Below are 120,707 nucleotides of genomic sequence, written 5' to 3' on the forward strand. Positions count from 1 at the left end.
GGCAAAGAACACAATCTTAGAAATATTGAACATCAATGCTGTGGTGGTGGTATTACTAAAGGATATGATGATCCCATCCAAAGAGAATTTCTTCTCAATTTTAGGAAGGATTTTTGAGGCTTCATTGGCTACTTTTAAGTATTCATGGCCACTACATGCCTTTTAACAGCTGCAATGTCTTCTACAACATACACTGGGCCTTTCCTATCTGCCCTCTCACTACTGAGGTACTTGTGACAAAGGTCATCCTATTGGGTTGGGGAGCACATCCTGGAAAGTCTGCACTGTGTCCAGGGAATGTGTTTGCTCTTCCAAATTTTTTTTCAGAAGAGCAGATGCGCTCTTTTGGAAACCCTGTATTCCTCGTTTTATGAGGAATAGGGGCTCTTCCAAGAGAGGAGGTTTTTCTGAAATTTGGCCCTGTGTAGATAGGCCAAATTTCAGAAAAGCCTCTTTAAAAAAAACATTGGAAAAAGGTACACAAATTGCAGAGTGCAATTTGAATACCTTTTTTCGAAAAAAGGCAGTCTAGACATAACCTCTACGTGTCACTTCTGAGCCTGCCTTCTTGTCTGTTAATCACAGAGGATGTATCTGGACTACAGTGTTTTTTCGAAAAAAGTAGCCTTTTTTCGAAAAAACTTCACCTGCGTCTAGACTGCAGCTGCGTTCTTTCGAAAGTAAATTGAAAGAACGCGGCAGTTTTTTTGATCACAGTAAACCTCATTTTCAAAGAAGAACGCCTTTTTTTGACAGTACTCTTTCAAAAAAAGGCACTATTGAATGCAAACTGTGCTTTTTCGAAAGAGAGCGTCTAGACTCTCGAAAAAGTGGTTCACTTTTTCAAAAAATCTGCTTATAGTCTAGACACACTATTTCGAAAGAGTCTTTTTTGAAAGATTCGTTCGAAAAAGCCTCTTTTGAAAGAGGCTTGCAGTCTAGACATATCCTGAGACTTTAGAACGCTTCTCTGTATTTGTTTTGAAAGCATTTTTTTGCTCATTTTTAAATTGCAGGTTCAGAAGCTGATCTCTGTTCAACTGTATATCATCTCCTTTGTAACGTCTCAGAAGTTACTTGGGATAGGAAGGGTTATGGTTCTAGGAGTGAATTTAAAACCAAACAAACATGGAGCTAATTTTGTTTTCTCATCCAATGTTTATTACATTTCAGTAGAATTAGGTCATACAGAAGGCTTGGATTATCCAGGAAATGTATAATTTCCCTTACTGTTTCCTTGAAGCAAATAAATCTAGTGGCTACTACCAGCTGCTTATAATTTTTTTTAAAATGATGATATTAACCAAATAGGTAATGTTTAAAATTATGTTTGTTTTTGTTTTCCTGAGCTGCGGATCCTAAAGGCAACAGATTTTAGGAGCTTAATACAAAGATAGATAACCCCGAGGAGAGACCCTGACAGGAACAACACAACATCCAGTAAGTATTGCTGATACCAAGACTGCTGAAATGCATAAGGCTGAAGGTGGGCTCCTCCCCTTACTCGGAGGACATGTTCTATCCATCGTACCAGGCGTTGATCTGGCGGGAGTGGGTGGGAGTGATGAATTGTGCTCAGAGACATAGCTGCGGATTTATACCTGTGTGAAGAGATTAAAATGCAGACTCATGGTTTCAAATGATCATAGTTGAAAGCACAGTCAAATGCAGTTCTCACCTACTGCTCCTGGGCTAAATTAAAACAACCTGAGACCCTTTACAGGACCTTTCATGGTCTCATCCCTGCACTCTCGCTCAGGCTCCCTTTGGGGTGGCAGCAATCAGAGTTCAGATGCCCGGGGCAATTCACAGCTATTTGTTAAAAGGGTCATGCTCGCTTGAGTCTGAGTAGTTCTCTGCATCTGTATGGCCAGGGTTATGCTAAAAAGTAAGCTAGACCCAGCTATGTCAGTTAGGGGTATATGAGGTTATGCTTCTGAGGTTATGTCTACACTACATGCTTCTTGCACAAGAAACTTTTTGTGCATTTGTGCAAGAGTTTGGGGGCAAAAACTTCTTGCACAAGAGCACGTCCACACTTCAAAGCACATCGCAAAAGGCAATGTGCTTTTGCACAAGAGAGCGTCCATGCTGCATGGACGCTCTTGCACAAAAAAGCTCTGATTGCCATTCACAGAATGGCCATTAGAGCACCTGTGCTTTTTCCCAGAGGGGTGTCTTGCACAAGAAACACCTCTGGAGCGTCTACACTTGCCTTTTTGCACAAGAACTCTTGCGCAAAAGGGAGTTATGCCTCGTAAAAGGAGGTTTACCTATGCCGGAAAAAGCCTTCTGTTCTGACGTTTTACTCTTAATTTCCTTGCGCAAAAGCACATTTGAAGTGTGGACGCTCCACAGGTTTTTACACAAAGTCCTTGCATTATAGACATAGCCTGTGTGATGTGTTTAAGCCAACCTAACTCCTGATGTAAACAGCAGTAGGCAACAGAGGAGTTCTTCTGTCTGGCTGCAAGAACCTCTCTTATTACTGGAGTGTCTACACTGAAGCACTTACAGCAGTGCAGCAGTGACACTTCTAGTGAAGACGTAGTCTAGGGTTAAGAAACAAAGCAGTAGTTCTGATCTCCTCATGGAAATCCAGGAATGGAGCCTAATGCAAAGGTTTGTAATGTCAGTGCCTTAATCTAGACCTGCACAAGGCACTTCAGTCGTCGTGAAAATGTAAGTGTATTTATTCTGTTTTAACTTTAGTATTAAAAACACACACAGAAAATCTAATGTAAAGAATCATCATTTGATAACTCGCTGGTCTCATTTTCCACAATGTTTGCTTTCAAACCTTGTCATTTTTGAGACTTATCTTTTACCCTATTCTGGAATGGTCCTGTTTTGAAGGGCCATATTAATAACCAATATATGCAATTACAACAAAACAAAAATCTCTGAACCTGCCACTGCCTTTTGAACATCTAAATTGTTATATGGAAATTTTTGGCACTGTCTTCAGTGGGAGCAGGAATGGATTATAAATCAGCTTTCTGAGGACTGTTCCGATTGAAATCAATGGTAAAAGATTCGGGCCTTAAATACAGTTGGGAAAATTCAGATCCATAACTTGCTGTTGATGCAACTCCATTGGTAGGAGCAATGGTGGAACCTGTAGTTAGGTTTTAAAATACAGGGGTGGTGGGAGAGCAGAGTTTTCTTGCCTCTTCTCCCCAGTTTGAGGAATCAATGTTTCCCCACAACTCTGCTTCCTCCTTGGATGGAGAGGTGGGATCTCCCCCATCCTGTTTTGATCTACTTTAGCAATGGCCCATAGGAGACCATATGGTGATAAAAGTGCCTGCATTGTGGCTATACTACAGCTACTGCTTTTGTTAATAGTAGTGGAGACTTGTAGATCCAAACTATGCCAATGTAGACTTCATACCACTGACTTCACAGGGAATAGATCAAGGCATAACTATGGACAGGAACATACCTTTTATCTTCTATAACTTGCTTCATTGTGCGAGTGAATATGTCAGTGGTAAGCTGGTCTATTCGCAGAGCAATGCCCATTTTTTTGGCCTCTACTCGAACCATGTTGTCGTACTGGTCTCCAAAAAGGGGTATTCCCACAACAGGGACCCCATGATAGATAGATTCCATCAAACTGTTCATGCCTCCGTGGGTAACAAGTAGACGAGCCATAGGATGTCCTGGCCCAAACCAATAAAACATGGTATGTCAGTGGTTGACATTTTGCAGCACTTGTATAGGTTTTAAAAGTAATAATTCTTGTGATTTCTATTAATAAATGTATAGAATGTGTAGCTTTGTAACCACATTATGTATTACTTGTAGCATAATAGTACCTAGAGTTCTCAGTCAAAATCAGGGCCCTGCTGTGCTAGGAACTATACAAATATAGCATGAGACAATGCTCTATCTTGAAGAATTTATAATCAAACAGATGAGACAGTCAGTGAGTGGCAGAAGACAGATAGAGGGATTCAGTATATAGTTGGTAGTTTGGTAAATCTGTCTCTTAAAACTTGTGAACTCTAGTTAGATTTATATAATTGTGCCTCAGTGTATATTGAATCAGCCATTTGCTAACAGGGTCTGTCACATACAGATGGAGGGCTGTTGCATGAACATCCATTCCACGCTCACTAACATTTGAATAGGTCTACCTTGGCCATATAGTGAGTTGTCTAGAGAGAGTAGCTGAGGCTTTGTTTACACATATTAAAGTTTAAAATGCTGCTGCAGCAGTGTTGTTATGGTTCTAGGTAAACCACCTCCATAATGGAAGTTGCTAACAGCACTAGGAGCATGACTCCCAGCACTGTAGCACTATGTACACTGTAATTTTACATCACTGTAACTTGATGTGCTTGAAGGGAGGGGGTTGTTTCATATCCCCCGAGCAAGAAACTTACAGCACAATAACTTGCCAGTGAGGATAAGCCCTGAGGCAATAAAGTAGCTTTTTGAGTTTGGACTTGATTTGGGAGGTAGCCAAAAATGGATCACCTGATAGAGCAACTTGATTAATGAGGGGGCTCGGAAGCTGACCAGGAAGTCACCTGGCAAATCATGGGAGGGACAAAAAAGGGGCATGTGATATCCCCATGTGATTCCTCCACATGACTCCTCCCTACCCCACCCTCATACCTGGGGCCCCACATTTTCCCTTTCCCCTCCCCATTGCACTTCATCTGGGTGGGGGTTCTGTTCTCCCACTGCACCAAATACAGATTTCTGAACTGCAGGGCTCTCTGGAACCTCAGCAGCAAAAGGGTGGCCCCATGCCAGCAGCTCCTCTGTGCAGCTGTGATTACCCCTTGCCCTGTCCACTGGTGAGGCTATACAGACTCCAGACAGGAGAAGTAGCTGCATGGAAGGGCTGGCTGGGGGTGGCATAGACACACAAGAGGAGCTTCTAGCATGGGCCTGTCCGGAGGCCCCACATTCTGTTCCCTCATTGCTGTGGTTCCCTGCTGAATGTGAGCCCTCAAGGCATCTGGGGAGGGGCATGTGATCCTTCTCACCAGGCAGTGCCCACTGACCAGATCAAGACAACAAGGTTGGACAGGAGGAAGGAAACAGGAAAGAAGGGTCTTGGAACCATGAAAGCACTGACCAAAATGCAAAAGGGCCTCAGACAGGTGGGGACATTGAATGCGTATTTTTGTGTGTGCAGGTTTTGTTGTGTTTCTGCAGAATCTGTTAGTCTGTGTGCTTTGGTATGAATGAAATGTGTGAATGTGTGTTTTCAGAGCATATTCTACAAAGCCTCTGAGTTCCCTCTTTTACTTGTCACGTGTCCCCAAATGGACTAAGCTGTAACTGGAGTGTCTATGTGCGTGGAGCTCTGGGCTAGCAGGTTTAAGCTACTGAAGATAATTGAGGGCTTCAGCACCAGTCTTGAGGATTTGCTTAATTTAATGAAGAAGACCTAACAGAACAGCCACTCTATGTACCACTGAGGCTTTGTCTAGACTACAATGATCTATTGGAAAAAGGTACACAAAATGCTCTCCGCAATTTGCGTACCTTTTTCTGATGGTTTTTTTGGAAGAGGCTTTTCCGAAATTTGGCCCATCTATACCTGGCCAAATGTCAGAAAATCCTCTTTCAGAAGAGTCCTTCTTCCTCGTAAAAGGGGAAAAAAAGGAGGAGCAGATGCGTTCCCTGGACGTGGCGGAGTTTTTCCAAGATATATCCAGTATCCCAGAAAAACACCGTAGTCTAGATGCAGCCTGAGTGCTTTATCCTGTTCCACGCAGTTGCAGGTAAAGATACTGAAGTTAATGTAAGATACTCTCACATGAGCTAACATGTTACAAGCGTGACGAGACCTGTGACAGAAATATACAGATGGAACATGTAAATGCAACTAGTGAAAGTTTCTGGGTGAGGAGAGGTAGGGGTATTGCAGACAGGAAAATCCTGAGCAGATCGTAAGTAAGGCAGGGAATGGCTTCTAGTCTTTATTACATCATCCACACTGTCAGCACTGAGCAACAGACATCTTTTCCGTCTGCTACCCCTATGGGGGGCGAGTTCCTAATAATAGTTCCAGATGGAGAACAGACAGTTTACATTGTATATGCACCACCAAACCTGCACTCGGGTATATTATGACAAGATACATGGATCTACTGATCCTAGGCTGAATTAGAGCCCTTGGATATGCAAAGGATATAGCAAAATAAACAGACTTATTTCTTATTTATGCAGACATTAGTCTGTTCACACAAGCTGGAATATTAGTTTTAAAACCATAAAATTAGCTGCTCATTCCCTATTTAGCACTTCTGAGCCTAACAAGTTATGAGTCATGTCCTGTTCTTATGGAAGAGAATAGGACTTAAGCCTTCATAAGACAGGCTGAGGCTGTCTATACCAATGGATATAGCACTGGAAACCTTTACAGGATTCTGATTTGCCTGAATACGCAAGCACATTTCAATAAAGCCTAATGTCAGGATTTCTCCCATTGCTTTCCTTACCTAACAGATCATTCTGAGGGAGCCAATCAGCAATTTTCACATTTGATGCCAGTTTCAGCTCTTTAGGCCATTTGGAGTACTGACACCTCCAGATCACTCTTTGGGAAAGGTAGGCAAATGCAGCATTCATCTCCTGTAGTACTTCCAAGTGCGGGATTGAGGATAACATTGAGCCCAGTGTCACAATGATAAAACCATCTTCTGAGTTTGCTATAAAGTCTTCAAGCTCCTGCACCAACAAAACACAACCTTTAACTCCTAAAATAACTTCACTTGCATCAAATACTGTTGTTTCAATCTTTAAATGGCTTTCACTAATTTGTATGTTCTTATTACAGTTTTTCATTTTATAATGTTTTCAATCCAAGAATCTCAAAGCACTTATCAAACATTTTAAATTCTCCTCCTAAGTAAGGTAATCATCTATCTGTAAAATGGGTATAACAACAATACAACACAAACATAATAATGTCCATGTTTTCCACTGTAGCTTCTAATCTGGGTGTTTTAAATTCTATTTGAGTGAGATATATCTAGGTGCTTCTTTTATCAGGTGCTGCTGTGTATCCACCATGACCATTAACTTCATCTTCCAAGTTTACTCACCTGAGAAAGTGGTTTGGAAGGCTTGGCCAGTAAACCTCCAATATACACAGTATTTGGAAGAAGCGGGCGTGCAAATTCTAAAGAAAAGTCAGTGTTATAAATCCATAATTCTGCTTTTAAGTAGAGCTCAGATAAAAAAGTTCTGGACTCAGCAGTGAAATGCTCCTTGATGACACTTTCAAATTTGGCTTGGGCTTGATTTTCTACTATGATTGAAACAAGAGACATTAGACAGTTCTTCACACGGCACCAGAAGTCCATGTGATCGGTTAGGTGGGAATGAAATACTGGAACATAAGACAAGGGGCTAGGAATCCCAGCCTGTGGTCCATTAGCAAAAGTTCCAGGAAACACCGCAACAAAAGGCAGGTCTAGTTTCTCTGCAACCAAGAAGGAACAGGGATTAAAACCATCTATCACTGTTATGTCAAATTTTTCATCCTTCAGGGAGTTCAGGGTCTCTGATTCATTTAGTATGAATTGACACTGGTAGGCCAAATGGTTCATGAAATTCATATAATGGCTGAGGTCCTCTCTGTGGAGAAAAATAAGACCACTAATTAAATAATATAGTTTAAGCCTAACTTATTTTCCACACAGGGCTATAGTCTCAGCACGGTGCTAAGAGTGTTGTTATCATTGATTAATCTCTGCCATGAAAATTTAAATATAATAATATCTAGCTCTTCTATATCCCTTTGTAATCGATAGATCTCTATTACAAAGGAAATCAGTATCATGGCCCCCATTTTACACATAGTGGGACATAGGCACTGGGAGAGGAAGTGCCTTGCTGAGGATCACCCAACAGGCCAACAGCAAAGACCCCAGATCTTCTGTCCAATGTTCTATCCACTAAACACAACGCACCATTATTGGGTTTAGTGTGTGGGGCTAGGTAGTGTTTGGTGACCTGTGATAGACAGATCAAATGACATGATCTATTGGCCCCTTCTGACCTTAAACTTTATGACACCAGAGGAAAGAAATGTAAATGGTAACAAAAAGGATCAGACACACTCAGGCACCTCTCTGACACTTGATATGAGGCTAATAAACATGCAGAGCAATTTCCCGTTTGTGAATGAGAACTGTGCTTAATCTTCTGCTTTGTCAACTTATTTAAAATGCAGTAAATATAGCGATTCAGCAATGACAATTATTTCTGAATTATTTAATTAAAAAAATGTTAAATTAGCCATGAATTTTATTAGCTCTCAGTGATTTGACCAGCTCCGGGTGATGACTTTTCACCTTTCAGGGAGGTCCTGCCCTCCATAAATGAGTAGGTGTGTTTTGACTGATTTGGGGTAATCACAAAGGAGCTGATCTATATGATAGATCTGAATTTTCCCAGGTTAATCAGTGTAATTTTTTCTTGCAGCTGATATATCCAGGCATAGATATTGTATTGAACTGGATGGGTCTGAGAGACAGAGAGAAATGGAGTCCAGTCACTCAAAAACTATGTTTGTAAAATCCCTCTTCAGTATCCCAACTCTAATAAACAAGAAACTGATTTTTTTAAAGCTAAGATTAGCAAAGCTTTTCCCAAACAGTTTAAACTCCTTAAGAAACTATGCATAATAATGATGAAGTAATACCTGCCCATCAGAAAATCCTCCATGTTGTCAGCAAACCACTTCTCATATACATTGAGATAGTCCTGGTTGGCAGACCAAGCTGTAATTTGGTAGGTATCTGGTCTCTTATATTTGAGCCCTATAATATGTATGATTAATAAATAAGAAATTTTCCATAAGCATACCTGCATTTAATACAAGCTTATTTTTTGGAATAGTGTTTTTGGAATATAAGATTAACAAGTTCTAAAAAATGTAATCCTACTGAGAAATTAATGCTTAATGTTGCCTGACCAACCTAATTGCTTTCTCTAATGAGATAATTGGCTCTGTGGATGTGGGGAAAGTGGTGGGCATGATATCTTATAGAAAGCTGGCTAGATCATCTGGCTCAATGGGTAGTGATCATCAGCTCGCTGTATTGTTCCAGGGGTCAGTCCTGCAGCCGGTTTGCTTAACATCTTCATTAATGATCTGGATGATGGGATAGATTGTATCTTCAAAAAGTTCATTGATGACACTAAGCTGGGGGAGAAGTGTTATACTTATAAGAAGCACACAGGATCTGTTCCAGGGGAAAGGCAATACACCATGTTTATTGCAAATACAGCATGTGCACTCCCACACACAAGCAAACACGAACCCACACACACACACTTTGCAGCTGGTGTTATAGTTACTAGTCTTACTGGTGTTTGTGCCAGCCTAATGGCCAATTGGGCTTGACATGAGGAAAGAGCTGGATTCTGTTGGCTGCGTTCTGATGCTCTGCAGTTGTCTATTCAGGAGTAACCCAAAGCTTCATGGCTACATATCCCAGTTTTATGGTTGCAAGTCCCAATTTTAGTTTTTGCTGTGTCAGGGTTGAGGTCATCTAACTGTTTTACCTCAAGGCTATCTCCATTGTCATGCTCCATTCAGGTGTGTGCCTTTTGCTTTAGAGTCCTCAGTTCTGCCCTTTTTCTGCCACCCTGAATTTCAGTTGATGCCTGAGTTCACACCTCCTTCAAGGGCACCATTTTGGGAGCATGGGGGAGGGGGGGCGCAGCTGTGTGCTCCAGGAAGTGGCTATCTTTTCATCCCATTCCCCAGATGTTAAGGGAGCGAGGGGAAAGTGCTCTCATTCTGTACATGCCTCTCACACCTGGCTGGTGAACTCCCTTCTGCAGCCAGGTGTGAGAGGAATGCACAGAATGCAAGTAATTTCCCCTCACTCCCTTAGTGTCTTGGGAATGGAATGAAAAGCTAACCATGTCCAGGAGCGCATGGCTCCTGCCCTCTCTATCCTCTTGAAATGGCGCCCTTGCACTCCTTGTTACTCATTCTGGTGCTGGAGTCTTTTGTCTCGTCTTCCCACATTCACATATTCCTCACTCACACAAAGAACAGTTTACTTCAGAGAAAGCAATTTCTCTTACAAAGGAACAGGAAGGATTTCTTACAGGCTTACAAAATTAAAAAGATAATTTTAAACAATTTCTTACTAATTTATTATACCTATAAACAATTTCTTACTAACTCATAATACCTAATACAGAATATGTTTGAATACCTAGTAGCTGCTATAAAAGCTTATAGCAGTTGCTAGGAATTCAACAAAGCTTATGAAATAAAATCTACATAAACATACAAAACAAAGCTAAATCTATATAACTATAGCAGCAGACTTACTTGGCAATGCCTGGGTTCTTTAGGGCAGAGGCTTGGGGATATAGGGAGGGTGCAGAAGGCTGGGGGCCAGGAGAACATTTTGTCCCCCCAGTCCCTCTGCCCAGCTGGGGCCAGTTCTCCTCCCTCGCAAGGCCATCCACCAGGCCATCCAGGTCCTGTTCTCTCACCATAACCTTAGCCCACTTGGGGCCTGTTCTCTCTCCCCCTCCAAGTTACCCCCTGAGCCTGCCCATGGCCTGTTATGTACCCCAACTCCAGGCCACACACACCCAGCCTGGCCAGGGCCTATTCTCTCCCCCCAGCGGCTACATCCCCAGCCCGTAAGGGGCCTATTCTCTCCCTGCTAGTTATCCCCCCAGCTTGCCCAGGGTCTGTTTCCTCCCACCCCAGGCCACACACCCCTCCACCTGTCTGGGGCCTATTCTCTCCCCCTACCCCACCCAGTGCCTGTTCTCTCACCCACCCCAGGCCACCCTCTAGCTCAACTGCCTGTTGCCCAGGATCTGTTTTCTCCCTCCCACAGGCCACCCCCCCCCCCCCCCAGCCTGCCTGGGTCCTGTTCTCTCCCCCACAGGCCACCCTCCCAGCCGACTGAGGGCTTGTTCTTAGGGTTGCCAGGTGGTTTCAACAAAAATACCAGACACACTTGACATTACATCACAATCTACATTACTTCTTATTTAGAAAATATTTTCTCAATTTGTTTCCCGAACAGAAAGCTCAAATACTGGACTGTCTGGTTCAAAAACGGACACCTGGTAACTCTGCTTGTTCTTTCTCACGCAGTCAATCCTGGGCCTGTTTTCTTCCTCTCCCTAAGTCCCCCAGCTGCCAGTGGCCTGTTCTTTACCCCCCTACCCCCCAATCTGGTGCTGTGGCCAAGGGGTAGGAGGGAAGGGAAGGTTTCAGGGCGGGGGAACTACTTACCAGTGGGCTGGTAGGCAAGATGGCAGAGCACCAGCCCTGCTGACCACTCCCTTTGGTGCTATGGCAGTGCCCAGTGGACATGCTGCAAGATAGCTCTCCCCTCCGGGCTCACTGCCCTCCCTAGCCACTCTAATATCACGTGCCTCAGAAAAGCAGCCCCTCTCTTTGAATGTTATGGGAAGCTGTCCTGGGGCTTCCAGTTGTCTTGGCACAACCAAACCCTGACATTGTGTTAAGTTGGGAGACGAGGAAGCTGCATACCAAATTTGAGGGTTCTACCTCTTACAGTTTAGGAGTTCTTGAACAAATGGTCTTGCAGAAAGACACACAGACTGACAGACACACACTAAAAGATAGATTAGATTAGATAAAATAGAACAAAGCTATAAAATAAAGCCTATTTTACTACTACTATGTGTCAGGCCTACAGAGGCCAGCTATGCTGCAGGGTAGGGATAGAGTCGAGAGTGACCTAGACAAATTGGAGGATTGCGCCAAAAGAAATCTGCTGAGGTTCAACAAGGATAAGTGCAGAGTCCAGCACTTAGGATGGAAGAATCCCAAGCATTGTTACAGGCTGGGGACCAACTGGCTAAGCAGCAGTTGGGCAGAAAAGGACCTGGGGATTACAGTGGATGAGAAACTTGACTATAAGTCAACTGTGTGCCCTAGTGGGCTGCATTAGTAGGACCACTGTCAGCAGATCTAGGAAAGTGATTTGTTCTCCTTTATTCAGCACTGGTGAGGCCACTTTTAGAGTATTGTGTCCAGTTTTGCCCTCCCCACCACTACAGAAAAGATGTGGACAAAATGATAAGAGTCTAGTGGAGGGAAACAAAAATAATTAGAGGGCTGAGGCACATGCCATATGAGAAGAGGCTGAGGGAAGAAGAAGTTACTCACCCTGTGTAGTAACGATGGTTCTTCGAGATGTGTCCCCGTGGGTGCTCCACTCCAGGTGTCGGGTCCCGTCCCGGCGCCGCTGATCGGAAGTTTTCCATAGCCGTAGTTGGGCCGGACCGCGCATGCGCGAGCGGAGCGCGCGGCGTTCGCGCCTTTGCAACGGTCCGGCCCCCCCCCTTGTCAGTTCCTCTCACCGCTCGGTCCCTGAAAGACAAAGCAGAGAGACCCGGAGCGGGGAGGAGGGTGGGGCGTGGAGCACCCACGGGGACACATCTCGAAGAACCATCGTTACTACACAGGGTGAGTAACTTCTTCTTCTTCTTCGAGTGGTCCCCGTGGGTGCTCCACTCCAGGTGAGTACAAAGCAGTAACCCAGAACGCGCTCCGGGTCAATTATTTTCTACCGTGGACAGTACCGCAGAGGCTACTGCAGCGTCTGAAGCCCACCTCTTCGTTATGGCATAATGCCGTGCGAAAGTTATACTAGAAGCCCAAGTAGCCGCACGGCAAATATCCGCCAGGGGAACTCCCCTTGCAAATGCAGTGGAAGTCGCTACAGCTCTCGTGGAGTGAGCCCGAGGTAATGAAGGAAGAGGTTTGTTTCTAATTGAATGACATTCCATAATACAGAGTGTGATTAATTTTGCAATGCGTTGAGTGGAAAGTGCCTTGCCTCTCGATCTAGGTGCCAAAGATACCAACAACCTGTCGGTTCGTCTCCACTGGCGCGTTCTGTCTATGTAGAACGACAGTGCACGTCGGACGTCAAGTGTGTGGAACAGAGCGTCTCTACTGGAGGAATGAGGTTTGGGATAAAAGGTCGGAAGAACGATAGGTTCATTGATATGGAAAGAAGAACAAACTTTGGGGATAAAGTCCGGATGTAATCGGAGCGTTACTGTGTCCTTGGAAAAAACAGTGAAGGGGGGGCTTACCATCAGCGCCCCCAATTCCCCTACCCGTCTCGCCGATGTAATTGCAAGCAGGAAGATTGTTTTCATCGTTAAAATATGTAGCGAAACCGATGCCAAGGGTTCGAAAGGTGGGTGCATAATGGTATCCAGCACTAAATCGAGATTCCAGGAAGGAGAGGGCGCGCTTCGTGGCGGATATAAGTTTTGAAGTCCCTTCAAGAACCTTTTTGTAATTGCGTGAGAGAAGAGCGCAGAACCCCCTACTGGTTGATGAAAAGCACTGATGGCTGCCAAGTGCACTCTTAAAGACGAAAGCGTAAGACCTGACTCTCGTAAATCAAGGATGTAGTCCAAAACGTTCTGTAGAGGAGACGATAGGGGGTCTATATTGTTCTGAATGCACCAGTCAGAAAATCTCCGCCACTTTGCCAGGTAGGTATTCCGTGTAGACTCTTTTCTACTATGAAGAAGTACTGTCTTGACCTCTTCGGAGCATAGATTTTCATCTCCTTTCAACCAGTAAGAAGCCACGCCGTCAGATGCAGCGACTGCAGCCTGGGGTGTAACAGTGTCCCCCCTTCCTGAGTGAGGAGATCCTGATGGAGAGGAAGAAGGTAAGGTGGTTGAATTGACATCCTGTGTAAGAATGGAAACCAGGCTTGTCTGGGCCATGCTGGAGCTAGGAAAATGACCGTTGCTGCCTCTAACCTGATTTTCTCTAGTGTTCTGGAGATAAGCGGCGTGGGAGGAAACGCATACAGAAGTGCTTTCTTCCACCTGATCAGAAACGCATCGCCGAGAGAGCTCTTGCCGAGCCCCGCTCTCGAGCAATATAGGTGACATTTCTTGTTGTCGTATGTTGCAAATAGGTCTACCAGTGGAGTACCCCATCTCTGGAATATGGCAGATAGAATGTCTGTCCTTACTTCCCACTCGTGATCCGTGGGAAACTGTCTGCTGAGGGAGTCTGCAATCACATTGGCGGTGCCAGGTAAGTACGATGCTGTTATGCTTACGTTGTTCTGTATGCACCAATTCCAGCACCGCACTGCTTCGGCGCATAGGGAACGTGATCGTGCTCCCCCTTGTCTGTTGACATAATACATCGCCGCTACGTTGTCTGTCAGTATCCTTACTGTAAGCCCTCTGATCTGGGGAAGAAAGTGTTTGCATGCGTAGAAGATTTATATGCAGACGTCTCTCGTTGAGCGACCATTTGCCCTGTATTCGCTCGTTGTCCATATGGGCTCCCCAGCCTATGAGCGAGGCATCCGATGTTATCTGCACTGTTGGTTGCTGTCGATGGAATGGAACTCCCGTGAGAAGGTTTCTCGCTTCTGTCCACCATTGCAGCGATCTCTGAACATGTGGAGGTAACCACACTAGCTTCTGAATGTCGTGCCTCACGGGGACGTAAACCGTGGATAGCCAATGCTGAAGGCTCCTCAAGTGGAGGCGTGCATGAGGAACTACTGCTGTGGCCGCTGCCATGTGCCCGAGGAGACGAAGGCAATTGTGTACCGATATGGTCATGTTGCCAGTGAGTATAGTGACAAGATCCTTGATTGCCTGAAATCTTTCTTGCGGTAAGTAAGCTCTTGCCATGCGTGAGTCTAGGTTTATCCCTATAAACCTTATAAACTGAGTTGGAATAAGTGTCGATTTCTGCTTGTTGAGAAGGAGGCCGAGTGATTCGAAAGTTTGTTCGACCATCGCCACCATTTGTGACGCTTCTCGCTGCGTGGCGCCTTTTATTAAACAGTCGTCCAGGTACGGATATATTATCACCTGTAACCGACGCAGATAAGCTGCTACGACGGCCAGGGTCTTTGAAAACGCTCTGGGTGCTGACGCCAGCCCGAACGGTAGAACGCGATATTGAAAGTGATCGTGGCCTATCATGAATCGTAGAAAACGTCTGTGCGCAGGATGTATTGTGATGTGAAAATACGCATCTTGTAAATCGAGGGCAGCGAACCAATCGTTTAAATCGAGGGACGGTATTATGGAATTCAGGGTCACCATTTTGAAACGCTGTCTGCGAAGATAACGATTCAAACCTCTTAAATCGAGAATGGGCCTCCAACCCCCCGTTTTCTTTTCCGTTAGAAAGTATCTGGAATAAAACCCTCTTCCCTTGAACTGATCGGGGACCCTCTCTATTGCTCCGATATCCAGGAGACGATGAACTTCCTGTTGCAAGAGATTTTCTTGAGATGGGTCCCTGAACAGGTACGGGGAGGGTGGGGTGGTGGGGGGGATGGAGGTGAAAGGAATGGTGAAGCCGTTGTTTATGACTTCCAGTACCCATTTGTCCGTTGTTATCTCGACCCATTGGTGGTAGTAAGGTCGTAAGCGGTGGTGGAACATGGGTTTGTCCAGGTTGATTGGTAGTGTGCGCTTGCCCTCGACCAGGGAGTCAAACTTGCTGCTTTGAGGCAGCCGTGCCTGTCACTCTAGGTGGTGGTGGACGCCTCCGCTGGGGGCGCTGTCTCGATCGCGCTTGGTCGAAGGGGCGATTCTGCTGTCTCCTCGACTGATAGTCATACCGTCTCTGGTATGGGAAATAACGCCGGCGACGGAATGGTGGTGCGTACATGCCGAGTGTGCGAAGCGTTGTTCTTGAGTCCTTCCCAGTATGAAGGATCTCATCTGTTTTCTCCGCAAACAATTTTATCTTATCGAACGGGAGGTCTTCTACCTTGGAGTGCAGCTCCTTAGGTACCGCGGCCGTGGCGAGCCAAGAAGATCGCCTCATTGATACCGCTGTTGCTACTCCCCGAGCCGCTGTATCAGCTATATCCATAGCTATCTGAAGATTGGCCTTTGAACACGCATAGCCCTCCTTGAGAATAGACCGTAGTAGCTCCCTGTCTGTCTCTGATGATCTCTGAGACAGCTCAGTAAGCTTTGTTATACTATCAAAGCTATGATTGGCTAGGAGAGCTGTGTAATTCGCTATGCGAAGGAGCAACGTGGCTGATGTGTAAACCTTACGGCCAAAGGCATCCAGTTTCTTCGCCTCCTTATCAATGCCCGCATTTTTCAGCTGCGGGTTCTTAGCCCTTTGGAGAGCTGCGTCGACCACCAGCGAGTTTGGTTGCGGGTGAGTGAAAAGAAATTCTGAATCTTTAGACGCTATAAAATATCGCTTTTCTGCCGGTTTTGACGTTGGTAGAGTCGAAGCCGGGGTACGCCAGATTTCCGCAGCTGATTGGAGGATAGCCTCGTCCATAGGCAAGGCGACCTTAGATTGTTGTTTAGGGTTTAGGTTCCTCCAGAGCTTAAATTGTTTCGTTGGAGTGTCCAATATCTGAACCTCCTGAGATTGGGCCACTCTCCTAAACAGATCTTGAAAGTCCTTTGTGTCGTCTGGGGGAGATGGGTCCCCCTCAAACAGTGCGTCGTCAGGGTAGGATGACGACATATCTTTTTGTGACATATTGTGCAGCTGATCGTCCACATCCGATATCTGCCCTTCCTCAGGCTCAGATAGCTGGACTGAAGGTGAGTGGGTGTGCTGTCGAGATGACGCCCCCTTCCAGTCCTTAATTGGTGATAATTGTCGCGATTCATGAGGGGTATGACAACAACAATGGCCAGGACGATAGTGATGCCTTTCATATTCGGATGCTTGATGGCCCCTATGATCAGGATGATCAGGCGAAGACCTTCGGGAGGAGTATCTACTGGCATACCTCCTATGATAGGATCTTGGGGGGGAATAACTTGGTGAACGAGATCTATATGATGATTCCCTATAATAACGATGACATCGCCCGTGACGATCAGAATAACGAGACCTTGATCTGCATCGCGGGGACCTTGTTTGGTGATGAGAAGATGTGCGATGAGTAATGCTTGGTGAATGAGAGGGAGAGATTGAAGGCTCGAGTGAGGGTGAAATTGAATGCCTCGTGACAGATTTCTTAGCAGCCTTAGTGGGGACTGCAGAGACAGAAGGAGTCTCTCCCCCTTGCACTGATAAAGAAGAATGGGCAGGGGGAGGACTAAGCAGGACTGCTTCGTGCTGCTGTGTTACTGCCCTAGCCGGCACCCCAGGCAGCTGTTCTTGCGGTGCCGTTGCAGCTGCAAGCTGATCGGCCGGTGCCGAGTCGGCACGGAGGGGGGCGCTCTGTTTATTATGCTCACTGAGCTCCACGGTGCCGTGTGGCAGGGTTGCATCCGGTGCCGGACCCGGTGCCGGCTTACCCTGACTCAGTGCCGGCATTTGCGGTGCCGTTCTGACTCGCGGCTGGGCAGACTGCCGCGGCTCCAGCCCTTGGAGCGGTGCCGAGCGCTGCGTGTCAGTTGCGCTCTCAGCGGGACGTATAGCCGGTGCCGATGACGTGCGGCTTGATGTTGCCGCCTGCGGCTTATTTGATCTCTCCGGCTGTCTCGCGGCCCCGGAGGCTCCCTGTTTATGTCCCTGAGACACACGGGACAATGAGGGGGGCGGGAGGGAACGGGCAGGGGAAGCCCTTTTCTTTTGCGTTCCCGTTGCCGGTGGAGACTTCGCTCTGTTACCGTGCCCTCCGGGCGCTCCTGATAGATGTTGCTCAGAAGGCTGTAGCGCTTTATCACAGAGGAGGAGCTTTAAGCGCATATCCCTTTCTCTCCGCGCTCTGGGAGTCAGCTTTGCGCAATGAGCGCATTTTTGCGGGACATGCGACTCTCCCAGGCATCTGACACAGGCTTCATGCCCGTCGGAGGCAGGCATAGCCTCCTTGCAGTGTATGCACCGCTTAAAACCTGGTGAGCCAGGCATAATCTCCCTCTCTCGTCCTCTTCTTGTTTTGTTTGTTGTTTGTTTTTTTTTTTTTTTTTAACTACTATTCTTTATCTTCGTCTGTTTCTTTTTCTTGTCTTTCTCTCTTTTTTTTTTTTTTTTTTTTTTTTAGTCGGTCCTGTGAGGAGAGAAACGGCGTTCCGCCAGCGACCACGGGCGGCTGAGAGGAACTGACAAGGGGGGGGGGCCGGACCGTTGCAAAGGCGCGAACGCCGCGCGCTCCGCTCGCGCATGCGCGGTCCGGCCCAACTACGGCTATGGAAAACTTCCGATCAGCGGCGCCGGGACGGGACCCGACACCTGGAGTGGAGCACCCACGGGGACCACTCGAAGAAGAACTAGACTTATTGGCTACGTCTACACTGGCATGATTTTCCGAAAATGCTATTAACTGAAAATTTTTCAGTTAAAAGCATTTTCGGAAAAGCATGTCTAGATTGGCAGGATGCTTTTCTGCAAAAGCACTTTTTGAGGAAAAGCATCCGTGGCCAATCTAGACTAGGTTTTCCGCAAAAAAAGCCCCGATCGCCATTTTCGCGATCGGGGCTTTTTTGCAGAAAACAGAACTATGCTGTCTACACTGGCCCTTTTGGGCAAAAGTCTTTCGGAAAAAGACTTTTGCCCGAATGGGAGCAGCATAGTTTTTCCGGAAAAGCACTGATGATTTTACATGAGATCGTCAGTGCTTTTCCGGAAATTCAAGTGACCACTGTAGACAGCTGGCAAGTTTTTCTGGAAAAGCAGCTGATTTTCTGGAAAAACTTGCCAGTCTAGACACAGCCATTTAGTCTGCAGAAGAGAGGAGTGAGTGGGGATTTTATAACAGCCTTCAACTGACTGAAGGGGGATTCCAAAGAGGCGATTCTCAAAGGTGGCAGATGATAGAACAAGAAGCAATGGTCTCAAGTTGCAGTGGGAAGGATCTAGATTGGCTGGCTAGTAGGAAAAACTATTTCACTAGAAGAGTGGTGTGGCAAATAGATTGCTAAGGGCCATGCTGGAATCTCCATTATTAGAGGTTTTTAAGGCCAGGCTTGACAAAGTCTTAGCTGAGATGATTTAGTTGCAGTTTGTCTTGATTTGAGCAGGGGGCGTTAAACTAGATGACCTCCTGAGGTCTCTTCTAATCCTTCTGTGAATCTGTGATTCTATAAGAAATTTGAAAATGAATTTATAATGGAAAAGATTAAGGACCTTAAATATGAGGAAAAACTATAAGAATGATGAGAGCCTAGTTTGCACTTGCTATGCATACACTTTTATTACTTAGAATAGAATATGGATATTACTTTGGGTCATAAGTTTTTCTTAGAAAGGTGCCTTTACCTGGGATCATTAGAACTCCTGTCTGTAGTAACATCCTGACTTCATGACCTCTATTATGCAGCACATTTGAGATTTCATCCATTATAAGATAATGGCTTCCTCCTATGGATTAAACAAAAACCATGACATATTATTGAATACAATTACCATTGCAATATGTAGATAATTCTGGCAAATATAAAGTTTGACTTCAAACAAAGCAACAGGAAATTGAGACATTTGCAGTGATATTTATAATTTTGCCATGTAAACAAGCTAGATTGGGCTTCCCCCCCCCCCCCATGGTAACCCCATTTGAAACAATTGACACAACTGTGTTCAGTGTTTTTAAGACCAATGTGTTTCTACTTTTATTTTTTAAATTTTACTTCTACAAACTGTAAAATGCCAATTTTATAGACTCTTAATTGACAACCCATTCCATCCCCAAACCTGGCAGCTAATGCACAAGCTCCTGCTTCTGTCCCAGTGTTTCTGCCAGGACCCACTGTGTCTGAAAAAAGACTTTAGGCTGGGCAATCCTACCTGCCCCACACATAATCACCCCATTTCCTCTGCTGCAATGACCACTGTAGCCCCTGCTATGAGTCCCACTCTTATCTCATGTGTATAGGGGAAACCATTCTGGGGTCTTTCTCTCACTACTGCAAGAGTGTTGGAGGAGTAGAAAATACGAGGGGGTGATAGAAAAAATCCACCCTTTGCCCACACACAATATTTCCATTTAAGGGGCACTAGCTTGCACTTCCCCCTTCCCGTTGCTCTTTTGCATTGGTTCCATGCCCACTTTTGAGTTGAATGTGGCATATTAAGGATGGTGTTGGTATTGCAATTCATCACTTTGAGAGTTGGGGTGTGTGGAGTGTGGTGTTCCTCATCCAGTTTGCAGGTCTCAGGGCACTCTGTAGTAAAGCATGTGATCTGGGATGAAAGCAGCAGCCAGTATGGGAAAAAACAGCCTCAAACAAGGTGGGTGAGTTGTGCCTTCCTGCCATACAAAGCATCTTACTCTATGTGTCTCTGCTTTTGGTCAGGGTAAGTTCTTGTTTTGGGTTCTAAGAATAAAAGTAGTGCCACCTTCCAGCCAGAGTATTTCATGTTTTTAATCTAATTTCTCTGCCTGCTGGAAAGATAACACTCTACTCCCATAGGCTGACCCAGGCCTTCCTCCTCCAACTCAGTGGATTTGCAGAAGAGACTTCTAGCACTGCAGCATCCTTCAGAAAGCCATAGATATGTGAGGGGCTCATGTTTTGTAGTGTGGATGCATCTCAGCTCTATCCAAAGCCTCTGAAAAACCCTCGAAACATTGACGCAGACTTAAAGAAAGAGGAGAAGATACATTGACAGATCCCTGATTCCCAGTTCTTTGTTCTCCTATAAGCTGTAGAAGGATAGGCTCAGAATCTTTACTCAGGAAAAGTTTGCACTGAAGAACGTCAGAATTGGGTTCTGTGTGCTTGTATTTAGTCTGGGTGAGTGAAAAGAGGAATGTGACAGGGTTACTTTGGTTTTATTTTCTCTATTCTTTTTTCTTTGTTAGTCTATGAAATAACAGAGTGTGTGCTGTTCCTGGGGCTGGAGTGAGGCTCCACCCGGGGATATTTCCTCACAAGTTCAACTTGCTGGTTAAAAGGATATTTGCTGAAGGCCCATAGGATCTGAATTACTGATGCCAAAATTGCTGTGCATAACAACTGTTTTGCTGTAACCTCAGTTTAACAGTCCTCCTTATTGTATGACAGAAATAACACTCCTACCTTGGCAACAAGTCTAATGATTGGCAAAGTAATCTGGGGAGAGTTCACTTGGCTAAATTCCCAGCTAATGGAACAGCCATGACATTCCAAATGAAATATTGCAAAAAGGCAAAGTAAACAAAGGAATACATATTCACTCCCATTCCAGAGTAAGAATAGATCTGAATGCTGTGCAGTAATGTGGATTTTTAAAAGATTACATAGAGCATTGGAATACATGTCCTGTAAACAGAGATCACAGTATGTGCCATGCTTAAGACTTCCCTCGGAAGTATGTTCCAGTCAAAGTGTCTTTTGGCCAGCTAGTGTGAGACTCCTCCGAAGTATCACTTCTGCTCTTTCCCATTGCTACCTACTCAACCTTCTTCTTTTCTTATCTCTGAGAAAAACACTCTCCCAGCTTAGGCACTCCTTTAAAAGCATGCACTGCTAACTGTCCCATTCAAGAGACCAAAAAGTCCCTTATAATTTGTCAGAGGAAAACATGCATGTGCTTTAAAAAAGCTTGGAAGATTATGCAAGACTCTTGTGCAGTGCTGTCCCTTGGCTATCTGAGCACTCACCGATAAAGGAGAGAATCAGAATCTTGAAGGCTTCAGGGAGTAGGAATTGCAGGAGGAAAAGCAGAGCGAGAAGTGTCCATCTCCCTCCAGCCATCATCCTGCAGCAAGCCACACCTCCAGAGCACAAAAAGCCAGACTTCCCTGGATTCTGTCAGCCGACGGTCAGGGGGGTGGGTGGGCGTGTGTGTGTGTGTGTGTGTGTGTGTGTGTGTGTGTGTGTGTCCGAGAAAAGGTTTAACGTCCGTGCCTTTACCACTAGGACCGGGGTCCCGTCGCGGAGGGCAGCCAATAGGCTGACAGACGCCCCAAGTTTATAGGAAGAGCTTATTACATCTCAGATTTCAGCTGCTAGGATACAGGATCCCTTCACAGTGGGCAGTCTAGGGAAGACTGAGAGAATGCCCCAACGGATCTGTCCCCTGGGAGGGACACGATCCAAAACTCCCAAGCTCTTCCTATACCTGTCCCTTATGACCGGCTGAAGTTCCTTTAAATTGTGCTTGGTTCTGTTACAGCAACTGAAGGAGTCAGGTTAAAACTTAAACAGTTACAGGTTTATTAAAGAAGCTTATAAATCATATGGTTACAATGGCTATTGCTCTATATTTTTAACTGCTAGCAAATACAGATTTTAAAAATGGTTACAAAGAAAATAAAGATAGAAAATAGAAATAATGGTACCAAGTGACAGCTTAATCTTTAAAGAGCTCTAAGTCTATGTGTACACTTAAGACAAAGGACACATCCAGGTACAATTTTTACCCCTTTCTGTGCCTCTTGACTCCAGCAGGTCAAGCCAGGGCCGGTCCCTTAATTCCTCGATGAATACGAGGTGGGCGTCCCTGTGGAACCTCAGGAGGTCAAACACCTAACCTGACCAGCAGATTGATGGTAGATTGACACTCAGAGTAAATGTGCTGCTGGACCCATCTTAATACCCATAGGGGCCCGTATCCTCTTTCTTATCTAAGATACCAAATTGTACTGGTCTGTCTTTGTGATGCCAGTTCTTACAAGCAAGTTTCAACTTAATTTACACTTGCAAGAGAGAGAACTAAATTGTGAGTACTAGACATTTTTTTACTGGGTGAGAGATTCCTCCCCCCGTGGACGGCTGTGTGTTCGTATCAATATGGGATTCAGTCAAGGGCACTCCTCGGCAGCCTCTTGGTCAGCAATTGGTGTATCTCTGTTTACAGCCATTCATGGTCACAGCAGCCTGGGCCTTCTGTTCAAGGCTTACTGCTCTGTGTGCCCTGCATGCTCCAGGCAAGCAAAGATGGATGTTACGGGGGGTTCCTGTCTGGCTACAACCTCTCACAATGCTGCCAGACTGGAGTTAGAGAAGTACATTATGCCTTTTGTGAGACAGACAGATGGAAATCTTGCCTGTAACCCATTCAATACTTCACTTGGGTTTGCAAAACAACGAGAACAGTGAGCAGCATGATCCAGATTTACAAGCATGATGTCTTCTTGATCTAATTGCCTTTTTTGCCTCTTTTTTCCTTTTTAAATTTGAAACAGAGTTGTGTTTGGGCTAAGCCTCTGTAAAGATGTTTTAAAATAGTTTCCTGTAGCCTGATATATAGATTAGATTACCTAAGAATTCCCAGTGTCACTTGAAAGGTTGAGAGATCTTTGTCCCAAAGTCAAACCCAGTATTACTAAAATTACTATATAGTGAGAAACCCCAATGTGCACAGCTGCAACAGTCACCCCTTTGGGAACTCTTCTATCTTTACAGATAGTTTATTAATCCATTAGCTAAGTCACAAACACACTAATTCATAAAATAGAAAGACTACACAATGTACATGTGAGCATCCACATACAGCATCCCTTGCAGGATAATCTGAAATGTTGTCCCTTGTCTTCCTCATCACCTTCACCTTCTCCCTCATCACCAATCACTGTCATTCTGACACTTTCCAAAGTCTACATCTCTCTCCCCTTGCCCGCAGGTTGGGATGCAACTTTTATAAAATGTTGTGCTGATGCCTTCATGTCTAATACATATTAAGTAGGAGTTCTGCCCTCCCCCCTTCCTTATTTGTATTTCCTCATCCTACCAATTAACAGGTGTGTTGTGAGCAAGATACGAGGGCTGTGTCTAGACTGCATGGTTTTTTTGAAAAAATTTCACCTGCGTCTAGACTACAGCTGCGTTCTTTCAAAATTAAATCGAAAGAACGCGGCTTTTCTTTTGACGGCGGTACTCCTCATTTCACGAGGAAGAACGTCTTTTTTCGAAAGTGTTCTTTCGAAAAAAGGCGTTCTTGAATGCAAGCAGGGCTTTTTCGAAAGAGAGCATCCAGACTGCCTGGGTGCTCTCTTTCGAAAAAGCATTTCGCTTTTTCGAAAGAAGAGGTTGCAGTCTAGATGCTCTTTTTCGAAAGAAGCTTTTTTGAAAGTGTTCTGTGATTCTATGAAATATTGAAGTATCCTTCTTCTGCAGGGTACTATGTTAATTATGTCAAATTATCATATACGTCAATGTATTTTCATGGCATTCTTGTGGTTAGATGGTCCATATCAGGGGTGGGCAATAAAAAAAATAGTGGCCCACCAGGGTTAGTTTCTGGCAGGCAGCTACTGTTATATTTGCATATGCTTCTGATGGTACTGGGTGATCGCAGCTCTCATTGGGCTCAGATCGCCATTTGCAGCCAACAGGAGCATCGAGAAGCAAAGCGGACCAGGACACTGCTGCCAGCCGCTCCACAGGCTGCAAAAGGTGATCTGTGGCCAACGAGAGCTGCAGTCACCCAATACCTACAGAGACACAGGTAATTATAGAGGTGGGGACACACCCTGCATACGGCAGCTGGTCCATGAGCCAGAATTTGCCTGCCCCTGTTCTGGGATATTCAGCATAGGAAAATATGGCTATGGGACACCTGGTAAAATTACTCCTATTCCAGCAGGTTCAATGGCAATCAATCAGAACTATGCAGTGCAAACATTCAAATTAACATCAAGTTGACTGAGCCTCTGTTAAAAAGAAATACTGAGTAGCTGGATTCTTTTTATTTACCTTAGCATTAGGGTTCTCCCAGGGAGAAGTGACACCCCCACCCATATCTCTCACACAGGGAAGGTGGCTTACCAACCTGACCCTCTGTACCTGGTGCTCTCTGCCTTCCACACATGGCTGGGCCCCTGACACGGTCCTGGCATCATGTCCTCCCAAGGCAAATGGGGGGAGGAGCACACAGGATCACATGCCCTCCCTCCTCACCCAGATTTCTGCCAGAGTTCACACCAGAATGTGGCCAGCAGCAGTGCAGCGAAAGGCAGAGAAGAAGCTGCCCTAATGGTATGATAGTTCTGTGGTCTGTGCTGCCCACAGTTGGATTCAGACAGTGCTCAGTGGCCAGTCAGTAGCCCATAAAGCCCTTCCTTGTAAGTCACAGAATTATAGATCCAATTATAGATCCAATCTGGTGAAGCAGAGCGTTTATAAAAGGTGGGTCTATACATCCATGATCATTTCTGCCCAGCATAAGGGAGCTCTTTCCTATAGTTAGTTCTGGACAATGATAATAGTGGAACACCGTTGTTACAATGACTATAAAAGCCACTGGACCAGGGCATTTCCTGGGGATTCATGATTTCCTTTAGAATGACAAATTGTAATATGTCCTCCCTCCCCCAAACACACACCCATAGGGCCCATGGGTCACAGTGACGCAGCTACCAGCTGATCCCTTTGCGCTGAGGCAAGATGGGTTGGCAGAGAATAAAGTCTGCACTGTTGTTGCCTACACTGTAGCTATTCTGTGGTTACACAGGAAGGAGTGTGATGGCTGAAATATCAATGCTTTCTGCCCAGCTACCTTTGGGTTCCTCATTTTGACCCTGTGACTGGCACTCTCTCCCAGTTTTTTCATTCTTTGTCTCTGGTGGTGATTGTGTGCAGTATGTGAGGTTTGAGGGTGCACGAGCTGCAGTAGTTTGAAGCCATTTGGGGGGCATTCCAAGTGCTGTGGCAACTAAATGAATCTTCTTTTGGAGGTTTTTTCCTCTCTCTTAGGCCTCTACTGGAATTTAAACATTATAAAGGGGGTTTACAATGGCTTGGATTCAATAATTCTCTAACCAGCAAATGATTAAAAGTGCATTGATTCCTGATTACACAACAACTTAAAATCAATTGCCAGGTGAGAAAACAAGGCATATATTAAATCTTGGTAACAAGACATAGATGTTGATGAAGAACAAATTATTTGTTAGGATGCAGAAAACATCACTCTAATGTTTGTCCAAGAAGCCCAGATAATTTCTCCACTCCTTACAGATTCCACACTTGCATTGATTTTAAATAGCTTGCTTTGCCTTTAGGTGACATTTTGGGGCAGGAGAGGGTTCAGAAGGATATTACAGCTCTCGAATATGACACTGCTTGATCTAGTTCACTGAGCTGATTTTTTTCAGACAATAGGTCTCTACTATATCTTACTGTAATTAGAACATTTGTGTCTAAACTGAACAGTGTGTGATGATTTTTATCATGTCCAATCTTGTCTTTTCAGTTTTCTTTTTTTCAGTGGGTTAATGAAATCCTGTCATTTCCTTATACAGATTCTTTTTGAATAATTATTGAAAATGGTGAAATAATCAATAGCAGAGAATATGTCTGCACCTTTGTTTTTGTGGAACCAAAATGACTAATTCTTCACTACTTTTTCTCCATCTTATTTGAACACAGGAATTATACCAGTGAGGTTTCTGAATCATATCAAGCCTTGAATAGATGTTTAGATAGAGCACTGGCTTGTAATCTTTATGTAACACTGTTAATAAATAGGGAATTTGGATGGGCAAAGAAAATGGATTCAGACCCTCCAATGTTAATCTATATGGTGCATGATGATCAGCATGCAGTCAGTTTGGGCAGTAATTTAGTATAAGGCAATTTAGAAGACATACAATAAAAACAAAACAAACAAATCTGCTAATCACACAACACAGGCACAGCACAACTCCTTCTAGCAGGTGTCTCAGTCAGTAAGGGAAGGTTTGGCCTTTCACAGCAACCAACATCTCCTTGGAAACAGGATGGTAAACTCCAAAAAGTGGGGGCTGGGATATGTAAGCAAGGCAGATAGACAAGGAATCCCTCCAGTCAGTTTGAAAGCTTTCAATGGCCTTGCATTCATTACCAGGAGCCATCCAATCAAAGCAACAGGGGTGTGCCTGGAAGGAGAGGAGGAGGAGGTGCTGGGGAAAGACAGGGCCAGTTTGCCAAGCAGAACAAGAGAGCGTTTCAGGTAGAAGTTACAGGTTACAGATTAACATTAAAGGTAAAGAATTTTATTGAGGAATTTAAAGGTAGGGGCTGGGGAATTCAAACACGGCAGTTATATGAGAGTCCCCGGTTTAAAAGTGATGTCTTGTTTTAAAGTGATAAATTTTAAAACTTAGCAAACAATTGTGAGATTTTAATGCTCAGAATATTTGGAGGAGTGTTACTGGAAAACAAACACACAAACAAAAGAGATTGGCACAAGTTTGGGCCGTCAGGTCTCCATTACGTGGAAGTGGTTTATGGCAGGGACAGCGTGTAATGTGTTTTGATAGTGGCTAGAAATTTGGGCACTATTATAATCCAAAGAATTATGTCAGTTTTTCACCTTACACTGTAAAGAGTTAGGAGAAATCCAGAGCTTTTTTAAAAAAAGGTTCTGTTGAGCTTAGTACAGGTGCAACTGGGTGAAAAATGGTGGCCTTTGATATATATATATATAGGATATATATAGTTCCTTTTGGTCTTAAATTTATATTGCTAAGGGGGATAGGCAGCTAATTTTCATTACATTTCATTGAAATTTGGGTTTCTAACTCTCTAAAGTTTCTTTAAAAACCCAGCCTGAAATTTCATTATTTTTACTATACAAATAAATTTTTATTTTTATTTACTCTCACCATCCTATGCAAAATACCATAGTCAGTAAAAAAGTTAAATAAGGCAAGTGTAGTCACTAAAAATCTTCGGCAATTATTCAGTATAAAACACTGTTTAATATTGAATAATTAAACAAATCAACGAATAAGACACTTATGGGTAGCAGCTGATGATGTTGCACACTGGGAATAGGAAGCAAGGGCATGAGAGATTAGTGTAACACATTAATTAATGTTTATAAGGCACCCGTAGAACTGTGTTGTTCAGTGTGTCTGAAGTGTGTATATAGTCACTAAGTCTTTTTGTAATCATAGTTATTTTTAACCTTCAGAACTTTGGGATAATAATGTTATGTGTTACAAGGTTGTTTGAATTCATCATCTGTGCCGAAAGAGGTGATAGCACTTAATGGGATTGGACAAATCTACCATAGGGGATAACTCTAACCAATAAAGGGTCTGGACTCTGTGACTTAGATGGGTTGTCCCAACATGCTTTATGATATTATGGAACAGAACAAGTGAAACAATGTACGGTGTAAAGCCCTGATCCTGCAATCAGATTCACTAGCTTGCACTCTGCATCTGCATAGACCTCAAGGGGACTCACCTGGCATGGGGTCCACGTCAGTGTCTCCAAATTCAGGTTTCTGACCTCTGTCATCATGTTTATTTGTTTGATCAGTTTTACTGTCTGGTTACTTTAACCCAGTTTCTGCTGCAACTTTGACAGGGCCAGATTGATCCCTAGTGTAGTTCCACCAATGGTTGCGTCTCAAGGCACTAATTGCAAAAGGTGTTCCAGTGGCTACCGCATTGGATTGACTTGTCTGTAGAAACCTGATTTAGCACAGTCCCAAATGCTGCTGATGTCTGGGGATCAGAGTAATTAACGGTGCCCTGTCAGAGAGAAGAAACATGGTACAGAAGAGAGGAAGTGCACATGAAGGGCAGAAGTAGCAGCTTCACTGCATGCATCCTTTTGGAAATTCCCTCAGCAAAATCAGCTCCTGCTCCATGCTCCCTCCAGTGTATACATGGGGCATGTGACATAGGCACTGAGGGACCTCATGGAAAGCCATGCATACACTGGGGACAAGGCTAGGCAGTCTGCAGCAGGGCGCCTCATCAGAGATGAAGTTCCTTTCCCCACGGAGGGTCCAATTTTGGAAGCACCATAATTTATTGTAAAATTTGTATGATGTGGTTCTGAGTCTTTCAGGTGTCTTTTGCTCCACACCAGACTGTTGCTATGCCATTTCATGGGTCACACGATGAAATTACTAATATTACTTTTGGGGATTTGCACCTATTACCCATTCAAACATAAGTTATTTGAAATATCTGCTAGTGAAAAATTCAGCATTAACAACTCGCCGCTATTTGCTTTGCTGTGATCATGTCTTTCAGAAGACAATAGATTTTTGTTTTACTGTGACATGGCTCTATAACCTATGTCCATTTAAAGATCTGGGGCTAGATCCTGCTCCCACTGAGATCAAGCAGAAGGCAGCCATAGAGCTGAACAAATACAGGACTGTTGCTTTATTTGCTCCATATTGGGAATCTGTGGAGAGGGAGCTTTAAGACATAACAGTGCACATTGACAGCAATATTTTGAAAGGAAGGGAGGGTAAGGAGCTGTTTAATTTCTCTCATGTGATAGAATCATAGAATCACAGAACTGGCAGGGACCTTGAGAGGTCAGGTCCAGTCCCCAGCCCTCATAGCAGGACCAAGCATTGTCTAGATCAGAGATGGGCAATAATTTTTGACCATGGGGCCTCTTCAGAAATTTGGGCTTCAGGTGAAAGGGGACAGGCTAGGACACTTCCATTCTTCCCCACCCACAGACTCTGATTGGTCTGGGTGTGGGGGAGCATGCAAAGGCTACGTATATACTGCAAACCTCTTGCGGAAGAGCAAATGCAAATAGAGCGCTCATTTGCATATATAGCAAGCTCATTTGCATTTCCTCTACCTTTCCCTTTTGCGCAAAAAAGCACTGTGTAAATGGCGCCTTTATGCGCATAAACCTCTTTTTGTGCAAGAATCCTTCTTCCTCATTTTTTTTGAGGAAGAACGGCTCTTGCGCAAAAGGGTTTTTTTTGTGCAAAAAGACGCCATCTACACAGCACTTTTTTGTGCAAAAACCTCTTTCGCAAAACGGAAAGGAAATGCAAATGAGTGCTGCATATGCAAATGGGTGCTCCATTTGCATTTGCTCTTCCGCAAGAAGCTTGTAATATAGATGTAGCCAAAGTCTTTGCTCCCCCGCTCCATGAGAGAACTGCCAGCTGTTCTGAACAGCTGGCAGTTTCCTCGAGGTACCTGTGCCCCTGGCAGTGGGAGGAGACTTGACGTGCTTCCCCCTGCTGCCCCCAGGTCAATCAGGGCCTGGGGAGGGGGAGACATGAAGTCTCTCACGCCCTGCCCTTGCCCTGCAAGGGAGTGCTGCACTTAGAATCAGCTACCAGCTGAGCAGCATCTGGCAGTTGACTTTAAGTGCTGAGCCCCTTGCAGGGCAGGAGTACATGGCACTTAGAAATGCTGCACACTCCTGGCAGGGCGGGAGGAGACGTCACGCACCTTCCCTCCCCTGCTCTCAGGCCAGTCATGCTTTAGGGGCGGGGAGAGTATGCAAAGTCTCCTCCTGCTCTGCCAGGAGCACATGGCACTTCTAAGCACAACGCACTCCTTGCAGGGCAGGGGCAGGATGGGAAGAAACTTTGCACACTTCCCGCCCCGCACCCAAGCCCTGATAGGCCTGGGGGCGGGGGGAGTAGCAGGGCCTCCACAGGCAGATCAACTTGCTTGGGGTATGTCTACACTACCCTCCTAGTTCGAACTAGGAAGCCTAGTTCGAACTACCTAGTTCGTGCCCCATGTAGCCGCGCTGCACGGGGTTCGAACCAGCGGGGTTTTAAAAATGGCGGCTCCCCGCTTATGCAAATGAAGCCCGGGAAATTCAAATCCCGGGCTTCATTTGCAAGTGCGGTATGCCTACTTTACCCTCCTAGTTCGAACTAGCGGGGTAGTGTAGACATACCCTTGGTGAACCAGATCTGGCCTGCGGAGGCCCTTTTTCCCACCCCTGGTCTAGAAGATCATCCCTGATAGATGTCTATCCAACTTGCTCTTAAATATCTCCAGTGATGGAAATTCCACATACCCCCTAGGCAATTTATTCCAGTGTTTCACCACTGTGACAGTTAGGAAGTTTTTCCTAATGTCCAACCTAAACCTCCCTTGCTGCAGTTTAAGCCCATTGCTTCTTGTCCTATCCTCAGAGGCCAAGGAGAACAATTTTTTTCCCTCCTCCTTGTAACACTCTTTTAGATATTTGAAAACCTTTAACATGTCCCCTCTCAGTCTTCTCTTTTCTAAATGAAACAGGCCCAGTTCTTTCAGACTTCCCTCAAAGGTCATGTTCTCTAGACCTTTAATCATTCTTGTTGCTCTTCTCTGGACCGTCTCAAATTCTTCCACATCTTGAAATGTGGTACCCAGAACTGGACACACTACTCCAACTGAGACCTAAGCAGCGCGGAGTAGAGCGGACAAATGACTTCTCATGTCTTGCTGAAAACACTCCTGCATCTCAGAATTGTGTCTGCTTTTTTGGCAACAGTGTCACACTGTTGACTCATGTTTAATTTGTCATCCACTATAACCGCTAGATGCTCCTCTGCAGTACTCCTTCCTAGACAGTCGCTTCCCATTCTGTATATGTGAAACTGATTGTTCCTTCCTAAGTGGAGTACTTTGCATTTGTCCTTATTAAACTTCACCCTGTTTACCTCAGGATGTCATGTCATGTTTTAGTAATGATTCAAAATCAGGTTTCTTGAGGGCATGCCCATGGGTTCCCAAAGGCAAAGCAACTGTCCTCAATAAGGCAATACAAATACACTTCCTCTAACATTCCTCCACCATGTCTTGCATGACAAATCTGCATGGTCTGAGCTATGGCATACACAGCGGTGTAGACAGGGCTCAAGGCTATGGGATGTATTCCATTGGATTGATATATGTTTATTACCTATGTAGTAAAGATTTTGAAAAGACTTAATCTGGCCTAGGACTATAGTCCTATCTAAATTGCATGTGTTGTTGCCATGTGTGATCTGTTAGTTATGCAGACAAATACCTTTGCAAATAGAATTCAGACAGTTAATTTGTTTGGCCTTATGAAATGTGTTGTTGATTATGGTGTAAGTTTATGTAAGTGTCTGCAGATCTTGCAAGTAATAGTAATATTTAGCACTTGAATTTTTAACTATAAATGTTAAGAGTTGGGTGGTGGAATGATCTCTGTATATGGCATTAGGGAGAACATTACTAGAAAAGTGTGTTAAATTCATATCCACACTTCAAAAAGATTGTTGAAAACTTAGAAACGGTTAAAAAAAAAAGAGCTACAGGTTGTTTTGATGTCTGGAAAACATGCCTTATAGCGAGAGACTTTTAATAATTTCCATCTATTTAGTTACCAAAGAGATGGTTAATAGGTGACTTAATCATGTTCTGAAAGAACCTAAGGGAAAGAGATTTCTAATAGTAGACATCTCTTTAAGCAAGCAGAAAGAGCATAAAGAAGGTCCGATGACTGGAAGCCAAAGCTAGACAAATTCATTCTGGAAATAAAGGTGTTGTACATTTTTAACTGTGATGGTAATTAACCATTGGAACAACTAACCTGGAGACATGGTGGATTCTCCCTCACTTGAACTCTTTAAATAAAGACATGTTATAGCCAAAGCAGAAGTTCTAGCCTTGATGCAGAAATTAGTGAGTGAGGTCCAGAGGCATAGCAAGGGGTGGGGTGTGGAGGGCAGTTGCCCCCGGGAGCCACGCTAGGGGGGCACCATTTTAGTCCCCCTCTGCACTCCCTGTCATCCCTCGGCTCGCCTGCTCCTCCTCCGCCCGCCGCCACTAGCTGGAGGCTCCTCCCTGCCTCTCCGTCCCCCAGTCCAACCCTCCTCCATCTCCGCCAACAAGTTAGTATGTGCAGGGGCCCAGCCCCAAACTGGAGCAGGAGGGAAGATACGGTAAAAGCTCCCCCCATTCCTCCCAGGGTCGGGCTCAGCTGTGCGCCAGGTTCGGGGCCCTGCCACATGGCGGCGGGGGGTGTGTGCAAATTTTGCCTTTGCCCATGGGTGCTATGGTATGTTGAAAATGGATCCCTTACACAGGAAATGGTTTGTAGCTCTACTAAGACCCATCTGGTTTGGTTGCCAGGTGAAGATACTAGAAATAGCTTTGCATTTCTGCACAGCATCCTAGAACCTGAGACATATTACAATCCTATACAATTGTGAAATATTACAACACATTTGCTCAAATGTGGAAATATTAAGGTCACCTGGATGGCCAGCATTTGTGTAGGTTTTTGCAGCATGCCACACAGTTACATTATGTTGGTATTTGTCTCACCAGAGAGCACTAGCATTTGCATATGGTTAGTATATATCAGACCCTTTCTAGCTGTTCATTTCCTCCCAAAAGCAGATTGCAGTTCCAGTTCAGTGCAATGGTATTTGTGACTACTAATATCAAATGGGCATGAAAGTCTTTCTAATAATTCATTAACAAGCAGAAAGCTCTTACAAGTGAAGTATTTATGCAAGCTGAGGAAGTAAGATGGGTTTCAGTATTCAAGAACATGTTTTAGAGACTGTACTTGGTAATTGGTGCCCATCAGATAAAGCTGTTTTCAGGTTTGTGAATCTGTGCTAAAGGGAAATGTTTTGTTCTAGATGCCTGGTACAGCGAGGCACGACCGAGATATGGCAATTCAGGCCAAAAAAAACCTACCCAAAACCACAGACCCAATTGAGAAGCTTCGTCTGCAATGTCTAGCAAGGGGATCTGCAGGCATTAAAGGACTTGGCAGGTAAATCCAGGAAGCCAAATACATTATTAATGCAAATCATTTGAGTTGCAGGATGCTATAGCCACAAATCTTAAATGGGCTTATGCTGCAAAATAACAGCTATAGATTGTAGTCAGTGGCAAAATTCCAGTGGACTTTCATGGAGCCAGGATTTCAAATGACCCAGAACTCAGGGTTGTTTGATCTGGGAAGTGCAACTACAACTCCAGGACTATTTGTTTTCTTCAATGTTTCTTAAATAAAAATACAAACCTAAGCAAAACAAACAAAAGCAATGAGAAAGCAAGAAATGCAATCATCTGCATCACCATATGTAAAGATAAAAGGGGCAGATCCAGATTCTTACTCTACAGTGGAATGACACTGATTTACACCCACTGATGGGATAAATCACAAGCCTCCTGCTTTGCATGTTTAGCTTCTGTTTTCCTATTTAAAATGTTGATAATGGAACAGGTATGGGCTGTGGGGCAAAGCCATCAAACCAAAGTGCATGGCTGTAGGATCAGTGTCCACCAGTTACATGTTTATACTAGCAAATGAGCTTACAATGGAAGTGGACAAGAAAGACAGAAAAGTATTATTATTCCCATTTTACAGATGGGAAAGACCAAAGTGACTACTATATTTGGCAGCAGACTTGCTGTGTGACTTTGGACAAATCACTTAATCTGAAAGGGTGTATCTACACTGCACCCTTAGCTTGGAATAAGCTACACAATTTGAGCTATGCAAATTGCGTAGCTTATTTTGAAATTTGGTGTTGTCTATACAGCACTAAATTTCAGAATAAAATGCTATTCCAAAATGTCCCTTAATCCTTAGAGGGTTGTTGGAATAGCACGCTCATTATTTTGAAATATATTTCAAAATAATGGGCATGCAGTCAAGATGTAGAATAGCTATTTATCCCGAAATAGCACTGCTGTCTAGACACACCCAAAATGTTGTTTTAGCAGTGACATGTATGAATCATGTTGTATCACAATTGTATTAATGCATTTGATTGTCATCAAACTTTACTGGTTTTTTTTATCATTTATATAGTTATTTTCTCCAGTAGAGCTGAGTTAGACAATTCTTTAGCCCTTCCCAACAGCTATAATTCACCAGATAGCTTGATCTCAGTACAATTTTATTATAACATTTTAAAAAATACTTGTGCACTTCCTATAGAGCCATCCTGTTCAAAAAGTAAAATATCTTCCCTTTGGAATTTAATAGTTTGTGTTTTGTGAATGTCATATTTCAGAGAGAGGGAATGGGAAATAGGCCTTGCCAAACAGGCTAGGCAGGGTAAGCAGTGCCGATAGAAAGGTGGCACTACAGCCCTCCTTTCCTTAGTAACTACAGCCCTCCTTTCCTCTGAAGAGACTTTAAGAAGAAGAAATTGTATCCCAATAAGGTAATAGTATCCCTTTTCTAGTCCTAATAAACTGTAATTCTTATATGTAAGTTCTGCCTCTTGTACCTTCATTCTTCATTTTATGTCTTTTAAACATACATTGCTCCACAGAGTATTTCGGATTATGGATGATGACAGAAACAGAACCCTTGATTTTAAAGAATTCTTAAAAGGGTTAAATGATTATGCTGTGATGATGGACAAGGAAGAGGCTCAAGAGCTTTTCAGCATCTTTGATAAAGATGGCAGTGGAACAATAGACTTTGATGAATTTCTTGAAACATTAAGAGTAAGTTTCCAAACACCATGCTTTCTTTTTATCTAAATGAGAAAAATCCTGTTCCATTATTAGATGAATTCTCAAGTAAGAGGTCAGTACAATTCTATTTTATCACTAATACTGATATCTACAGACACAAGGGGCTCGTCTACACTGGCCCCTTTTCCGGAAGGGGCATGTTAATTTCACCTATCGTAGTAGGGAAATCCGCGGGGGATTTAAATATCCCCCGCGGGATTTAAATAAAAATGTCCGCCGCTTTTTTCCGGCTTTTAAAAAAGCCGGAAAAGAGCGTCTACACTGGCCCCGATCCTCCGGAAAAAGCGCCCTTTTCCGGAGGCTCTTATTCCTACTTCCTTTGAAGTAGGAATAAGAGATCCTCCGGAATAGGGCTTTATTCCGGAGGATCGGGCCAGTCTAGACGCTCTTTTCCGGCTTATCTACAAGCCAGAAAAAAGCGGCGGACATCTTTATTTAAATCCCGCGGGGGATATTTAAATCCCCCGTGGATTTCCCTATTCTGAAGTTTAAAATTAGCATGCCCCTTTCGGAAAAGGGGCCAGTGTAGACATAGCCAAAGAGACAACATGAGTTTGAAGAATTCCATTTCAATTCAAAAAGGAAAGAGAAAAGGTGGTCTTGTGAGTAAGTCTCTGTACTGGGCCCTTGGGTTTTGGATTTCAGTTCCAAGGCTTTGCTACAAACTCTTTAAAAAAAAAAATACGTAATTTCTCTGGGCCTAACTCCACCATCTAATATTTCCCTTGTCTTGCTTGTTCGCTTATTCTGTAAATTCATTAAGGCCTTTTCTTTGTATGTGTTCATGCAAAAAGGAGGAATAGTTCATAAAAAAGAGAGATCTTGTGCCTATCATTGTTACAAGTGACATCTAATATGTAGAAAATGATAAACTAAAAATCATTTTACCTGGTTTTTCAGTTTTTCTCAAGCAGATGTTCAAGCAGTTGTCCAACAAGATTGGACAACAGTCACATTCTTCTGTGGGTGTACCATCTCTCTGAAATAATGTGTTTCAGGTCAGGTCTACACTAAATATGGAAGGTCAGTTAAAGTACGCAACTCCAGCTACTAAAATATGAAGCTGGAGTTGGCTTACCTTAAGCCGAGCTTGATGCTGTCTTCCAAGCATTCCCATAAGCTTCCCATCAGCTTCCCTTACTCCTTGCAACTGCCAGGAATAGTGGTGCCAACCAGGAATACCCTCAGCATTTGATTTAGCAGATCGATCTCTAGCATGGCAAGTGAAGATTGTGGCCTTAGTGCCAGCAGCAGCAAAGCTTGAAGCTAGACCTGGACAAGCATTAGGCAGAGACAGGATTAATCTGTTACTATCTGCTTACAGCCTCCCATGTCCAATGCCAGAAAAGAGGTCATCATGCAAGCCTTTAGGAAGTTTGACAAAACTGGTGATGGTGTTGTAACCATTGAAGACTTACAGGGGGTGTATAATGCAAAGCATCATCCCAAATATCAGAATGGAGAATGGACAGAAGATCAAGTTTTCAGAGCCTTTCTAGATAACTTTGATTCACCATATGAGAAAGATGGGAAGGTAAGTGAAATAGCCCAAGGCACTTGAAAGGCACCCCACTGGATGCACAGCTACATTCATGTGCAAAAACATACCTAATCTCTAACAATTAAGAGAAGCATGTACAGCACATCTGTTCCATGTTTATTGATACAAATCCCTTATGAGGAGGAGATTCTCCACCTAAAAAATCATATTGCATGGTCTAGTTTAAGTACAGAGTCCGGAAGGCAACACTATTCATGACAGCATTTATGCATGTGCTTAGCTTGAAGCATTTGCTTAAATCCCATTGAGCTCAATTGGCATTGAAGGCAGTCATAAATAAGATGAACTTATGCAAATACTTTACTGTTTCCTTGAATTGAAACCAAAGTTGGAATTTCTGTTACCACCTGTAAAAGTGGCGAGGAGTCCTATGGCACCTTATAGACTAACTGAAGTGTTGGAGCATGCATACATGCATGATGGAGATGCATGCATCTGACGAAGTGGGTCTTTGCCCACGAAAGCTTATGCTCCAACACTTCAGTTAGTCTATAAGGTGCCACAGGACTCCTCGCCGCTTTTACAGATTCAGACTAACACGGCTAACCCTCTGATACTTGTTACCACCTGTGTTACTAATTAATCTTAACAGTGGTTTTATTTTAGAAATACAACAAATACATTTAGGAAGTTAATATAATTGTCCCTTCTTTATAAAAAGCCCATGGTCATGGAAAAGTCAGTATCAGAATTTGCATCTGTTGTTTCTACGTCTTGTGCCTCAACCACTAGAACAGAAAAAACAATGAGCAGTCCTGTGGCAACTTAGAGATTAACATATGTATTAGGTCATGAGCTTTCATGGATAAAACCCACCTTATTAGATGAGTTGGAGTGGAAATTACAGAATCTGAGGTATATATAACAGCAAAAGAAGTTACATGTTAAGTGTAGAACCAGTGTTAAAGCTAATTAAGTCAGGTTGGATGTGATTTATTCACAGCATTTGATGTGAATATCAAGGGAAGAGAAATTGCCTTTGTAGTGCATTAACCAGTTAAAATCTTTATTCAAGACTAAGCTGATAGTGTTGAACTTGTGTATGCACTCCAGTTTAGCTATCTGGTGATAATTGATAGGTAACTTCTTTTGCTGTTATATGTACCTCTGATTCTGTAATTTACACTCCAACTCATCTGATGAAGTGGGTTTTTCCCACAAAAACTTATGACATAGTACATTTGTTAGCCTCTAAGGTACCGCAAGGACTGTTCACTGTTTTTACAGTTACAGATGAATATGGCTACACCTCTGACACTAGACCAAAAAAAAAAATCACAGTTTTAATCACAGTTACACAAGAGATACTAACTGAAATTTATTAAAATATTTTGGATGTTTTTCTACATTTTCAAATATACTTATTTAAATTACTACACAGAATGCAAAGTGTACATTTACTTTATATTTTTATTACAAATATTTGCACTGTAAAACTGATAAACAAAAGAAACAGTGATACTCAATTCATCTCACAAAAGTACTGTAGTACAATCTCTTTATGGTGAAATTGCAGCTTACAAATGTAGACTTTTTGTTACATAACTGCATTCAAAGCCAAAACCAAAGTATAACTTTAGAGCCTTCAAGTCTATTCAATCCTTATTCTTATTTAGCCAGTTGAGTAGGCCATGTCTAATCTGCATGGAAGATCGTGGAAGATTAGTGAAAACCTGCTAATTCTAAGTGAGAGGGTGCCCCCATTGACACCAGTACTCCTGTTCCTCATGAGGAGTAAGGGAAGCCAATGGGAGCATTTGCTCCCATCGACCTCCCACTGTATATCAGTGATTTAAGATATGTTGACTCCAGCTATGTAATTAACGTAGCTGGAGTTGCATATCTTAAGTTAACCTTCCCCTTTAGTGTAGACCAGTGTTTCTGAAACTGCTCTGCGAAACCACTTTGAGAAACACATTAACTGGCCACCCCGGTTTGTTTATTTACTGGCGCCGCAGCCACAGAGCCTTGTGGCTCCCATTGCTCCGTTTCGTCCTTTGCAGCCAGTTAATGTGTTTCTCAAAGTGGTTTCGCATAGCACTTTCAGAAAAACTGGTGTAGACCATTCCTAAGAGAAATAAGTTTGTTTACATTTATGGGTGATAGTGCTGCCTGCTTCTTATTTACAGTTTCATTGAAAGGGTAGGTCTAGACTACATGGCAGCCATTTTGATGTAAATGAAGCAGCAATTATTTAAATCGCCGCTTCATTTCCCTTTTTTGAGTACACTAATCTACATGGCTCCATCAACAGAGCCATGTAGTTTAGACATACCCAAAGTGAGAACAGAAATTCACATACCACTTTTGTAGCTGGCATTACAAGACATTTACATGCCAGATAGGCTAAACAATCAGATGTCTCTTCATGCTTTGGCCACTATTCCAAAATAATGATGACACTCATTAAAAATAATTCATTAATTAAATTAATGACTAAATTTCTTGGGAGAATTGTATGTTTCCTCCTGCTTTACTTGCATTCTGCCATATATTTCAGGCTATAGCAGTCACAGATGACAACCCAGTACACATTCATTTTAAGAACATTTTCACTGCTGTGAGATTTCTAAAGACAGCTACTGCACTTGGCAAAAGGTTTAAGAAACTGAAGTGCCTTGCAATATCTGAAAGGGGCAAGGTATGGAACATGCTTTCAGAAGTCTTAAAAGAGCAATGTTATGATGTGGAAACTAGAGAACCCAAACAAATAAAAAGGGAAACCAATCCTCCGCTGGTGGCAACTGACTCAGATGATGAAAATGAACATGTGTGTGTTCTTACTGCTTTGGATTATTATTTAACAGAACACATCAGCAGCATGGATGCATGTTCTTTGAAAAGGTGATTGAAGCATGAAGGGACAGACACTGAAAATTTGTATCTGGCATGTAAATTTCTTGCAATGCAGTGCCACACACATACCCGTTCTCGCTTTCAGATGACATTGTAAACAGGAAGCGGGCAGCAATATCTCCTGTAAATGTAAACAATGTTGTTTCTCTGAGCAACTTGCCGTACAAGTAGGAACGGGTAGACTTTCTAGGCTCTAAAGTTTTACATTGTTTTGTTTTTTGAGTGCAGTTATTTTTGTACATAATTCTACATTTGTAAGTACAACTTTCATGATAAGTATTTACATTAGATGAATTGAAAATATTGTTTTTGTTTTTTACAATGCAAATATTTGTAATAAAAATAGGAAAGTGAGCACTGTACACATGTTCTGTGTTGCAATTGAAATAAAATTATTTGAATATGTAGCAAACATCAACATATATTTAAATAGTTTTCTATTATTAACAGTGCAATTAATCATGATTAATTTTTTTACTTGCTTGAGAGCCCTAATTAAACTTGACAAGAACAATATGTGATTTATATCAGTGAAGGTTTAGAAAAATATTTATCCATGTATGGTAGTGTAAAAAGTGGATGGCTAGGCTAGTTTCTTTTGTAAATGGTTTTAATCCAAAAATGCAAATCAAAATAAGCAAAACTCAGCTGGCATTTAAAAACCACTTTGTCTCTTTAAGTCAGATCTGCTCTGAAGAATGGCATTGTTAGCTTGATAAATGGATACAAAACTACAACCTCCCAATTGCACCCGGAACCCATTCCAATGTATTTATTACAATGTAATGAATGTGCTGGTCAAACACAGATGAGTCAATGAGAAACTGAAGGGTCAGAGCTTCACTGATTCTATTTTTCAGTTCTCAGGGAAGATGAGGACTCGTTTTTTATTAGGATTAGTTGGAAATCAGGACATTTTAGGACTTTCTACTACTAAAGGAGTTATACTTTCAATTTCCCTCTTGTGTCAGGTTCCTTCTTCATTCAAGATGATTGAAGCACAGTGTCCAGCATATGGCTTAAGCCTTTGCTCATTTACAGATGTTTATTTGCGTTTAGTATGTATTGTGCATGACTTGAAAAATGAAGGTTTCCTTCTCTGCTTTAAAATCTTCTCCTTTAGGTCACAACAGAAGAATTCCTGAACTACTATGCAGGAGTCAGCGCTTCAATAGACACTGATGTCTATTTCATTATCATGATGAGAAATGCTTGGAAATTCTAACTGCATGATTAAGGAAACAAGACTTTATTTCCAGCCTCTTAGCTCCACATGATTAAATATGTTCACATTTCCCATTATAGTAATTTGTAGTCACTGTGCTGATTTCCGTATATCAGAAGAGACAATACCCACACATCCCACATTGTTCTGGCAGGAGCATGCTGAGCTGATGGCCTGTGATATCAAAGGGGAGAATTGGCATCCCTGCCAATAATCACTCCCCACCCTTTTCCTCCTGCTTCCCTTGTCTACGTTGTTTATTCTCTCAGATGGGTAACTAGTTTCTCTTCAGACATGTGTGGTAGGCACCTTTCCTTCCCAAACATGTCCTCAAATCCATGGCACAAGCTGCAGCTGTGTTTTAAGGAAGGTACCATAGCACCAGAGCAGAGGATTCTGGGATGTATATACTCAGAATTTTTATGTGTAGGCATTTTAGTAGCATGTATATATCCCAAAGCTTGCTAGATTTTTCTTCCTTCTTTTCCTTCTATTCCTTTGTCTCTTGACTTTATTCACATTGTCTGGGACCATGTATGTGCTCTTTCTCTCATCAGATATACTAGTGGGCACAGATACTTTACAATGTTCTCTTTTCACTGTGACATTCGAACACCTCCCTCTGCTCTACCTAAGGTCTATTCTGGACCAAAAGTGAAAAACTCTGTTTATTACTACCCTGTTTCTCCAGGGATTTTTTTTTTATGAACTAAAGAACTTTATAATTATTTTTTTCTTAGCTTTGATGCTGCAAAAGACTCTCCAGTCATGTCAATGTCCATGAGAGCTGATGTTTGGTCACTTACCTGTGAAAAGAGGGTTGGTGAAAGCAGGGACCTATTTGTAGAGCCTGCAAATCTGCGGATATCCACTTTATATCCGCAGGTATCTGCATTCGTGGATTTAGATGCGGATATCTACAGCTCATTTTTGTGGATATGAATGTGGATACAGAATCTAGAGCCATGCAAATTTACAGATATCCTCTTTGTATCCATAGGTATTTGCAGTCATGAATGTCAGTGCAGATATCTGCAGCTCATTTTTGCAGATACAGATGTGAATGTGGATACAAATGTTGTGTCCATGCAGGGCTCTATCTATCTGTAAGATGTACTTCCTCTACTTATTCCTACTTTCTTTCCTTTTCTCATTTCTCTTGTGTCAGTTTCCCTTTGTCCCAGAGTAAATTATTGTCATTGTGCAAATGGTTTATATAGAGCAGGACTGGCTCCAATTAATTTGTGAAATTGTCATATAATTGGGTTTTCAATTTCTTCCCATCCTTAATAAAGACCTCAAGGTTCTGACAGCAAATCAAGCCATGAATAGCACAAACAAAAATGCTATGTGTGAGATTTTCACAAGAGTTTACCATCCGCAAATACAGCTGGATTTTCAAAGCTCAGCTCCTACTTACATGGCAAACTAAGTGGCTTGATTTTTTTTTAAGGTTCAGTATGTGATTTTGCAAATCTGACCTTAAATGTCAAAATGGGAGTGAGTAGCTACTGAGCACTTGAAAATCTGACCCTGAGCTGTTTGGAAACTTGGCATTATGGTATACACACTTGCTATTTTGTTTAAATATGGCCTATCATCATAACAGTGGGTATCTGGGATTCCTCACCACAAGTTAAGACAACAAGGAGTTCTGCAGCACTTTAGGGACCATGTGCTGTCAATCTCAATGTTTTTCTTGATCTGGTATGGCTCTGCACACTTGCATAAATTAATCACTATGGAAGTTGGTGTCAATGAACAGGGAAATTATTTTGATTAGAAAATATATGTCAGCCAAGAAATGAAGGCTCTTTATATAATGTGATGCTGTTGTGGACCAACAGATAAATTCGTGTACAAGAGGTAGAAAGGTATCTTATATGAATAATACATATGCCATTTCTCATGCTGACAGTGATAGCCACTTTATTAATAATTTATTTATTGGTTCTGTAACAGATTCTTGGCCGTGCACATTTAAAAAAAAGATGCAACCATGTGCTGTGAGAATCACAAAGTGAAAAATTATCCAACTCTGGCATATACTGTTTCCAAAGCCTCCTGGATTCCACAGCGATCTGTTGTGTTGACATTTAAGCCAGTGACGTGAAACATTTTATCTTACTAACCTTAACACTCAACCAGTTTGTCAGCTTAATGCTAATCATTTAACATTCTCACAATTATTTCAGGCCAAGTGCAATGTACCTTTTCAAACACTTTTTTTTTCGTAAATAGATAAAAAGCTCCAACACTGCACAACATATTGTCCCTGGTCCTGCTTGATTTAAACCAGTGGGAACTTTGCCACAGATTTCAGTGAGCAAAGAATCAAGACCATTGTGATTAATAAAAGCTCACTGCTTTGAAATTAGATTTCTCTTCTCTTTCTGCACCAAATCTGAGTAATGAGTCAGGTCCTCTGTCAGCTTTGTACAACAAAACTTGTAACTGCAGGAAAAGGTACATTGTATGCAGGGGAAAAAAAGAGCTGAGTTGATTTTTTTTTTTTACCCTCTAGCAAATATAATAACATTCAATGGGGATCGCTACTAAAATATAGTAGTATTTGCACGTATGCAAAACCATACAACCAAGCCCAGCATATTGGTAGCTATATATATATATAAAGGCCCAGGCACTGCCACCTATGGGGAAGCCCTGCATTAACTTTAACAGAAGTTCAGGGCATATAGATGAAAGGCAGCATGGACCTAAAGGCTTGAGTCTAGTCTCAGATGCTGTTAGAAATAATGTCGTATGCTTAGAGCCAGCAGCAGTCTCTAGCACTGTTGTATGCTGTACTGTAGCCAGGTATATCTGTAATGTTGCACTGAATGAAGCAGAAGCCATTAGCATCTATTCAACTGTAGTTTCTTGTGCATTTTAGTCTAAATAAAGAAAATACCCAAGAGATGTTGTACAGAGGCTTGTGTGGCAAAGCAGTAGCTATGGAAAGATCGAGAGTAATGGCCCTCAGTTTATCTGGGTTTGGAATTAAGATTCCAAAATATTATTTAGGACTTTATTCAATGATATGATTTCTCATTTCTGATCATGCAGTTCAGCTGTGGGGAACGTCTTAGTCTGAAGCAGTTGATGTTTTCGGTTGATATATGAAATGCCCTTTGATGTCAGTAGGAATTAAGCATATGGATCAATGGCAGCCTAGAATCCTAAACTGACTACAAGCTGCTATTGAAAACCATTGTAAACAATATGCTCTGTGGTCCCCTCCAATCTGTGCAAGGGACAAAGGAGCAGAAATTCTGGACAAATACTTCACTGATTCATGCAAGTAGCAGCGTGCTCCCCTCCCTGACTCTGTCTGAGTCCATAGAAACTCTCTGGTGCAAATAAACACCATGTGTTTGAACTCCCCTGGTGTTTGAGAGGTAGAAATCCAAGGAGCAGCTGCTCCACAGAGCATATTCCCCAGGAGGAAATGGTTTTACAGGAAAATAACACACACAAACCACAGGAGTTAATGTTAGTGCAGGCAGAATTAACTTTCATTCTTCACCTTTGTACCTCTGTCAGAAATGAGAATAAGCAAATAGAGCAGTATGTTGGAGTGGCAGCTGGGCTGCTAAACAAGTCCTTCTAGCTACAGAGTGGGAGGAACTGAATATTACATTGAGAGGTTAATTATCCAGATGGTAGCCCCAAGATTCACAGGTTTGGTGTCAGAATTCTCTCACTGATCCTTGGTTCTTAACTGACTGATTTGCCATAGACACTAATTCCTCAAAAATATAAAAACTTTCACTTAGTTTTCCCTCTTTATTACTTCGGTTTGGATGGGGAAGTGTGGTATGTGGGGGGCCGGAGGAGATACTAGAGAGAGAAACATTTTTGTCCTGATATAATCAAAAATTCTTTTTTAATTCACAGTAATCTGATAAAGCTGCAATTAATATATACATTATAAAAATACTCTTAATTCAATATACCCAATTGTATTAGAACTTAATTAACTAAACATATTCTCGAATGCAAACTAGGAATCAGACTCCGGTCTTTTTGTACAGAGCAACTAGTAGAAATTCACCTGCATATGGAAATTCTTAACTGGTGTGAACTCATTGTAGTGGTTCCTATTCTTGTATCCAGCTCAGGAGGAGAGGCTAGGAGAAAAAGGATTTCCTAGAAGTCTGTGGTTGATGCAAAGGCCCCGGTGGCTGATAGCAGACCTTAGAGAGGTCACCAAGATATACCTGAACACAGAGGGGGCAGTGTTACAGCATAGGGAGATCCATTATCATTGGCCTTTTGAGATGAGGATGTAGGTTTGTCAGGGGACAGTGTGGACATATGATTCCAGAATATGAGGGAATGGATTGGACAGGAAGTATGCTACCAGACAGTGTGGTAGGCTGGGAGTGGGTGTTGACCAAGCTAGTCACTGAGGTGTACCTACCCTGCTTTATAGGTTATAAGAAAAGGAGCTTTGTAACACTTGTGCCAGTGACAGGTTTCATGGTAAGGAGCCCTGTAAGCCCCACACTGGAAGGAAACCAATTAAATGCCTGGTATAGGTGAGTACCGGGATAAGTTGATATTACTCCCCCTTGTGTTAAAAAATTAATAAAAGCTTCAGCCTGCCACTTGAGTTCATGATTGGGTCTAGCCTCATTTTGTACCTGTGTCCACTTCAGTTCATGTGGTAACTGAAAAACAATTCTATATCAGTACAGGGTCCAGAGCCACAAAAGCATATAAGCAACCTGATGTTAAGCATTGCAGCTCCTAACTTTTAGGTGCCTAAAAAATTACAAAAAGAGCACGGCCATCCACAAAGCCTGAATTAGGCACCTAGACTCCTATACAGTGAGGCTACGTCTACACTGGCATGAATTTCCGAAAATGCTTTTAACAGAAAACTTTTCCATTAAAAGCATTTTCGGAAAAGCATGTCTAGATTGGCAGGATGCTTTTCCGCAAAAGCACTTTTTGCGGAAAAGTGTCCGTGGCCAATCTAGACGCGGTTTTCCGCAAAAAAGCCCCGATCGCCTTTTTCGCGATCGGGGCTTTTTTTTGGCGGAAAACAGTACTATGCTGTCTACACTGGCCCTTTTGCGCAAAAGTCTTTTGGAAAAAGACTTTTGCTCAAACGGGAGCAGCATAGTTTTTCCGGAAAAGCACTGATGATTTTACATGAGATCGTCAGTGCTTTTCCGGAAATTCAAGCAGCCAGTGTAGACAGCTGACAAGTTTTTCCGCAAAAGCAGATGATTTTGCGGAAAAACTTGCCAGTCTAGACACAGCCTGAATGTGATGACAGGGACAGCAAAAAAGGTAATCCACAAAGACAGCATACTGAGAAAGGCTGCTTAAGCTAGCCAGTGGGAGATACTGACCAGAGGTAAGGCTAGATTTATACCTTATGCACATCTAGGCACATCATCTTTAGCATTCCTCCCTCCCCTTGCATACTGGTGACCTTCATGTTGCACACAGCTTTAGAGAGATAAGTGGCCCTGAGATTGCCAGCACCCCCAGCCCTGACCCCCAGGCTTCAGAGAGGTGCCCAGTGCCACTTTGTTATTGGTGAAATGGGAGCTAGGTGGCGAAATGCTAGTAAGGCCTGAAATATAATTGCTAAGGGGGAGTGGTGGCTCAGTTTTTAGCGTATGGGTTAGGATGGCACTCAGCGAGGATATATGGGAGACTCTGAGTTCAAAGTCCCTGCTCTGCATGAGGGGGAAAAGGAATGTGAATAGGGACTGATCACCTCTCATGTGAGTGCTCTGACTACTAGCTCAAAGTCATTCTAGCTCAGTGTTTCTCAACCGGTGATACGAGTACCCTTATGGGTACTCGAGAGAATTCTGGGGGGTACGTCAACACAATTGAAATTTGGAGAAAACTGATTTTTTTGTTTAAGTTTTACAGCTCTTTATTATTTTTGCACTTTTTACACCCAAAAATGTCATCGCTCGCCCGGCTACGATTAAGTTGTTTAAACAAATGTGTTGTAATGGTAGAAAATTGTGTGTCTGAAAGCTGTAGGTACTGGGGGGTACTTATATATTTTTTTAAAAGGGGTACTTTATAAAACAAAGGTTGAGAAACACTGTCTTTTTCTGGCCTACTTAATATTTACTTTTTCAATTGCTTAACTGAAGTGGAACAACTTCAGTGAAGAGATTAAGTGATCCTCAAATCAGAATGTTTCGCAGCTTCTCCTCCCTCGTCCCCTGTTATCCAGCTTTGTATACTCTTAGTTGAGAGACTTCATCCTCTGAGAACACCTGTTCCAGATCAGGACCTTGTACATGACTTAGGCTCTCAAATGCCTCTCTCCACTCTGGGGCTTAAGTGCCCAGACTGAGTCAGCAGCGTGTGTGCTCAGAGGCAAAAACCATAAGGCTCATATGCAAATGAGTCGAAGCATGGCATCGTGCCTTCCCTCATTTGCATAATTAATGAGTGGCTGCATTTTGTGCAAGAGGCTTTTGCATAAGAGCCATTCTTCCGCTTTTTTTCAGGAAGAATGACGCTTGCGCAAGAGGGGGTTTTTGCACAAAAAGGAGCCACATATATGGCTCCTTTTTGAACAAAAGCCTCTTGCGCGAAAAGCGACCATTAATTAATTATGCAAATGAGGCACAGCAATATTCCACGCTTTGCCTCATTTGCATATTTCTTGTGCAAAATGGTGCAGTATAGACGAAGCCTCTGGGTCTACAGAATGTTCACAGGTGCCAACTGAGTTTAGGTGCATACAAGGTTAGGCAGTGGTGGACAACAGTGGTGCCTAAAATTTTCCTGTGGCTTGCACCCCTTATGTAGAAGCTTAGGCATAGTGGGCCAGATTGTAAAAAAGTTGTACAGATGAGCCCCACACACATTGATTTCTATGTGACTTCAGTGGGGGAACACGGGGCTCTGTGCTTTCTCCTCTTCAACTTGCAGGACTGAGTATTATGCTAAGCAGTGCCCTCAACTCCCAATAATTTCAATAGGCCTTGGGGGTACTCAGCACCTCAGTGGGAGTTCTTCACCTAGGCTGCTAAGGTGCTTTTGAAAATCCCACTTGATTCTTATCTGCATCTTTAGGTATTTTAATACCCATTTAAATCTGATCTTCAGTCTCTTGCAGGATGGGACAAGAATGCCCGACAGAATTTACTTTGCTGATCCAGACATTTTATGCATCGGAGCCACTTAAATGCTGCTTGACCCTGTGCAGGATTGGTTCCCATATATATCACTGATGTTAGAAGGCCTCATGAGGCATTCAGGCAAATGCTTATTTTGCTATAGTTTCTGATGAACAAGTACAAGAGGAAGAGTTTTGGTAAACAAACTAATAATATCTGCAGGGAACAAATTGAGTCTTGGGAGGCAATTAACATTTGTGGCTCAGCGTCACTAAAAACAGGTATTTGTTTGCTATTGATCTTTTTATTTGCAGAGGTCAGTGCTTTGTTTTACTACTAGGCCAGGCCAGAAGAAGTTGTTTACACAGTGTAAATGAGGCTGCAAATAGATGGGCACATTAATGTGCAAGGGAACAGGGATCGGTGTGTGCCATGTTAGCACAGAAAGCTTGCCTATCATGTGCCATGTTAGCACAAAAAGTCCGCAGAGGAGTCTGACAGATGTATGGCCCTATAAATGCAGATCTGTGTCAGATGTAGATAGCATAAATCTGCCACACACCAGTCAAACAATCTGACCAAATTCTGTTGACAGGAGAACCAACAGAATGTATCGGCCTATGAGTATGTATCACAAGAGAAAGAGTGTGGTTTGAACAGGATGTGCTGAAAAAAAATGTGTACATATATTATATCTAATCTGGCACATGCAGACCTATTTAGTACCTGAGCCTGCCTGATGATCTCTGAGAAGTGGCTGAGCAAACTCCTTCACCTTTCAGCTGAACTAAGGAAACTGCATGAATGTTTGTAACTGCTGTGAGACCCTATTACAGGGGTTGGTGGGGACACACTTTGACATCATTGCTTGTGGGATTCATCATAGCATGATGTCAGCCAGAATTTGGTATCACATAAAAAATGCTGATAGTGTCACTTTTCTGAAGTAGATTTTCTTCTCCAAAAAGGGAACTGTAAATGTATCTAAAAACTATTCCATTATATTTTTTATAAATCTGATGATACTTGCACTTCCAGGGATACACTCCCCCCAAAAGTGCAAGCATATACACAAAAAATGCCAACATGCAAAGAAGGCAAACACCTCTGAAAATCACTAAGTTAGAAGCCAAAATAATGGCTAATGGCCAGATTTTCAAATAAAGCCAAAGTGACAGCTGCTGGGTGCCACACATGTCAAATGATCTCATCCTTTCATATTAATGCCCAGATAGAAGCTGAGCTGTTCCATAAACCTGTGCATGAAGGGTCTGATCCAATATGCTTTGTAACCAATGGGAGCCTTTCCACTGATTGCAATGGAAATTAGATGGGAGACTTATTTAGGTTCCCAGATAGGAGCTGTTGAGTGCTGAGTTCTTTTAAAAATCTTATCTTTTTAGTACATTGGTCACTACTGTAATGGAAATTGTTCTTTATATAGTCTGCATTTCATGTTTCAGTTGCCACACAGGAAAATGTAGCCCCATATGGCTAATGTGTATTGATTCTGGGTTGTGATATGTATAATTAGCACACTACTGTAGGCAGTCAGTGTTAATCATAGAATAATAGAATCGTAGAGCTGGAAGAGACCTCAGGAGGACACCAAGCTCTGTTTTCCTTTTAAATTTATTTTTAAAGTTAAAAAATATTGTAGGCTGACACATTAACTAAGTAGCGTCGCTGAGTCCAGCATCCAGCAACGGCATGTACAGTAATAAACTGAAAGGCATGTTTGTATTATTACAGGGCTGCTTGCTTATTGCTACTGTCGGTAACCTCTGGAGCTGCAGGCCTGCAGACTCTTCTGGCCCTCCTGAACTCCTGCAGCCGCAGATATGGCAAGCCATTTCCAGGGAATAGATTACTGTTGCAAGGACAACTTAGGCTAGCACCATTGGCCTAAGTATATAGCAATTTCCATGTAGCACTGGATGTAGCAAGGGTGCTGGACCCTTCCTTTTCAGTCATGGCATGTCTACACTACAGAGTTATTTCGAAATAACAAGATGAGTGTCCATAGAGGGGCTTGTTATTTTGGAATAACAATCCCTCATTCTATGAAGAATAACGCCCATTTCAAAATTGCTATTTCAAAATAGGATTAGCTGCTGCTATTTCGAAATAACTACTCCCCAGAGTCATTCAGAGTATTTATTCCCCAGTGCTCCCTGGGGCTCTAAATTGACATAGCGTGTCCACATTAAGGGAACCTGCCTCAGACTAATTTCGAGGCTTCCCTGTAATGTAGAAATCTTATCAACTATTTAGCTGATAACTATTTAGTCTTTTAACTATTTAGTCTTTGAGATGCTACTAGACTAATTGTCGTTTTTGAAGTTTTTCCTGTTACAGACTCACAGGGCTATCCCTCTGAAGTTTATCTACTTTACTGTCTTTTTTTCTTCCTCCCCTTCAATTTTTTTCCTTCTTCCCCACTCCCTCCTTTCCTTACTTATTGTTGGATCAGGACTTGCAACAGTCTGGTCATCTGAAGAAGTGGGCTGTGCCCACAAAAGTTCATGACACCATCTACATGTTTTGTTAGTCTTTAAGGTGCTACTACACTATATTTTGTTTTTAAGTTTTTCCTGTTACAGACTAACTCGGCTATCCCCTCTGAAGCTGTTTAGAAATAGTTATTTTGGGAGTGGGAGTTATTTCAAAATAATAACCTGGTAATATAGACATAGCTTCAGGCTGGTAAGGAAAAGAAAGCAGGTCCAGATAGATCAGAAATTTTTCTGTCATGCTCTTGGATTATATATGCGTGTGTGTGTGCGTGCATGAGCACACATGTATGCACATGCTGTTTGAGGTTCCTATCAGAATTGGGAGCCTCTTACCCTGCCCTCACCTGTGATTGGGGTGAGAGAGTTCCTGAGCAGAAACCCTAAAATCAAAGTTTTTCTTAAAAGGAAATTCCACAGAGAATGGGACAAGAGTTGTCCTTTTTCCCTCACAGGAAATCATACAAAACGGTGAGTGGAAAGTGTGGAGGTGGGGATGAGATTAGATTATTACAGCTCTACAGTCTTTTGTTAATTTCATGTTTTCCCCCTCATATTTACTCTGTTCAGGTCAGGCTCTTTTTGTGTATAAAGAGGCTTATATATTATTTCAATTTTTTGGCTTTTGCTCGTTCTCTCTGTCTAATACTAAATTAATAAACTAATTTATTTCACATGTATCATTTTACCTCATTTCAGATTCCATTTATTTTTGAGGGACTGGCTACAGTGCTGTGAACCTTATTTATTTGTCTTGAATGTTAATATTTTTGAACAGGTATAAAATAATTCTATAATAAAAATACATTCATTTAAAAACTTTCAACTTTAAAAATGCAAGTGATTTATTTTCCTGTAATTTTGTGGGCCATCCTTCATTTCATTCAGAGGCTTCCTCAGGCAGCCAAAGCTGCTTCCTGCCACCTTGTTTTGACTTTGCAGTCATCCATCATGGTAGCTTTTTTTTTTTTTTTTTTTTTTTTTGCGTGGCAGTTTAAAAGGATAGGGTAGTGATTTTTATTGCACTAAAACACTACAGAATACTCCTGAACCAGATCACTTTGTAATGTACCTTTCAAAAAATCATCAGTGCTTGTTTTTTCATGTTAAATTTGCTATGTTTAAAAAAGATATGTCAGCAAAAGAACATAGTTTTAAATTAAGAAAAAAGTTGCGTAAGAGAGAGTCTTGGGACTGTTTTTTCAGATAACAAGAGCAAGCAGTCTTTTTTTTTACTGCTTTGTACAGTTAGAAAAATATAGCTTTGTGACAAAATGGTACCTCTTGGTTTCAAAATGCTGCTTTCTTAGTGTTATGTGTAGAGTCAATATAAAAGCATGCGAATAGTCCTTTATTTCTAATAAAAATTATTTTGTTTCAAAAGTTAACTGCTTCAGATGACATGGGTAGACAGGGGAGGTAATCTTAATCTTATTTTGTCCTGCAGTTACTCAATCCACATGGTTTTATCTTTTTTAAAAACGTTGATTGTAAATGATAGGACTCACATTCCCCCCCTCCCCCAAATCTTCACACTTTACAATGGATATCCTGCAAAAGAGTGTTACAAAGTTTAAATTAAAAGCCTGCTTACAGCTAAAGTCAACAGGTGCAAATTTCCAACAAATTTAAAAGGTTATAAATACATTAATTTGAGTAGATGAAATAAGGGAGATTGACATAAAGGTTAAATATGACTTTCATAAGGGTCTTTCTACCCTTTTTAAAGACTAAAGCTAGAAATAATTTTACTCCTGACACAAAACAAACAAAAGAGATGTTTGCTACACTTACATAAATTTTGTAATTTAAAAAAATCTAAATGCATTCTCCTTTTCATTGGGTTTTAAAAATCTGTTAAAACTTTCATTGGTTTCACATTTAAATTTTAAAAATATGGAAAGAAAAATTGTGTGTGTAGAGAGGTGGGGGGAGGGAAATTATATGGTGAGAAATTCTTTAGAGCAGTTAACTACTAGTACAAAGGTTGAATTCTCCATAGCAGCCTTTTGCTTTCATCAGTCTGAAACAACAGAGGCAGAAATATATGTAATCAACACAATAGATTTAATGTACAGGCAGTCCCCAGGTTACATGGATCCGACTTACATCGAATCCCTACTTACAAATGGGGTGAGGCAACCCCGCACTAGCTGCTTCCCCCCAGCAGACCAGGGAGACGCGAAGCTAGCCCCCCCCCCCCCCCAGCAGACCAGGGAGACGCAGAGCGGCTTTTCTCAGCAGACACCTCAGCTTGAGAATAAAGGACTGAGGGAAGTGAGGTGTGGGAGAATAAAACTGAGCTCTGGAGAAATGTTTGGCTAGAGTTTCCCCTACAATATGTACCAGTTCCGACTTACATACAAATTCAACTTAAGAACAAACCTACAGTCCCTATCTTGTACGTAACCCGGGGACTGCCTGTATTCACTTAATACAAAAAATACACATGAGGATTTATTTGATGTACAGTCAATGTCCAGCAAGGACCTGACTTCTTCTTGCAACTTTAATTTACCTCTGGCGCAGAATTCATGTTCCCTACAGATTTTTTCCTCAGCAGAATTATACCTGCTTCTTGAGAGGCACTGCAATTACACCTTTCACCCGCCTGGGGCTGCTGTGGCACCAGAAGAGTGGACCGCCAACTCATGAGTCAGAGCAGCCAGCTATTGAGAGGAAGAGAGCAGTGGCTGCATTTCTCATAGCAACATGCCTGTGGGGGGCCAGGTAAGAGGGGAGAGGATATCGAGGGAATTGCCAGACCGGGGCACACAGAGGTCATAAAAGGGCTTGTGAGCAGGGACAGACTGGGCACAGGGGTCTGAGCACAGAAGCTGGGAGGGATAGCACTAAGCCGCGGCTGAATGAGAATGGGAGTTCAGGAACACAGGAGGGCAGGAGGAAGGGGAGTCAGAGACCCCTGGGGGTTTAAAGTAAATAACTGGAAGCTGTCGTGATTATTTTGTGTTACTTTGAGCGATAAAATATGCAGAATTTTGCAGAAATTTAAAATATAGTGATTACATTTTTTGGTGCAGATTTTTTTCTTCTTTTGGCTGGGAGCCATCTATGGTAAGTACCTCCCAGCCAGAGCCTGCACCTGGCATTCCATACCTTTGTGCACCCAACCCCCTACCCTAGGTCACAACCCTCTCCTGCACCAGGTCACAACCCTCTCCTACATTCAAACTCTCTCCCAAAATCCACCCCCCCCTTCTACACACCTCCTCCAGATCAGAATCCTCTCCTACACCTAGCCCCCCCCAAATCCTGCACTCTCTCTTACATCCCAATGGCCTAACTGGAACTCCCTTTTTGCGCCCAACCTCCATCCAGACCCTGCACCTCCTCCATAAATATAGAAAAGTATACCAGCATACCAAATTTACTTCTGTCATAATTTCCGTCCAGAGTGTGTTGTGAAAGTACCATTAGCAGACAAGTAACACAATGATCATTAACATTTTTGCAGAGCTCATATATAGTAAACACTCAAAAGCCTGTACAAATGTGAAGAAAAATGGAACTAAGATGTGTTTGAAACAGGCTTTTTCCAGACAAAAGAGAGGCCAATGCCTCCATCCAGGTGCAAATATACTCAAGTGGCCATTCACAGGCACATCAGAAGCTATAGGGATGGATCCCTTTGCATTGTAGCAGGGAAGAAACTAGGGTGAAATCTTCTTTATCAGTCTCCAGAGAACTTTGCTCACAGTGGGGGCACTGAACTTTGAGAAGGATATATTTCAAAAGTTCACTAGACTGTAGAAGAAAGGGATAAAGAACCCAAGTAATCTTTCACCTATGAAGACAGAGGAACTGAGCTTTTTGGACTCTGTGGGCAATCCTGGCCAAGAGAGAGATCAGTCACCTTTCTGGAAGCAGATATAGTAAGAATCTTTCCTTGAACCAAGAATTTCTGACTAGTCCTCATACTTGACCTCAGTTAAATCTACTTTCTTATTGATTAAATAAACGTGTGTCATTTTTATTCTACATCAACTCAGTACTGTGTTGACTACAGGTGATTGTTAACTCCATTTAAAGTAACAAGCTGCTGTGCTTTGACCTCTTTAAAAGAGCAATAGTCCTTATTACTTTGCTGAATATTCCAGAAGATGCACAGACATTTCAAGGCAGATGGTTTGGGGGGGAATTTGGAATTAAGGAGTGGGCTGGGCTTTCTTGGTAAAGAAGGTTCATGGAGGCTAGTGTGTGGCTGTGGTGTAACAATCAGGTTATGGGAGCCAGAGTTGCTGAATCTGAGCTGCTAAACACACAGACACTTCATGCATGTGAATATGTTGGCTCAGAGCCTTCATCCAGCAGCTATAGCAGCAGCACATACTAAGGCACTCAGATTACAGGACAGCTGTGACATAAGCTCTCACTTATCTGAACTACATCCTAAGTTGTGACAGGCACTAATATTTTGCTGTGACATCGAAAGATTATTATACTTGTGCATGTTCTTATCTTAGGAGGGCAAATGAGAGGACAGAGACATAAAATTAATGACTCACTGTAATGCACCAACTTTTATTCACAAATGTACAATTCTGCTGCCAACAGACTATGGACACAGTGGCTGACTCAATCCATGCCTTTCAGGAGTGTGCAGTGTGCTTAACAGTCAACTATATCATCTCTCCTTGGACAAGTAAAAAGTCATCTTGATTCCTTCAGCCCCCAATGGTAACCTTCAGTTCACAATCCACAGACTTTTTCTAAATATGAGGTGAAAGCTGCTGAATGCCCTCAACCCTCATTAACCAAGGGTCAAGCCCATGAGTGTTACCGATATTAGACACAAAACATAATTCTACATTGGTAAGTGCTACAGTATAGATCCTAGGTTCCCTCAACTCACACGAGGGAAAATGGCTCAGAAGGGCAGCCATGTTAGTCTGTAACTTAAAAAACAACGAGCAGTTTTGTGGCACATATATTAGATCATGAGCTTTTGTGGGTAAAACCCACTTCATCAGATGAGTTGGAGGGGAAATTACAGATTCCTGGCTATATCTAACAGAATGTATAACATATGAGGGAGTAAATTGTAAGTAAGGACTCAACTTCATGCAGTGACACTGTAGTAAAAGCAGTATGTGAGAGGTTTCAGGGTCAAAAAATCCCATTTTCTCTTATTGCTCATTGAACAATGAATAAAGCATATTTTAAAACCATGCAGTGCAGGACACGGTGTAAGGACATAGTCTGGGCTCAGTTCTGATCTCACAGTGGTTTAATTCCTTTGACTTAATGTGAGTTATTTCTGATTTATGCTGCCTGGAGGGGGATCAGAACTGGCTCACTGGAGTTATACCCATAGAAAAGCAGTTTCAGTAAGTGCAGAATCAGACACAGCTTGAATGTTAGCAGTCAATTATGTTGTTACAAAAATGAGAACTACAAATATATAATGCAAATAGATATCCTTTTAATATGCTAAAACTTTACAAAAGAGGTGTACATGTTCTTTCATTAAATAAGACAGAAATATGGTACTCAGACGTTAGCAGCTATGCAAAAATATATCTAATGCATATGGAAGCTTTGTATGAGAATTTGCTGTTAGGTAGAGTAGTGGTTAATGTTTGCAATAATCCACTCTTACAATATAAAATAGCAACATTGTATCCTAGTAGGAATAGTAGGACTATTCTTTGATATGTGCATTATTGTTTAAAACTGCAGACAGATGCTTATATAATCCTTTTACCTTTTAACACTGTGTATGTGTGAGTTTAAAATAAGTGTAACGCTACCTACATACAACCTATTCTTTTATACAGCATTCTTTTTCCTGTTTGGTAATGTGGTAAAAGAACAGAATCACTTCCTGAGATAGTTTGTTTGCATCTACATTTGCACTGTGCAAGTCTGCATATTTTAAGCATTAGCAGCTGTTTTTATGAAATAGGAGCAGTATAAAGCAAAGGAACTAAAGTCCAGTGCTTTAGTTCAATTTTATCTACTATATCATCTTACTACTATGTGATAAACAGTAATAAAAAAAGTATGTGATACATCGAATACTTTGGGCCATGTCCTTGGCCTTTCTGCATAAACATACCATAATGCTGTGCCTGACTGAAGTTTGCCACAGTGCAGGGTGTGTGAGGGCATGACTGGGAACACGGGGTTCATGATTAGATTGCTGTTGTGCTCCAGCTGTCCCTGGCTAATGTAATAGCCTCTCAGGGACTGAAACTAGCCAATGCAAGTTAAAAGCAGCCTTGTAGCTTGGAGTCACAATTTCCATTCCCATGGTTCTCTGCTAAGCATATCTCAACCAAACCAAAAGGTTCTAGTCCATTTAATTTGGAAGCAAAAGCCAAATCAGGACCATGAGGTCAAATTAAACATAGGTGTCTAGAATCTGGTATGGCCAGATTGGAACAATAACTGGTTTTCTATTTTTTTAGTTTAGCCTGAAAAATGAATGAAAGGAGGATTTTTGTTTAGTCCTTCCCATGTACTTAGTTTTTAAAAAGTACATGACCTGAAGAAGTTACTTCTTATTGCACTAATCAGGCCACTCCCAAAAAGGGAGTTTAAAGCAGCTAGAGGACATGATACCTCACAAAGGGCAAACCCTTAGCCTAGAGCACAGCTAAGCAGCTTTTCTCTCTTCAGACTATATTCCTTGGCGGTCATGCAACCCTGAGGCTGTAGCAGCGCCTGCAACTCCTCCACACCAGTTCCCCATCAAGCAATGGCCAGGCCAGTGGAACTACATCCTGGATCAACTATCCCTTGGTGACAGAATATAAAGTACATCATGGAATTGTGGAGTAAGGAGAGGGGAAGAGGCAAGGTTTCCTCTTACTGGAGAAAGCTAAATACTCCTCTGACAATGTTACTGAACAGTTTGTAAGAAAATTGATCTAATAGAGGTACCAGCTTTGCAAAGTAGTTAGGAAAATTTGCCAGCCCTGGTACAAAACCTGCTGACTCGCCCTTACCTACAGTGACTGGTGATAATGAAAAAATAAGTCCGTGTCAGGTACCCATGACAAAGGGAGCCCTGGGAAATAACTCACAGGCCACACTCACATATGCATGAGAGGGCAGAGAAAAAAGGTGTCGTGCATGTCACTGATGCCCTGCAAGGGAGCAATGCCTATTTATAACAGTTAAGGGTCTGGCACCATGTTTTAAGGCACATCAGTGCTGATCAACATGAACACAACTGAGAATCACCAATCAAATATCATGCCATGTGTTTTGCTTCATGCTGTATTTGTACTATTCTAGTTTTACATGTATTTTTCTGTTTAGATTAACAACAAATAAAACAGTGACTTGTTTTTTGCATCTCCTTTAGCAGTATGTTTTAACTGGCCCTGGGGATCATGTCCCCAGGTATCTTTTTATTTTGTAGTCATGGAGCAATAAGCCACACCCTCAGCAGATGTAAATCAGCATTGATCCTTGGATGTTACCAAAGCTAAGCCAATTTACACTAGTTGAAGATCTGGCCCATTGTTTTGTACAATAAAAACTGTTGGTACAGTAGTAATAAAGACAGGTAATAGAACAAACTAGCAACTGGGCTGAGCTACTAAGTTTGACTGCATCTGAACTTTCCTAGTATCCAGGGGAGAGTCAAATCAGGGCATGGGGGGGGGGGAACTCATCCCTATATTGAACCACTATTACTTTGTTTATATGTGTTAACCCTGGTTCTATCCACCTTTCTGCTCCCACCTTCAACCCTCTTCCACACATGAATTCCAGGTGTAGCTAATTTATTTGAAGCCTTTAAGCACCAAGACATCAATTTTTGCTTATTATTGTACACAGTCTCACAAGCCATGCCTGAGCACAGTCCTTGCTGTGGCTGTGTTAGGATGGGAGCTGCTATCTTGGGAGTGTATCAGTGCTTGTTAGAAAGCGATGTTGTGTGCTCTCTTTCCCCTGGGAGCTGAGCATTCTGCCTCAAGACATTGCTGGTTGGGGACCAAGCTCAGATCCTGAATCCCAAATGAATACAGGATAATTCTGATATCACTTACTCTGTTTTGACAACTGGTATAATGCCACTGACTTCTTGCTCCTGATTCATTCACCCAGTCTAAATGAGAGCAGAATCTACTTAACCTACCTAGACTCTGCAGTCATATTATGTCCATTAACAAAATCTGTAGCTGTATAAACTGAGGTGTTGATAGGAGAGTAAACAAATGTGAAGCACTCACTGATCATTGGATAGAGCGCAATAGAGAAGTACAATGTTATAGTATATTGTTGTCGGAGATTAATCACCTCTCATGATTAAGGTCTTAAATGGATTGAACCAAATTTGTTTTCAGTTACACAAGATTTACTCCTCATTGACACTGGTGTAATTGAGAACAGAATTTGGTCCATTGTCCTTAGAGGCCAAGAAAAATACATCCAAATTGCTTAGAGCATTGCAAAATGGGGATAGGTACATTATAGAATTTATTTTTCTCTGAATCAATCAGCAAGAGGCGGAAGACCCAAACAAGAAGAACCAAATGTTTGCTTTGTTATAGCAAATTCTATGTTCTTATTATTTTTGAGGTTTACTGATTTTTGCAAAAGCTGGACATTGTGACATATGCTTCGTCTTTATTTGATGACCTAATTCCATTACTGGGCTGTATATGGGACATTGTGTCGGTGTTTATGGGTCCTGGTCTGGGCTGAACAGTGAGGTCTGCTGGAGAGCTGGAATGTGTCATAAGACCATAGTTATAGAGTTGTGTACCATTGATACTGCACAGCCTATATGGGATGCCATTGCTGAATCCATCCAATATGAAAGGGTGAGTCTCACACAAGTGCTCACTTAACGTGTCAGATGGCCAGAATCCTCCATAAGTCACAGGCAGCTTTAGGACACTTTTGTCTACATCAGTAGGGCTCTTCTTCATATCCAATTCATTCCTAACTTTTTCTGAAACATCTAGAGGAGCCGATGGCTGCAGAAAACTTTCCACTTCTGTTTTGGCTTGAATGCCATCCACTTTATGAATATGAACATACCCAAATTTTTCCGGGTTAAAGCTTATATCAAAATTCTGTGTGTGACAAAGAGGATAATAGGTTCAGTTAACTGCAGGTGCTAAGTTAAGGGAACACACTTCCACAAGTCATCGGATTTTAGAAGATTTGTGTTTGTGTCCTTTAACATTTTCATTAAAAAAAAAAAGAACTAGCATCTTTCAACCCACCAACTACACAAACAAACAAACAATCTTGAATCAAAATCAGACCGAGGTGCAATCTGGAAACTAACTCATAACAGACTGACCTTTATAAGAGATTTACCTAAGGCAGTGACTCTGAACCTTTTACACTCACCAGTCCCTTCTCAACTAGCTAAGATTGTCAAGGCTACTTCCACTTCAGCAGCAAAGAAAAAAGGAGTCTAGCCATGACAAACATCTGTTTGTGACCTAGATGTAAGGCAACGGGCCAAAGGCTTCAGGCTTTTTAGTACTCTCAGATGATACATTTTCTGGAGAATGTTATTCCACTCATGAAACAGCACTATTACATTGCCAGGGAGGAAAACTAGCACTGCTAATTGTAAATCAATGGGCTAATTACACACCTTACAGCTGGAACTGTAGTCAGTTAGGCTCCAGTCAGCCAAAGGCTAATGTACCTGCTTAACTTTGTACACTGTGAGTAACCATATTGACTACATAAAAATGGAAGGATATCATGGTACGAATTTCCAAATAAATCACAATTTAGGGCCATCAAGTGCCATCATTATTTTTCACAAGCAAAATCTCAAGTAGAATAGTTAAATGTTTGACTACTTCATCTACATATGCAAATACCATTTACACGTGCAAATGGTAGCATTTATTAATCAAATTTAGAAGTTCCTTTGAAAACATGGCCCAGTATATAATTATAGATGGAGCCAGGGCTGGATTACCCAATAAGCAGACTAAGCACATGCTTAGGGCACCAGCAAAGCAGGGGCACCAAAGAAAAAAAAGAGATTATATGATATAGCATTGTTTTTATTTTGAATTACATATGGGGGGGGGGCACAATAATCTTTTCAGTGCTTAGGGCCTCTAAAGGTCTTAATCCGGCCCTGGATAGAGCCCTACCAAATTCACAGCCATGAAAAACACATCACAGACATGAAATCTGGTCTTTTGTGCACTTTTACTCTATACTATACAGATTTCATGGGAGATACCAGCATTTCTCAAATTGGGGGTCCTGGCCAAAAAGACATTACAGGAGGGTTGCTGGATTATTTAATGGGATGGGGCTCATGTTATTACCACCCTTCTGTGTTGCCTACAGGTCTGGGTGACAAGAGAGAAGCAGCTGCTGACTGAGGGTCCAGCTCTGCAGACAGCAGCTCAGAAGTAATAAGAGTGGCAATGCCATACCATGCCATCCTTACTTCTGTGCTGTTGCTGGCAATTGTTCTGCTTTTGAAGAGGGCCTCCCAGCCAGAAGCCACCACTTTCCAGAAGTCCAGCTCTATTACAGCCCTGCCATGAGCAGTAGCACAGAAGTAAGAGCAGCAGCACTACAATTCCTGCTACAATACCACCCCTACTCATCCACACATCAACACAAAGTTCTCAGAGCTCTTTTTTGGGGTCAGGATTCCTACAATTACAACATTGTGAAATTTCAGGCTGAAATTTCAAGTGAAATGATGAAATTTACAATTGACCCAAATGGACTGTGAATTTGGCAGGGCCCTAAATTGCATGTCAGAGTATTATTTATGTTCTCTGTACACAGACTCAGGTAATCACAGCAATGGAAGACATACCTTTTTTGGCTTCTTGCACAGTTGCTCCAAAGTTTTTTTATGATCAGGAAGTTCTGGCCAAAAAAGCGGCTTGATTCTAAAATGAGATAGGTTGTAACAACAAAAGTATTCAAGAAGGGATTGTGGCAATTTCCATAATTAAAGGCAGAGGGATGCAAATAAAGCACTTCGAAAGTGCAAATGAGCCCAGGATTTAAATATCCCGGGCTTCATTTGCATACTCACGTTCCAATGCTGTGCCGATCACACACCATTTCAAAAGTGAAAGTGCTGTGTAGCCCCGGTTCTGCCGACAGCGGGGAGCTTTTTCGACAGATCCTGTGCTCATTTTTTCTATTCTTGTAGACTATCTGGGTGTTTTGTATTATTCAGCATGAGATATATAAAACCATATCTGAACTCATTCTAACAGTAAAGCTAGAGGATGGACATGAGTGGTGTGGAATGTGTCTTTTTCCACTGCCTTTGAGTGATAAGATCTACTGTTACGTGAATAGACGTTTTCATATACAATGTTCTTCACAAACTATTGGCTAATTAACCCACAAAACACTGTAGTGATAGAGACAATTAGGTACATAGTTTCAGAGAGGTAATTCTGTTAGTCTGTATCTTTAAAAACAACTAGTAGTCTTAGAGACCAACAAATAGATTAGATCATGAGCTTCCATGGGTAAAACCCACTTCATCATATGAACTGGAGTGGAAATTGCAGAATTGAAGGTATATATAACAGCAAAAGTAGTTACCTGTTAATTGTAGGACCCGTGTTAATGAAGCTAATTAAGTAAGATGTATATGTCCCATTCATAGCTATTGATGTGAAAATATGAATATCAAAGACTGGGAAAATTGTCTTTGTAGTGTGTTAAACCAATTAATGTCTTTATTCAAGTCCAGGTTAGTAGTGTGAAACTTGAAATTAATTCTAGTTCAGCAGTCTCCAAAAATGACTACTTTAAAATCCATTACTGAATGTCCAGGGAGCTTAAAATGGTCCCCTTACATGTGCTATTATTCCTGATGTCTGAGTTGTGTCCATTTATCTTTTGTCACAAAGACTGTCCAGTTTGGCCAATATACATGGCAGAGGGGCATTGCTGGCACATGATGGCATATATCAAGTTAGAGGATGTGCAGTTCTATCAGCCACTTATGTGACTTATTTGGTCCTGTATGGTGTTGCTTGTATAAATATGCGGGCATAGTTGGCAACAAGGTTTGTTGCAGTGGTAGGTTCTTGGATGAGTATATCTGGGGTTTGGTGGTGTGGTTGCTGATAAGTATTTGCTTCAGGTGGGGGGCTGTCTGAAACTGGGGATTGGCCTGTTTCTGAAGTCTGTGAGAGTGAGGGATTGTTTTCCAGGACAGATTGTAGATCTGGGTGGGCAATAATTTTTAATGGGGGACCACTCCAAGATTTTGGCAAGTGATCAAGGGCCACATTTCTACCAAGGGGATTTGGGGTCTGGGATAGAGGCTGGGTGCAGAAGGGAGCTTGAGGTAGGAGACTAGGTGCAGGAGGGGGTGTGGAGTTTGAAGGGAAGTTTGGTTGAAGGAGGGGGTTGTGATCTGGGGCAGGGCAGAGGCTTGGGGTGCAGAGTCCAGGTGGGAGTACAGGTGCAGGAGAGAATTCTGACTTGAGGGAAGGGCTCTGGGACAGGGTGCAGGGCCTTGAAGGGAATTGTGACCTTGGTGAAGAGGGTACAGAGGGTTTGGGTGATGACTTGGGGCAGGGGAATGGGGTGCAGGGTCAGGGAGGGGCTATGGGTTCAGGAGAGGATTCTGGCCTTTCAGAGGGGCTGCAGAGTCTGGGAGTTGTGGCCTGAGAAAAAGGAGCACAGAGAGTCTGGAGGGTGGCCTGGGGCAGGTAGTTGGTGGGGAGAGGATGGGGGTGCCAGAGGTAGGCTGTGGCTGGGAGGCGCTTACCTAGGCAGCTCCCAGTCAGCAGTCCTGAAGGAACTTAAAGGCTTCAGTTGCAAGTTGCTCCATGTGGCTCTGCTCCAGCAGGGTGGAGGAGGCTTCATTGGCTGCCCCTGCTGCCAGAAAAATATCTCAACTACTATTAGTGAGAAATTGGCCAATGGGAGCTGAGAGATTTTGCTGAGGCATAGGACAAAGCACAAAGCCTCCCTCCTCACTCCGGGTATGTCTACACTACCACCCTAGTTCGAACGAGGGCGGTTAATGTAGTCAGTCGAAGTTGCAAATGAAGCCCGGGATTTAAATATCGCAGGCTTCATTTGCATTTTGCCGGGTGCCGCCATTTTTAAATCCCCGATAGTTCGGACTCCGTGCTCGCGGCTACACGCGGCACGGATTAAGTAGTTTGAATTAGGCTTTCTCCTCGTGGAATGAGGTGTAACGGTAGTTTGAATTAGAAAGCCTAATTCGAACTACCTACTCCATACCGCGTGTAGCCGTGGGCACGGAGTCCGAACTACTGGGGATTTAAAAATGGCGGCATCCGGCAAGATGCAAATGAAGCCTGGGATATTTAAATCCTGGGCTTCATTTGCAACTTCGATTGACTACATTAACCACCCTAGTTCGAACTAGGGTGGTAGTTTAGACATACCCTCTCAGAACACAGCAGCCACATTCAATGTGACTGCTGCTGTGCTTTGCTTAAGGGTCCCAGCGAGGCAGCTGTGGGCTGGATCCATTGACTTGATGGGCCGGATCTGGCCCACTGGCAGCCTCTTGCCCACCCCAGCTGTAGATTGTCAGTTGACAGGTTACTGCTTTTGCTGTTATATATGCCTTGTATTCTGCAATTTCCACTCGGATTCATCTCATGAAGTGGATTTTACTCACAAAAGCTCATGATGTAATATATTTATTAGCCTCTAAGGTGCCCCTGGACTATTCAATGTAAGTTAATCATGTTAATCCTATTTTCCAACACGATTTGAGGGAAAGAGCCTAAGCACCCAATTTATCAATGTGATCATGAGTTTTGGATGCCACTTTCATCAGGTGTTCAACTTATGACATCTAAGTCCTGTTTTTTCAAAGGTGTTCAGTAGCTGGAATTTCAGCTGAAAATGAGAATCACAGATGTTCAGCATCACAGTAAATCAGTCTATCAAGTTGGGTCCCAGAAGTTTGAGGAAATCAAAATTAGTGCCACCTTGGAACAGTTTCGTTTACAAGCTCTAGACTGACAATCGCTGCTGTGGCTGTGGATCATGGGAAGAGTGGTAAACTCCCCGGTAACCATCTTCCAACCATGACTTTATAGGTCAGGGCTTTATAGGTGAAAGCCTGCACCACGGATTCCTCTCAGAAGCTTATTGGAAGTCAGATAAGACCATAGAAGACTTGCCTAATGTGTTCCCATTGAACCATGTTACTCAATAAGCAGCCTGCAGAATTTTGTACCACCTTCAGAATGACCCTAGGATGTAGAGCATGTGACAGCAAGCTAATCTGGAAGTGTAAAGGCACCATCCAGTCTAATTTTGCCCACCTCTTATCTTACCTTATTTCCTTTCTCCCTTCTCTGATTTATGCATGTTCACATTGCAGGAGAGGCCAGGGGATGGGGTGAGAATTGTTAGACAGTGTAAAAAGAGGAGATAAGGTCTCCACAGTACAATTAGCTTAATACACTTTTGAGGAAAGATGATTCAAATTTACCTGGTTTCCCAAAAGATCAAGACAGGTATGATAAACAACAAAACGAAAGTCACAGTAGATATTGTAACCACGAGCATTCCGATGCCTAACCAAAACAAAAAAAACCAATAAATACCAAAGTGGGTGTCAGAAGGGAGCTGTGTTATTTTGCTTTAGCAAAAACAACAAATAGTCCTGTGGTGCTTTATTTAATACTAACACATTTACTTTAGCATAAGCTTTTAGAGGCTGAAACCCAGTTTGTCAGATGCATGAAGCGGAATCTTCAGTTTGGCAGGACTAGATACACATGTGTAAAGATGGGAGTGTTACACTGCTATGCAGAAGACCAGTGCTAACCAAGTCAATTCAATGAGTGTGGATGTGGCCCATTCCCAACAGTTGATCAGAAGTTGAGAATACAAGAAGAAGGGAAATTGCTTTTTCTAGTGAGCTAGCCACTCCCAGTCTTTATTAAGACCCACTCTGATAGTGTCAAACTTGTTTATTCTATATGTAGTTATTATTGTCCACTATCACGACAAAGTCTTTTTTAAGAAAAACAACCTAACATTACTGGGGGATATTGACATATTTTATAGAGTTTGGAATTATGTATTGATTCAGCTACCTCAATTCTCCCATCCATCTGAAGAGGGGAAAAGGTGGTTTTTAGCACCTTGATCTTTGGCTAAACACCAGGCTAGTCTCCTAGTCTAGATTAGAATAGTTTGAAGGCTGTTCTAAACTGCATTGGCTGCCTATGGCATCAGGAAAACAATGCCATTTCATCTGAGGTATCGCTCCACTGATTTATGCCCTGCCTTGGGGAATTTGAGGAATTTAAAGATGGTGTAGAGCAACTTTTGCATATCTACCTTGGGGGGTGTACTGATTATATCTCAGCCAAAACTCAGGATCAAACCCTTTGATGGAGAAGGACATATTTTCAACCTTCTGTAGCTCAGCAACAGCAGCCGATAGCCTTCACAGGCCCCCGAGCAAGGTGTGTTTTTTTTTGGGGGGGGGGTGATGGCTTCGTGCTCCCAGAAGAGAGTGGGACTGAGTGAAGAAGGGGCGGAGCCAAGGGCAACCAGTCCCAAGCACTACATTTGTGTGTGCTCTCAAACATGTGAGAATGTGCACCCCAATATAGATAAAAACTGAGCTGTGGGCACTCTGCTGATCACCTGGACAGCATTTGAATCTCTCCTGAGCCGCTGCACAAGCACACAGCTTACCAGAGATCACTGCTGGTCAGTGTTTGTCCCAGGTTTTGCTGTTGTATGCAACTGAAATGGTTAAATTTCCTCCACAATGTAGTTTGTGATTAAAATGAGATAACTGCATTTTACAGTGGGCAATATTAAGATGGATCCTTCTGTACAGCTCAAACTCTGCTATGGCTAACATGTTGGGTGAAAATTGCCCTATATCTTTGGAGCCTCATCAAGTCATCAAAAAAACTGAATGGGACCCCTTCTGTCCACATTGTGCCATCCTTAGTATAAACAGGATGCAATCAGGCACTGTTATCCCTGTTTCAAATTCAGATGGCTTTGGGAAGGAACCAACAGGCTCAGAACTAGGACAGGCAGCTCCTATGTCAGTCTCCCTCCAGAAGCCAGTGCAGGGAAAAGGCAGAAGCATGTGAAGGGTATAAAGGTGGCCGGTGGAGCATCATTGGCAGCTGGCACAGGAAGCAGGACTAGGGCTAGATAGAGAATCAGGGAGTCATTAGGAGCCCCTGATTCTTTGCCTCACCTCACATCTGATCTGCTTTACTAAGTGACTTAGTCGGGTTTTAGGCTTTTGCAAACTTACTGAAGTTGGATTCCTGTGGCTTATCTTCCCGTTCGAGATGTCCCACTGCATTTTTGAAGTATTCAGAGGAGCTCCATTCACTCCAGAAACCCTTGAAAAACTTGCCATCAGGCTTTGATCGCACTTTCACTTCATAACTTGCACCCTTCTGAAGGTTTTTTCCCAGTAATTTTATCTGAAGATACTGAGAATCTATTGTCTAAAGAGTGAAAGATCTGATTATTTTTTGTCAGAATGGAAAATTATATTTTTCATGGTAAGGGAAAGGTTATGTATGTGCAAATCATCTTGGTAGGGAGGATTTATGGACTCTGAAACCTTCACTATCTAACAGGGACAATTGCCCTACTTTAAATGTGAGTACAGCCCAGTAACAGTTCAGGGAAATGCATATGCATAGGAGAGCAATACACAATCAATTATTCACAGTGCAGATACTGCCCAGCCAGAGCATTTCCAAAGGGCAGGACAATTCTCTTTACTGTGAAATAGGGCTAAAGAAATAGACTCTGCTCTTACATGACAAATTTTATTCAAAATCCTAGCTATTCAGAGCATAGATGATTGGTGCCCGTGGAGGAGGGGATGCAGCGAGAGTCTCCCAGAAGAACAGGGGCATGAGGGGGCACCCCATTTAGCAATTTCAATTTTGGCAAGGATACAGATGAGCAGTACAGGGAGAGCCCAGAGACCTGGCAATTTAAAAGAGACCGGGGCTCCCTGCTGCCATTGTTGCTACTACCCCACTGTAACTATACATATTTAAATATGGTAATGAAAAGCATATGTATAATGCAACCTATCTATTGATATGTATATAAAATACAAATAAAAATGTAACAAGGATCACAATTATTAGCATTTAGCATTGATTTCATGTCTTCTGTTTTCATTGCAATAAGCATTAATCAATCAATCAACCAATCAATTCTAGACACTCCTGTGAAGGAGATATTGCAAGTGGTCAAATGGATTCAGACTATTTTCAGTCATTATCAGTCTGGAATGGATTTGAAATGGTAACCTAGAAGTGAATGATCTATTCACAATTACTGCTGTTTTCAAACTTTCCGCTAAGGGACAATAGATATTAAGTACATTGTTTGCATATAGCATTAGTACTTCTCCTAAGCTAGGCTTTGGCAGTTAGAAAGAAAATCAGTATACATTTTAACTTACATTCCAAGTCCCATTTCCCTCATGATAGGCTATTTCATGTATTAATTTGTCCTTTAGATATTTCTTCCTTGTGTGTGGTGTACTGTATTGAATAAGATACTCATCTGCATCCTTTTGGAATGTGATATTTATGCCATATGGAGCCTCAGGTTTCACTGTAAGTGATGATATGGGGAAAACAAGTCAATATATCACACAGTGAACAACCCTTATATGTATCTTTTTAATAAGTCAATATACTTAAAAAAAAAAAAGACTTCAAAACAACCGCTAGGAAGTTCTCACTTGCCCCAGAGGAGCATCCCAGCAAGTGGCTGGCCCAGGATTGGAGAAGTGCAATGGTGAACTACATGTCAGCTTTGTACCTCCTTCCAGAGCTATTCTGTGTGCTTCTCAGTCATAGCTCAGACTACAATCTGGCACCACAGCAGGCCTGTGGTGCCTGCTGTAGAGATAATGCCCCCCGCATTGTAACATTACTTCATTGGAAAGTAATTCCAAAACACGTACCAGTAAAAAAATGAGCTTTACCTGATCAGTACTGTGAGACTGGGTCCACTCTTCAGATTTTGAAATACCACCATGGCATTTCAGTAAACAATATGCCATAAATTGCTATGCCTGTCACTTCTGTTGTAAGTATAAATAGTCTTGTGGCTTCTCTTTCCCTTAGTGATAGGCTTGCCGTAATGAAGGCAGTGTGGAAGTGATAAGGTCATCTAAGTATAAGGTGAAAAAAACTGGTGTCTTTCCAGATCTAATTAGGGCTAATCAGTAATAAGGGGAAAGTTTTGAATCTTCAACCAAATTTCTTTTGTTGATCTCAAAGCTTTGATACTCTTTCTGGCCAATTCCTTTGTTATTGTTGGAATAAAAAATCTATATATTTTTTAATATTATATTGATGGGAGCAGTCCTGCTAGTAGTGTGAGAAGCAGCAGTTTCTGTCCCAGAGTGGACCTTGCTCAAACAGAATGTTCAGTTCTTTCAGGGATATCACTTGGGGGGGATTTTCCTAACTAGAAAATGAAGTCATGCCAGTTCATATGAAATCTCCAGTTGTGTCATAACATGACCTCACTCTCTAGTGAAGCCAATAGGGGCCTGATCTTAATTAGATTTAGCGGAAGTACACGGCCAAGCGTACTAAGTGCCTAATAAATTCTTAATTTAGAACTTTTGCCCCCATAATTATCTGGGAAATACTTTCAGTGTGGACAGTCTGGTCATACACCAAATTTGAAGGTGTTCTCATGTAGTCATTTTCATGTATGAATAAACATTGACTTTTTATAAGAAAAATTTATTCTCCATCACACACTATAGCCATAAATGAAAAATTAGAAAAGGGAACTCTCTCAAGCTATTCATAAACAATTTATCTCTGGGCTAAAAGCCAAGGATGGAAAGTTTCATACTCAAAGGAGAATGTTTCAGAAAGATATGCAAGTGTATAAATAATAGGGACAGCTGAACACAATTGAATTGAAACCCCTTATTCTTCAGAGGATTGTCTGACCAACCCATTATTTGCCCAGTGTCTTGAGGATTAAACACACATTAGCATTTGCTGTACAGCGCAGTGTATAAAGCTGAACAGAATAGAAGTGAATTCAAGAATCAAGGGTCCTCACATGAGAACATACTGACAAGGGGCCCCAAATATTTAAGGGACTGTTAGCTTTGAGAGTGAATCAATTAATCTTAACAGTATCAATGATATACAGGGAAGGACGACAGTGTCTCAGGAACCTATGAACCAAATCATTAGAGCACAATATCAGAACAATGAATTGTGTCTGGAACCAGATAAGAAGCCAACATAGAATATGGAGAATTGTTGTAATGTGCTTCCAGTCCCAGTACAGCAGTCAGACTACTGTACTTTGCACTAGTTGGAGTTTCTAGGTGAGTGGTGGGCAACCTGCAGACCATCGAGAATCTATGTATGGCCCACAAGACATTTTGTTTATCCCTTCTCACACACAGAGTTGCCAGATTCCACAAGTTTTCATCCATGAAGTTTTTTCCCTTTTGGTTTTATTAAAGTGATACACTGGAAAAGGCTAGGGGACCTGAGGTAAGGGGCGTGCTGTTTGTATACAATACTCACTGTGAGAGCCAAGCACTTCCTATGCATCCAGTCAAAGCGCTGCTGTGGTTCAATCAGTACGTGCCACGAATTCTAGGTATGCAAGTGCAGTTAAAAAAAGCTACCCTATCTTGGGAGACTGTCTTGGTAATGACAATCTTGTGGCCCACTCACTAGCCTACGCTGCCCATCGCTGTTCTAGCTGATCTCCAAGCATATCTTCATGTGGAGTTGATAAAGTAAGGATAATTGCAGGAAGGCAAGCATCCCAATTGGTTACTGTCACAGCCACCTTGGATTTTGGAAGTAACTGATCATCTAACAACAGCCCTAAATCACAAAGCTTCTTGGCAAAGGAAGACAAACCTTTCAGAGCAGTATCTGCTATCCACAAGTCTCTCCACTGATTGGAGTAGATTAAAAGCAAAGGAGAATAGGCAAGCATCTAAGTCCTCTATACTGAATGAAGTACAATCATGTCTAATTTGATGGGAGGGATTAGTAAGGAATATCCACATATTTTCTGTGCTTAGGGCCACAAATTGTTTTAATTCGCCATGTCTTGACCCCTCAGTCACTTATCATCTTCTCCAACTTTATCTGGAGTGAATGTTGGATTTGGCACAATTTTTTTCAATCGTTTACACTTTTTACTACTGGGTAAAGCATTTGGCCTCTTACCAATATCAGTTACAGTCACTCTCTTGCAGTCCTTTCTCTTAGACTCAAGGACCACACAAATCTCCTTACACGAGATGATTTCGTAGATATACAAAAAATATGTGCTTCCTTGTTTCTCCATAGTTGAACATATACGCTCTTCGGAGGTGGTGCTGTTGATCCAACGTGACACAGAGTTAGTTTCTTCTCAGTTGTAATGAAAAAAAAATCCTTAAATATTTTCCCAACATATCTGATTTTAGATTTTTGAGTTCCAAGACACTTAGGTCTATAGAGCAAAACACAAGCTCAATTCTACATGCAACTACTAAGCCCATAGTGAAGTATTTGCAATCAAACAGCATTTATTTGAAACCAAAGAAATGAGACACACTTGTAAGTAATTTTGTAATATTGGTTTGAACAATTGGTCCCTACAATGGGACTTTTAAAATGCATGTGTATTGTTTATTTTAACATAGCTAAGAAAGAACATAGAAAAGGAAGTTCTGTAACCTGGAGTAGAGTGCCATTATCAGATTACGGAATAAGATACTATGCCATGTAAATAAGGGAATCACAGTATGGATACCGTTTTTTAATTCTGGATCTCTGGGTGAAGTGATCAAAAGGTATATCTGTGAAATCACATTAGAAGTTCTAGCAGGGCTGTTTAAGGAAAACAGAGAAGAGATTTTATCATTTAATTTGAGATGTTAGTGTTAAAATAACTTTTTTTTTAAATAGATTTTATCACAATTTTAAAATACAAATAAGCCTTGTGGGGGCTAATCCTATTTAAGTCAATGGCAAAACTTCCTATTGATGTCAGGAGAAGTATAATCATCATGTTAATTAAACAATAATTATAATAAATTAGGGAAAACGTTAGATGATACTGGTTCATTTTGATAAGCTGGCTGTGATTACACTTTTTTGAACCACACTTGATTATCTGTGCCGTTCACAGCTCAACAAAGCTCACAGTATGTAGGGAGTATTAAAAGTAGACAATGAGCACAGATTAGGGATTTTAAAAGGTTGTAAAATGAAATAATTTGTGGCAGACAAAAAGACAATAGAGGTAGGGAGTGTTGTGTGGTGTATCTCAGGAAAATGCACTGCATAACAGAAGAAGTTTGGTTCAGAAGGCTAGAAGTTGGGAAAAAAAGAGTGGCCCAGGGTGACTGGCCCCTTTAAGATAGAGTGGAGTCCAGTTCACCAGTGACTGATCAGCTGCCTCCTAACGGGGCTTTGACAGAGAGTACTCAGGTTCTTGGAAGGGGAGATTGGCTGATGAGTGCTGTCTGAGAGTGTGAGAGAAGTCAGAGATAGGAAGCAGTAAAGAAGAGCTACAGGAGATCTTGCAAACAGAGCTGAGCTCTAAGGAGAGCTGGTTCAGAATTATGGAAGAGAACTGAGCCAAGAACCAAAGCTGTAAACCCCTGACAAGGAACAGGCCTGGACAGTGGCAAAAGGGAAAGATCCTGCTTGGTCAGTGGAAGCAAGAACATGGACCCCGGAGGGATGTGCCCTGAACAAGGCAGGGAGCCCACAGCATGAAAGTCTAAGTGCAGGAGTGCGGTAGAACCCCCAGAATAAGGGATCAGTTCTGGTAACTTATTCCCTGAATAGGGTTGGACTGACACGCAGGAAAAGTATCAGGAGAGGAACAGGAGTTGCCATTTTTGAGATACAAAAAATTGAGACTTCCAGAATGATCCTGAGCCCATAAAACTGGACTGTTGGCAGCATGCAGAGAGCAGCCTCCCTGTTTTCCTGGGATAGTTATTTCAAAAAAGGCACCAGGCTTGGAAAACCTGAGCTAAGTGGAACACTGAGATGCTCTCTTGGGCTACATCTAGACAGCAGATCTTCCAGAAAAACTTCTTTCGAAAGGGAGCGCCCACAAAGCAAAAGTGCAGGGAAAAAGCAATCTGCTTTTTAGAAAGATAGTGTCCACATTGATTGGATGCTATCTCGCATTTAAACTGTGATTACTATGGACGGAGTGGTCACCAGTGCACCTGTGCTTTTCCCTGGAGGCCTCTTCTTTAGAAAAAAATCCCTCTTCCCCATCCAAAATCACCTTTTCCGAAAGAGCCTTTTTGGAAAAAGGTATCTTCCTTGTAGAAAGAGGTTTACTGCTGACTGAAAAACCTCTTTGTTCTTTCAACTTTCTGTCAAAATAGTACAATTGCAATTTGGACGTAAGTGTAGTTTTTCTGGAAAAATGGCCATTTTTCCGGAAAAACTCTGCAGTGTGGACATACCCCAATTGTAGGGGTCTGTGGTAGTAGTCAGGAGTCTGGTCACTCTTTTGAAGTGAGGCTAGGTGAGGGAGGCCTTGGATCAGGGTAAAAGTAATAGGCTACACAGTGCTACCAGTGATTTTTGGTGAGGGACTTGCAAATTCTGTCCCTGAAGAAGGGATTGGAAAAACTGTTGAATGTTTATTGAGAATAGATTTATTACAAAGGTTTTGGGGGAATTACTCCACTAGTGTCTCTAAATGTTATGTCCAGAGGTGGTCTTTCTAATGGGCACTGAAAGACTGTACTTTCAGGGGCTAAAGAAAGAGGAAACTGAGGCAGGGTATGGCTGTCATACAACTGATTATAAAGATGATTTTGAGAAAAATCTTCCCTAATTAAAAAAAATTACATCCTGACAATGAACAATTAGTGTGAAATACCTTTAATCCATAGATACAAATGCTCTTTTTCAAAAGGTGAGACCAGGAGAAAGAACTCGATCTAGCAATATGAGGAGGTACAGTTCTGAAATTATGAAGTAATTTGGCAAAACAACAGTCTAATAAATATTGAAGACCATGTCAGACATTGTTGGAAATTTTTTTCCAGCAGATTCTTGGAAGTCATAGTCATGCAACATTAGTGATAATTATGCATGTAGGAAACCAAAAATACAATGCATTTTATTATTAATCAAATCAGCTAATGAATCTCTATTTTCTAAAATGATAATTTTTAAGCTGATTATTTCCATGGATTGGAAGCACTGTGTCTTAATTTTTATTTTATTTTCCAGGAAAATAGAATTATTCTAACTAATGAGAAAACAAGTCAAACAACTATTAGATGCTGAACAATCCACCTCTTTGCTGATGGAAAACTGATTGCAGTTTCAGGAAAAAGAAGCCAAAGGATAAAGCGAAAGTAAACCTAGGAACCAAAAGTCTGACAAAAATTTGCCTCTGTGACAAAAACAGAGTTAAAAATATTGCTTTGACCCCATCTCGAAGCATTTTGTTGAGAACTGAGCACATCTTTGTACAGGCAGTCCCCGACTTACGCGGATCCGACTTATGTCGGATCCGCAGTTACAAATGGGGCTGTTCTTGCCCCGGAGGACGCGGGCAGACGCCCGCATCCTCTGGGGCGAGAAAAGCTGCTCTGCGTCTCCCTGGTCTGCTGAACTCAGTGGCAATACTCCCATTTTGCACCATGACCAGGTAGACTCAGGCTCAGTCGGAGCAGGATCAAGCCCCTTGTCTACAATACAAAGTTTACAAAGTGAACAAAAAATCCTTTCAGCTGATTTATTTTCCTATTTGGGGGTTGGATTCTGACTCACGGAACTCTTGATTTTCCAGAAAATTGTATTCAAAATTAATACTAAACTCAAAATCAGATTTTTCCCCAGTTGTTCCATCCATGCATTCCAACCTGTAGTACTGTGATTGCAGACATATAGTATAGTTTCTTACCATACTGTAAGATTAATGTTAGTGCTGTTAAGGTTCACCTCCATGAAGTTGCATGTTAGACTGTGGCTGAATTCCTTAATTTCCAGTTGGCTGAAACATTCAGTTTCAAGGTCTAAGTCATCACCTATACAAAAAATGTATGGAATAATAATTAAGCAAATTTGTTTGAAATACAATTTAGTAGTCTCATTATGAAACAGGATCTTTTCTTAAAAGTTGCTTTACAGGAGTTTAAGTTCAACATTTCAGTTTTATAACAATAGGTTTTTTTCTTTTTTCTGGGTTTATTAAATGGCAACTCACTGCACAAAGGGTAAATTCCACACATTGTGACACTCATACTCAAGGAGAAAATGGATAGCTAGGCTGCGTCTACACTGGCATGATTTTGCGCAAATACTTTTGAAGGAAAAGATTTTCTGTTAAAAGTATTTGCACAAGAGAGTGTCTTCACTGGCATGTGCTTTTGCGCAAAAGATGTTAACGTTGTCTGTCTACAATGGCCTCTTGTGCAAGAATACTTGTGTAAGAGGGCTTATTCCTGAGCGGGAGTGTCAGAGTATTTGCGCAAGAAGCACTGATTTCGTACATTAGAACGTCAGTGTTCTTGCGCAAATACTCGTGGCCAGTGTAGACAGACGGCAAGATTTTACACAAAATCTTGCCAATGTAGACACAGCCCTAGTGTATCAACTGTTACTTGCCATCATTCAGGGGCTAAAATTGTTTTAGAGAGTCTAGTCTTGGCTTTTACCATTAATCATAGCACAAAAGAGTGAGTACTGATTTAATCTTGGAAGCCCTCTATACATTGAACTCCCTTTGATCTATGCAATATACGTACAGTGTGTTGTTACAGTACTGAATGTTAATTTGCATGAATTTGAGAAAGCCATATTGTTCACAGGTAGTCATATATTAATTGTAAGAATCATGTACAAACCTCCTACCAAGAGCAAAATGGGAACCATTTTCAAAAACTGCCAGCATTTTCTAGAATTCATGATATTATGATTTTGAAGGCGTGATATCTCATGACATGCTCGGCATAGCAAGAAATATGTAAAGAGTGCCAGTAACAAACCAGGAACCCCAGAATCTCTAGTCTTAAGTCTTATATGGAAAATTAGCTTCACTGACACATCCTAGACTCCATTTCTCACACAACATCAAAAAAGTTACTGTTTGGGACTGAAATAGAAGGGCCAAAACCTAGAACTTTTCTATACTAGGGCTAATGGTTTTGATGTTTTAAACTGACCTAAGCCCCTTATTATTCTGATGCAGCACATCTACTTTGAATGATACACCAAAGTAAATACATTATTGTAGCTAAACAGGTACAAATAATAGTTGTCTAGACAGGCCCAAGTTGTCTGAGACCACTCATAGTCTACAAGGGATCATTGTAATCACTAGTCTGACCTCCTGCATTTAGACCGCAGGACTTCCCCAAAATAACGCCAACATCAAATCGTTTAAAAAGACATCCATTCTTAATTAAAAATAGCCAATCATGGAGGAGCCACCATGACCGTTGGGAAATTGTTCCAATGGTTAATTACCCTCACAATAAAAAATATGCACTTTATTTCCAGTCTGAAGGTGTCTAGCATCAACTTCTAGCCACTGGATCACGTTATACCTTTCTCTGCTAGATTGAAGAACCCATTATTAAACATTTGTTCTCTATGTAGGTACTTATAGATGGTGATTAAATGACCTTCTAACTTGTTCTTTGTTAAACTAAGATTTTGCTCCTTGAGTCTATCACTATTGAGCATGTTTTCTATTCCTTTCACCCTTTCTAGTCCTTGCAGCTCTTCTCTGAGCCCTCTACAATTTGTCAATAGCCTATCTATAGCTTGTGCCCTCCCTCCCGCCCCAAAAAAGTATGTGAAATGGAACCAATACTTGTGTTTTGCTGTCAGATTATTAACAAGAGATAGAAAATTAAGGCTCAGTTTTTAGAGATCTCCTTTCAAATCACCTTATGCTGATGCATTCGATTGAGCACTTCAGCACATTTTTACTGTGCCATCTGTTTCTGTCAAATGTCATACCATTAGGTTTGCAGGGAAATCTTGAACTTCTTGTCACATAACACAGTTTCTTCAAAGTTTGCCTTGATGAGTCATAAAACAATTGCTGTTTGACTGGATAAGCGTTTCATGTCAAAAGCTCTTGCGTGTCAAACCAGGGATAGCAAAATAAACAAACTTCTGAGAGAAATAATTCCATCCCAAGTTCAGCAGAACTGACAGTGAAGGGTTAGATTGTGAATGGCCCCAGGGCAAGTCCACCGGGAGGAATGGAAAGAGCTTTCTCCCCTTGGTATCTGTGCACAGAAGCCAGCAAGAATGTGGGTAAGAAGGAATAGCACTGTTCTCTGTAGTGGGCCCTGTGAGCATTAGCTGTCTGAAAGCCGGGCTGTATTAACTTCTGTTCCTTCCTGCTTTCTGGGGATGGGAACGATGAAATATAAAGCGCTGTCCTCCAAAGCCCCATCCTTGGCCCACTATCTTCTAACTTAAGGGAACTGAATGCTGAAGAAAGATGTAGGACTGATGCCCTTGCAGAATTTGGTTCTTTTTATCCACAGAACAGGTACAGCCTGGGAAGCAGCCCTGCCAATGTGCCTCAACTCTGAAGTGAAGGGAGTATCGCTGGAGATGAGGTATTATTCATTATTATTTATATTACACTAGTGCCTTTGAGACCTCAGTTAAAAGCCAGAGCCCCATTGTACTAGACATCGTGCACACATATATTGTAAAAGATAGCACAATGTTAAAAGGATGTTTTCTCTAAGGCTATATCTACACTATGTGTTTTCTCGGCAAAAAAAAAATGCTAACAAGGGACTCATTTGCATGAGCTGTGATTTCATTTGCATATTTTCTGCCTCTCCACTGCTTGTTATAGCACAAAATCCCTTAGCGCAAAAATGGATGGGCAGAAAATATGCAAATGAGATCGCGACCCAAGGAAATTAGTCTCTCATTATCAAGAAAACTCGTAGTTTAGACTTAGCCAAAGTCTAGCACTACATCCAATGTGTAGGGGCAATGGGCCAATCAGTCGCAGTAATCATTCTGTGTCCATTCCATTTTTGGTTCCTTTGCAGATAAACGCCGCAAGCTTGCCACTTTGTGCCAACAGTAGTGGAAATAGTTTTTCTTACATGGACATCTGGCACTGAAGTAAGGCATTTATTTCACCAAGGCCATTAAAGAGAGGCAGTTTCCAGTCAGTACTAGTTCAGAACTGGCTTTGGACTGATTGAATAGAGGTGGAAGTCTACCTAAAGCAAAACGGCAGTGTGAAATGTCTTGCGTTGAATGCCTGCACTGAGAATGCAACTTTTTTGAATCATCAGAAGTATATGTAGTAGTTAAAAATGATCAATTAAAATATTAGATTAATAATTAACATGCAATATCTGATTTAAAAAGAATATTCTTGTACTCTTTCAATATAAATACATGAATATTCTAATATGAATATAAAATGTATTGATTACTCATTTACATCTGTGTTTAATTGTTAAGTGGCTGCAGGATCAGGGTCTTAAATTGCCATAGACTAAAATGATTATTACATTGAACCATGAGGGCTATTTTGAGTCGTCTTCCAGATTAAAAGTGGTAGTTGAGCTTTAACCGTTGATAGATATAAATGCAATTATGTATTATTTGCTAACCACCAACAACTTGCTTGATACTGTACGAGAAAAAAATAAAAGGCACTCCCTGCCCCAAACAGATTGCAATGCAAAGGGTCAGTCCACAAACCTTTACTCATGTGACTGGTCTATATACAAAGTGGGACTACTCACAGTTTTCAGAATCAAGACCTAGCAGACAGATGCAAAGGAAGCAAGTTGCAGAGTCAAACAGAAGAGGTGTTAAATATTTCCTCCCCCTCTTTCTGTGTCTCCAACTCCTCCACACTAATACACTAAAATCATTCGGGGGCAGACTAGTCGTTGAATGATGTGGGCTAGTGTTTCTGAGTTTCTGTGATGCCTTGCTTCCCTTTCAGTGAACCACCACATAAACACAAATCTATTTAGTGACTCTTTTTTGTATTGTTGCTGCCACCATGAAGTATTTATTCACTCCTTGGCTCCTCTAGACTTTTAAAGTTAAACAAGTGGAATCTTCAGTTTGGCAGGACTAGATACACATGTGTAAAGATGGGAGTGTTACACTGCTATGCAGAAGACCAGTGCTAACCAAGTCAATTCAATGAGTGTGGATGTGGCCCATTCCCAACAGTTGATCAGAAGTTGAGAATACAAGAAGAAGGGAAATTGCTTTTTCTAGTGAGCTAGCCACTCCCAGTCTTTATTAAGACCCACTCTGATAGTGTCAAACTTGTTTATTCTATATGTAGTTATTATTGTCCACTATCACGACAAAGTCTTTTTTAAGAAAAACAACCTAACATTACTGGGGGATATTGATATATTTTATAGAGTTTGGAATTATGTATTGATTCAGCTACCTCAATTCTCCCATCTGTCTGGAGAGGGGAAAAGGTGGTTTTCAGCGCCTTGATCTTTGGCTAAACACCAGGCTAGTCTCCTAGTCTAGATTAGAATAGTTTGAAGGCTGTTCTAAACTGCATTGGCTGCCTATGGCATCAGGAAAACAATGCCATCTCATCTGAGGTATGCAACTGAAATGGTGAAATTTCCTCCACAATGTAGTTTGTGATTAAAATGAGGTAAAATGCATTTTACAATGGGCAATATTAAGATGGATCCTTCTGTACAGCTCAAACTCTGCTATGGCTAACATGTTGGGTGAAAATTGTGAGTACAGCCCAGTAACAGTTCAGGGAAATGCATAAGAATAGGAGAGCAATACACAAGCAATTATTCACATTGCAGCTACTGCCCAGCCAAAGCATTTCCAAAGGGCAGGACAATTCTATTTAATGTGAAATAGGGCTAGAGAAATAGACTCTGCTCTTACATGACAAATTTTATTCAAAATCCTAGCTATTCAGAGCATAGATGATTGGTACCCGTGGAGGAGGGGATGCAGCGAGAGTTTCCCAGAAGAATAGGGGCATGAGGGGGCACCCCATTTAGCAATTTCAATTTTGGCAAGGATACAGGTGGGTAGTACAGGGGGAGCCCTGAGACCTGGCAATTTAAAAGAGACCGGGGCTCCCTGCTGCCATTGTTGCTACTACCCCACTGTAACTATACATATTTAAATATGGTAATGAAAAGCATATGTGTAATGCAACCTATCTATTGATATGTATATAAAATACAAATAAAAATGTAACAAGGATCACAATTATTAGCATTGATTTCATGTCTTCTGTTTTCATTGCAATAAGCATTAATCAATCAATCAACCAATTAATTCTAGACACTCCTGTGAAGGAGATATTGCAAGTGGTCAAATGGATTCAGACTATTTTCAGTCATTATCAGTCTGGAATGGATTTGAAATGGTAACCTAGAAGTGAATGATCTATTCACAATTACTGCTGTTTTCAAACTTTCCGCTAAGGGACAATAGATATTAAGTACATTGTTTGCATATGGCATTAGTACTTCTCCTAAGCTAGGCTTTGGCAGTTAGAAAGAAAATCAGTATACATTTTAACTTACATTCCAAGTCCCATTTCCCTCATGATAGGCTATTTCATGTATTAATTTGTCCTTTAGATATTTCTTCCTTGTGTGTGGTGTACTGTATTGATTAAGATACTCATCTGCATCCTTTTGGAATGTGATATTTATGCCATATGGAGCCTCAGGTTTCACTGTAAGTGATGATATGGGGAAAACAAGTCAATATATCACACAGTGAACAACCCTTATATGTATCTTTTTCATAAGTCAATATACTTAAAAAAAAGACTTCAAAACAACCGCTAGGAAGTTCTCACTTGCTCCAGAGGAGCATCCCAGCAAGTGGCTGGCCCAGGATTGGAGAAGTGCAATGGTGAACTTCATGTCAGCTTTGTACCTCCTTCCAGAGCTATTCTGTGTGCTTCTCAGTCATAGCTCAGACTACAATCTGGCACCACAGCAGGCCTGTGGTGCCTGCTGTAGAGATAATGTCCCCCTGCATTGTAACATTACTTCATTGGAAAGTAATTCCAAAACATGTACCAGTAAAAAATGAGCTTTACCTGATCAGTACTGTGAGACTGGGTCCACTCTTCAGATTTTGAAATACCACCATGGCATTTCAGTAAACAATATGCCATAAATTGCTATGCCTGTCACTTCTGTTGTAAGTATAAATAGTCTTGTGGCTTCTCTTTCCCCTAGTGATAGGCTTGCCGTAATGAAGGCAGTGTGGAAGTGATAAGGTCATCTAAGTATAAGGTGAAAAAAACTGGTGTCTTTCCAGATCTAATTAGGGGTAATCAGTAATAAGGGGAAAGTTTTGAATCTTCAACCAAATTTCTTTTGTTGATTTCAAAGCTTTGATATTCTTTCTGGCCAATTTCTTTGTTATTCTTGGAATAAAAAATCTATATATTTTTTAATATTATATTGATGGGAGCAGTCCTGCTAGTAGTGTGAGAAGCAGCAGTTTCTGTCCCAGAGTGGACCTTGCACAAACAGAATGTTCAGTTCTTTCAGGGATATCACTTGGGGGGGATTTTCCTAACTAGAAAATGAAGTCATGCCAGTTCATATGAAATCTCCAGTTGTGTCATAACATGACCTCACTCTCTAGTGAAGCCAATAGGGGCCTGATCTTAATTAGATTTAGCGGAAGTGCACGGCCAAGCATACTAAGTGCCTAATAAATTCTTAATTTAGAACTTTTGCCCCCATAATTATCTGGGAAATACTTTCAGTGTGGACAGTCTGGTGATACACCAAATTTGAAGGTGTTCTCATGTAGTCATTTTCATGTATGAATAAACATTGACCTTTTATAAGAAAAATTTATTCTCCATCACACACTATAGCCATAAATGAAAAATTAGAAAAGGGAACTCTCTCAAGCTATTCATAAACAATTTACCCCTGGGCTAAAAGCCAAGGATGGAAAGTTTCATACTCAAAGGAGAATGTTTCAGAAAGATATGCAAGTGTATAAATAATAGGGACAGCTGAACACAATTGAATTGAAACCCCTTATTCTTCAGAGGAAAGTCTGACCAACCCATTATTTGCCCAGTGTCTTGAGGATTAAACACACATTAGCGCAGTGTATAAAGCTGAACAGAATAGAAGTGAATTCAAGAATCAAGGATCCTCACATGAGAACATACTGACAAGGGGCCCCAAATATTTAAGGGACTGTTAGCTTTGAGAGTGAATCAATTAATCTTAACAGTATCAATGATACACAGGGAAAGATGACAGTGTCTCAGGAACCTATGAACCAAATCATTAGAGCACAATATCAGAACAATGAATTGTGTCTGGAACCAAATAAGAAGCCAACATAGAATATGGAGAACTGTTGTAATGTGCTTCCAATCCCAATACAGCAGTCAGACTATTGTACTTTGCACTATACAGTTCATTACAACATTTCACGTGGAGTTGATAAAGTAAGGATAATTGCAGGAAGGCAATTATCCCAATTAGCTACTGTCACAGCCACCTTGAATTTTGGAAGTAACTGATCATCTAACAACAGCCCTAAATCACAAAGCTTCTTGGCAAAGGAAGACAAACCTTTCAGAGCAGTATCTGCTATCCACAAGTCTCTCCACTGATTGGAGTAGATTAAAAGCAAAGGAGAATAGGCAAGCATCTAAGTCCTCTATACTGAATGAAATACAATCATGTCTGATTTGATGGGAGGGATTAGTAAGGAATATCCACATATTTTCTGTGCTTAGGGCCACAAATTGTTTTAATTCGCCATGTCTTGACCCCTCAATCATCTATCATCTTCTCCAACTTTATCTGGAGTGAATGTTGGTTTTGGCACATTTTTTTTCAATCGTTTACACTTTTTACTACTGGGTAAAGCATTTGGCCTCTTACCAATATCAGTTATAGTCACTCTCTTGCAGTCCTTTCTCTTAGACTTAAGGACCACACAAATCTCCTTACACGAGATGATTTCGTAGAGATACAAAAAATATGTGCTTCCTTGTTTCTCCATAGTTGAGCATATACGCTCTTCGGAGGTAGTGCTATCGATCCAACATGACACAGAGTTAGTTTCTTCTCAGTTGTAATGAAAAAAAATCCTTAAATATTTTCCCAACGTATCTGATTTTAGATTTTTGAGTTCCAAGACACTTAGGTCTATAGAGCAAAACACAAGCTCAATTCTACATGCAACTACTAAGCCCATAGTGAAGTATTTGCAATCAAACAGCATTTCTTTGAAATCAAAGAAATGAGACACACTTGTAAGTAATTTTGTAATATTGGTTTGAACAATTGGTCCCTACAACTTGACTTTTAAAATTCATTTGTATTGTTTATTTTAACATAGCTAAGAAAGATAACATTGAAAAGGAAGTTCTGTAACCTGGAGTAGAGCCATTATCAGATTATACTACAAGGTAGGTAACAATCAAGCTTCTTCATTATTAAAGGTAAAGAATAATATACTAAAGACAGCTGTTAACTGTTTAAGGAGATTAAACTGTGTAGTTATGTAATAACAGTGGTATTTTTTTTATTCAGCCCCAATCTGCGATTCATTGTAAAGTAAAATCATAAACTCATATCTAGAATTATCCCCTTTTGGGGTGAGGGAAGAGAAAATCAGAAGAAAAAGAGGAATGTTGAAAGAGGATCTTATTATTGGAGGACAGCCTCTTCAAACTGACTTAGGGTATGTCTATACAGCAGCATTATTTTGGATTTACTGAAGTTATTTCAAAATACCACAGTGCACGTCTACACAGCAAGCCATTACAGGCAGTCCCCGGGTTACATGGATCCGACTTACATCAGATCCCTACTTACAAACGGGGTGAGGCAACCCCGCACTAGCTGTTTCCCCCCAGCAGACCAGGGAGACGTGAAGCTAGTGCCCCCCCTCCCAGCAGACCAGGGAGACGCAGAGCGGCTTTTCTCAGCAGACACCTCAGCTTGAGAATAAAGGATTGAGGGAAGTGAGGCGTGGGAGAATAAAACTGAGCTCTGGAAAAATGTTTGGCTAGAGTTTCCCCTACAATATGTACCAGTTCCAACTTACATACAAATTCAACTTAAGAACAAACCTACAGTCCCTATCTTGTACGTAACCCGGGGACTGCCTGTATTTCAAAATAATGTTGAGATGGAGGACTTCTTGCTCTGGCTCCTATAACCCTAATTTTACAAGGAGTAAGGGAAGTCAAAAGAAGAATGTTCTTCCTTCAACTTCCTGCTGCATAGACAGCACCAAAAGCTGAATTAAGCTATTTGGACTTTAGCTACGCAATTGATGTAGCTGAAGTTGTGTAGCTTAATTCGGCTTTTGTTCTGCTGTGTAGACGTACCCTTAGAGTACTGCAGTCATGACCCTAATTTTAGGATTAATTTAATGCTCTGGTATTTTCCTGAGTAGGCTCTTCTCTGAAGATGTCTGATTTAGCCTTTTATAGTCTTAGTCTAGTCCTATTGGGAACCCACTTTCTTCCTGCATAGGACTGCCATAGACCCTCTGTTTCTTAGTGATTTTTGGGGAGTCTGCGGGAGACAGGGAGTGTCAACATTGAATCCATTTACTGCTATGAAGTGACAAGACAAACCATCCAGAAAAAAAACCAGTGGCCTTAGTATACTCGCTAATGGTGGATTTTATTGTGGCTGAACAGGAACTACGGATCTAAGCAGCTGTTTTCCCCTGCTGGCTTCCAGAATCTCACTTTGACAATCCTTATGAAGGGCTATTTATATGAACATCAGTGAGATTCCCTATGGAATAAGATATTATATTATGCCATGTAAATAAGGGGATCACAATATAGATACCGTTTTTTTAATTCTGGATCTCTGGGTGAAGTGATCAAAAGGTATATCTGTGAAATCACATTAGGAGTTCTAGCAGGGCTGTTTAAGGAAAACAGAGAAGAGATTTTATCATTTAATTTGAGATGTTAGTGTTAAAATAACTCTTTTTTATAATAGATTTTATCACAATTTTAAAATATACTACAAATGAGCCTTGTGGGAGCTAATCCTATGTAAGTCAATGGCAAAATTTCCTATTGATGGCAGGAGAGGTATAATCACCATGTTAATTAAACAATAATTATAATAAATTAGGGAAAACGTTAGATGATACTGGTTCATTTTGATAATCTGGCTTTGACTACACTTTTTTGAACCACACTTGATTATCTGTGCCGTTCACAGCTCAACAAAGCTCACAGAATGTAGAGAGTATTACAAGTAGACAATGAGCACAGATTGGGGATTTTAGAAGGTTGTAAGATGAAATAATTTGTGGCAGACAAAAAGACAATAGAGGCAGGGAGTGTTGTGTGGTGTATCCTAGGGAAAATGCACTGCATAAGAGAGGATGTTTGGTTCAGAAGGCTGGAAGTTGGGAAAAAAAGAGTGGCCCAGGGTGACTGGCCCCTTTAAGATAGAGTGGAGTCCAGTTCACCAGTGACTGATCAGCTGCCTCCTAACTGGGCTTTGACAGAGGGTACTCGGGTTTTTGGAAGGGGAGATTGGCTGATGAGTGCTGTCTGAGAGTGTGAGAGAAATCAGAGATAGGAAGCAGTAAAGAAGAGCTACAGGAGATCTTGCAAAGAGAGCTGAGCTCTAAGGAGAGCTGGTGCAGAATTATGGAAGAGAACTGAGCTGAGAACCAAAGCTGTAAACACCTGACAAGGAACAGGCCTGGAGAAAGGCAAAAGGGAAAAATCCTGCTTGGTCAGTGGAAGCAAGATCATGGGCCCTGGAGGGATGTGCCCTGAACAAGGCAGGAAGCCGTGTGAGGGAGCTCTCTGGGGAGCCCACAGCATAAAAGTCTGAGTGCAGGAGTGTGGTAAAAGCCCCAGAATAAGGGATCAGTTCTGGTAATTTATTCCCTGAATAGGGTTGGACTGACAGGCAGGAAAGTATCAGGAGAGGAACAGGATTTGCCATTTTTGAGATACAAAAAATTGAGACTTCCAAAATGATCCTGAGCCCATAAATCTGGACTGTTGGCAGCATGCAGAGAACAGCCTCCCTGTTTTCCTGGGATAGTTATTTCAAAAAAGGCACCAGGCTTGGAAAACCTGAGCTAAGTGGAACACTGAGATGCTCTGTTGGGCTACATCTAGACTGCAGGCTTCTTTCGGAAGAAGCTTTTCTGGAAGAGATCTTCCAGAAAAACTTCTTTCGAAAGGGAGCGTCCACACAGCAAAAGTGCAAGGAAAAAGCAATCTGCTTTTTTGAAAGATAGTGTCCACATTGATTGGATGCTATCTCGCATTTAAACTGTGATTACTATGAAGAGACTGGAAAAACTGTTGAATGTTTATTGAGAATGGCTTTATTACAAAGGTTTTGGGGGAATTACTCCACTGGTGTCTCTAATTGTTATGTCCAGAGGTGGACTTTCTAATGGTGGTCTTTTCATGGGCAAAAGAAAGAGGAAACTGAGGCAGGGTATGGCTGTCATACAGCTGATTATAAAGATGATTTTGAGAAAAATCTTCCCTAATTAAAAAATTATATCCTGACAATGAACAATTAGTGTGAAATACTATTAGATGCTGAACAATCCACCTCTTTGCTGATGGAAAACTGATTGCAGTTTCAGGAAAAAGAAGCCAAAGGATAAAGCGAAAGTAAACCTAGGAACCAAGAGTCTGACAAAAATCTGCCTCTGTGACAAAAACAGAGTTAAAAATATTGCTAAAATATCCTTTTAGCTGATTTATTTTCCTATTTGGGGGTTAGATTCTGACTCATGGAACTCCTGATTTTCCAGAAAATTGCATTCAAAATTAATACTAAACTCAGAATCAGATCTTTCCCCAGTTGTTCCATCCATGTATTCCAACCTGTAGTACTGTGATTGCAGACATATAGTATAGTTTCTTACCATACTGTAAGATTAATGTTAGTGCTGTTAAGGTTCACTTCCATGAAGTTGCATGTTAGACTGTGGATGAATTCCAGTTGGCTGAAACATTCAGTTTCAAGGTCTAAGTCATCCTTTATACAAAAAATGTATGGAATATTAATTAAGCAAATTTGTTTGAAATACAATTTGGTAGTCTCATTATGAAACAGGCTCTTTCCTTAAAAGTGCTTTACAGGAGTTTAAGTTCAACATTTTAGTTTTATAAAATAATAGGTTTTTTTCTTTTTTTCTAGGTTTAATAAATGGCAACTCACTGCACAAATGGTGAATTCCACACATTGTGACACTCATATTCACGGAGAAACAGGATAGCTAGTGTATCAACTGTTACTTTCCATCATTAAGGGGCTAAAATTGGTTTAGAGAGCCTAATCTTGGCTTTTACCATTAAAAGAGTGAGTACTGATTTGATCTTGGAAGCCCTCTATACATAGAACTCCCTTTGATCTATGCAATATATATGCAGTGTGTTGTTACAGTACAGAATGTAAATTTGCATGAATTTGAAACAGCCATATTGTTCATAGGTAGTCATATATTAATTGTAAGAATCATGTACAAACCTCCTACCAAGAGCAAAATGGGAACCATTTTCAAAATCTGTCAACATTTCCTAGAAATCATGATACTGTGATTTTGAAGGTGTGATATCTCATGACATGCTCGGCATAGCACGAAATATGTACAGAGTGCCAGTAGCAAACCAGGAACCCCAGATCTCTAGTCTTAAGTCTTATTTGGAAAATTAGCTTCACTGACACATCCAGGACTCCATTTCTCATACAACATCAAAAAAGTTACTGTTTGGGACTGAAATAGAAGGGCCAAAACCTAGAACTTTTCTATACTAGGGCTAATGGTTTTGATGTTTTAAACTGACCTAAGCCCCTTATTATTCTGATGCAGCACATCTACTTTGAAAGATACACCAGAGTAAATATATTATTGTAGCTAAACAGGTACAAATAATAGTTGTCTAGACAGGCCCAAGTTGTCTGAGACTACTCATAGACTACAAGAGATCATTGTAATCACTAGTCTGACCTCCTGCATTTAGACCGCAGGACTTCCCCAAAATAATGCCACCATCAAATTGTTTAAAGAGACATCCATTCTTAATTTTAAAATGGCCAATCATAGAGGAGCCACCATGACCGTTGGGAAATTGTTCCAATGGTTAATTACCCTCACAATAAAAAATATGCACTTTATTTCCAGTCTGAAGGTGTCTAGCATCAACTTCTAGCCACTGGATCACGTTATACCTTTCTCTGCTAGATTGAAGAACCCATTATTAAACATTTGTTCTCTATGTAGGTACTTATAGATGGTGATTAAATGACCTTCTAACTTGTTCTTTGTTAAACTAAGATTTTGCTCCTTGAGTCTATCACTATTGAGCATGTTTTCTATTCCTTTAACCCTTTCTAGTCCTTGCAGCTCTTCTCTGAGCCCTCTACAATTTGTCAATAGCCTATCTTTGCACAATAGCTTGTGCCCTCCCTCCCGCCCAAAAAAAGTATGTGAAATGGAACCAATACTTGTGTTTTGCTGTCAGATTATTAACAAGAGATAGAAAATTAAGGCTCAGTTTTCAGAGATCTCATTTCAAATCACCTCATGCTGGTGCATGTGATTGAGCACTTCAGCACATTTTTACTGTGCCATCTGTTTCTGTCAAATGTCATACCATTAGGTTTGCAGGGAAATCTTGAACTTCTTGTCACATAACACAGTTTCTTCAAAGTTTGCCTTGATGAGTCATAAAACAATTGCTGTTTGACTGGATAAGCGTTTCATGTCAAAAGCTCTTGCGTGTCAAACCAGGGATAGCAAAATAAACAAACTTCTGAGAGAAATAATTCCATCCCAAGTTCAGCAGAACTGACAGTGAAGGGTTAGATTGTGAATGGCCCCAGGGCAAGTCCACCGGGAGGAATGGAAAGAGCTTTCTCCCCTTGGTATCTGTGCACAGAAGCCAGCAAGAATGTGGGTAAGAAGGAATAGCACTGTTCTCTGTAGTGGGCACTGTGAGCATTAGCTGTCTGAAAGCCAGGCTGTATTAACTTCTGTTCCTTCCTGCTTTCTGGGGATGGGAACGATGAAATATAAAGCGCTGTCCTCCAAAGCCCCATCCTTGGACCGCCATCTTCTAACTTAAGGGAACTGAATGCTGAAGAAAGATGTAGGACTGATGCCCTTGCAGAATTAAGTTTTCTTTTTATCTACAGAACAGGTACAGCCTGGGAAGCAGCCCTGCCAATGTGCCTCAACTCTGAAGTGAAGGGAGTATCGCTGGAGTGAGGTATTATTCATTATTATTTATATTACACTAGTGCCCTTTAGACCTCAGTCAAAAGCCAGGGCCCCATTGTACTAGACATTGTGCACACATATTGTAAAAGACAGCACTTTCTCCTCAGAGCTTACATTCTGAATGACAAGTTCTCAGAAGTGGGTGAAAGGAACAAGCAAACAGGGCGGAGATAGGATAAGACAAGGTAACAATGTTAAAAGGATGTTTTCTTTAAGGCTACATCTACACTATGAGTTTTCTCGGCAAAAAAAATGCTAACGAGGGACTCATTTGCATGAGCCGTGATCTCATTTGCATATTTTCTGCCCATCCATTTTTGCGCTAGGGGGTTTTCTTCAAAAACAAGGAGTGTGCGCAAAAAGAAAACATCCACACTGCTTGTTTTAGCACAGAATCCCCTAGTGTAAAAATGGATGGGCAGAATATATGCAAATGAGATCATGACTTAAGGACATTAGTCTCTCTTTAGCACATTTTTTGCCAAGAAAACTTGTAGTGTAGACTTAGCCTAAGTCTAGCACTACATCCAATGTGTAGGGGCAAAGGAGCTATCAGTCGCAGTAATCATTCTGTGTCCATTCCATTTTTGGTTCCTTTGCAGATAAACGCCCCAAGGTTGCCAGTTTGTGCCAACAGAAGTGGAAATAGTTTTTCTTACATGGATATCTGGCGCTGGAGTAAGGCATTTATTTCACCAAGACTATTAAAGAGAGGCAGTTTCCAGTCAGTACTAGTCTAGAACTGGCTTTGGACTGATTGAATAGAGGTGGAAGTCTACATAAAGCAAAACGGCAGTGCGCAATGTCTGGCGCTGAATGCCTGCACTAAGAATGAAACTTTTTTGAATCATCAGAAGTATATGTAGCAATGAAAAATGATCAATTAAAATACTAGATTAATAATTAACATGCAATATCCGATTTAAAAAGAATATTCATGTACTCTTTCAATATAAATATATATATAGTACATAATATTCTAATATGTATTTAAAATGCTTTGGTTAACAATTAAACACAGATGTAAATGGGTAAATGGCTGCAGGATCAGGGTCTTAAATTGCCATAGACCAAAATGATCATTACTTTGAACCATGAGGGATATTTTGAGTAGTCTTTCTTGTATTGCTGACATCTGAAAGAGTATCTCCTGTATTTAGAAGTTATCTGTGGAAAATAAACTGTTAAAATACTTCTTATGTGAGCTGACCCCATCCTACAAACACTTATCCTGAAAGCAGGACCACTGAAGTCAATGGGACTATTTACTAAGAGTTTTCAGGGTCTGTTTCTGTGTTTAACAAGGGCCCAATCCCATTCCCTTTGTAGCTGATGGCAAAGAAATTGTGACTGAAAGGGGACAGGGTTAATAATAAATGTCAGAGATGAGTGGTCCCAGTGATTTCAGAGATTTCAATGTATGTTTATTAATGTTGATGTCAATGGAACCATTCACCTGAGAAAGGGATTGGGGGATTAGGAACAAATTATGTAACATGAGAAAACAAACTGTAAACCAGTTTGTTCTTTATATGCTTCTAACTAGATAATCTGCCACGTATCACATCTTTGTTCTGGCGTAATAAATACATAATTCACTTTCAGATGGGAAAAACAGAGAGAACTAGTAGGATTACAGTTAAAAGTTTGCATAGGTACATAGTACTTACCCTACCATTAAAAACTGAACTCAGGCCATTAATCACTTAAAAACAAAATGCTAAGAACCTAAATGACTGGTAATTGAGAGCGACTAGTCCTTTGTCCTTATCTACACATTGCCTCAGACTTTAAAAGGACTACTCCTATGACTATGAGTGAGGATTATTCATGTGAGTAAAGGCTTTCAGGCTCCAGTCCTAGGCAATTTAAAGGACCTAAGGCTCAAGTTGTGCGTCAGGCAATATTCTCATCGAAAGCAATGGGAAATTTTCCTGATTGCAGTGCAGAAATATGTATAAAATGTCTAAATTGTGAGGCATATTTATGAATGAGATGATTTCTGCTGCAAAATACTTATAACTGTCTAAGTGAAATAATTCAATTCATTGAACGAAGGTCATTATTACTGTAATGCCACAGATTTAATTCTAGTGTTTTTATGATAAACATACATCAGTGATGTACTGCAGGTAGCTCCTTGAAGCCCCTTGTTTAAATGCTGTCCTCCCCTGCTGAAAGGAGGAGATTAGAAAGCATCCCTTGCATCATAGAGGCACTCCCTGCTTGAGATAACCTATCTCTGGAGCTCAAAAATAATATTCTGAATAGGATTTTTTTGCCTCTAGTATGGAGCAGATTGGATTGTTTCTAGCAATTTATTTTTCCCTATGAAGATTCTGAGAGCAGAGTCAGTGCCTTACCCTTTTCACATGGCATTTTCGTGTACTTCCAAACCATAATGGATTGAACTAATTCTTTACTTGCAAGCCTTGAACAATAGTAATTCTTATGCAGAAGCTAACAATAATGAGAGTGGCTAATTAGCGCATATCCTGCATTCCTTCTGCAAACCAGTCTTTCACTGGTGTTAATATGAGTTAGAGGGGGCACAAGGATGCAGGACTGGGCATAGATATCTATATAAACAATTCACCAGAATAAAAAAAATCCCATGAATAATGAATATTAGAGCAGCTAACTTAAGAACTAAAATGTTAACCCCTTCTTGTTTAACGGCTGCACTTGCATGTTGTAGAAGTTTGAGTTCATTAAAATCACCTTTTCAAATTATTCATGATCCTGAAGGCAAATGTGAAATGACTCACCATCCTCATCCCCTGAAGAACCATCTTCTCCAGAAGTGGTGTGAAGAAGAAAAAAAAGTAAAATGCCAAACGCTATGGTGAGCCGTGTCATTCTGAGCACATTTGGCTGTGTGTGTGCCTCTGTGTGAGAGAAGAGCTCACTCAGTTGCTTTATACCCAGGGTGAAGTATGAATCCACTGCTCTGATAAAGCAACCGCAGGCAGGGGGAAGTGTAAACACACTGAAAAGGATGACAAGCGGCAGAGAGTGAACCAGGAAACCAGAGTGAAAATACTCGTGGAACTTTTATTTTAAAAATGCCTCTGATTTCCATCTAAGGGTCTGATCCAAAGCTCGTTGAAGTCAGCAAACATACTCACACTGATTTCAGTGTGGTTCAATGTGGCCGCAATCCTGTTCCTACTGACATCAGTGGGATTTTATTTGTAATTTTCGTGAGCATGTGATAGGGCCCATATGTGAGGTGGGCTAAAGTCCATGGAGATCAGACATACCACAGAACTAGGGGCTAAATTCTGCCCTCATTTACAGCTATATCATGTCACTGAACCCACTGTGAATACATGTTTGTCCAGGAGAGAGAATTTGTAAAGCACCGTGAGATCTTCCAGACTAAAAGTGGTAGTTGAGCTTTAATTGTTGATAAATATAAATGCAATTATGTATTACTTGCTAACCACCAACAACTTTCTTGATACTGTACAAGACAAAAATAAAGGCACTCCCTGCCCCAAACAGATTGCAATGCAAAGGGTCAGTCCACAAACGCTTACTCATGTGACTGGTCTATATACGAAGTGGGACTACTCACAGTTTTCAGAATCAAGACCTAACAGACAGATGCAAAGGAAGCAAATTGCAGAGTCAAACAGAAGAGGTGTTAAATATTTCCTCCCCCTCTTTCTGTGTCTCCAACTCCTCCACACCAATACACTAAAATAATTCAGGGGCAGACTAGTCATTGAGTGATGTGGGCTAGTGTTTCTGAGTCTCTGTGATGCCTTGCTTCCCTTTCAGCGAACCACCACATAAACACAAATCTATTTAATGACTCTTTTTTTGTATTGTTGCTGCCACCATCAAGTATTTATTCACTTCTTGGTTCCTCTAGACTTTTAGAGTTAAACAATTTTTGCCTTTAATCTCCAGGAACTGGGAAGCCCCTTTTGCATGTGGTAATTAGGTAGCATTACTTTAACACGTGGGAGTGAAAAGTCTAAATAACTAAAGGCAGGTCTACACTATGCGGAAAAGTTGAACTAAGCTATGCAATTTGAGTCACATTAATAGTGTAACTCAAGTCAGCTATGGCGCAGATCTACTTAGTGTGGGGCTCACACCATACTGGGTGGATCAGAGAGTCTGGGAAGTCTTATTGACTTCCCTTACTCTTTTTGTTTGGGTGGAATACCAGAGTTGATGGGAGAGTGATCGGGAGGCAATTTAGTGGGTTTTCACTGGGCTGACTAAATCAATCCCCGGTGGATCAATCACTGCAGCATCAATCCCAACGGTAGGGGAGCCAACCCTTCATTAGCATGTATCAGGGCTAGATGAAGATCTCAAGAAAATAACTGGTCTTGTTTACTTTGCTAAGAATAAAATATAATCTACTGCTTTATCTTGAGCTTACCTATTTACAAATATATACAGACAATGTACCATGACCTGTTTATGTTTGATGTCATCTCTCAGTGCCAGTCTTTGGTGCTAGGTTACTGGGATGGCTATAGGATGGCCCCTTCTCCTGAAGACCCTTTCCCCTCTGGAGCGTATCATGATCTAAGAGGTGGAGAGCTTTTGGGGTTCACGACACTATATTAAGCTCTCAACATTTTTCCCTCAGGGTTCTACTAACTCTTCTTCAGTCAGACTCCCCTCTCTAGACAATTTTAACCAGCTATTCTGTCACTTTGGCCACCACTGACAGTTTGCACCCTTTCTGCTGATGTCACTGCTTGAGAAGTCTCTAGCCTCAGCAGTCCATTCACTGACTGTGGGATTTTGAGAGCAAAGCCATTATTCTAGTTCCTCTTTTGGGATTCCATGGGGATGATCCAAAGTCCACTCAAATCAAATGGGCTTTGGATCAAACAACTTTGAATTATGCAACCTCCACTGCTCAGGCCCTTTGTATGAGGTGACCTCTTATATCTCTAACCCCAACTCTGCATGGATAGCCAGGTCTACGTTGTTTTCTCTTAGGAAATATTGTGTAAAGATTCCAAGATCTGGCCAATAAAATGCACAAAATTATTAGAACATGAACCCCTTCGCTAATAACAATTTTTGCTGCTTTTCCAGCTGTAACACACATGAATTGTATTCTCAACTTGAATCACACAAAAAATGAACCATCTCTCTTTAAATTCTTCTTGTTTATCATTTAAGTGGACTATCACTTTGATCATCTCTCTCTCACTCACTTTTCTGTCACAAGCAAAGCAAACTGAAAGAAAAAAGCATTTTAGGCATAATATTTTGGTTGAATGTGTGCAATCTTGTTATCAGAACAATATTGTTAAGGGGATTTCCATTTTGTATTTTCTCTAGGTGGGAAAGCAGGGGACCACAATGAAAAGAAAAAAAAAGTATAAAGAAATACTGTAAACCAAACATAAATTTTGTTTCACTTTCTGAGCTTTACTTCAAAATTCATCTGCTCTGGGACTTTGTCTCCCTTCACGAAGGCTCTGGTCCAGCAAAACATTTAGGCAACTGCTTAAGCGCAGCTCTATTCAATATGTACTTAAGGCCCTTTGAAGTGAAGCTTCAAGAATAAGTTAAAAGCTCTTGGAGAAAAAAATAATATTTGTCTTTGAGACAAACTTAAATACTGGGTCTTTGAGTGCTAAAACCTGGAAGAAAAATGTGGGGGGGATTAATACAGTTCTGAGCTGGATCAGAGAAATGCCATAGAATAAACTTTTCTGGGCAAGAAGCTTGTGGCATTGGGCACTGCACCTTGAAGTGATTTAAGCTCCCAGACAGAAAGTCTGGCAGAGGAACACTACAGAATCTAATGCTCTGTTATGTAAGGGCAACTGGTAAGTGAGTCACTGAATAAACAATATCGCCTTCAAGAACCTTTGTTCCAGAGTAATGCTGAACACCATAGACTTAGTCTTCACATGTGTTTGTACAGTCCCTAGCACAATCCTTATTGGGACCTACGTATATTATCAATAGTAGTAATTAATAGTGGTCTTTGTTAAGCAGGCATAAGCTATACTAAAAGGATTCAGTCAGACCATAGAATAACATATATACTGGATTTATATACCAGATTTCTTTTTCCTGAACTCTCCTGACCAGCTAAAGAAAAAATGGATGGGGTGAAGGAGCTGAAATTAAAAAAAAAAGCTTTGCAGAATATATGTTTTTCTTATTTCTTGATGACCAGTTTGTGCACATGCTCAGCATTATGAGAGAATTTAGGGAAGGGTTTTTGAAAATCAGCCCTCCCCCAATTGTCTCAGATTGGTCTAGAACAGAAGTGGCACCCAGAATAACTAGTCACTTTTAACAATCCATGCCACATTGTCCATTCATACACACGTTATGGTGATATCCCTGTGATAAATTGCAGATTTATGTGGTTAGACACAATCTAATGAGTACTTTTGACTAACCTGCACTTTCCTCACTAATCCATCTCTGATGAGATTACGTCTTCCATTCCACACCTCAAAACATCTACCATTCAGGGATTTTTTTTTTAAACATCAGCATGACACAATTATTTCCTTCTTCTATCTCCAAAATGACAGTATTCTGAAGAGCAAGATGAGAAACGTTTAGGAAAGGTTTCAGGTTCAAATACTACATGACACTGCAGAGATAGAAATAGGAGCTTCATAGTATTGAAAAGGGAAATTTTCCAATTTTAGCCCTGCAATATCCTTTGGCCTCTGAAGTTTCAAATATCCTTTCCCTTTAGGGCCTGGATGGTTGGTATCATATTGCTAAAAACCCTTGTTGTATAGATGGAAGGATAAAAAGACAATTGTACCAATAAAAATATGTAAAACTCTCTAAAATATTTCTAGGGTAAAATTCTGCAAAAGATGGAAGTGCCAAGTACAGTACTGACAACTCCAAGCATATAAAAATCAGAAGTTTAGTCCCAAAAAATCATGAGATTGGTTTAAAATCAGCCATTTTTTTAAAATTATACATTTGGTGTTCTTTTTATTTGTGGTTTCTACATCTTTGGTATGCACATAGGATCATGTTTTCAACCTTTCATCTTCAAATATGTAGGATACAAATGTACTCTTGAAAACAAACTACGAAACCTGAGAGTCTCATGAGCTCACTTAAACTGGGGCTTTAAGAAAAATATCAAATGCTGCAAAACTCTACAAAATCTCAAGGGCTAGCAACACTGCATTAGTCAGTATAGCAAGCCCCTAAGTCTTTGATAATTTTCCTGTTTGAGAGAAATGCATGAAACTTTCTCTTATTTAGACCTATGCAAGAGCAAAAGTGCCAATGGGTCCTTCAAGGGTATGTATCTGTCTTCTGTGTTTTCTGTTTGTTAGAATAAATTTTCCAGAATGAAAATGCAAAAGGCTGACTCACATGGAAAACTTCCACATTTTCACTAGGATTTAAAATAGTGAGTGACAACTGTATGCACTACAGTTGTGGCTCATAGAAATCTGCTTGCCAATGTTTCAAATGACTTCTGCAGTGCTGTCACCAGAAGCCTGCATTTGTTTTAAAAATGAAAGTTGAACGTCTAAGTCCTAGCTAACAGGACCAAATCAAGTAATAAATATTAGGACATGATTAATAATTACATTCATTTCAGTTTCCTAGATTCCCGTTTAAATTCCTAACGAAAAGGAAGTAATGTGCCTAAGAGGGAAGAATAATAAAATCTCTCTCCTTGACAGAATAAAATTCTGATTCAGAGAAATAACCTACAGAGATTTCATGCTCATTGAATGCCACCGAAGTGGGGGGAGCCTGGAATGGATAGTGTCAGAAACTGGTTCCTATGGTTGACGTTCAGAAATAAGTGTGGTAGAGATGTAGCCGTGTTAGTCTGGGGTAGCTGAAGCAAAATGCAGGACAATGTAGCACTTTAAAGACTAACAAGATGGTTTATTAGATGATGAGCTTTCCTGGGATCTGAGGAAGTGGGTCTGGCCCACGAAAGCTCATCATCTAATAAACCATCTTGTTAGACTTTAAAGTGCTACATTGTCCTGCATTTTGCTTCAGTAATAAGTGTGAATGCTGTTTGACTATTCTACGGTTTGTATGTAGTTGTCATTTTTGGTAACAGCCACAGAAATGAGAGAGAGAAATGGGAGCTGTCCCTTTAAAAGGAGGCTGAAAAGCGTGGAGTAGGGCCTGGCTGCTGTTTTGGGAGAGCAACGTGCAGCTGGGCACAGGGGCGGACTCGTCTTGCAGGAAGTAGCCGAGGCGGGTTAGCACTCGCGGGACGCAAAGTCGTCGTTAACGTTCAAAAACTGACCCTTGCGCGTGAGGTAAGGGACGCGCCAGCGGCGTTCACCTCACAACACAAAGAGAACGTTGCCTCGCACCCAACCCCCTGACGCTGCCTTTGTCTGTGTTTAACGCCCACCCTCAGATAAGCTTCCCCCTCCCTCCCCAGCGTTTCCTGCGCGCTGCAGAACAGCGTGCCTGAGGGACAGGGCAGAGTGGAAAGAGCAGGGGGTGGAGAGGGGGCAGGACCTGGGTTAAAAAAGGGGGGGGGGAGTATTAAGCACGCCCTGGGTAGCGAGGCAATCAATGCCTATGTTGCATTGGAGAGCATGGGTCCATAAGTGCCTTACTCGTGCATCTAATAAGAACATACCCACGTTAGTAGTTTTTGATGACACAGTTTACTGCTTAAGGTGCACATAGTTTAAAAACAGTTTTAGTCAGCCAAGCTAAACTGTTCAAATTTACACACACACACACACTCACACACACAATTTTAAAACATTGCTGCAAGGACATAATTAAAGGAGAATTAAGAAATTTAAAATACTGAATAATTTTTCTGTCTCTTTCTGGTGAAAATTCTAAGAATTGGAAGAAAAGGAAAATAATTGTTAAAAAATTAAATGTCATAAATGAATACCAAATTGTAAGCAGACAGTATCATGTATGTGTGTAAAAAGGATATGATTTAGAAAACATGTGATTTGAGCTGCAGAGCATTTTGTGATTTTAGGTGTTGAGCGCTTCAAATTACACCACAGCTGATTCCTATAAATATGAATAGTACTAGAATCTGAGGTGCCACTAAATGTAAACACCTTATCTGAGAAAACCACAGGGAAAGAAATGTGATTAAATTTAGAGAAATCATCCCTAACTGTAAACAAAAGCATGGGTGTAAAGACAGCCCTAAACCATTTGTAGACTGAAAAAGAAATCACTCAGAAAGGAAAAAATAGCTTTCTTCACCTAGAAAGAAAAAATAACTATTTGAATATTATATTAATTACAGAGGAATTCATAAAATATTGGTTAATCCAGTAGTCCAACTGTTCTAGATGCTCTCAAGAAAGAAGTAAAAACCCCCCAAGGGAACCATTAATGTATTATGTATTCCTCAAAGTGCCTTAGATTATTCATTAATCCTGTGGATGCTTTTCCTCTCTGTTGTACTCCCTTTACAGATGGGGAAATGAGGTTGAGTCTAAAGGCCAAAAAGAGAGTCAGTGGCAGCATTTGCCTCTCTCTGTTCCAGTTCCTCATATTCATCTGCCACTAATTCCAGGTCTAATCTCCTGCTATACACAATGTTATCCCAGTATAGACTGGATCCCTTGCACAGAGGGAAGCTAACTGGGTCATCAGCTCTTCTTGGTTCCATGCTGCAAGAAGTTTCCCTAAACCTGCCACTTTCATGAAAACGGTAGTTTTCTAAATGTACTCCACTAGCTCATCAGCTGTACCAATTCCTTCAGCCCCCCAGTCATGGACACCTCTAGGGGGTCAGTCTGGCCCTGGTATGATTTGAAGACACTGGCAGAAGGGGAGCATTTCAATTTAGCATCAAATTGTCCAAGTCTCTAAGCATGGTTAACATGCCAAATGTACTCAAACCTTTTGCTAAACTGGAGTGAAAACTGTGTAAGGGGGTTCCGACATTAGTGCTGCAAGTTCACTCACCCTTCTGACGGAGGTGATGGCTCAGAGGAAGCAGATTTTCATAAAAAGGAAGGGAAGTGTTATTGTTGCCAATGGTTCAAAAGGAGGTCTGGTGAGGTAGTCCAAAACGAGATTTAGGTCCCACAAGGAGGGTGGAGCCTTATATGGTGGGTACACATTTTGGAGTCCCTTGAGGAACCTCTTCGTGATAGGATGGTTAAAAATGGAGAAGCTGTCCACCGAGGTATGAAATGCTGCTATTGCAGAGAGATGTACTCTTAGAGAGGAAATTGACAGTCCTGATGCTTTAAGGTCCATAATGTAGTCTAGGATGGTATTCAGTGGAGAGACCCGGGGTTCCACTTTGGCGTGTTGACACCAGTGAGAGACTTGTATCCATTTCTCCTGGTAGGTTTTTCAGTGGATTGCTTCCTGCTATGGAGGAGGATGTCTTTTACTTGCTGCGAGCAGCAGTCTTCTATCTCAGAACCAGAAAGAAGCCACGCCTGAAGATGCAGAGTACGGAGTTAGGGATGTAGTATCCTGCCATTGTCCTGAGATAGTAGGTCTATCCAGTATGGTAGTGGATGGGGAGGCTGGACCGCTAGCTTGTGGAGGTATGGGTACCAGGTTTGGCAAGACCATGATGGGGCAATCAGGATGACTAGGGCTTTGTATCTCAGGATTTTGCATAGGACTCTTGGGATGAGAGGTATGGGGGGAAAGGCATAACGTAGGGGGGCTGCCCATTTGATTAGGAAGGCATCCCCCAGAGAGTGCTTGCCAAGTCCCGCACGTGAGCAGAACTGGGGACATTTGGTATTCTGGGCCGAAGCAAAGAGGTCTATAGATGGCCGTCCCCACTGGTAGAAAACTGAGTTTGTGACCTCCGTGTGTAGTTCCCATTTGTGGTCTAAGGTGAAGTTTCGATTGAGGGAGTCCGCTCTGGTATTGTTCACCTCTGGCAGGTAGGATGCTATGAGGGTGACCTGGTTGCAGATGCACGAGTTCCAGAGGCAAATAGCCTCCATGCATAGGGAGCGGGAGCGGGCTCCGCCCTGTCTGTTTATGTAGAACATCGTGCAAATATTGTTAGGATGCGAACTGTATGATTGGTGATGTCGGATGCAAAATGTGCGCAAGCATTCCTTACTGCTCTTAATTCGAGAAGGTTGATGTGCACGAGTGTCTCGTTTGGGGACCACCTGCCCTGAACTTCGCGGCTGTCCATATGTGCACTCCAGCCAAGGAGGGAATCATCCGTGATAATTTGGATAGTGGGTTCGGTTTGTTGGAATGGGACCCCTGCCAGAAGATTGTTTGGTACAGTCCACCATCGTAGAGATGCAAGCACGTTTGGTGGGATAGGAACCCTTTTGCTTCGAGGGTGTCGTGATGGGATGTAAACGGTCGCCACCCAGAGCTGGAAGCATCGAAAGTGTAGGCGAGCATGGTGGACTATGTAGGTGGTGGAAGCCATGTGTCCCATTAGTCGGAGGCATCTAAGTTCTGTGGTGGTAGGCATTGTGAGCATCCCGGTTATAATTTCCTGTATAGTTGCGAAACGCTGCCGAGGTAGGTATGCTCGGGCTGTAACGGAGTCCAGTCGTGTGCCAATGAAATCTATATCTTGGACTGGGTGCAGCGTTGATTTGTCTTTGTTGATCAGGAGACCTAGACGATTGAGGAGGGCCGTGGTCCTATGTATCATAGAGGTGGTTTCAGCGAATGAGGATCCTTTTAGAAGGCAGTCATCCAGGTAGGGGTATATGATAACATTCTGCCGCCTGAGGTACACAGCTACGACCGCTAGTACCTTCGAAAATACCCTCAGAGCTGATGAGAAGTCAAAGGGGAGAACCTTGAATTAGAAGTGGTCTGGACTGAGCGCAAAGCGTGGGTAGCGTCTGTGGGAGGGGTGGATGATTATATGGAAATAGGCATCTTGGAGGTCGAGGGCTGCGAACCAGTCCCCTTGATCTAGCACAGGAATGATTGCGGAGAGAGTGACCATCTTGAAACGCTGTTTCTTGAAAAATGTGTTCAGTTTGCAGAGATCTGATATAGGACTCCAACCCTCTGTTCTTTTCTCGGTCAAGAAATAGTTCGAGTAAAACCCTCTCCCGTGGAACTCTTGGAGTACCCTTTCTATAGCTCCGATTATGAGGAGCTGATTGATCTCTTGTTTTAGAAGGGTTTCGTGAGAGTGGTCCCTGAAAAGGGACAGGGTAGGGGGAAGGATAGGAGGGATAGAAATAAAAGGGATGGTATAGCCCACTCGAATTATCTCTAGGACCCAGCGGTCCGATGTTATGGATTCCCACTGTGGGAGGAAGGCGCACAAGCGGTGGTTGAATAGATAGCCATGTTGAGGTGGTGCTAGATCGTGAGGGAGGTCTTGCAGGCCCTTGACCAAATGTTCAAATTTGCTGCTTAGATGGTTGAGTAGCCAGTGGGCGGGCTTGGTTGGGTCGCCTTCTGGAACCTTGCTGTCCTGGTCTGGTGTCTTCATAAGGCCTCTGTGGTCGATTGTATTGTCCATATCGGTATCGAATATATTAATTATATGGGGTGTATCGCCTGCGTTTATAGGGTGGCGTGTACATGCCTAACGTGCGAAGTGGGGACTTAGAATTTTTGCTGTTGTGGAGCATTTCGTCCGTAGTGGCTGCAAATAACTTTTGCTTGTCAAATGGCAAGTCTTCCACTTTGGGCTGGAGTTCGCGGGGAACTCCAGACGACTGGAGCCAAGAAGCTCTATGCATCACCACCGCTGTAGCTGTAACTTGGGCTGCAGTGTCAGCTACATCCATTGCTGTTTGGAGAGCGGTGCGAGTGATCATATGGCCCTCATGAACTATTGATTTCAAGATGGGTCCTTTGGAGTCGGGGAGGTGTGGCATTCTCCCAGTTTTGAGTAGTTGTCAAAGTTGTGATTTGCTAAGCGAGCAGAGTAATTTGATATTCCGAGTTGTAGAGTGGAAGAGGAGTATATTTTCTTGCCAAAGGAGTCCAACTTTTTGTGGTCCTTGTCTGCATTGCCCGTCCTATATTGTGGAAGCTTCGCTTGTTGTTGTGCTGAGTCCACAACTAGTGAGTTAGGTTGTGGGTGAGTGAAGAGAAAGTTGTTGTCTTTTGAGGGGACAAAGTACTTTCTGTCAATTTTCTTATTAGTTGGTTGAATGGATGCAGGTGTCTTCCACAGGTCTTCTGAGCTCTCCATTATTGCCTCATCTATGGGCAGGGTAATCTTGCCATGTAGTGTGGGATGTAGATTCTTTAGCAATTAGTATTGTTTCTTTTGCACCTCTTGGAGGGAGACATTCTGGCTTGTCGCTACTCTCTTGAATAGTTTTTGGAACTGTTTTAGATCGTCAATTGTTCCAGTGTCTGATGGTACTACGGCGTCATCTGGTTGCGCATTAAGGGCATCAGAGTGTGTGATGTTTATTGACTGAGTATCTGCATCATTGTCTGAGATTCGTTCCGCCTCGTCCTCCGAAAGACTTGCTGGAGGTAGGGGCTGTGGCCAAGGCAAGCTTCTCCGGGATGCAGTGGAGTGAGGTGGGGAGTGGTGTCCATATGGCTTCCAGTGTTCCCACGGTCCCCACTACGGTGGATAAGGTGGAGGTGGGTAAGGCCAGTATGGGTGCCATGGGCTATGTTGTGGCGGAGCCCTATAATGGTGGGAGTGAGCCTTCCCAGGTGATGGATGTCACGAGGAGTAGACCGTGCGGTGGTCATCATCAGGAAGGGGACCGTCCTGAAGAGATAACGGTGATATCGACCTGGGAGGGGATTGCCTTGATGGAGACCTCCCAGGAGAGTAAGAAGTAGAGGGCAGGCACGAATAGTGATGCCTGCTGTGTGGATCAGTCTCTTGCTGGGGCTGATCCCTAGCAGCCTCATCTGGCTGTTTGTCTGGCTGTGGCAGGACCAGCGGAGCATCAGCTGGTGCCAGTGGCTTCAGAGGCTGCCCATCCTTTTGCTGCGGTGCCGTGACTTTAATTGGCGCCGCAGCTTTAAGCCGTGCTGTAGCTTTCGGCGCCACAGAGGCTTGAAGCGGTGCCGGGGCTGGAAGCGGTGCCGCGCTTTCAAGCAGCACCGTGGTTTGAAGCGGCGCCGGCTTTTCCTGCCATGCTGGCTGCTTAGAGTGCTCCCGGGGCCGCTCAGCTGTTGCGCGCCTCGATGCTGGTGCTGAGTGGGAGGATCGCCCCGAAGCCTTAGTGGCAGGGGACTTCCCAGCCTGGTGTGCCTCTCCTCTACGTTTGGGAGAGGAAGAGGCTGGAAGGGAGCGGGATGGAGAGGCTCTCGCTCTCGGGTAATTCCTGGAAGGCGGGGGAGGTTCTTGCCGCACTGTAGGTTGTTCCCCCGCAGGCTGTAAAGCTTTTTCAAATAGAATCATCCTGAGGAAGAGCTCATGATCTTTTCTGGCTCTCGCCATCAGGGAATTGCAATGGGTACAGTTGTGAGAAGAGTGAGTCTCCCCCAAACAGCGTATGCAGTTTGAGTGACCATCTGGGTAGTAAAGGGTGATAATCAAATGGTTCGCCCCATTAGCTTCCCAAAGAAGTTTCATTGTCTCTGTCAGGAAATTGGTTCCAGAATCTGTAAGGATGTCTGAGGGCCAACCTCCCCTGGCAAAAATATCTGTTAGTGCCTGGCACAAGCTCTTGTCCTTGATGTTCCCTAGAACTACCGCTTCAGTGTCAATTGCTGACACCTGTCTCCAGTGTCGCTCCATGCAATAAGCTTCTCCCCCACACTCAAAGGCCTCCCTTTGCTCTGGGATATTTGAAAGGCATCTGGGTCTGAGGACTTAGTGTAACCCCAGTGCAATGAACTGCACTCTGCTGGTGCTATTGGAGCAGTTGGCCTTCACAGGCCCCAGCTCATTACATTTAAAACATCGTCCAGCTGGCTTGTCACCAGTGCAAGATGGGTTGCTGGAGAATGGAGTGGCAGGACAAGATGGTGTCTGGGGCTTCCCTTATAGTACAGAGGGCTCCTCCATGCAATGTAGACCCTTGGATTGCCCCCGGGGGTGATATACCATGTCTGGGAGCCTTTCCTGGTGTCCCAACCAACTGCTGTTAGTTCTGTTCCTCTCTGTCACCTCTATCCATCTGGCTGTAATTTTCCTTCCCTCTGTTATTTTTTTGGGCTTCCCATCTAGGATGTTTCTTTGTATCTCTTCAGGAACACTCTCCATTCCATTCTCAATAGGAAAGATAGCTCTTCCGTGGTCTTAGCTTTTGTTCCTGATATCCATGTGTTCCAATTTTTGTCAATCTGGTAGGCATGTTGGGTGAATGTCATGTCTATTTTCCACCTCTAGGGCTCTGAAATGGTGATGTGCATATCCAGGGGTGAGTCCTGTCCTAATTCTGGTGTTTTGTTTTAAAAGTTCATAATCATTCATGTTTTCTCTAGGTATTTCAGATGCCACTTCTTCTAACGGTCCACTGAGTTGTGGCCTCACCTTCACCATGTTGGTCTGAGGAGATGCTGTATCCAAGTTAGGCCCTTTCAAAATTCTCTAAGAAGGCCTCTTCATCATCTCCTACCTTGTACATTGGGTATTTCTTGGGTTGGGGAGCATTATCTAGAGCAGGATGGTTAGTTAGTGTTGCTGGAGTGCCCAGCTTCTCAGTTTTCTCTAGCTCAAAGTACCTCTGCGTCAATTTTTAAGTACGTCATTCTTTCTCTCTCCTCCTCTTCCAAGCACCTCATCTGTAGGAAGAACTCCATCTCCTCCTTAGTTAGAGGTCTGCCTGCCTTAAAGATATCTTCCCACCTTGATGTCTGTGCTATGGGAAGGACAAGGCCACCACCATATCCTCCTGCCACCGAACGCTCATGGATATCCTTTTCTCCCTCATCCTCACTGTACAGGTCTGCCATGGAGGTGGACAACTGGTCCTCATCTGGGGCTGTTTCCATCTTGGTGTGCTATTTTGAGAAGGTTGGTTGCTCCAGGGCTACACTGCCTGACCACAAATGCATGCACGAGGCTGCTTTCCTGCCCTACGTTAGCCTACTTATCTAGTTGCCCCAAAAGCTAGAAAAAAATAAACTGTTTGGTTTGGACTCTCTGACTTTGCTAGTTGAACCTTCTTCATGTCCCTCCCCTCCGCCCCTCACCAGCAAAAAAAAAAAAAAACAAAAAAAAACACCACCACCAAAACCCTAAAACTTTCAAAGTGCCAAAAAGGAAAGAGGAAAAAAGTGTCCTTTTAAAATCCTGAGGTCCATGCTCCTGGTTCAAAATTATCCCACCAGCACTGCTATCATGTCACGGTTGTTCCCCACTCCATCACTTTGAGTGCAAAAGGTGAGGGCTCACAAGAGACCATAAAGAAGCCCTGCCACTAATGGCTTCTGTTAAAAAAAACTTCCTAGGGGCAAAGATTCCCTGACCTGCCACTGCCCAAATGCAAAAATCTCTTGAGAGTCCAGGAAGATGCATTTGGGAATTTCTTCCTGTGGGGGTAACGCCAAGCTCTTTAACCCTTCCCAAGAGAGAGTTTGAAAACAAACAGTAATTTCTTAATAGTAGATCTTTATTAGTCTCAGGCACACAGAACTCCTGACTTTTAGGACACAGGAATTACATCATAGTCTTAATGTGGTTTTATTAACAAAACGAAGAAGATGTATTTGGAAAAGTGTATTTTGTTGCCAGATGATACAGAGCACCCGGGAAAAGGCCAATTAAAAGCACAGAGAATTTCTTCCATTGCATTCGGTTTAAAAGTTACAGTACATGGAGAAGGGGGGAGTGGGTTACCTGGATTCAGCATAGAGGGTTCACAAACCAGAAAATAACGTGATTGCATCTAACTAAACATTCCTTGTTCACTTACGTATCCTTTGTTATGAGGTTTAATCCTTTTTAGGCATGGATCTCACTGGAAATTTCATGCTTTTCCTGATTCAACCCATCTCTCTCCCAGCTCTCACTCTGAACTGACACAAAAGGCCTGAAGCAGGCAGAACCTGTTTCAATTTAAATCTCTCATTTTCTTCCCATTGGCTCTCCTGGCTCCCTGCCAACACTTTCTGGATACCCACTGTCTGTGAGTTTAACCCTTTACAGGCAATTTAGTTATCTTAATGGCTGGGATGTCTAGAAAAGGATAGTTCTATCCCATCTGTCACAGAGACCTACATCCAATCTGAGCTTTAATATGGACAAGAATTTAGGATAGCATAAGATGCTTCTCTTATTCTGCAGTGGCACCAGTCCTTCCCCACCCTGTCTGATGCAAGGTATATCAATAAGGACACATGGAGGAAACATTTTTCTGTTCTCCCCTGAGCTTGAGGTCTACAGTTGTTTCCTGTACACAGGAAAGTCTCTTTTGCTTCCCTACAAATCTTGCAGGAGGTTCAGGTACAGAATCTTGTAATACTGCACAGGCTATTCAGTGGAGTTTTGAATATCAATGAGGTTTTTTGGGGGAAAGAATATTAACTCTGCTTTTGATCCATGGTAGTTTGAGTGCCCTGAGTTTTGCTTTACATTTCAAATGAAGGAGAAAAATCTCAAAGCATACCCATAAACTGATACAGGACATTCAAATCTGGGCCACGGTTAATTTCAAATGGGAGCAATGTTCATGCAAAACAATAAGCACAAGTTGGCTCAGACTGTTTGTGGTATTTAGCCAACCCTTTGGTGACCTTGGTCTGAGTTGGAAAGTGTAACAAAACATGAGAAGAGGCAAGTTTCACCTGGTTTCACTTTTTACTGCAAACACTACGTGCACAAGGCTCTGTCAGTGTAGCCAAGTTACAGTTTTTGCAGAAGCTATGGTTCTGTACTTCTATTTGCAACCATCATGTTCTAATACTTTACACTGTGTTACCTTAGCCTAAGAAAAGAGAAAGTGAGGAAATAACAAATAAAACGTGAGCAGCTAACAAAACCCCCCACAACATCGTGCGCGCGCGCACACACACACACACACACACACTCTCTCTGTAGCAGATGCTGAGTTGTTGAAATGAGCATATGCATTACAGTGTGAGACACAGCTGGGAAAACAGTCAAGAAGAATTCAAAGATGTGCAAACAAAAAGAAGGACAAATAGCAATGTTTTTTCTTGTCTTATATGCCTATGTGAAGGATGCAGGAGGCAGACAGTGCACCCTGATTCCCTATATGTATGCTGACCTCTGGGACAGATTTTAATTCTCTTGTCCCGGTGTCCCTATAGGGTATTGAAATGTCCTGGAAAATGGCAGGTAGGGGAGAAAGCCCCATGGCTCCCCACCAGATGTGGCTTGCGCACGCAGCCATTTCTCTTTCCCTAGCTGGGACAGCCTTGCAGTACTTCCTAGAGGCATTTACCTTTGCTCCCATTGGTCAGATTCTGACCAATGGGAGCAAAGGGGAAAGCCTCCAGGACATCCCTGAGAGGTTGTGGTTGCTGTGGGTTCTGGGGGCAGTGCGACTGAGCCTGGGCAGAGGGGCGGGGCTGGAGCTGGCTCATCCCACAGGGCCCAGTGACGCGTGGGCAGGGCAGCGACAGGGAGTGTGTGGCGACAGGAGTTATGGCTGCAGCACAAGCCCCTGGCGTGCTCCGGAGGGCCAGAGAGCTGCCACCTGCCAAGAGGCACCCTATGCCCAACGCCTATGTGAGGTGAGTGGCCCCAAGGCTAAGGACCCTCTGGGCTGCCTGGACTGTAACCAGCCTGTAACTAGGGGCTGTGGGTTGGTAGGATTTGGCCTTAGCCATCTGCAGGAGCTACTAAGCATCTGATCAGTGGGTCTGCTCTGTATGTGGTAAACTGAACCCTCAACATGTTATTGTTGGGATTAGGAACAACCGAGTGTCCAGTTAGTTGCTTGACCCAAATCAATAATGAAACAAGTGCTGGAAAACTCAGAACAATTTCTGCAACATTTGCATACACAAATGATGGGTGGGTCAACTGGATTTTAAGCTTTTTTATTTCCTACTCAAAATCATTAGACTAATTAGGCAGAAACCAAAACGTATTTTGGTTAAAAGGCAATAAAATTTAACTTAATTCCTTGGGCCATGTAACTACAAGCTCTAGCTATTGTGTGTGTACACCAAACAGAGATCAGATATTTTAAGAAGTTGATATATGCTTTACATGGAAAACCCTTTGCCAGAGTGCAAGGCGGGAGTAGCTATGAGAAATTAACCAGTATTAAACTATAGTCATAATGTCAGCTGTCTTCCCATAAAACTTCTATTAATTTGAAAGCCATTACTAATTTTGAGGGGAGTAAATTCTTGATAATCTTGGTACAGTAAAACCTGTGTTATCTGGCACACTCGGTAATTAGGGCATTCCAGTTAACTAAAAATTCCGGTTATCTGAGGGTCCCATCAACCTAGGAAAAACCAATGGACAATAATAGTAAAACTCAAGATTTTAGTATTAGTAGTTTTTGTAGTGTGAGGCAGTTGGTCTCACATTTATATTTTGAGTTAAAGATTATTAGTAATTCTTAAATAAAAAATTAAGCCAATCATGGTAAGCCAAGCCAAGCCTGTGTGCCTGAAGATGTGACAGTATTGTGGCTGGGGGCAATGCTGGTTAATGGTTTTCTACTTAACAGAGTGCCGGATAACAAAGGTTTCACTGTATTTGAAATCACAGTTAAAATGTATATGAAACGATACAATTTTAATAGAATGATTAACAGACAGTGGCACATCCACAGTGATGAAAAGGAGGAGGGAAAAGCTCACCACAAGGTGACGAGGATGGGTGTCCTTCCAAGCATCAGGAGCTTGGCCCCCGCCCTGGCTCTGCATTGCTCAGCTCCTGCCCGCGGCCACCTGCTAGGAGCTGCTGCCAGCCCAAGTGAGTGAGCAGAGCCTTCCTTTCTAAGCTGCTGGCACTAGCCCCACTCATAGGGCACAGTTACCCCAGGCGCCAGCACCAGCTCCCCATGACAGCTCCTTGCCCCTATGCACAGTGCCACCAGCACCAGCACATACTCTGCCCCTGCACTCAGCATCACCACACACCTTGCCCCTGGGCACAGCACTACCTCCACACCCTCTGCCCCTTCCCCTCAGTGCCACACCCAATCCTTCCCACATCCTGTTATTCCACCAGAGCCTACTTACGTATCCTGTCCCTGTGCACAACACTACCACACGTATCCTGCCCAAAGTGCCACTTCCACACAAACTGCCACTACACACAGCTTCTCCAGCACACTGACTCCATTCCCTTAGGCACAGCACCGTCAGACACAGCACCACTAGTACACCCACCTCCCTGCCTCTACATGCTTCACCATCTCCACACACCCTCTCCCAGTGCCACCAGCATCTCCACACTCATGCATACACACACTACACACAGGCACAGCACTATCATATAAACCCTGCCCCCCCCCCACACAACACATCACCTCCACACAATACACCAGCACATCCTATGGGGCCCAAACTCATCCTGATTGGTAAAGGATGGTGGGAGGAGTTCTTAGAGGGGTCACACAACCTACTTCTGGACCAATTATCTGCCCCGGAACTCCCCTTGATAGGTCAAATCTGCTCTCAGGGCAGTTTTATTGGACCCATTCCCATTGGCAGAGGACAGTGGGAGGAGTTTTCAGAGGGGTCACACAACACCCTTTATTACCGGTCACATGTCCATCTTAACCCTGGAAGTATTACCTCCAGGGGTGGGACTTTGTAACAGGTGGGCACCTGTTAATGAGTCTGGGTTAATGTGGTGTGGTTAATGAGGCTGAGGGTGTGACCAATGTGTTCCTATTTTAGGTTCAGGAAATATGGTCTCCGTATCTATGTAGCTACCAACACAGCAGAGTGGAGAGCAGACACCATGGAGCTGCTACTGCCCTTCCCAAGTAGGGAGGGATAGAGTGAGCAAGCAGAGGGGAGGGCTGTGCAGAGCCCTGGCTCTGTCCACACAGCATTCTGACCAGTGAAGCTGAGCTGGACCAGCACTGAAAGGGAAGTATTCTGTACCTGTTGTAGTTCAATAGCAGATTACGTCTCTTTCAGAGAATGGGAGTATCCAGGTAATGAACTGTGACTCGGAGTCGGCGCCATAGTTTTGTTCCCAGGTCCACTCAGTTGCAGGCTGCTCCTCCCTCAGGGCAAATTATGGTCCAGCCTAGTCTAAAGAGAATGACCGAAGTGTGCGTATATGGGACATTACAGGTTTGGATCATGGCTTGGTAATGTGGTGATAACCTAAATGGTTCCATTCATATAGGCAAGACTTAACATATTTTAGTAGAGCTCAGGCATTCCCCATATTAAACTATTGCTTCCTCGCCCCCACTTCTGCTCCAGTAAATTGCGTTGTTTAGAGAGATCCAAATACGTTCATGCTAGTAACTTCCTTTAGTATTTGCATATTTTCTCCTTTTTACATTTTTTCCAGTTGTCTCATGTTGCACAGAATTTACCAAACTTTCCCCAACTTTCACTCTTGTATTAAAAAGAAGCATGAGCAATTGTAGCTTAAAAAGTGATTCCACCGAATGTGCTAAACACTAGAAGACGTGACTATATGATGAAAGAGTAGCAGCAGTAATGCTGCACATGCTGGTTTCTGTTCTATAGAGCTAAGGTACCATGATTATGAAAAGTGTCTGCCTACATACAAAATCACATGTAAAAGCTTAATAGTCTCCATGTTCCTCAGTGTCTTGCCTCCTTTCTTCCACAAGCATAATATTTTGCCATGCCACTTGCCTTATTGTCCCCTAAAAGACAGAGGGAAGCTCTGTGCAGGTAGACAGAGCTAAGTTATAACTGAATTTCCTCATGTATAAACTTTTATTTTCTTACCTGTATTTTATGGTTATTGTACGCCAGGAGTTTCATAAGTGAGCGTATTTAAAGTTAGGCTCTGAAATCTGAGGGTGTGAGTATCAAGCATGTTCAAGTGATTTAGGAGCATTGAAAGTCACCTAGGTCACTTGAATGCTTTGAAAACCCCACATTAATTCCATATTTAGCCCTCTACACTTTTCAAAACTGCTGAGCACCCTGCACTTCTGGATGAAGAGTTCTTGGGTACTCCATACTTTTGAAAATTAAGCCACCTATTTAGGCTCATTGATTAAATACAGAACCCCATGTGAGATAGGTAAGTATCGATAGCCCCATTTTCAGACACAGAGAACTGAGTCACAGAGACATAAACTCAGAATCTGGAGAAGGACCAAACACCCTGGCATTCAGTTCAGTTCCAACAATATGGATGAGGGTCTGAATCAGAGGTGGGTGCAACAACACAGTGGCATTTCACTAGGGTTATCCCTTGGTAGGCCTCTGCACTATGTTTACCTGCAAAGCCACAGGTACTGTGATCGCAGCTCTCATTAAGCAATGGGCTTAAACTGCAGTAAGGGAGGTTTAGTTTGGACATTAGGAGAAACTTTCTGTCTGGGTGGTTAGATTCTGGAATAAATTGCCCAGGGAGGTTGTGATATCTCCATCACTGGAGATATTTAAGAGAAAGTTAGATAGACATCTTTCAGGGATGATCTAGACTGTGCTTGGTCCTGCCATGAGGCCAGGGGACTGGGCTTGATGATGTCTCAAAGTCCCTTTCAGTTCTAGTGTTCTATGATTTTATGATTCCATAGGGTCCCTTTACTATAGGAGGCTCTGACTTTTACTGGGAGGATCCAGCACTAGAGACTGTAACTCCCATGAGCCCTTGGGAGGAAAAAAGAGAGAAAAACTCTTGCTTTCTTCCAAGGAGAGAGGGAGAGGGGGAGGGGAAGGGTCTATTTTGGAGAAAGGAGCCAGATTGCTGGTGTGGAGCCTTTTCTAGGCCAGGAGCTGTTATGTTGGAGCTAGAGCCTGTTACTGAGAGCGTGGATCTAGCAGGCTGCTTGAGGGGCTGTTGGTGATTGTTCCTGGAGGAAAGAGACCCTGGCTGTAACTGTAGCTGAGAAGGGCTTGCATAATCATGCATAGAAGTAACTATGTGTAACTGTGGCTCTTTGGGAAAGTGCTGCCTGGGACGGAGCACAAAAGACAAACTGACTGTAGGTCCAAAGAGAGCAAGAGTGATCTTTCCAGTGAACCAGAGCTGCTGGCATTTGATGGGGCCTGCTCCAGTGGCAGAGCGATTTCCCAACTGGCTGCCTGCCTGGACTGACACACACAAAACCTGCACAGTACTGTCTCCTCTCCAGCTACACATCTTCAAGCGAGCACCCAGCAAGTAAGTGAATCCAGAGGAATGTACACGCTGGAGTGGGTTAAATGGTGGCAGTGTAAATGCCAGTTAGATAAGTTTCCGTTATTTTTGTGTACTTTGCTAGTTGATTGTATTCACTTTTAATCTGTTAAACCCCATTTCTTTAGGTTGTTAAGTAAACGTGTGTTAATTTTAATTCAGTCAATTAGATATATATTATTTATAGTCGTTTTGGAGTTAAATCCAAATTATTACTGGAATAAGTTTATTCCTGGAGGCTCCCAAGGCACACCATTAAGTGTGTACAGGGCCAGCCAGATGGAGGTACCACCATTGTATATTCCTTTAGGAGTAAAGGGGGTAGATAGGGAATCTCCAGCTATACATCATCACCACTGGGGTACTCAGGATCTCATCTTGTTAAAAACATCAGGTGCCCAGGCAGAGATGTGAGTGTGGCCTGCTCCTGAGTAATCCATGGAGGAAAGAGGGGGTTACAATTCTTTGATTCCCAGCCAATGGATGTGGCACAGACTGGGACACCACTTCCTGCCACTCCCATTGGCGATCTGTGGCCAATGGGAGCTACAATTGCTGGAACCTGCAGCTATGCAGGTAATATACCTCCAGGAGCTAACCCTGGATCCAGCCTACAGGCTGGTATTTCCCCACCCTTAGTCTGAATGAGTCTGAATATCTTTGGTTTAGAAATCAGGATAGAAATCTCAGACAGATTTTACAGAAAATTTCTAGTATGTGGTACTTTTGTTCAGGCTGGAAATTCCAGAAAATCAGTTGTTTTAGCAGTAATGCCATTGCTGCAGAGAGCATGGATGAAATGCCAGTCCCATGACTTTTGCTATTCATTTCAGTAGGGCCAGGATTTTATCTCATGATCTCTTCCATATTTCAGACAGTCCTGAGCAAACTTTTTGTGCTTAATAAAATATGTTAAAAAAAAAAACCCTTTTGTTTCCATTTCCTCACACAGCTTCCATATGCAGAGAGAAGAATGAGATGGACTTTTCAGCTTCGAAAAGAGATGACTAAGGAGAGACATGATAGAGGTCAATAAAATCATGACTGGTCTGGAGAAACTAAATAAAAAAGTACAGAAGTTCACATAACTGCAACAAAAATTAACTAGACTGTTTTTTGCATCTCAAAGTTTGGTTTGCGTTTTTAACTGAAGTTCACATTTCTCTTTTCTCTAAACCAGTTCATCCATTTTAAACTACAACACAGCATCTGAATTTAATTTGAATATGTAACAATCCACAACATTAAACAATGTGAAGTGGAAAAACCATTTGGCATCAAAACATGACATAGTCTCATTACGCTTTTGCCACTAACATTAAACTTTTTCTCATATAGGTCTGCTGAAACTATCCCAGTCATCTTTGTTATCTTGCAGTGGTTTACACTGTCATAGAAGTGGTATTTTAACCAACACATACAGCATCTTGAAGTTTCCTGATGATTTATTCACATGCATACACAAACGAGAAAATGGTGTTCAGGTAGGGAACTTTACAAAAACTGTGTTTTCCTGTTTACACAGTTGAGTCAACAGTTAAGGCTTGCCAAGTTTATTTTAGCTTTGAACAACCCAAAGCTATTTTTTCTAATATCTACTTAGCCAGTTTTTTTGTGTTGCATACCCAAGACTTCCTGCTTCAGGATAACAGACCTCAGTTGACTATGAAGGGCATCAGAACCTTTAGGTGGCACATCAGCATGCGGTGCTATTTTGATTCACGGCAGCAGAAGATCCGGTATGAAGGTATCAGGAACAGAGGAAATGTAATAATGTGAACTGATTTTACTGGCTGGGGGAAATAAAGGTTGCTTCATTTATATGTAGATCTGGCTGAATACCACTGATACAGGAGATTAAATCTTGGCCCCATTGCAATCAATGAAAATTTTGCCATTGACTTCGGTGGGGTTAAGATTTCACCCAGTATTGAAAAAGTTCAATTCAAACCCACTTTATTTTCCTGCCTTTCCTAACATTTGCAGAGATAGGGCTTTGCTTGTATGAGTATTTGAAGCATGGCATTTTCATTGTTTGTACAAAGACCATTGTTTGTATGCGAAGAGGGGTACTCTTGAATGAATTGGAGCATTTGTTATTCATTATTGTTTGAAAATTTTCTGTTATCTAATTAGAAATAGTTTCATCTGATTTATGCAGCCAATGCAAATAGTCACAAACGTATGTGATTAATGTGCACAATTTGAGAACCACACATAAACTGAAAATTGTTAGTCTAAATTTTTAAGCAAACTCTTGTGAATTGCAAATTCATTTTGTGAATGACTTGCAAGCAGGAAAACCATCTAAAGTTTGTTGTTAGATGTATTTTTTATTAATATATTGAATAACTGTAACTGTATTAATGGATTTCAGAAGCATGGTAATAATGTTTAGCACTTAATTTATTCTGCTCCACAACTGGCATAAATCCACAAAGCCCCATGAAACTTCAAAGAAGCTACGGCTATTCACAGCAGCTGAAAAGTTGGCCAATACTATTTAGTTTGGATTTTTCCTAAATCTGTCACAAGCTCTAGGTTCATTACATCTAAAATCTTATATAGTGCTTTCCTATCTTAGAAAAGCAGTGCTAACATTAGGTAATTTTTGCGTTTCCTTTCAACCTGCCACATTGTAGACTATTTGATTGTATAAAACATATAAAGGTATAGTGCTGAAGAGACACTGACCAATGCAGATCTTAGCTACCCTAGAGATGTGAGAGTGGGTCCATTTTGGTGTGGTTTTATGTGACACTTTTGCCTGTGGTTTACATGTGTTAAAAGTGCTTTGTCTAGCGAGCCACTGGTATACAGTCAGAATGTGTTGTTGGTTTTATGGCTTGAGAATGAATTACTGTGGTCTGAATGTTTCTCACGTAGATCAGGACTCAAGTTTCTCTTAATTGCATAAGAGAAATGGTTTGTGTCTCCTGGAAAAGTTTCAAATGTTACAGATGAGAACAGAGGTGTTATACTGTGAAATACTCCTCCCCACTCCCTTTTTATTTTTCTTCAAGTTGTAGTAGGGGAGGTCTAGGTTGAATATTAGGAGAAACTATTTCACTAGGAGTGAAGCACTGGAATAGGTTATCTAGGGAGGTGGTAGAATCTCCATCCCTAGAGGTTTTTAATTCCCAGCTTGACAAAGTCCTGGATGGGGTGATTTATTTGGGGGTAGGTCCAGCTTTCGGCAGGGGGTTGAACTCAATGACCTCCTTAGGTCTCTGTCAACTCTAAGATTCTATGATTCTATGAAAATGGTCCGCTGGAGACTTTTAGGTGATACATGGGCTTTTTAGTTTGGTTTATTTTATATGTCACTCTGAACAAAAATATGAATATATAAGAACATAAGAACTGCCGTACTGGGTCAGACCAAAGATCCATCTAGCCCAGTATCCTGTCTACCGACGGTGGCCAGCACCAGGTGCCCCAGAGAGGGTGGACCGAAGACAATGATCAAGCAATTTGTCTCCTGCCATCCCTCTCCAGCCTCTGACAAACAGAGGCCAAGGACACCATTTTATCCCCTGGCTAATAGCCTTGTATGGACCTAACCTCCATGAATTTATCCAGCTTCTCTTTAAACTCTATTATAGTCCTAGCCTTCACAGCCTCCACTGGCAAGGAGTTCCACAGGTTGACAACACGCTGTGTGAAGAAGAACTTCCTTTTATTAGTTTAAAACCTGCTACCCATTAATTTCATTTGGTGTCCTCTAGTTCTTCTATTATGGGAACTAATAAATAACTTTTCTTTATCAGCCCTCTCAACACCACTCATGATTTTATAGACCTCTATCATATCCCCCCTCAGTCTCCTCTTTTCTAAACTGAAAAGTCCCAGTCTCTTTAGCCTCTCCTCATATGGGACCTGTTCCAAACCCCTAATCATTTTAGTTGCCCTTTTCTGAAGCCTTTCCAAGGCCAAAATATCTTTTTTGAGGTGAGGAGACCACATCTGTATACAGTATTCAAGATGTGGGCGTACCATAGTTTTATACAGGGGCAGTAAGATATTCTGGGTCTTATTTTCTATCCCTTTCCTAATAATTCCTAGCATCCTATTTGCCTTTTTGACCGCCGCTGCACTCTGAGTGGAAGTTTTCAGAGAACTGTCCATGATAACTCCAAGATCTCTTTCCTGATTTGTTGTAGCCAAATTAGCCCCCATCATACTGTAGTTGGGGTTATTTTTCCCAATGTGCATTACTTTACACTTATCCACATTAAATTTCATTTGCCATTTTGTTGCCCAATCACTCAGTTTGGTGAGATCTTCTTGGAGTCCCTCACAGTATGTGTGTATATATATATATATATATTTGAAAAACTTAAAAAACAACAATAGACTAGTATCACCTTAAAGACTAACAAATCATGTAGATGGTATCATGAGCTTTCTTGGGCACAGCCCACTTCTTCAGATGACAGAAGTGTCAGAAGTCCATTCCTGTCATCTGTAGAAATGGGCTATGCGCACGAAAGCTCTTTAAGGTGCTACTAATCTATTGTTGTTTTTTAAGTTTTTCTTGTTACAGACTAATTTGGCTACCCTTCTGAAGGTGTATATATTTGATTTTTTTTTCAGTACTAGACATGAAGTTCTGTTAGTCTGTGAATAGAAACTTTAACCATTCTAAAAAGTTAAACAGCAAGTAATAAGAACATCAAGATTAAGGATACATTCAGTAAGTTATATAAATAATTAAAAATCTAAAGTGGAATGGGCCTAGAGCAGTATTTCCCTACCAGTGGTACGAATACCCTTAGTGGTACTCAAGAGAAGTCTGGGAGGGTATGTCGACACCCCTGAAATTTGGAGAAAAGTGAATTTTTGTTTTAAGTTTTAGTGCTTTATTATTTTTGTAATTTTTAAATCCAAAAATTTCATCGCCCGTCCAGCTATGATTAAGTTGTTTAAAAAAATGTGTTGCAATGGTAGAAATTTTTTGTGTGTGTCTGAAAACTATAGGTCCTGGGGGTACTTATAATTTTTTTAAAGGGCTACTTTATTAAAAAAAGGTTGAGGCACACTGAACTAGAGGGATGGGTTGATTAGTGAGGAAGACAAGGCTAGAGCATAGAATCAGTTGCCATTGGATACTGAGAAAGGGGGATAGCTGTGATCGTGAAATATTAGAAGAACTTGATTTGCTAAAATACAGAAACTTCTGAAAAGGTAGCCAGGGTTCTGATAATTTACATAAAGCTGGTTATAGCGCATCTTGGCTCTGTCTAGACAGCAGCGCTATTTAGGGGTACTGGAAGTATCCCAAAATAGCTATTCCACATCTTTAAATGCATACAGCATCCCTGTAACCCTCATTCCACAAGGGTTACAGGACTTGTCAGAATAGCACTTTATTTCTAAATTTGGCGCTATGTAGACAGTGCCAAATTTCAAAATAAGTTATTTTGAAATTACCTTGAAATAAACTACACAATTTGCATAGCGCAAATTGCATAGCTTATTTTGAGGTAAGGGTGCAATGTAGACACACCCCTAATTTTTTAGTATTCATGATTCAGTAGCATCTTATTCTAACTATAGAAAATGTGAAATCTGCTAGACAATACTGCCAATCAGACAGTAGTGTTTAGTGATTATCAAGCATCAGTGTATGAATTTGTCCGAATCAACAAACCTAAAGTTGAGGCAAGTGCTAGGAAACAAACTATTGAATAGACGGATGTAATGAAAACACATTTCTTGTAAGGTAAAAGGTGATTATTATCAAGAGTGCCAAGTAGTAAGATTTAGAAAAGATTTGTGCTCATGACAAAAAGTGCAGTAAACCATTTTCTATGGATTGTTCAAGATCAAATGGGCCGCTGAAATAAACTTTGATCAGAATATCCATAAAAAGGAAATCTTAGATTACTATTCTGCATCCTTATTTAGGCATGGCAAAGTCCTGATTTTCAAAAGTACTGAGTCCTCCGTTAGCCTCAATCGGAGCTTTTGGATGTTCAGCACTTCTGAAAATCAGGATTTCAATAGACTTTAGACAAGGTACCTATTTCTTGTTCAAGGTCTTTTAGGGTGTTCTACACAACTATTCAAATTGTGTAGCTTATTTTGAGGTAATTTTGAAATAGCTTATTTCAAAATTTAATTTTGAAATAAAGCACTAGTCTGACAAATCCCTTAACCATCATGAAATCAGGGTTACAGGGATGCCAGAATAGTGTGCCCATTATTCCGAAATATATTTTGAAATAACAGGCATGTTTAAAGTTGCGGAATTGCTATTCATGATACTTCAGTATCCTGAAATAGCCCCACTGTCTAGATGTATGTAGCCTTAGGGTACATCTACACAGCAATTAAATGTCTACTCTTGGCCCTGGTCAGCTGACACGGGGAGCTGTAAAATTGCTGTGTAGATGTTCTGGCTCAGACCCCTCCCAGAGCTCAAGCTCCAGTCTTAGCCAGAATCTCAACTTCACAATTTTTAACCCCGCTGCATGAGCCCAATGTGTCTTAGTCACCTCACTCTGGTCAGCTGCAACCATGCCATGGGCCTTTTATTCCATTGTAAATGTACCCTGAGTGTCTCTTTAACATCAGCCTCCTACAGGAGTAGCCTTTTTCATCTTTGTCATCCAAAAATGGTGAAGATCAATGGGTGGTTAAGCCATAAAACAACTGAAATGCAAAGACTGGAACTGAGAAAGCTTCAGCTTCCTTTTACGTTGACAACATCACTTTCAAAGAAGTACAACATCATGTAAAGAAAAGATTGCCTCATTTCACCGTAGGCATACTTCTGCAGACAAATTTAAAGTTACAAACCCACATCTTGGTTATGCCATTGAAACAACTGAACACTTACAAGATTTTTGATCAAACAGGAGAAATTACTCAATAATGGCTTCATCCATCCATCTCATGTTTCTAATTACTGTTGTTAATTTTATATCCAAAAAGAAAACAGACTATTGTGTCAAGTTGCCGAAGGTGCAGTCCAACAATGTGGAGAAAGGTTAGACAGAAGAAGTCTTTGCCATTTGCTATATACCCCAATGTGGGGTCTGCCAATGTGGTATTTCATTCTTATTTAGAAACTAGGCAATTAGCCCGTCATAAGACAGGATTTTCAGGTCTCTCCTCCACGTCGGTCTTCTCTCCTGAGCCTTCAGTCTCTTGTTCCGTCTCTCTCTCTCTCTCTTTCTCTTCTCCTCCCCCTCCTGCCTCTCACTCGGGGGACCGGGGAGCACAAATGGTTGTTTGGGCTCCGCACTACCCATGCTGCATGGGGGGCGCGGAGCCCAAACGGTCGCTTGCGCCTCTTGCTCCCACACGGCGGCCTGGCTGAGCAGCGCAGAAGTCAGCCGAGCGCCACGGCGGGAGGCGAAGGGGGGTGGGGCGATGATGTTCACAGCCAGGGGGTGTGGCCTGGTGCCGCTGTCACACTGCACGTCACTGCTCCACCCCCCTTCGCCTCCCACCGTGGCGCTCGGCTGACTTCTGTGTTGCTCAGCCGGGCTGCCGCGGGGGAGCAAGCAGCACAAGCAGCCGTTTGGGCCCCACACTCCCCATGCAGCATGGACTGCCCAGAGGGAACAGCCAGCATTTCAGCGTTACATACTCACAGACACTGGGCTATTATGTATATGACTAGACAATTAGCCCATCATAAGACGGGATTTTCATGTCTCTCCTCCATGTCGGTCTTCTCTCCTGAGCCTCCGGTCTCTTGCTCCATCTCTCTAGCTCTCTCTTTCTTTCCTCCTCCTACTGCCTCCCCCCCCTCTCTTTCAGCTCTCCTCTGCTTCCTGCCTCTCTCTTTCTCTTCTCCTTCCCCTCCTGCCTTTCACTCTGGGGACCGCAGAGCCCAAATGGCCCTTTGGGCTCCGCACTCCCCATGCCGCATGGGGAGCGCGGAGCCCAAACTGCTGCCTGCACCACTTGCTCCCCTGCGGTGGCCTGGCTGAGCGGCACAGAAGTCAGCCGAGCACCACGGCAGGAGGTGAAGGGGGGCGAGGCAATGACGTACATGGCCAGGCCCCATCCCCTGGGCATGTACGTCTCTGCCCCGCCCACTTTCCCCTTGCGCCGTGGCACTCAGCTGATTTCTGTGCCGCTCAGCTGAGCCACTGTGGGGAGCAAGTGGCGCAAGCAGCCATTTGGGCCCCGCGCTCCCCATGCAGCACGGGTCGCCCAGAGGGAACAGCCAGCATTTCGGCGTTACAGACTCACAGACACTGGGCTATTATATATATGATAAGTAGCTCCTAACATGGTCATAAAACAAATTCAAATGATTATATCTGTCACTGATTACTTTCTGTCTGAGGAATTGCTGAAGCAAGATTTTTTTTTTTAAGCGTTTCTTGTATATGTTTGAAAAACTACATGGTAAATTTCCAAACAAATGCAGGGAAGCATGAAGAAAAAGACAATTTCAGTGTGCTAATGCCTGACCTGAATTAGGGCACCTGTGTTTGTGGCTGCCATACCGCTGTGACCTACTCAAGATCAAAGTTGGTCAGCCTGCAATATCCTGCCTTTGCAATATCCACTTTGACAAGAGGGGATATTGACCCTAAAGTAGCCTAAACTGATGGATCTAAAATGAGATACGCTAAAATAAAATTGTGGGATATTCCCACAGCTCTTCCATTTCACGACAATGGGAGTTAAAGAAACTATCTGAATTTGTCCCCTAGAAATAGAAATGAAAGGTTGAACAAGTATCCTAAACTCTCTTCTTCCAAAAACAATGAGGAATCCTTTGGCATCTTAGAGATTAACAGGACTCCTGTGCAGATATAGATTAACACAGCTCCCCCTCTGAGCCTCTTCTTCCAATGCAGGCTTATTCTTAACTGATAGACCATTAGGCTGTGTCTACACTGGCATGAATTTCCGGAACTTCTTAAAACGGAATACTATTCCGTTTTCAGTTTTTCCGGAAAAGGAGCGTCTACATTGGCAGGCTGCTTTTCCGGAAAAGCGTCTGTGGCCAATGTAGACGCGCTTTTCCGGAAAAGACTACTGGGCTGTCTACACTGGCCCTTTTCC

The 120,707-nt window shown here is 42.0% G+C and overlaps 3 protein-coding genes across 10 annotated transcripts; 1 reads left to right on the top strand and 2 right to left on the bottom strand.

Annotated features, from left to right (window-relative positions):
* Positions 1-1,138: 1,138 nt before the first annotated feature.
* On the bottom strand, positions 1,139-21,894 carry UGT3A2 (UDP glycosyltransferase family 3 member A2). Its single transcript, XM_006116765.4, has 7 exons — positions 21,510-21,894; positions 19,187-19,288; positions 8,678-8,795; positions 7,074-7,608; positions 6,468-6,696; positions 3,446-3,665; positions 1,139-1,601 (listed from the first exon to the last, which is right to left on the bottom strand). Exons 1-7 carry the CDS (start codon positions 21,604-21,606, stop codon positions 1,325-1,327), a joined length of 1,578 nt encoding a protein of 525 aa, XP_006116827.3. The 5' UTR covers positions 21,607-21,894; the 3' UTR covers positions 1,139-1,324.
* A 4,812-nt stretch (positions 21,895-26,706) lies between these two features.
* Positions 26,707-57,061, top strand: CAPSL (calcyphosine like). 4 transcript variants are annotated; one of them, XM_075932544.1, is made up of 5 exons: positions 26,707-26,815; positions 33,176-33,312; positions 34,829-35,006; positions 36,361-36,570; positions 49,540-50,543. In XM_075932544.1, exons 2-5 carry the CDS (start codon positions 33,176-33,178, stop codon positions 49,651-49,653), a joined length of 639 nt encoding a protein of 212 aa, XP_075788659.1. In that variant the 5' UTR covers positions 26,707-26,815; the 3' UTR covers positions 49,654-50,543. The 4 variants fall into 4 exon arrangements, with proteins under 4 accessions (XP_075788659.1, XP_075788658.1, XP_075788661.1 ...); XM_075932543.1 differs by lacking the exon at positions 49,540-50,543 and adding an exon at positions 39,098-39,676; XM_075932546.1 differs by lacking the exon at positions 49,540-50,543 and adding an exon at positions 56,943-57,061 and having other exon boundaries at positions 26,708-26,815.
* A 634-nt stretch (positions 57,062-57,695) lies between these two features.
* IL7R (interleukin 7 receptor) lies at positions 57,696-96,352 on the bottom strand. 5 transcript variants are annotated; one of them, XM_075932542.1, is made up of 9 exons: positions 96,254-96,352; positions 94,954-95,095; positions 74,202-74,325; positions 70,493-70,644; positions 67,720-67,874; positions 66,541-66,739; positions 64,738-64,822; positions 61,096-61,171; positions 57,696-59,356 (listed from the first exon to the last, which is right to left on the bottom strand). In XM_075932542.1, the coding sequence occupies exons 3-9, from the start codon at positions 74,243-74,245 to the stop codon at positions 58,859-58,861; spliced, it is 1,209 nt and encodes a 402-aa protein (XP_075788657.1). In that variant the 5' UTR covers positions 74,246-74,325; positions 94,954-95,095; positions 96,254-96,352; the 3' UTR covers positions 57,696-58,858. The 5 variants fall into 5 exon arrangements, with proteins under 5 accessions (XP_075788657.1, XP_075788656.1, XP_075788654.1 ...); XM_075932541.1 differs by lacking the exons at positions 94,954-95,095; positions 96,254-96,352 and adding exons at positions 79,837-79,991; positions 91,321-91,433; XM_075932539.1 differs by lacking the exons at positions 94,954-95,095; positions 96,254-96,352 and adding an exon at positions 91,321-91,477.
* Positions 96,353-120,707: the final 24,355 nt, after the last annotated feature.

This window comes from Pelodiscus sinensis, chromosome 6 (genome assembly GCF_049634645.1).
Source record: "Pelodiscus sinensis isolate JC-2024 chromosome 6, ASM4963464v1, whole genome shotgun sequence".
In the NCBI taxonomy this organism is placed as follows: domain Eukaryota; kingdom Metazoa; phylum Chordata; order Testudines; family Trionychidae; genus Pelodiscus; species Pelodiscus sinensis.

Excerpts from the sequence above, each read along its gene's own strand:
- UGT3A2 (XM_006116765.4), bottom strand. The coding sequence starts at position 21,606 with ATGATGGCTGGAGGGAGATGGACACTTCTCGCTCTGCTTTTCCTCCTG. Across the intron at positions 19,289-21,509 it reads TCTGATTCTCTCCTTTATCG|GAGGAAGCCATTATCTTATA; the intron begins GTGAGTGCTCAG and ends TTTAATCCATAG. Across the intron at positions 6,697-7,073 it reads CTTCCAAACCACTTTCTCAG|GAGCTTGAAGACTTTATAGC; the intron begins GTGAGTAAACTT and ends TTGTTGGTGCAG.
- IL7R (XM_075932539.1), bottom strand. The coding sequence starts at position 91,411 with ATGACACGGCTCACCATAGCGTTTGGCATTTTACTTTTTTTTCTTCTT. Across the intron at positions 70,645-74,201 it reads AACATTAATCTTACAGTATG|CACCACCTCCGAAGAGCGTA; the intron begins GTAAGAAACTAT and ends TTGGATCAACAG. Across the intron at positions 59,357-61,095 it reads TGTGCAAGAAGCCAAAAAAG|AATTTTGATATAAGCTTTAA; the intron begins GTATGTCTTCCA and ends TGTCACACACAG.
- CAPSL (XM_075932543.1), top strand. The coding sequence starts at position 33,176 with ATGCCTGGTACAGCGAGGCACGACCGAGATATGGCAATTCAGGCCAAA. Across the intron at positions 33,313-34,828 it reads GGCATTAAAGGACTTGGCAG|AGTATTTCGGATTATGGATG; the intron begins GTAAATCCAGGA and ends ATTGCTCCACAG. Across the intron at positions 35,007-36,360 it reads AATTTCTTGAAACATTAAGA|CCTCCCATGTCCAATGCCAG; the intron begins GTAAGTTTCCAA and ends ATCTGCTTACAG.